Below are 142,418 nucleotides of genomic sequence, written 5' to 3'. Positions count from 1 at the left end.
GTCCGATGAGAGTGGTTACAAATGCATTGCTTTAACTAATTATGTCAAATTTTAAGAAAATGTTAAGCAATGTAATAAAGAAATTACTTTTCAAATAAGTTAGGTTACACATTATGTTGGCTGACAATTTGTTAGCTACGCTATCCTTATGAAACACACAGCATTACAGAAGTATGTACCGGTATGTTAGCTAGTTACCTAGTTGGCTAATACATCAAACTTGCCAGAAAGTATATTAACTATATGCTAAATAACTACCCAACATTTATTGACTTGATTATTCACGTAATTCTTAGCTAAGTGTTATAGTTGTTGTGCGTTCTCAATGGACATTGTTAATTCTGGCTATCTACTCCGATTTCATAGTGTGCCAGAGTCAGAGTGTCAGTAAAAGTTGCCAAAAAAGAATAATTAAATTGTATCCAGCAGCACAGTTACAGTCACCAACAAACTGGATAACATGAAAACAGCCTAACCAGCTCTGCTAGGGTGAGTAAAATGGTCAGAGTGAGGTGCTCTCTCATTTGTGTCTGGAAGTAGCTAGCTTGGGTGCTTGACTGCCGTTGTAAGGTCAGAATGCTCGGATCACTAACCCTACTCCTCGGCCAGAGCAAAACGCTCTGAATTTATGAATGGACAATCTGACAACGCTCTGAATTTACGAATGCCCAGAGCGCTCTCTGGCACTCCAGATTGAATTTACGAACACACTCGACATCATAAAATGTCTAGCTTGTCATTTGTTATGCAAACAAGCTAGCAAGAGGTTGCATAGCAACACCATCAACTTCCGGTTAACAGGCGAATCGCTAGTTTGCTCAACTGAAACGATACTGTTCCTTTACAGTATACTAAAATGAAATAATAGTATGTAGTATATACTCATTAAGTATGTTGTATACAGTATGTTATTATGGGTATTCAAACACCGCTCAAGTCCATAGTTTGTCAAGAACAGCTCAAATAAGCGAAGAGAAACAATAGCCCATCATTACTTTAAGACATGAAGGTCAGTCAATCGGGAAGATTTCAAGAACTTTGGAAGTTTCTTCAAGTGCAGTCGCAAAAACCAAGCTTTATGATGAAACTGGCTCTCATGAGGATCGCCACAGGAAAGGAAGACCCAGAGTTACCTCTGCTGCAGAAGATAAGTTCAAATCAAATCAAAGTTTATTTGTCACGTGTGCCGAATGCAATAGACCTTACAGTGAAATGTTTACTTACAGGCTCTAAACAATAGTGCGGAAAAAAAAGAAAGAAAAAAAAGGTGTGTGTGTGTGTAAGTAAAGAAATAAAACAACAGTAAAAATACATTTGAAAATAAGAGTAGCAAGACTATATACAGACACCGGTTAGTCAGGCTTATTGAGGTAGTATGTACATGTAGGTATGGTTAAAGTGACTATGCATATATGATGAACAGAGAGTAGCAGTAGTGTAAAACGAGGGGTTGGCGGGTGGTGGGACACAATGCAGATAGCCCGGTTAGCCAATGTGCGGGAGCACTGGTTAGTCTGGCCAATTGAGGTAGTATGTACATGAATGTATAGTTAAAGGGACTATGCATATACGATAAACAGAGAGTAGCAGCAGCGTAAAAGAGGGGTTCACAGAGTTCAAGTAACAGACACATCTCAACATCCACTGTTCAGAGGAGACTGTGTGAATCAGGCCTTTATGGTCGAATTGCTGGAAAGAAACGACTACTAAAGGACACCAATAATAAGAAGAGACTTGCTTGGGCCAAGAAACACGAGCATTGGACATTAGACCAGTGGAAATCTGTCCTTTGGTCTGATGAGTCCAAGTTTGAGATTTTTGGTTCCAACCGCCGTGTCTTTGTGAGACGCAGAGTAGGTGAACGTATGATCTTTGCATGTGTGGTACTTGCATGTGTGATGGTGTGGGGATACTTTGCTGGTGGTACTGTCAGTGATTTATTTAGAATTCAAGGCACACTTAACCAGCGTGGCTACTACAGCATTCTGCAGTGATACGTCATCCCATCTGGTTTAAGCTTGGGTGGGACTGTCATTTGTTTTTCAACAGGACAATGACGCAAAGCACACCTCCAGGCTGTGTAAGGGCTATTTGACCAAGGAGAGTGATGGAGTACTGCATCAGATGACCTGACCTCCACAATCACCTGACCTCAACCCAATTGAGATGTTTTGGGATGAGTTGCACCGCAGCGTAAAGGAAAAGCAGACAACAAGTGCTCAGCATATGTGGGAACTCCTTCAAGACTGTTAGAAAAGCATTCCTCATGAAGCTGGTTGAGAGAATTCCAAGAGTGTGCAAAGCTGTCATCAAGGCAAATGGTGGCTTCTTTGAAGAATATATAATATATTTTTATTTGTTTAACACTTTTTTCATTACTGAATGATTCCATATGTGTTATTTCATAGTATTCTACAATGCAGAAAATAGTAAAAATAAAGAAAAACCCTTGAATGAGTAGGTGTGTCCAAACTTTTGACTGGCACTGTATTACTAGAAGAAGAACAAGTCACTTGTCATTGATTTATTACATATACAGTAAAGTTCATAACAGTTTGTAGACTGTAGAGTTCTTCATCTGTGTAAATTAGTTTACAAAGCGATGAAGAGTATTTTTATACTGTTTGTCTACTCATGTCAGGCCACGTTTTTAAAATTATATTTCACTCATGACAGCAAAACATTTTTGGGGACATCTACTACTTTCACAATGCCTCTTACCATGACTATTTATACCTATACTTGGCCTGCCTCTTGAAACATGCTCTGTCGTAGGGATAAAATTGCAAGTGAAGTCTTTGGCACAAATGGTCGGTCTTGGGCATCAGTGTAGAATGATGGACAGATCCAGGTTCTAGTAGCAGATCCAGGTTCTAGAAGCAGATCCAGGTTCTAAAAGCAGATCCAGGTTCTAGTAGAGGATTAAGAGTTAAATGGAATACACGTGTGAGTGCAGTCCTAGTTCACTGAAAGAAAGTATCTTCTCTTCCATCTATTCTCTGCCTTTCATCCACTAGTCTTTCTCACCTTCCCCATGTGTGTGTGCTTACTGTCGTTTTGACAGTGTATAGGTCTCAAGTGTCAGTCTACATGATGTGACCAGTAAACTGTTATGATGAAAGAATGGAAAGTTGTCCACACTTTTTTATTGATGTGGATATAAAGTCCCTCCACCCCTCTCTTTTATGCCCTCTCTCTCTCTCTCTCTCTCTCTCTTGTTCTCTCTCTCTCCCTCTCTCTGTCTCAAACACACACACACACTAAAACATTCACATTTAGAACACATTTTACTGACAGCAAGTGTGACGTTACTGATAACAAGCACTGTAAAAGTCTTCACTGATGTGCCAACAGGCTTGCTAACAGACCCCATCCCGCTGGCAGCATTAGCAGATCTACTATAACTATTGCAATCAGTCATGTTTGCTGTGTGAAAGGTTTATGTAAAAAAAATCACTTTAATAAATTAGGAAGTGGGAGTAGGATGAATGGGAGTAATTTATTAAACAGGAGAGGGCTTTTGGGTGTGAAAGCTGTCGATAATTCCTGCTAGACTAGCATAAAGGAAATTTGATAAAGTAGCAAGCAGCACAAGCTACTGACTGATAAGCATTACAACATGACTGCAGCATGACATAATTAACAGGTCAAAGGTAGGGTCCGAAACACATTGAGCAGGTCGTTCATATGAAAGGATATTATGCACTACAGCCCTTACAATGTTTGTTTTTTCTATCAGATTTATTTGACAAGGCATGTAGATTTTTGAGAAATTAGAGACTCACTGACGCTATACACGTCTAATTGACTTACTACTCCCTCTCAGCTCTACCTCTGAGTTCATTCTGTCCCAAAGCTGCTGTTGACTACGCGTCTCTAACACTGTCTCTGTCCCCCTATACCTGAACCCCCCTGGCCCCCCTGGAAAGCTGGTCCAGGAAGACAGGAGGCAGTACAGAGGTGGTGCAGTCCTGTGATGAAAGGGGCCTCCCCATTTGAGGGGCCTATCAGGAGCCGCTCATAACCCTAGCACAAAACTGCGCTCTCATTCACAACATTATGGGGCCCACCTGCATCTTCCTGCTCAAGAGCCAGGCCGATATGAGGCAGGCTGTAAGTAAGTCTGGACACACACAAACACATATGCACTGAATATACCAAACATTAAGAACACCTTTCTAATTATGAGTTGCACCCCCTTTTGCCCTCAGAACAGCCTCAATTTGTCTGGCATGGACTCTACAAGCTGTCGAAAGCGTTCCACAGGGATGCTACCCCATATTGACTCCAATGCATCCCACAGTTGTGTCAAGTTGCCTGAATGTCCTTTGGGTGGTGGACCATTCTTGATACACATAGGAAACTGTTGAGCGTGAAAAACCCAGCAGCATTGCAGTTTCTTGACACAAACCTGTACGCCTGGCACCTACTACCATACCCCGTTCAAAGGCACTTACATTTTTTGTGTTGCCCATTCACAGTATGAATGGCACACATACACAATCTATGTGTATTATCGCAAGGCTTAAAAATGCTTCTTTAACCTGTATCCTCCCCTTCATCTACACTGATTGATGTGGATTTAACAAGTGACATCAATAAGGGATCATAGCTTTCACCTGGATTCACCTGGTCAGTCTATGTCATGGAAATAGCAGGTGTTCTTAATGCTTTGTATACTTTGTGTGTGTGTGTGTGTGCGTGTGTGTGTGTGTGTGTGTGTGTGTGTGTGTGTGTGTGTGTGTGTGTGTGTGTGTGTGTTAAATGTAACCAGACATGATGTGTTTGGCAGATAAAGTACAAATATGTGGATGAGACCGCAAACAGGGACTTACCTACCTGGGGCTACTGTACTCCTTGGTCGACCCTCTTTCTTTTACATTCTATGTTTGTGTTGTGACTGATGTCAAAAGAAACCCCTGCAGTTTGTTCCATTATTGGATTAATTTAGGATTCTGATGGCCGTTTGATGTTTAACCAAATGTATTTCTTCAGGCCACTGTGTTTACACTTCTCCCTGCAGATTAACCCCTAAGGGTTCTGGGATATGTCTCTCTCTCTGTCTGTCCTCTATATCCTTTAAAGGTTGCTTTCATTATAAGCAAGAGCTGAAAAAAGAACATAGCTACATTCCTTGCAGACTGAAAGACATGCGTTTCCCGGTTGTGCTCTGTCTCTGATGACGCTGGGAGCAGTCTGAATGGGAGTCATTAAGATGTTTGAAAACATTCCAGTGACTATATAGCTATTGTCCCTTGCTTGAGTTCCACCAGAATAGATAGAGGATTATCATGGCGCAGACCGCAGATTCACCTTTTGAAGTCGCTATGTTCCTGGGATTGTTAACATCAGATAGCGTAGGAATATAATATGATGGACTTTGACAATTGTTATCTCTAAACAACTTAATCATAATCTTTATTTATTAATTGTTAATAACTTAATTTTATTTGAAGTTCTGATTACACTGACACTGTCTTCTTTGCCCCAATAGGACAGAGACCTGAGGCCAGAGGAGATTGATGGTAAGTTGTTTTTCATTAATGTCCCTGTGCTTGTCTCTCTGTAGTTGTGTCTCTGGTAGTGGCATGAGTTTTCAGATTACAGGAGAGTAATCTTTCTCTGTATTCTCTCTGCAGAGTTGCGGGATGCTTTTAAGGAGTTTGATAAGGACAAAGATGGTTTCATCAGCTGTAAAGACCTGGGAAACTGTATGAGAACCATGGGATACATGCCTACTGAAATGGAGTTGATAGAACTGAGCCAACAGATCAACATGAATTGTAAGAGTGTGCCCTAGTCTAGATATTTGCAGTACAGGTGCATTACACCATGGTTTGCTAATTCCCTCCCCTAACATGTTCTCCCTGGTTCCTTCTCTTTTTGGCAAGTGGGAGGTCATGTTGACTTTGAGGATTTTGTGGAGTTGATGGGCCCCAAACTTCTCGCTGAAACTGCAGATATGATTGGTGTAAAAGAACTGAGAGATGCCTTCAAAGAGGTGAGAAACTGGATTGCCAGAGAGAGGGAGGAGAGGGTGATTACGGAGAAAAGTAGTTATATTGCCTGTCTGTCTAATATTTCATGCTCTGGATTATGAATGTGATCATTTGTTTTTTCCCTCATGAAGTTTGACACCAATGGTGATGGAGCGATAAGCACATCTGAGCTGAGAGAAGCCATGAGGAAGTTGCTGGGACAACAGGTGAGGTTACAGAATGAAGTCTGTCTGAGTAGCTTAACCGATGTATGCATCACTACTAAAAACGTTGTTTTACACACACGTATTCCTCCTTTGTTACTGGACTGTAGGTTGGCCACAAGGACTTAGAAGATATCCTGAGGGACATCGACTTGAATGGTGATGGGCATGTTGACTTTGAAGGTAAGCTGATGCAGAGTTTATTTATCTATACCAACAGAATAATAAAACCACAGACAATATTGTAATAGCTAGAGATTTTGCTATTCATGCTGTGTGCAAGCTAGTCTTCAGATAATGGGACAGGAGTGCTTCGTAAACGCTTGATGTCAACTGGTCTTCCTTACTCTTCAATTTCATGATATTTCATTCCTTTTATCCACTTTCTGGCAAAGCTTCAAATAGCTTTGACATTTGCAAACGGCCTGTTTCAACCATGTAAGGAAAGTGTGGTCTCCTCCTGTGTTTTCCTTATAACAGCGAGAACACAATCCCTATACCCCAATCCTTACTGGTAAATGCATTATGATACAGTATTCAATATGTCTGTCGGCTGCAGACAACTATGGGGCCCACTGGTCACTGTGACTCAAATATAGACGTGCAGTAACATATGATACTGTCCACTTTCACACAGTCTGCATGTCCTATGCATATTTTAACACACACACACACACAGACTGAACTTCTAATATTTGACAGGTCTTATCCTCTCTTTTCACAGAGTTTGTACGAATGATGTCCCGCTGAGAGGAGGAATGGTCAATATGGCTTCAAGTTAATTATTCTGAATGTGAACCTCGGCCCCTTTGTCATCATCATTGAATGAGCAAAACGGAGTAAATACTTGGACCTCTGAGCTATCTTTTCCTGAGAAAAACTGGAATTAAAGCCCTTACCTCTAAGTAGAAACAGAAGACCACGGTACTGCTCAAAATAGTGTTCTTCCCTAAAAGCCCCACATTCCAACTTAGACAGGTTCTACTGTAGCTTACAGACTGACCCGCTAATGGTTTCCGCACTATTAACCCTCCACCAACTGTATACACTTGTGTGTAGCCTGCTGTTTAGGCAAGTTTTGTTTCTCAACCTTTAAATGGCAATATTACTTGTGACTACTGATATGTTCTTCAAGTTTGGGTAATAGAGTGAGAAAAGCAGAGAGTCTTATTTGTGTGTGTGTTTGTCACTGTGATCTTTTGTGAGGTGATCACTGTGTTTACCCAGCACCATAAAAGCACCAGATCCTCTCTAATGCACTGGGTTTATGGGACAAGCAAGAGCTAAGAGGACCTCAGCAAACACGCTTTTCCCAGATCTGGAAAATAGTAGCTTTTCTTCACATTTGTGTGCAGTGCATAAACAGGATGGTTTATGTGTACAGTATATTGTCTGTCTGTCTGTCTGCCTGTCTGTCTGTCTGTCTGTCTGTCTGTCTGTCTGTCTGTCTGTCTGTCTGTCTGTCTGTACAGTTTGACAATTAAATTGCAGAGTCATAGTTTGTCATTGTGCTGTTTTTATGCATGCCAGAGACAAACCAAATTTTAAATATAGTATTATCTGTATGGGTGTGACAGTAAATGTAATACATTGTCTAATGTATATAGTAGGCCACGCAATCTACTAAAAATAAATGTCTACTTGTGAACCTGTTTTTTTTTTTCCAGTGTTGCAATAAGTCCCAGGGAAATAGCTATATGGTGTGAAGCCAGGAAAGAAGAGACAGATTGAACTATTGCAATACCAGACAAACATGTAAAGGGCCCATACTAGGGGCTTCTGTGAAGTGAAGAAGTGTCTCACAAGGACATTGGACTGACACATCAAACCTTCCTTTTCCTTTGTTTTACAGAGCAATAGGCCTAGACCATTCTGGGCTCAAACAATATCAACATTTAAGAAAATATTCAAATAGATATGGCTAAAGGCCGACCTTGACAGAACATAAATGATTTGTAGACTTCAGTTACTAAAGAGACGTTTTCATGGTACCAGGACACAACAATGGTGCGCGAATGACTGGCTGGCTGGAACATAACAAGTTGTCATGGCAACTGTATCGCTCCTCCACCTGGATCCGCAGGAGCCGCGCAACATCTCTCTTCTTTGTTCCCTACCGTCTGTCTGGACATGACCCAAAATCCGCACGGGCTCCATCGTGTGGTAAATGTCTAGAATATATATTGTTTTGAGTTCTTGATGTTCTCAATTTTCGAAACTCAAGAGATGCACGAGATAAAACTGTCTCATCGTTAGCATACAGCTAGCTACACAGCACTTTAAAAAAAAAGTCAGGTGCAGGTTTCTTTCATCATAGTGTTCGCTGTATGCATATTGTGTGTGAATTGTGTTGTGTTTATTGCTGAATTGTCATCTGTTTATATGATTATGCAGGCTACAGGTTGTGTTTTGCTAGTGACAACATATCGGCATGGTCTGTGGTTGATCAAAACCCAGGGCACAGTTTCTAAACCAGTGGTCACCAATTGTTCGATCGCGGCAGACCAGGGAGATTTGTGGCTAAATCGAGTGCGCCTACTCTGCTGGCCAATCGGATAGCTCATATCACAGATACTAGCCAGCGTGAGAATTCATAACTTTTACAACCATGTTCAGATAAATACTTTTAAAGAATACAGTTGCTGTTTATATGAGTGAGTTAATGACAACGTTTTGACTCTAGCCACAAAATTAAGGAAATTAGAAGGGGGGGCTAGAGTCAAATACTTTCTGTGGCACACATCAGAGTCATATACTTTCTATAGAACCAACTTCACGTTAGGCAACCGAAATGAATAATTCATGTATGTGTGTTATATTAAATATAGACGAGGGAGTAAAATGTAGGCAAGCAATAAACATTTCAGAACAACTACTAGTCGAATACGACATGGGAGAGATGACGAATTTTGGCAAAGAAATGTATTTATAGACTAATACACTTGAAACAAATAGCCAAACCGAAAAATGCAGACATTACTAGTGCCTCCCCGCGATCAAACCGAGATGAATAAATCAAATGAAACGCAGCCTAACATGATCAGAAAAATCCCAACTAGCAAGCAAGTCACAGCAATGAAGAATTGAGTGTGTGCGCGTCCACGCGAAAGTGTGTGTGGGGGGGGGGGGGTAATTTGAGGTAAAATGTACATGTATGTAGATGGTAAGTGACTGCATAGGGGGTAGAAAGTGTTAAGGAGCCTTTTGGACCTAGACATGGCACTCTTCTCGACTGTCTCGGTGTGTTTGGACCATGGTGATGTGGAACTTGAAGCTCTCGACCTACTCCACTACAGCCCCGTCGATTTGAACGGGGGTGTGTTCTGCCCTCCTTTTCCTGTAGTCCACAATCAGATCCTTTGTCTTGATCACATTGAGGGAAAGGTTGTTGTCGTTCTGACCTCCTTATAGGCTGTCTCATCGTTGTCGGTGATCAGGCTATTATTAGCAGCTCGTCGTGTCTGTTTTAATATTTAGGAATATTTCACTTTCTCTGGTCATAGCATGAATTTGTGCATGAGGCAGATGCAATGCGACTCGAGTTTCGCCATCAGGTGGAAGGCATTGTCCCCTTTCTCTGGTCAGTCTCACAATTGAGACTAAACTCTAGAATTGATAACAAAATCTCTGACTCCAGTGCGTTCAAGACAACTGGGAACTTGGGGGGAAAAAAACTGGGAACTTGGGGGGAAAAACGAGATCCAACTGGGAAAAATCATTTTCAACGGACATCCATCTCGAAATTCCAAGACGGAAACTCAGCATATTTCCAGAGCTCCGACCTGAAGATCACTTGCAAATGCTACACCTGATCTATTTTGTTATCAAAGCTCGAATTTTGAAATAACCTACAATATGGTCTGAGGATAACAATATTGGCAGGACGGGCATAGGACAATAGCCACTATGCTGGGATAACGTTTTAGGCCACATTCCTGCAGAACTCTCTTTATTTAGTTGTTTTTTTTTAGCTGTAGATCTCGGCTTGTTTTTTGATTGCCAAAGTGATCTTGACTCAGAAAAGGTAGGTGACCACTGATCTAAACCATCTTTGACCAGAGAGCCCTCATATTAAATCTAAGCGTCAAATGTTACTACGGCAACGTTATTTGTTCATTCATTATTTTTGACAAACCCAGGGTGCACTGCAAGCACGCTGCGTTGGACTCTCCTGATTGGCCAAAATTTCAGACATCAGTTGCGTTCCAGGTCGTCCATATTGTAGTAGCGCTGCGCCGATTATCAGATCACAAAATGCCTGAGAGAGAGTTTTAACTTATCGAGAGCCACGTTGTTTCGTATAATATTAATGTTCTTCCTGAGAAGTTGACACTTCTCCTAACATTGTGAAATTGGATTGTCTGAATACTGCACAACCACAATAAATACGACCTGGAATAGGGCCATTGCATTACAGTCGTTTAAACCCTTTTTTGAGGAAATTGAAATCACTTTCGCCTTCAAGTTTGCACAAAATACATCGCATACATGTGGACTGCAAATGTCGTTTTTATGAAATTCGTATATACATTCTATTCTAAATGTTTTATTTTCGAAGATTAATACAATTACGAATAACTCCCATCAGGTGTAATTGTGTGTATCTTTCACCTGCATTTTTCCAACTAAACAGCTTTGCATCAAACAGAACCTTAGCTCGTTGATATACATTGGTGGTATGGAATTGTATTTGATTCGTGAATCCGATGCATTTCTATGAATATGCTAAACTCTCTCTTTATATTTATATATATATATATATATATATATATATATAGAGAGAGAGAGAGAGAAAATGTTAAACTAATGCCATGTGATTGGTTGTCACTTCAGTCATTCATTTCCTCTCTACAGTGAACCAGCATGTTCACACCCTCTCTCGCCTCAGCCTTCATGCACTGTGTGTGCATCTGAGGAAATCAACGTCAGTCATACCGGTTTGGCAGAGAAGACTAAACGATCATTGCTGTCAATGAGAGCTGCAGTGTAGATTGTGGACTTCGATTTGAAGCAAACAGGCATAGAAGCAAGTTGCACCAAAGATTTTGCAACGTAAGAACCTCATATTCCGCTAGAGCTTCTGGGAACGTTGATGACCGAGCATTAAGTCAGCTAGCAAGCCACACAGATAGCTTTTAGCTAACAGATGAGACTGCTCAACTAATACTAGTTATAGTGAAGGCCAACGAGGCTGTTCGTTTACCTGAAAGTATTTGAGATTTAGCCATGTTTAGTGGTTGCGAACATTTGCCAGCTGCAACCATTCAGCAGTCATACTTGGCTAATGTTAGTCAGATAGTTAGCTACCTAAATATATTTGACTACCTTATCTGGGGAGGGGGTGGGAGGGTTTTGTGCTGTCATTTACGCTAGTTGGCTAGCTAGCTACAATTGATGCCTTCTCTCACACAGCTTCCTTCGGCCAACTCGTGTGTGTCTGCTTGAACCAAGCTGTGTATGGCAATGCGGCGGGTAACGGTGCCATTGGTCGCCGGGCTGGTCGTGGTGGTGGTGGTGTTGTCGCTGCTGGCTGAACACTGTTTGGCGGATGGTGGGGGCCTTGCTGAACGAGTTATCTGGGCAGTGAACGCTGGCGGGGAAGCTCACACAGACATGCATGGCATTCATTTCAAGAAGGATCCATTGGAAGGAAAGCTTGGGAAAGGTGAGTATGTAGGCATGGCATGGTCATCAAAATGGCTCTATTAGATTACTATTTCCTGTTAATAATAGCAAATGTGACTGCTAAATTGAATTGAACGCCATAGCCAGCTAGTCTGTGTGAAATTAGCCAATTGTAGCCATTTGGCTAAAAGAAAGTGAAATATTTGCTTCTGCCAGAGGGTGATCATGTGGTTGTAGAGGTGTGTATTTCCCATTAAGAAGATATTTCAAGCTAACTCATGCATTGTTTTGACTTCTGCTATTGAACCGATTTAACCCAATGAATAGTCAGTATTAGTAGTGCTGTCATATTTGTTGAGCTTCTCCTTCGAAAATGAACCATCTCATGGAAGAATAGTAAGCTCAACTGTGACGTTTATTTTATTTTTATGTAACCTTTAACTAGGAAAGTGATAATGACTGATATTCAGAAATGTATTTCTTTAAAATCAATTGGAAACTAAAAACATGAGCAGTTAAAATGAAAGTATATTGAGGTAAAGGATATATTGATGACATTTCTTGTTTGATGAATTATAGCCACTAAGCTTAGTTCCACTGCATGTTCATAGATTTTTTTAAACACACTTCATTCTGAAGCGACATTTCATATTGTTTCTGACATCCATCCCAGTAAAACTAAAGACCAAATGGGTCTGTCTGCAAATAGAAACCAGACAGTTAAGGAAACATTGACACTTGGCACAGGTATCGCCTCTCACTTGCCAGAACAGATAAGTCATTAATATTTTAACATGCCAAGCTATTGTTAGCCAGCAAGTTTGCATCTCACATTTTTAAAAGAACCTTATCAGCCATAAAATGCATGTGCTATTTTCCTGGTTTTCACCGTTTGTGTGCAAGTACAGTAAATACATGTATGCAGCCATCACTATACTGTTCCAGTACATGGGTAAGCAAATGGGCTTGTATTATGTAAGCTTATGTAAGGAGTGTGTTGGGTGCATATGTGACAGAATTGCTTATAAATCGACAACATAGTGAACAATCTACTCTGTATTTTCCTCTAGCTTCAGATTATGGAGTGCGTCTGCCCATATTGCGCTCTAGTCCTGAGGACCAGATTCTCTACCAGACAGAACGCTACAATGAGGATACTTTTGGCTATGAGGTGCCGATTCGTGAGGAAGGAGACTATATACTTGTCTTGAAGTATGCAGAGGTCTACTTTGCTCAGTCTCAGCAGAAGGTACCACTCAGCTTTCCAATCAAATCATCAAAATATGTTTTCAGTTTAGATCTCAAAGTTATCACTACTGTAAACAGTAAGTCATAGTAATGTTATTCTAATTTTGCAGCAAATAATGTTGTTGAACTTAGATATTGATAGAATACAGATATTAGATAAGATATTAGATATTGAAAAAATACAGTTTCCAACAGACGTTTTATTGCAAGTTAATTTATTAGTAATATATAAATACCTTTGACATTCTACAGGTATTTGACGTGCGTCTTAATGACCATGTGGTGGTGAAAGATCTGGATATCTTTGAGCGGGTAGGTCACAGTACAGCTCATGACGAGATTGTGCCCTTCTCCATACGCCGCGGTAAACTGAGTGTTCAGGGGGAGGTGTCCACCTTCAACGGCAAGCTCACTGTGGAGTTTGTCAAGGTGAGTTGACACAACTGAAGTGTGTCACTGCTCAATGTTTTCTCCTCTTCTCCTGACCCATTTAAAAAATATTTTTCAGATGTGTCCTCAAATTTAAATTCGAGCACTAAAGTCATGATTACCTGCACACAACTCTGAATGTACAGTCGTGGCCAAAAGTTTTGAGAACACAAATTCATAACACTCCAGCCTTGAGTGTTGACAAGAGATCACTCTGTCATGCTGATTGAGTTTGAAGAACAGACTAGAAGCTTCAAAAGGAGGGTGGTGCTTAGAATCATTGTTCTTCCTCTGTCAATCATGGTTATCTGCAAGGAAACACGTGCCGTCATCATTGCTTTGCACAAAAAGGGCTTCACAGGCAAGGATATTGCTGCCTGTAAGATTGCACCTAATCAACCATTTATTGGATCATCAAGAACTTCAAGGAGAGCGGTTCATTTGTTGTGAAGAAGGCTTCAGGGCGCCCAAGAAAGTCCAGCAAGCGCCAGGACTGTCTCCTAAAGTTGATTCAGCTGCGGGATCGGGGCAGCACCAGTACAGAGCTTGCTCAGGAAGGGCAGCAGGCAGGTGTGAGTGCATCTGCACGCACAGTGAGGCGAAGACTTTTGTAGGGTGGCCTGGTGTCAAGATGTGTAGCAAAGAAGCCACTTCTCTCCAGGAAAAACATCAGGGACAGACTGATATTCTGCAAAAGGTACAGGGGTTGGACTGCTGAGGACTGGGGTAAAGTCATTTTCTCTGAATCCCATTTCCGATTGTTTGGGGCATCCGGAAAAAAGCTTGTCCGGAGAAGACAAGGTGAGCGCTACCATCTGTCCTGTGTCATGCCAGCAGTAAAGCATCCTGAGACTATTCATGTGTGGGGTTGCTTCTCAGCCAAGGGAGTGGGCTAACTCACAATTTTGCCTAAGAACACAGCCATGTGGGTTCGCGCCCAGGCTCTGTCGTAACCGGCCGCGACCGGGAGGTCCGTGGGGCGACGCACAATTGGCCTAGCCTCTTCTGGGTTAGGGAGGGTCTGGCCGGGAGGGAAATCCTTGTCTCATCGCGCACCAGCAACTCCTGTGGCGGGCCGTGCGCAGTGCGCGCTAACCAAGGTTGCCAGGTGCATGGTGTTTCCTTCGACACATTGGTGCGGCTAGCTTCCGGGTTGGATGGCGCTGTGTTAAGAAGCAGTGCGGCTTGGTTGGGTTGTGTATCGGAGGACGCACAACTTTCAACCTTCGTCTCTCCCGAGCCTGTACTGGAGTTGTAGCGATGAGACAAGATAGTAGCTACTAAAAACAATTGGATACCACAAAATTGTGGAGGAAAAGGGGTCAAATTCAACAACAAAAAACACAGCCATGAATAAAGAATGTGAAAGTGAAATATTTGCTTCTGCCAGAGGGTGATCATATGGTTGTAGAGGTGTGTGTTTCCCATTAAGAAGATATTTCAAGCTAACTCATGCATTGTTTTGACTTCTGCTATTGAATCGATTTAACCCAATGAATAGTCAGTATTAGTAGTGCTGTCATATTTGGTACCAACACATCCTCCGAGAGCAACTTCTCCCAACCATCCAGGAACAGTTTGGTGAAGAACACTGCCTTTTCCAGCATGATGGAGCACCTTGCCATAAGGCAAAAGTGATAACTAAGTAGCTCGGGGAACAAAACATCGATATTTTGGGTCCATTGCCAGGAAACTCCCCAGACCTTAATCCCATTGAGAACTTGTGGTCAATCCTCAAGAGGCAGGTGGACAAACAATAACCCACAAATTCTGACAAACTCCAAGCATTGATTATGCAAGAATGGGCTGCCATCAGTCAGGATGTGGCCCAGAAGTGAATTGACAGGATGCCAGGGCAGATTGCAGAGGTCTTGAATAAGAAGGGTCAACACTGCAAATATTGACTCTTTGCATCACCTTCGTGTAATTGTCAATAAAAGCCCTTGACACTTATGAAATGCTTGTAATTATACTTCAGTATTCCATAGTAACATCTGACAAAAATATCTAAAGACACTGAAGCAGCAAACTTTGGAAATTAATATTTGTGTCATTTTCAACTTTTGGCCATGACTGTATGTTTGTTTATACCTTTTCTGGGTCATTTTTTTGTGCAAATAATGGTAGAACTGTATTTCTCTATGTTCATTTGACACATGGCTTTCTCTGCTGTGAACTGATAACCTGCCCTTTGTTTTCTTAGGGTTATTACGACAACCCCAAGGTCTGTGCTCTGTATGTGATGAAGGGGACATTAGATGGTGAGCCTCATCAGTCTATTAACAGGAGAATATTCGGCAGTGCCAGTGAAAAATAGCATTTTCTAAGATGTTGTCTAAATAATTCTGAAATTATTTAAAAAATTGTAATGGAATGTTGTATTACAAAATGATTGCTCTCTTTTTTTATCTCACATTCCTTTTCAATAACGTTATTCATTGGCTGCTCAAACAATTAATTGTATGCACAATCTAGTCTAAAGACATCACACCCTCTCCTCAATGTCTTACCTCTAAGTTCTGCATGAAATGAATTTCACTCAACCATATCTTTAAACCCATGATCTCTCCCATCTCTATATTTTGTGCATCTCAGATGTACCAAAACTTCAGCCTCACCCTGGACTGGAGAAACGTGAAGAACTTGAGGAGGAGGAGGAAGAGGAGTCTGAGGCAGGAGAGGAGGGTGGTAAGAAGAGTACCTCGACAGCTCCCAAGTACAGGGTCCAGTCAGGCCCCAGAACACCAAACCCGTATGCGGCCGACAATAGCAGCCTCATGTTCCCTATCCTGGTGGCATTCGGGGTGTTCATCCCTACACTCTTCTGCCTCTGTCGGCTGTGAGAATGTAAAATAGAGGGGGAAACGGAACATGATGGACAAGAGACTGAAGGGGGGGGGGGGACAAGGAAGAGACACAAGGAAAGTCTAGGCAAATAGACAGGAGTGAGCACGAGAGCCAATGGCATTAAGTGGACAAAAAAGAGGCAACAAATTTGGAATGCAGTGCAGGTGACAGAATAAAATGCCTTCCTCACTAACTTTAAGGTCACACAGAGAAAAGGGGATGGAGAGAGTGAGTTTGTGTGTATTGTACATCTTACACATTTCCACCATGTTGCAAATTACCACATCACAAAGACATGATCTCGCATGAGACAGGATTGACCACTTTCGAACCAGGTTTGTCTTGTCTTGTAGGAGGCTGGGACTATACAGAGGGGTGCTGAAATGTGATTGGCTGTCCCTCTTTATAAATGAGTATGGCTTTGGATGAGGTGTGGCTTGAAGTGAATGCAGATAGGCTGCTATGGTGATCAACAAAAGTCAGGCCCAGTATTTAGTCAGAGATGATACAGGAGATAATATACAGAAAATCTATTGATTCTTACAAATTTGGAAATTGGAAGATGTTTTAGAGTGTGTGTTTGGTGGAGATTGGAGGGGACAGTGGGAGACGGTTGCCAATTTGGCCAATTAGGCATTTGAATGTTTTTGCTTGCTCTTTTTTTACTTTATTTTTGGGCTTGATTATCACCAAACTTGCTAGTGTTGTAAAGCTACAATTTATTTGAGCTTTTGATACAAAGCTGTGCCATAATTTGTTGAGAAACAACATGCTAATAATTTCAACAAGTCTGTACTGTTACAGCCTCAGTCTATTCTATGGCGGAGAATTGATGTTTCATGTGCTGTTTGAACAGAAGGCTGATTGTGTTTTCACATCTACGGTGGATTTCACAATTCTGTTGCATAATGTATTTAAAAAATGCATGTGTACCTCCATGGGACTATACCGTGCTGTGCTGTTTCATATAACAATGCAAGTTTCCTCAAATGTGGTCACAGGTAAGAAGTCTACTTGTTGTGCTGGCATGCATAACTGTCTGTACTAGCAGGTACCTTTTGAGACAGCTAGACTATAGAGTTATCAGAAATTGCAGGGCTTGACATTTAACATTTTCAGCCACTTGTCTTCCAGTGCTTGAAATTAAGGGTGTCCTGTTGTCCCTGGGACAATAAATGTCTACGGTTCAAAACAGACAAAAAAAAGCAATGAGGCTGATACAACAGATCAGACCGTTTAGCTTAAAATGTTGATTAAGTATTATTTCTTCATATTATATGCTCAACAATGTGCACATGGCTGTGCTATCTGGGAAGGTTCCAAAATGCAATTAGCGGGAAAACAGTTGCCAAAAGTGCACTGCACGTGTGAGTGGTTTCATGTGACAGAGATAAAAAATATCTGTTAGAAATTAAGAAAGAGGGGAGATCTAAAGATGCATCAACTAGCATGGGTTACTTATATGACTAGGATTATGCCTTTGGCTGCTCGACAATAAAATATAAATGTGAAAACCAATAGAACATTTGGCATGTTAGGTGTTTAAAATAATTACTTCAACATTTCTATGGTTGTATTTTGGCTAGGCTACTTTTAAACAAGGTAAGCCATGCTTCATAAAATAACATAAAACATCTAGGTTTTAAACAAGTTTATAGTTAAAATGCTGACCACCTCTGCTCAGATTCAAGGTGGGTGATGTGTGGTGCGCAACAGGCACTGTCTCTGGTCTTGTGACCATTTGATCTGAACAAACCATGCCTCAAGCCTTTAAACGTTAATGTTAATTTTCCTTCATTATATTTGTAAAAAATGACTGGTGTTTGCCTATATTTATGTAATTAACAGTCTCATTAAAGTTTGGCTACATTTTACAGAGCCTCCCTCATGTCAGCATCGGTTTGGACATGAAGCTGCAGCCAATATGCATATCACCTAGACTTTGGCATGTAGGCTTTTTTTATTTATGTACATGAAAAATAGATTGAAATGTTATTCCAATGTTGGCCCCTCTGATTTAATTCTGATCTGAGTAATTGTTTGATATTGTGCAAAAAAAAACATTTACTTGTCCATTCAGACAACTCCAAATCTATATTATTCTTCTCTACCTTTCTAAAAAAATGTTGTACAATTTTTTTTTATTTTTTTTACTTGTCCCAGACAAGAGGACAAGCCTTAATGTTCGAGCCCTGGAGAGTTTGAATCCTTTGAGGGTTTACATGGTATTTAACCACATTGATTAAACCCTCTAACTTGTATGTGTTTTCCACTTAACGGTACATTAGCTTGGTTTGCATCTGGTGAAAGGCCACCTCTGAAAGGTTATCTGAAATAGTATAGAGTGATTTAGTTAGTTACTTTGCCAACATTGAGGGACCTGGTAATTAAACAAATTCTCAAGCAAGTGGGACAGGTCCCGAATCAGTAACATGTCTGAATTGTCACAGAGATGCATGTAGTGTAGTCCTTTGTCATGGTCACTGCCTTTTCCATTCATGGCTGTGCATGCCTTCTTTTGATTCACCAAAGTGTTTTGTGTTGTAGAATTTTGTTCTATAAAACTCCCAGTAATCCTCTGTTCATAACACTGTGATTGATATAATTTCATGTTTTAACTCACAATGTTGGTGCTGGAGTGATGATTAAGTACTAGGTCAAGATATAACGTAAACATCAGAAGTTATCCCAATACAGTGTGTCATTAGAATGAAGAACCGGAAGGGCCTACGCATTTTTTTTGTATTTATTTACTATTTATGTAAAGTCCTCATGGAAAAACTGCTGAATTCTTTTAGTATATTGGAATATAAATGTAGGGCGTGTGTGTGTGTGTCAGCTATCCATAGCTACACAGCTACATAGAAGGTTAGAAAGTGAGGGGAGTTGGAAATAACTAGTTGTGTTACACAACTTTTACTAAGGCCAACCAAGATTGTCAGTGGTAGCCTAAATTGAAACTGGCTTTGAGTAGAAAGCTTAAGAGCAGCCTTCTTAACAATTATTATATTGCATTAAATTGTGATTCTTTTCCCAGAGAAAAAGTGTTTCTAAAAGCCAGCTCCCCAAATTAGTTTGAAAAGTGTGCAATCAGTCAAATCAACATGTATAAACAGTGGGCTTGCACCAGTCTTAATTATGATCTATATTTACCTTGCACATGTGAGTATCTATAGATGTGTGTACATGTTTCACTATTGGGAATATTTTCCCTCTTTCCCATCTCTCCATGAAATAATATTTTAAGTTTAGGCCCTTTGATTCCTTTCTGAAGCTTTTAAAAAAAAACTTGCCTTAAAGTGGACCGCAGCATTTTGTTATTACTAATCTCTAAGGTGTTCCACGGACATATCCATATGTCCTTCAATACAGTTAGCCTGGAAGTCAGTAGCTGCATGTTTGCATTGTTTTTGTGTTTATCTAACTGCCTCTGTATCAGGAACAAAGCTCTTTCCATGAGGGAAAAATATTTTACCAAGCCTATTACACTTGCCTCTCCACACTTGTCATTGGTTTTATACTTGCTGAATACTTGACAAATAGATGATCCAGGTGTTATAAATTCTCTCTCTCTCTTGTGGTTTCCCCCTCTGTTCCATGCTGCTGGAAAAAAACAAGGGAGAGGTTACAATACTTGGTCAGCTGATAGTTGTTGTATTTTTTTATACAAAATAAATCAATTTACAAAAAGAAACAGTCTATCTAATAAGAGAGAAGCACCTTTGTTACTTATTTGAAAAAATGAAAAAAAGTTTATTTAATTCAGTACCAAAGTTACATTCTTTTGTTGGCTAATTGAAATCGCTACACAGTTGCTTGTGTATATACTGTAAGGTACAATATCACACTTATTGTAGTGTGACAGCGGTTATTTTCTAATCTAAATATTGTTACTATTGAGCTGTTTTTAATAGTTAATTTTAAAGAAGACTGGCATTTCTGCTGGGGATAAGTTACAACGGTGGCACTGTAGAAAAGAAAAGGTCTTGACTGACCACACTGACTGTCAGGAAGAGAGGAGATTGATGAAGCATGAACATTTTTACATGTATAGTTTAAGAAAGGGGTTTAATCTGAGATATTTGCTTAATGACTAAAGGATTTGTAGCTTTTTATTCTTTCTCAGGATCTGTTTTGTTTGACTTTTTACCAGGATGTTTTAGTGGTGTGACTACTTGGTTTATTTTCAAAGCATTTGTCTGTCATTTGTTGTGTGTACATTTTATTTTAATTGAATCCCTGTTGCCTTGAATTTGAATACAGTTGTACATTATCATTGTCAGCTTTGAGGTTCCTTTTTTTTGGTGTGCTTTCGATTACTTCATTGGATGTTTAATTTTTTTTGCCCACAAGTCCTAGTGTGCAAAAATCCTAACCTTACTTGAGCTCACCTAAGATAAGAACCAAATACTTGCTACACCACTCTCCCATTAGCCCTACTGAGGTGCAGACGGAACAACCATACACTCTTGTGCAGTCCATACACAGTCTTATGAATCACAGAATGAGGGTATGAATTAATTAGTGTGAATGTGAAAGAAAGCGATCAATGTCAATAAGGAATCCTACTCTACTTATTGATTTCTCCCACCCCATGGGATTCATGCAGCAGGTGGACTGATGGAGTCCTTTGAGATGCCCCCTCCATATTCAGTTGTGACTCTACAAATAACATCTAAGTGGGAACTGCTGATAAATGCTGTCTCTTTTTTAAATAAATGTGCTATTTTATCTAACTGGTGTTCTGGCAAATGTTTTCCATATGATTTATCTCATGTTTTACCATCCTTGGGGTTATTGTAGTACCCCTCATGTAACTGAACTGTTCAACATGCTGTATATCGTTGAGATACTATAGTCATAAGTAATGGGGAAACCCTAGAAGTAGAATGAGATATTTATATTGGGGTGACATGTAGAGAGAAATGACAGTAATGCAGATGAGAGATGTAAGAAGAGACGTTATATTTTATATAAATGTAGTGCATGGGCAAATTACATAAGTATGGTCAAATTGCTCAATATACTAATGAAGTTGGACCATACTCGGCTGCGCGTTCAGCAGGACACAATGTTTTGGAACGTTAAGATATAAATAGGATATGTAGAACAAACATGTCTCTGACATGTAGATCAAGGAATCATGTCGGCTCGATTCGTGGCATTTCTATCCGCAACTGAACGTGACCGCTGGTGTTCTACCTGGAATTCAATTTACTCGCTACGTTTCTAAACTGTCCGCCCTACTGGTTACTATGGTAACCACCTAGCGTTTTAAGCCAATTACAATCGACTATTCTCAGCATATGTTCTCCGTAGAGACGCTTCGCCATCTTGAATTTAGTAAAAGTTGCAGACATCCATCGTCACAGTCGCCTTAACAAACACAAAACAACCAAGATATGAGCGGCTCTAACTCTCGAAACAAGACTGCAGCCACAGTCAAAGGACCGGACACCGATATCGGCCCAACTGCAAATTCCAGGGAGCGAAAGTCCGGTGGAGGTGTACTGAAGAGACTCAAATCGCGACGAAATCAAACCGATAAACAGCGGCCTGTTATTACAGAAGAAGAGCTAAGGGCGCTAGGAAGACACATCACACCGGACGAAGTCCTTGGTCTGCGTGCTGTTACACGGGGTATGTATGCCGGCGTTGATGGGATTTGGATAAGATTCAAGTTAATGTATTCTAGCTAACGTTCCCTTTGTTAGTGAACTAGCAAGCTAAATTTGCACCAATGGTTTGAGGTAACCAAACAAAGAATCCGTAAACACACCAGATTCCCTGTCTGTATGTGCTTCTAACTACGAATTTCCTTCCAGATTATCTATGTAAACCTGAGGACAATGTCTACAATATTGACTTCACACGTTTCAAGATTAGAGATCTGGAGACTGGGACAGTGCTCTTTGAGATTGCTAAACCTCACAACTGTGGTAAACTCAAATGTCTTGCCCAGCATGAAGTTTCAACTTTTCCACCACACTTTGGCACAGCATAAATAGCTTGGATAGGCCACATCTTAAAGGTAAACTCAGCAATATGACATCATTATACACATTGGAGTGTATTCCTACTTATAGAAATCAAGTCCAGGTCACTGTCAACTTGAACAGGGCACCAGGCTCAAGCTGTAAAACAGCCTAGTTGGAAAAACCACTGCTGACGGTGCACTCATGTTATTAGGTTGGGGTACAAAACTAATGCTCAAATCTGCCACTATATTTTCTCTTTCCAATGAGGACTTGCCCCATTAGAAGGTATAAATGAGAATGCCCATAGTCTTGGCAGATTTTAGCATTCGTTTAGTAAGCAGGAAGTTGCCCCGCTGTGTATGATGTAGTATCGCTAAGTCTACTTAGAAAGGCCCAGACCAAATTAATCAGTCTATTATTTCAAGTAAGGCATAACACAAGCCAAGTTATTCCCCCTATGATAATTGATGTAGTCCTTACACAAATGTTGTAGATACAATTTTAGGTTGAAATCAGAGATGACATGTGGTCACTTATTTGGATGTCAATTACATTTTAATTCATGTTCTCTATCAGACCCTGAAGATGAGGAAGAAGAGAATGGAGACGTAGACACCAGTGCTGGACGCTTTGTGCGGTATCAGTTTACGCCGGCCTTCCTCAGACTGCGGACTGTTGGTGCAACGTAAATCAGTGGATTAAACAGGAAACACCACATTCATTATTAGAAATCATATAACTCGTAGTTGAAAAACCACATACTGTGATTATACTTAAATGTTTCATAATATATGTGCTTTCTGATTTTCAATATGGCAGGCTTACCTCAAGCTCTAGTATGCTGTTAGCACCCTCAAATTCAGTACAGGTCCATTGCTTATAACTCAGCAGTTACTTATGCAGACGAATCATGATCTCAGTTTCATGCTCAATTTAGTTGGTGTGGCTTTGCAGCTCTGGCAACCAATCCAACTGTGGTTACAGAGACTATTTGGCAGAGCCCTGACACCACACTTAATGCTTTTCTCCTAAAGTTGTTTTACATGGCTGGCAACAATACAATTGAAATAATCATCCTTCTTTTTGACTTTTAGAAATATAGATGGTTAATGAATAAAGCTTCAATTCTAGTAGCTTAAGCCATTTCATGCAGCTATGTTCAGCATGTCCCTACCAGTATCTCAAGTGCCTCTCTTTCTTCCCCGCTTTCAGTGTGGAGTTCACCGTGGGGGACCGGCCTGTTAACAGCTTTCGCATGATAGAGAGGCATTATTTCCAGGATAAAGTTCTCAAGAACTTTGACTTTGACTTCGGATTCTGCATCCCAAACAGCTGCAACACTTGTGAACATATCTATGAGTTTCCCCAGCTCCCTGAGGACCTCAGTAAGTCTAATAGTAGTAGGAGCGCACCAGGAATGCCCCCTCTCACTTTGTCTATCATCTTTGTTTTAGCCTGTGTCCTACAAGCTAAAGTTCAGACTGGCCACAACATAGCTAGCCAAGTCTGTATACTATACACATCCATACAGAGCCACTCAAATTGTAAGGTAAGTAATGTGGTACTAGACAGTCACATGGATCCCCTTCAGGAGTAATTTACTGTAAGCCAGGCTAATGTGCATTCTGCTGTTCCTTATGAAGTTATTTCCAAACTGAAATCCCTTGTTTTGTTTTTTTCCCTCTTTCTTTTGAAGTTTGCCTAATGGTGGAGCACCCGTATGAGACCAGGTCAGACAGCTTCTACTTTGTGGACAACAAACTGATCATGCACAATAAGGCAGACTACGCCTACGATGGGGGCGAGTAGTGCCTGAATATTAGCGTCTTGTGTGCAATGCAACGCAGCGGTCACATTGCCCCAGAACACAACCACAATATAGCCCTTTTGGGAACAGGAGTATACTTCCTCCACTTCAGACATTCCAACAAACTTTACTAGCCCCAGGTTTGGGAAAACAGGACCATGTCTGCCTTCAAAACAAGTTGATCATTTATTTGTTACCTCGTACCCCTCTGTTGCTGGGACTCATAGGAAACTTTTGTCAATCACTCTTTTGTAATGTTGAACATGTTTTTCTTTTAATCTTTTCGAACATTTAAATGGTTACTTTTAATACGTATTATTTTAATCTGCCTTGAGTTAGTTAGTTCAATATCCTTGTTTTTGTTGGAATACATTTAGGCATATCTTGTGGGTTTGTGTAACTAATCAGCCTAATGATCTAATACACTCATTCAAATTTAATAATATTAGTTTCAATTTCTCAAGTTGTAATTTTTTTCAGGGTTGCCATCTCCCTGGTGAAAGGCCACTCTGTTACCAAACGGCTCTACAGAGGGAATCTGGAACTTTACATGATCCCAAAGTGAATGTTGAATACTGGATATTTTTAGCCCGTAAGATGAACACTGGTTGAAGTTGAGCATGTTGTTATTTTGTCTATACAACAATAGTTGACAGATGGCAAGCCAATTACAACTTTTTGATACCACCTAATTTGATTGAACAAGTAAATACATTTTTGCTACTCATTGTGCTCTAGTAACAATCATTATCCTTTGCTGTGTCTTTCCTCCTCAGATAGTGGGCTAAATATTCAGCTGTGAGACTAACAAATGCTCCATGACTTAGAAATCTTGCCTTGATAGAAGCTGTATTATTCATATTGGGTGTCCCATTTCACCTCTAGCTGTATATACAACCAATAATCCCTGTTGGCTATGAGACATTTTTGTATTAACTGCCATTGGTAGTAAGTCACAGATGGCACCCCTGGCCTTTTTAAGTTGTTAGCATTTGTGACAGTGCTGTAAATGTACTTGCAGTGTGTTTGTGCCTGCTGGAGTGATACTGAGCCTCCCAACACTAAATTAAACCTCTCCATGGGCCTTTGTATTCAGACTGTTAAACTCGAGGCTTTGTGTGTGAGAGAAATCCCTGTCAAGTCCAGCTGTCGATCGTCTGTGCTCCGCTACACATCTCCTCCAACACTCATCAACAGTAAAAAAGAAGGCTGGAAGAGATTTTGTGGGTAAAATATTTTTCAGCTATGAAATGATAACTACAGGTCAATGCTCAGTGGAAGGTATGTGATGATAATCACTTTCTAGACTTGTGATATGTATTTTTTTTTATTATTATTAAAAATTACAGTTGCTGATGGAAAATTGTGATGGCATCCACCATTATAAATTCTGTATTTCTAATAGCGCCCTCAAATTGTTAAGATGTCGCCGAAGAGAATAGCTGATGTTTTACATGCCCGTAAGCAATTGTGCTGGGTTTTTTGTGTGTTTGTAACTTCAGTAAAAAAAAATATTTTGGACATAATGTTGCTGCTACTGTCTTATGACCAAAAATAACTTCAGGACATTAGAACTGGGATTGCTCACCATGAACTGGAAGAAGCTTTTTCCTTTAACGAGTCCGACGAGAACGATATATACTGCTCTCCTGTGAACAGGCCCAGATCTCTGTCATTTGCTTGAAGAAAAGAGAGAGGAAGCAGATCGGTCTGTCTTTTGAGAATCCGTAGGCGAGCGAGCAAACTCCCACTGCCATCAATTCTACTTGCTAGCATGCATTCACTGGAAAATAAAATTGAAGACTTACAATTATCCTACCAACGGGAAATTAAGAACTGTAATATCTTGCGTTTCACCGAGTCATGGCTGAACGACGAAACGGATAATATCAAGCTGAGGGATTTTCAATACACCGGCAGAACAGAGAAGCTACGTCTGGTAAGACAAGGGGTGGGGGTGTGTGTCTTTCTGTCAATAACAGCTGGTGTGCAATGTCTAATATTAAAGAAGTATCAAGGTATTGCTCGCCTGAGGTAGAGTACCTTTTGATGAGCTTTGGACCACAATATCTACCAAGAGAGTTCTCATCTATTATTCGTAGCTGTCTATTTACCACCACAGACCGATGCTGGCACTAGGACCGCACTCAATGAGCTGTATAACGCCATAATCAAACAAGAAAATGCTCACCCAGAAGTGGTGCTCCTAGTGGCCGGGGACTTTAATGCAGGCAAACTTAAATTGGTTTTACCAAATCTTTACCAGCATGTCACATATGCACCAGAGGAGGAAAAAAAACTCTAGACCACCTTTACTCCACACACAGAGATGCATACAAAGCTTTCCCCCGCCCTCCATTTGACAAATCTGACCATAACTATATCCTCCTGATTCCTGCTTACAAGCAAAAACTCGAGGAGGAAGTACCAGTGAATCGCTCAATACGAAAGTGGTCAGATGATGCGGATACTACGCTACTGTTTTGCTAGCACAGACTGGAATATGTTCTGGGATTCATCCAATGGCATTGAGGAGTATACCACCTCTGTCATCGGCTTCATCAATAAGTGCATCGATGACATCCTCCCCACAGTGACCGTATGTACATATCCCAACCAGAAGCCATGGATTACAGGCAACATCTGTATCGAGCTAAAAACTAGAGCTGCCAGTTTCAAAAAAGCAAAGTGTCAATACAGGATTAAGATCGAATCGTACTACACCGGCTCTGACACTCGTCGGATGTGGCAGGGCTTGAAAACTATTACGGACTACAAAGGGAAACCCAGGAAAGCCCAGTGATGCGAGCCTACCAGACAAGCTAAATGCCTTTTATGCTCGCTTCGAGGCATGAAGCATGCACGAGAGCACCAGCTGTTCTGGATGACTGTGTGATAATGCTCTCAGTAGCCGATGTGAGCAAGACCTTTAAACAGGTCATCATTCACAAAGCTGCGTGGCAAGATGGATTACCAGGACGTGTACTCAAAGCATGCATGGACCAACTGGCAAATATCTTCAACAACATTTTTAATCTCTCCCTGACCGAGTCTGTAATACCTACATGTTTCAAGCAGACCACTATAGTCCCTGTGCCCAAAGAAGCGAAGGTAACCTGCCTAAATGATTACCGCCCCGTAGCACTAACTTCGGTAGCCATGAAGTGCTTTGAAAGGCTGGTCATGGCTCACATCAACAGCATCCTCCCCGGATACCCTAGACCTACTCCAATTTGCATACCGCCCCAACAGATCCACAGATGATGCAATCTCTATTGCACTCCACACTGCCCTTTCCGACCTGGACAAAAGGAACACCTATGTGAGAGTGCTGATCATTGACTACAGCTCAGCATTCAACACCATAGTGCCCACGGAGCTCATCACTAAACACCTCCCTCCCTCTGCAACTGGATCCTGGACTTCCTGACGGGCCGCCCCCAGGTGGTAAAGGTAGGCAACAACACGTCTGCCACGTCTGATCCTCAACACTGGGGCCCCTCAGGAGTGTGTACTTAGTCCCCTCGTGTACTCCCTGTTCACCCACGACTGAGTGGCCAAGCACAACTCTAACACCATCATTAAGTTTGCTTATGACACAACAGTGGTAGGCCTGATCACCGACAACGATGAGACAGCTTATAGGGAGGAGGTCAGAGAACTGGCAGTGTGGTGCCAGGACAACAACCTCTCTCTTAATGTGAGCAAGACAAAGAAGCTGATTGTGGACTACAGGAAAAGGCGGGGTGAACAGGCCCCCATTAACATCAACAGGACTGTAGTGGAGCGGGTCGAGAGTTTCAAGTTCCTTGGTGTCCACCTCATTAACACACTATTGTTGTCCAAACACACCAAGACAGTCGTGAAGAGGGCATGACAAAACCTTTTACCTCTCAGGAGACTGAAAAGATTTGGCATGGGTCCCCAGATCCTCAAAGTTCTACAGCTGCACCATTGAGAGCATCCTGACCGCTACATCACCGCCTGGTATGGCAACTGCTCGGCATCTGACCGTAAGTTGCTACAGAGGGAAGTGCATACGGCCTAGTACATCACGGGCCAAGCTTCCTCCAATCCAGGACCTATATAATAGGCGGTGTCAGATGAAAGCCCATAAAATTGTCAGACTCTCCAGTCACCCAAGTCATGGACTGTTTTCCCTGCTACCGCACGGCAAGCGGTACCGGAGCTCCAAGTCTTGGACCAAAAGGCTCCTTAACAGCTTCTACCCCCAAGCCATAAGACTGCTGAACAATTAATCAGATGGCCACTGAACTATTACATTTCCCCCCCATTTGTTTTCTACACTGCTGCTACTCGCTGTTAATTATCTATGCAAAGTCACTTCACCCCCACCTACATGTACAAATTACCTCTAACCTGTACCCCCACACACTGACACGGTACCTGTACCACCTGTATATAGCCTAGTTATTGTGTTACTTTTATTTTTTATTTTATTTTGTCAATATTTTATTAACTCTTCTTGAACTGCATTGTTGGTTAAGAGCTTGTAAGTAAGCACTTCACGGTAAGGTCTACACTTGTATTGTGGCAAAGTTTGATTTGAAATTAACACTAATTATGGATTTTACAAAATGGTTGCTACTGATATAATTTTTCACTCTTATTTAGTTGGACCCACATACTGAGTAAATTGAAACACCATTGATTTTTATTGAACATATTGTACTTTTGCCTATAGATGAATGTGTTTTTTGTCAGACATCTCAGTGACTACAGTGTGGTGTCTTGAATGTTACATTTCAGGAACCATAGACTCTATATCAAATACTATTGTCTACATCTTTGGATGTCTACTTAGTGAGTATCTGGTAAGAACTAGAAGCCCACCTAACATTTCCTTTTATATTCTGCAGAACGAAGGGGAAATTATCAAAAGTAATTGAAGAAAAATGTTGGTTTCACTCGTCAAGCTCTAACCATTGTAGCGTGCTGGTTTGTCGCTAGTTACCACAGTCACAAAGTCATAATTATGGCTATACCACGTCCATTTCTACAATTTATCATCTTAAAATAAGATTTAAACCAAACCTTAACCACGTTGCAAACATTGTGGCTAACTTAAATTAAGATCAAAAAGCTCATTTGTGTTTTTATAAATGTTTACGATACATAGCCAATTTGGACATTGTGGCTGGGGAACTTGTGACAACCGTTTGCCCTGAAATAATTAATTACCCATAGTGCATTGCTTTGTAGTCACACGTGCTCGATCCAACATGTCAGCGCCTGTTGGGACGATGGCCGAAGACTCGAGCAGTGAAGATGAAGATCTAGAGCATTTTAAGGAAGCAGCTTGGAGTTTTGGCACATATGGAACTAATGGCACACACAATGCCAACCCGGCAGGTAAATTCGGCCAAACTTTAGTGTACCTTTGCTTTAGCTAAGACCCAGAGTGTAGTTATCTAGCTAACGCTAACAGTTAGTCATAACAACAAATGTGGGGTGGGAGATGGCTAGCTTAAGTGTGTGAAATCTTGAGCCAACGAGCAAATCTATCTTTCTCCAAAACGACAGCAACGTCCTAACAGTAACTACTATTGTTTTAGATGGGGTAAGCAATGTCAAGCAATCCCGTCGGTAAGTTTTAATTTACTCTGAAATCCTGCTATCCCATCTATTTTTGACTCATCATGAGTAGAGGTTTTGTATCAAGCTTCGCTTTACCAGCTACGCTTATACTGTTTTATGATATACCATGGTCAACAGTGTGGCTGTATCTAAACATGAACATGATGGGAACGAGTTGCAGACGACCCCGGAGTTCCGTGCGCACGTTGCAAAGAAATTAGGGGCTCTGCTTGACAGGTATTTATTTTATATTTATTTATAAATAAATATATATATATTTATTTAGATTTTTGCTTCCATCAATGTAATTGCGTTATTTCGAATCCCCCATATATTTTTGAGCTAAAAAAAAAATATATATATATATATATATATATATATATATATATTATATTACACACACACTTTTTTTAAATTTAGAATATACCTTTATTATTCTCTGCAAACCCTACCACCCCTCCCCCAATTGGAGTAAACTAATAAACAATCATACTTAGGCTTACCTTCAGTTTACACATACTCTACACATTTTACAGACAATCTATTTTACAATAGTTATATTTTGTTTGTTTTTCATCCTGGCCTTCTATTTCTGAGGTCTATTATACAGTTCTATTGTAACTGTGCTATTTCACAAAAGTTCTGAACCTATATACTTTTTACAGACACCATATGTTTTATATTTGTTATCTTGTTGTTATTTGTCCCACCCTTCAGTTCCATTCAACCCCTCCTATCTATCCCTTAACACCATCCATTTTGGATTTATATTTGCCATATATTTTTCAACTCTGCTGTGATGCTTCACAAAAGTACTGAACCTTTCTATTCTCATCGTTTCTACAGATTATACATTTAATGAAACATTTTTTTCAAAAATAATTATTATATTATTGATCGATTGACTATGACTTTTCAAATCACCCAGTATTGCTATCTGCAGCATTAGTTCTAGGGTAAATGTTGCAATTCTTCAGCCATTCCTGAACCTGACAGGTATTTCTTATTTGTCATGGGGAAAATGTTAATAAACATCAGTTTGACTATTTTAGCTGCTACATCAAACTGTTATAGCCTTTGCCTCATGTTACCATCACCTGTCTACTTTTCAGTCGCCTACTTTAATCCAACTTTGAAATTTGATGTTCAGTTATATTTCAGTGATATCTGCAGAAACATCAAGACCCTGCACAGAGTCAACCAAATGTGAAGATGGTGAGGGTTTATCCATAAATTGGTTTGCATTGAAACTGGTACAGTAATTACAAAATGTGTGATGTGATGTAGATGCTGGTTGTGGTCTTGATCTTATTTCTAGGTTTGGAAGGTTTCCGGCTGTTCACCACATCTGTCCCAGGAGAGTTTACCATTGATCCCCCTCCTCCTCCTGTAAGGCACAGGCCCATCCCCAGCTCAAGGTGATGGTTGTTCTATTTAGGCCTGGCCTTTTAACCATTGGGATGTGAGGTGGTTTGATGTCACCTTCATTTCTACGTTGGGAGGAATCCTTATACAGTAGCATTGCATGCTGTAATAAATGTTTGTTTCTGCAATGTTATTCTAGTGACAGTGACAGTGAAATGGAGATGAGACTGAGAGAGGCAGCAGTGTCAGTCACAGACCTCCTATCATCAGCTCTACCCAGCGAGATTACACATTCCCTGCCGGAGTCCCCCAGCTCAGAGAAAATGAAGAAGAACAACAACAACAAAGGAGAGGAGGCAGAAAGAAAGGACCATAATAACAGCCCTGTCCCAAAGAAAAATAAGAAAAGGAAAGCTCTCCAGGGGGAGTGTGGAGAGGTAGAGCACTGTGGAGAATCCTCACCTGATGCTAAATCCGATGAGGAGCAGAAGAGGCCAGAAGAGGACATTTTACCCCTGAAGAAGAAGAAGAAGAAGAAGAAGAAAGGCACCGATGAAAGATGAAGTATAAAAGCACTGAGAGACTTGTGTGCTGTTATTTGGGATGTTGGCTGTTTGTTCCATACTTGTGAGACCTGTTGTACTTGGGAATCTTATCACTGATTATAACATGGTCAGGTCATACACTTATATCACAGCAACTTTGTACTATGTAGATTGCATTCCAGAAAATAACAATGTGATCTTTCAGAAATGTGAAATACGTTTTTCACAAGATATTTGATGACCGTTTTCTCTACCCAAAACACAATTTGTTCTATGCCTTGTTTCATAAAGGATGTCGTTTACACTGAATTCGACTTACATGTAAATTTATGAGAAGGAGGCTACAATTATTTTTTATTAACAATTCTCTGTTGATAACGTACACACTCTGGCCAGTTTATTTGGTACAATACCCTGTTCACAAAAATGGATCGCTTGTACAGACAGTGAGTCACTTGGCTGTGGCTTGGTATATAAGACGGGCATCGAGGCATTCAGTTACCGTTCAATTGAATGTTAGAATGGGCAAAACGAGTGACCTAAGCGACTTTGAGCATGGTATGATCATCTGTGCCAGGTGCACCGGATCCAGTATCTCAGAAACAGCCACCCTCCTGGGCTTTTGACGGACAACAGTGTCTAGGGTTTACAGAGAATGGTGCAACAAACAAAAACATCAGTCAGTGGCAGTCCTGTGGGCAAAAACAGCTTGTTGAAGGAAAATGGCAAGAATCGTGCAGGCTAACAGACGGGCCACAAATAGACATATAATGGCGCAGAAGGGCATCTCGGAACGCACAACTTGTCGATCCTTGCCACGAATGGGCTATAGCAGCAGACAACCAAACTGGGTTCCTTTCCTTATCAGCTAAAAACAAGAAGAAGCGGCTCCAGTGGGGATGCGATCACCGACAAATGCTGTTGTATTATGCTGATGGCAGAGTCAGGATTTGGTGTAAGCAGCATGAATCCATGGACCCATCCTGCCTGGTGTCAACAGTACAGGCTGGTAGCGGTAGTGTACTGGTGTGGGGAATGTTTTACTGGCACACGTTAGGTCTCTTGATACCAATTGAGCAACCAAATATTCCGACACCTAATAGAATTCATGCCCCGAAAAATTCAGGCTGCTCTGGAGGCAAAGGGGGTCTGAACCGGCACTTGATGGGTGCAGTGCTTAATTTCAGTTAGATCTTGCCAGAACAGGATCTGGCACCTCTCCGTTTTGGACTATTTGGCCTGATCCGGTACCTCTCATGGCATGAACAATTATTTATCTGATTTATTGAAATACATTTGCCAAAGTTATAGAATTACTGCTGTCTGTTCAGAAAGAAATTAAATAATTCAGAATACACAATGAGAAGGACTACCCTGCGTGCACAGTTATTGGGCAAGTGAGTATTCTGATCTTATTATTTTTATGCATATTTTCCAATTCCAAACCATATAAACTTGAATGCTTATTGGATTTAATCATTTTCAGGTGATATGTATTTGTGTAATGAGGGAGGGTGTGGTGAAAGTGAATAACATCTTATATCAAGGTGTGCATAATTATTAGGCATCTTCATTACCTCAGATAAAATGGGCCAAAAAAGAGATTTAACTGACACTGAAAAGTCAAGAATGGTAAAATACCTTTCAGACGGAAGCAGCACTTGAAATACCTAACTATTGAGGCGTGACCACCGGACAATCAAACGTTGTGTTTGCGAATAGTCAACTGGGGCGCAAAAAACGCATGGGGAAGAAAAGCGGCAGAAGACTTGATAGAAATTAAACATAAAGCTACCAGGAACCCAGTATCCTACAGTGCCACCATATTCCACAACTGCAACCTACCTGGAGTGTCCAGAAGTACAAGGTGTCAAGTGCTCAGAGACATGGCCAAGGTCAAGAAGGCTGAAACATGACCACCACTGAATAAGATTCACAAGTTGAAGTGTCAAGATTGACAAATCTGTCTTCAGGTATTTCTTTGCCCAAAGGTTTTATGGGCAGATGAAATGAGAGTGACTTGATGGATGGGAGTCAGGCGCCAGCAAGGTGGAGGAGGGGTACTGGTATAGGCTGCTTTCATTAAGGATGAGGTAGTTAGACCTTTTCAGGTTGAAGATGGTCTGAAACTCAACTCCCAAACCTACTACTGGTTTCTGGAAGATACTTTCTTTAAGCAGTGTTACAGGAAGAAGTCCTCAGCATTCAAGAAGGCCATGATCTTTATCCAGGATAATGCTCCAACACATGCATCCAAGTACTCAACTGCTTGGCAAGCCAGCAAGGGCCTCAAAGATGCCCAAATAAGGGCCTGGCCCCATTCCTCACCTGACTTAAATCCTATTGAGAACTTGTGGGCCCTTCTCAAATGTGAGATTTACAGTGAGGGAAGACCTCTTTGAACAGCATTTGGGAGGCTGTAGTTGCTGCTTCAGCGAAAGTTGATCGTGAACAGATCAAGAAACTTGACAGACTTCATGGATGGAAGGCTCATGGAAGTTATTGAAAAGAAGGGTGGTTATATTGGTCACTGAATATTTTAGAAAGGCCAACATTTTTATTTAATTGTCATTTTGTGTTATTTGTTACACTTACTCTAAAAATGGAGAATTAACAAGTGAGTTGGGAGAAATTATTTTTGTAATTTAGTTACCTAATAATTCTGCAGACAACTCACTTTTCCTTTGTTAAACATTCAGGTTTGAGGTTCAATAACATTTTGGATTGACTGTTTGTTAAACAATCAAATTTATCCTGATTTATCCTAATTGTGCACGCAGTGTATAATTTAGCCACAGAGGATCAATAGCTTCTTTAAAAAAACAACCAAGCTGTGGATTGTGTGTTGCCCAATAACAAGGCATAGCCTACAGTCGGGAATGTGTGGCAAATCTTTCAGTGAAAAGCATGCAGACAAAACAGGCCTTTCACAATATTTCAAATACAATCACAGGAAAACACAGGTTGGAAAACACAGGTTGGAAAACACAGGTTGGAAAACACAGGTTGCAAAGCAAATGGCTCCTGCTGAGAATAGAAGACTAATCTATCTGCTGTAGGCTACCAAAATATTTGATCAACTTCCAAATATTGTTTTACAAAGTAAAATAGCCTAGGTGTGTGTGTGTGCGTGTGTTTTACAAAGTAAAATAGCCTAGGTGTGTGTGTGTGCGTGTGTTTTACAAAGTAAAACACAAATACACATGCGATGATATGCCTTCAATACTTTATTATAAAGGGGATTCTTTTTTATGCGTTCCGATACCTAAGAGCGAGGTTGCAGAGCCCCCCCAGGTGCCGATTTACAAATTAAGCACTGGTTGGGTGTACCTAATAAACTGTTCGGTGAGTGTATGTGTTCATTGTAAAACGGGGATCAATGGCTCAGCAGTTTTTGCATTGATTTAGGTGAGGCTGTGTGTGACACCCTGTGTACTAAGTACACTGTTCAAATCAAATGTTCTGTCTAATAGTAAGGCAGCTTCTTCAAGTGACTAGACTGGTAATTGGCAGTGAGTCTCCCTGATGTACAGTACCATTCAAAAGTTTGGACACACCTGCTCATTCCAGGGTTTTTCTTTATTTTTACTATTTTCTACATTGTAGAATAATAGTGAAGACATCAAAACTATGAAATAACACATGGAATCATGTAGTAACCAAAAAAGTGTTAAACAAATCTAAATATATCTTATATTTGAGATTCTTCAGAGTAGCCACCCTTTGCTTTGATGACAGCTTTGACATTCTTGGCATCCTCTCAACCAGCATCATGAGGTAACGGTCTCTCATGAGGACCGCCAGACAATCGGAAGACCCAGAGTTACCTCTGCTGCAGAAGAAACATGAGTAATGGACATTAGACCAGTGGAAATATATCCTTTGATCTGATGAGTCCAAATTTGAGATTTTTGGTTCCAACCGCTGTGTCTTTGTGAGACGTAGAGTAGGTGAACGGAGGATCTCTGCATGTGTGGTTCCCACCATAAAGCATGGAGGAGGAGGTGTGATGTTGCTTTGCTGGTGACACTCAGTGATTTATTTATAATTCAAGGCATACTTAACCAGGATGGCTACCACAGCATTCTGCAGCGATACGCCATTCCCATTCCCATCATTTGTTTTTCAACAGGACAATGACCCAACACACCTCCAGGCTGTGTAAGGGCTATTTGACCAAGAAGGAGAGTGATGGAGTGCTGCATCAGATGACCTGGCCTCCACAATCACCCGACCTCAACCCAATTGAGATGGTTTGGGATGAGTTGGACCGCAGAGTGAAGGAAAAGCAGTCAACAAGTGCTCAGCAAATGTGGGATCTCCTTCAATATTGTTGGAAATGCATTCCAGGTGAAGCTGGTTGAGAGAATGGCAAGAGTGTGCAAAGCTGTCATTCAGGCAATGGGTGGCTACTTTGAAGAATCCTTTTAACCCTTTTTTGGTTACTACATGATTCCATATGTGTTATTTCATAGTTTTGATCTCTTCACTATTCTACAATGTAGAAAATAAAGAAAAACCCATGAATGAGTAGGTGTGTCCACATTTTTCTGCAGCGATACGTTGCTTCAATATATCCACATAATTTTCCTGCCTCATGATGCCATTTATTTTGTGAAGTGCACCAGTCCCTACTGCATCAAAGCTTCATAGTTTTGATCTCTTCACTATTATTCTACAATGTAGAAAATAAAGAAAAACCCATGAATGAGTAGGTGTGTCCACATTTTCACTGGTACTGCCTGCATCTGGCAGAATGGCAAATATGGCTTCTCTGGAAAATGTTACTGCAGAGATAGTTTTTATGCAAATTTCGTGAATTTGTGTTGCGTCTTTATTCCAGTTCTCTACCTACTGTAACATTTAGTTTCACCTCCTCTACCACCAGCCCTTCACATTACATAGCAGTTACATTCTGTTGCTACTGTGCAGTAGAGACCATATGTTCAGGAATGTAGGAGTTGATGTCTGCCGGCGAAGATGAGAGGAGGTGAGGTGGATGAGTTTCAGGGAGGATAAAACTCTAAGTTCCCAGAGGAAACTAGAAAAAAGCGATAGTAAGTTATTAGTTTCCAGGTTCTCTACTAACATTCCAATTACAAACCTGCATTTAAAATTCCCTATTTTCACTGCCAACTAGAGAATACCATGGGTTATATTTATATTTTACCATGGGCTAAATGACTTTGAAATATGTGTTACGCTAAGTTTTTTTTAATGTCTTGAATCTCCCCTGTAATGTCAAACTGCATCTTCACGGAAATATTTCACACCAGAGTGATGTTTCTTACCTGGCACAGGTGAAGGGGATTGCAGGTGTAGAGAGTCATCCTGGATGGGTTCTGTCTCCTCCTCAGGGTCTGTTGTCAGAATCTAACCAATGCAAAAGTAATTATCAGATTCAATCCACATTAATACTATTTCTGATCATTAGCCGGTGAGTCTAGACTTTTCTGTGCCTGTATCCTATAACTTAGACTATATGTAAGCGAATATTAATGGCATCACTTTCATATTGGTTAATATTTGGCTTCACAGTACCTGTCTGACTGCGCTTAGACTGGTCAGTGTTCCAAGGCTGCTGCTGTCAGTGACAACCATGGCTTGGGACAGTAGGCTGGAGGGAGGGTAGGGAGACATATCGGACTTGCTGTACACTGCAATGGAGAAATTGAGAGCAGGTGCAGAGATACTTTATGAAACCCTTGTTAGTTCTAGCTGTTTTATTATGTCACGTATTCCTTGTTTCATAGATGTATTTATGTCAACAGGGCAAATGAAGGAATAACATGCTGCCACTGTGGCCTTACTGTGACATGGAAGCCCTGTCATGGTTGCCATGAAAGAACTGTGGCCCATATGATTCTGAAACTGCTGTGTGAGTTGCTGCTGGAAAGAGATTGGCTGAAGGGTGGTGAACCCGCCTCCCATGTTGTTGATGACAGGTACTGTTTGACCTGTTGACCAACAGGCCAGGAAAACATGGATTAGGCTACTTTGTAAATGTCAATTAAAGTTGATATCTGACAGTTTTCTGATCATCACTAGAAAAGGAAACAATACACTACAGTGGATATATAATATGCACAGACTTAGAGCCATTTGAGATGTTTTTATTTTACTTTTATTTAACTAGGCAAGTCAGTTAAGAACAAATTCTTATTTTCAATGATGGTCTAGGAACAGTGGGTTAACTGCCTTAGTATTTGGTAGCATTGCCTTTAAATTGTTTAACTTGGGTGAAATGTTTCAAGTAGCCTTCCACAAGCTTCCCACAACAAGTTGGGTGAATTTTGGCCCATTCCTCATGACAGAGCTGGTTTAACTGAGTCAGGTTTGTAGACCTCCTTGCGCGCACACGCTTTTTCAGTTCTGCCCACAAATGTTCTATGGTATTGAGGTCAGGGCTTTGGGATGTCAACTCCAATACCTTGACTTTGTTGTCCTTAACCCATTTTGCCACAACTTTGGAAGTATGCTTGGGCTCATTGTCCATTTGGAAGACCCATTTACAACCAAGCTTTAATGTCCTGACTAATGTCTTGAGATATTGCTTCAATATATCCACATAATTTTCCTGCCTCATGATGCCATTTATTTTGTGAAGTGCACCAGTCCCTCCTGCATCAAAGCACCCCCACAACATGATGCTGCCACCCCCGTGCTTCACGGTTGGGATGGTGTTCTTCGGCTTGCAAGCATCCCCCTTTGTCCTCTAAACATAACGATGGTCATTATGGCCAAAACAGTTCTATTTTTGTTTCATCAGACCAGAGGACATTTTTCCAAAAAGTACGATCTTTGTCCCCATGTGCAGTTGCAAACCGTAGTCTGTTTTTGTTATGACGGTTTTGGAGCAGTGGCTTCTTCCTTGCTGAGCAGCCTTTCAGGTTATGTCGATATAGGACTAGTTTTACTGTGGATATAGATACTTTTGTACCTGTTTCCTCCAGCATCTTCACGGGGTCCTTTGCTGTTGTTCTGGGATTGATTTGCCCATATCTAGGACACAGAACGCGTCTTCTTCCTGAGCGGTATGACGGCTGCGTGGTCCCATGGTGTTTATACTTGTGTACTATTGTTTGTACAGATGAACGTGATACCTTCATGCGTTTGGAAATTACTCCCAAGGATGAACCAGACTTGTGGAGGTCTACAATTTTTTTTCTTGAGGTCTTGGCTGATTTCTTTTGATTTTTCCATGATGTCAAGCAAAGAGGCACTGAGTTTGAAGGTAGGCCTTGAAATTCATCCACAGGTACACCTCCAATTGACTCAAATGATGTCTATTAGCATATCAGAAGCTTCTAAAGCCATGACATCATTTTCTGGAATTTTCCGAGCTGTTTAAAGGCACAGTCAACTTAGTGTATGTAAACTTCTGACCCACTAGAATTGTGATACACTGAATTATAAGTGAAATAATCTGTCTGTAAACAATTGTTGGAAAAAATTACTTGTCATGCACAAAGTAGATGTCCTAACCGACTTGACAAAACTATAGTTTGTTAACAAGAAATTTGTGGAGTGGTTGAAAAAGTGTATGTAATCTTCTGACTTCAACTGTATTAAGGATCCCCATTAGCTGCTGATAAGGCAGCAGCTACTCTTCCTGGGGTCCAGCAACATTAAGGCAGTAATGTTCTGAGCCAATTGTAATTTTCTGAGGGCCCTCTTTGTGGCACCTGACCACACGACTGAACAGTAGTCCATGTGTGACAAAACTAGGGCCTGTAGGACCTGCCTTGTTGATTGTGTTGTTAAAAAGGAAGAGCAGCGCTTTATTGATAGACTTCTCCCCATTTTAGTTACTGTTGTATCAACATGTTTTGACCATGACAGTTTACAATCCAGGGTTACTCCAAGCTGTTTAGTCACCTAAACCTTTTAAATTTCCACATTATTTAGTGCAAGATTAAGTTGAGGTTTAGTGAACGATTTGTCCCAAATACAATTCTTTTAGTTTTTGAAATCTTTAGAACCAACTTATTCCTTGCCACCCATTCTGAAACTAACTGCAGCTCTTTGTTAAGTGTTGTAGTGATTTCACTCGCTGTAGTAGCTTATGTGTATAGTGTTGTGTCATCCGCATACATAGGCATGTCAATAGTAGTGGCATGTCAATAGTAAAGATTGAAAAAAGTAAAGGGCCTAGACAACTGCCCTGGGGAATTCCTGATTCTACATGGATTATGTTGGAGAGGCTTCCATTAAAGAAAACCCTCTGTGTTCTGTTAGACAGGTAACTTTTTATCCACAATATAGCAGGGGATGTAAAGCCATTGCACATATATCTTCCAGCAGCAGACTATGATTGATAATGTCATAAGTTACCAATGAGGAGAGAGGACTCTCCCAAACTCATGGCGCTGGGCAAGGAGGCCATGACGAGTCCCTGGGGGGGAGAAGGCGAGGCAGACAGACTGTGGAGTGAGGTCAGGGTGCTTACTGGGGGCAGTGGACCACCTCCTGATACCTGAGATGGGAAAGAGGGTGGTTGGCAGATAGTGACAACCACAGCCATAGATTACTGTGAGGATTGAGATGCTTTGTAAACTCAAAGGTTTATGATGGAGGGAAGTATTGTACGATCTTACTAGTTTTATGCGATATGGCTTTGTAATTTCACTGGCTTACATGATGATCTATCACTTGTGATGATATGGATTGTGATCTCATTGGCTTATGTTATGATGTAATAAATATGGTTTGCTATCTCATTGGCTTATTATGATGTAATATGAGTTGTGATCGCATTTGCTTATTATGATATATTGTGGTTTGTGATTGGCTTATTATGATATAATATTATTTGTGATCACACTGGTTTGCATGATGTTGTGGTGCAGTTAATAATCTCTGTATGGTGATGATGTGTATTGTGATTATGTGAACATATTTGCTGATCTCTCTGGTTTGTGAAAATGGGAGGTTGTTTGTGATCTCACTGGTTGGTGACAATGTGTGTCAGTTTGAGATATGGTTAATAATTATACAGTGCATTCGGAAATTATTCAGACCCCTTAATTTTTTTTCTCACATTTTGTTACGTAGAAGCACCTTTGGCAGCGATTACAACCTCGCTTCAAACTTGGCACACCTGTATTTGGGGAGTTTCTCCCATTCTCCTTTGCAGATCCTCTCAAGCTCTGTCAGGTTGGATGGGTGTAGTGTTGCTGCACAGCTATTTTCAGGTCTCACCAGAGATGTTTGATCGGGTTCAAGTCCGGGTTCTGGCTGGGCCACTCAAGGACATTCAGAGACTTTTCCCGAAGCCACTCCTGCGCTGTCTTGGTTGTGTGCTTAGGGTCGATGTCCTGTTGGAAGGTCAACCTTCGCCCCAGTCTGCGATCCTGTGTGCTCTGGAGCAGGTTTTCATCAAGGATCTCTCTGTACATTGCTCTGTTCATCTTTCCCCTGATCCTGACTAGTCTCCCAGTCCCTACCAATGAAAAACATCCCCACAGCATGATGCTGCCACCACCATGCTTCACCGTAGGAATGGTGCATGTTTCCAGGTTTCCTCCAGACGCAACGCTTAGTTGAATCTTGGTTTCAACAGACCAATCTTGTTTATCATGGTCTGTGAGTTCTTTAGGTGCCTTTTGGCAAACTCCAAGCGGGCTGTCATGTGTCTTTTACTGAGGAGTGGCTTCCGTCAGGCCACTCTACCACAAAGGCTAGATTGGTGGAGTGCTGCAGAGATGGTTGTCCTTTTGGAAGGTTCTCCCATCTCCACAGAGGAACTCTAGAGCTCTGTCAGAGTGACCATTGGGTTCTTAGTCACCTCCCTGACCAATGCCCTTCTCCCCCGATTGCTCAGTTTGTCCAGTCGGCCAGAGTCTTGCTGGTTCCAAATGTCTTCCATTTAAGAATGATGGAGGCCAATGTGTTCTTGGGGACCTTCAATGCTGTAGACATTTTTTGGTACCCTTCTCCAGAGCTTTGCCTTGACACAATCCTGTCTCGGAGCTCTACAATTCCTTCGACCTAATGGCTTGGTTTTTGCTCTGACATGCACGGTCAACTGTGGGACCTTATATAGACAGGTGTGTTCCTTTCCAAATCATGTCCAATCAATTTAATTTACCACAGGTGGACTTAAAAACATCTCAAGGATGATCAATGGAAACAGGATGCACCTGAGTTCAATTTCGAGTCTCATAGCAAATTGTCTGAATACTTATGTAAATAAGGTATCTGTTTTTATTTTTAATACGTTTTGTAAAAATTCAAAAAAACGGTTTTTGCTTTGTCATTATGTGGATATTGTGTGTAGATTGAGGATTTGTTGGTATTTTAGAATAAGACTAACTTAACAAAATGTGGAAAAAGGGAAGGGGTCTGAATACTTTCCAAATGCACTGTATAATGGTAGGTGATCTCACTAGTTTGTGATAGTGTGTTTCCAGGAGTGTGTGGCTGGGCTCAAGTTGGATGGGGCTGGCCAGGTGGCCTCCCAAGCCTCGGTCTCCACTGCGACCCCTTGCTGATCCCAGACTGTCACATGGGATTTGCTGGCTGTACTTCATGCCTGGAAGAGTGTTAGGATGAGTTAGGATCAGGTGTTTCCTGGTATAAGTACATTTTGCACCCTGGCAGTCTTGGTTCTGTTCCTCTGTATCGTGGTACTAATAATAGTACATAACAGAACATCTGAGGACAACATGAATGATTAATTATGCTGTTTGTGGATTAAATTAATTAATATTTTTATTCACTTTGGTCTTAGTGAGTGATACCTTGCACAGGGCTGTGTGAGAGAGTGTGGTTGGTGGTGCTTGCTGATTGGCTGGTGTAAGGCGTATCGAGAGCCAGTTTATGGCGGAATGCCTCCTCCTTGCGGCGGTTAGCAAACCAGTTGTACACTCGTACCTCTGTCACCAGGTTAGAGCCCAGTCCAGCCAGCTGGGACGGAGACACACCCCTCTGGAGACACTCAACCCTGAGGGAGAGCCAGAAAGGCCCCAGAGCAAGAAAAACATGTTTAAAAGGGGCACGCTAAAATGACAATGACAGCTCCTCCATTGCACTGAAACTGGGAACATTTCTTACCATTTCCATTATTTTTCATCTGACCCCTCCCCTCTATCTCACCTGTTACACTCCTCCACGAATCCCTCTCGCTCCTCTTTACTTGGGTTCTTCTGTTGTTCATAGGCGTGGAATAGGATTTGCTGGGAGGCGGGTCCCCATTTGAACCTGTTCCTCCGTCCTTTCCTTATGTCCTCTCCCTGCTCCTCTCCGGTCCCAAGGCCATGACTGGCATTGGTAAACTCTGCATGGAAAACATGCATATTTTTGTATTGTTCATCTGCTATCGTCATATTAATATCAGTATTTACATTAGTATCAGTATTATTCAGACAGGATTGTGTTATATATATTTTTAAACATAGGGATAATTCACAGGAACTTAATATGTTACATATTGGGTAATAACGGAATACATGTAACAGGGGTTACGTAATGGGCAATTGGGGTGGCAGGTAGCCTAGTGGTTAGAGCATTGGGCCAGTAACCGAAAGGTTGTTAGATCAAATCCCTGAGCTAACAAGGTAAAAGTCTGTGTTACATCCGTCGTCGGAATGAGACCAAAGCGCAGCGAGGAAAATGTACAGCTTACTTTATTTTAGATGAACACCCAAAAACCACAACAAACATAAAATTCTGCAGGGCTATACAGCAGCTGTGCAAAAACAAGATCCCACAAACTCAGGTGGAAAACAGGCTGACTACGTATGATTCCCAATCAGAGACAACGATAGACAGCTGCCTCTGATTGGGAACCATACCTGGCCAACAAAGAAATAGAAAACTAGAATGCCCACCCAAATTACACCCTGACCTAACCAAATAGAGAAATAAACAGGCTCTCTAAAGTCAGGGCGTGACAATCTGTCGTTCTGCCCCTGAACAAGGCAGTTAGCCCACTGTTCCTAGGCCGTCATTGTAAATAAGAATTTGTTGTTAACTGACTTGCCTAGTTAAATAAAGGTTAAAAAAATATATTTAAAAAAATTACATTCCACGGTAACGGAATTACGCTTTGACTTTAAAATGTATGCCAAACAAAAAACATTGATTTCAAAGTTTAACAAACCATTCAACTCTATACACAAGGACTACTTTGAACAATGTACACAGACAATTGAACAAAAACACATTTTCTAGAAGAAGTGTGCAGATGCAAAGTTTGTTTGGTAACAGAATTATGGTAAAATCTCACTCAGTTTTTTATGCGTTCACGTTTACCAAGATCGGTTAAATATCTGCTCCGAATTAAGATTCAAAGATGGCTTCAAAAATAACTGGGTGTCAGCTATGACACGGCACCTTGAGTTTGAAAAACAAATATTTTGGTTATTGAACTACAGTAAGTGAAGTGGTTTTACATCTGGCAATGGAATTATGGTAACGGAATTCAGGGCCAGCTCTAACCTTTTGGGGGCCCCAAGTGAAATTGCGTGCCCTGTTGGTAATTCGACCATGATTACTACAAGTTTAGATAGCTGAGTACACAAATTTACCAATTTGAAATGTTGTTGCTGACATGCCAGTGTTCATTTTGTAACCAATAAATGACGAAAAATACTTGTCAACGACCTATTCCTGAAGACCTGGAAAAAAAACATTTTGAAAAAAAATTTCAACCTTTATTTAACTAGGCAAGTCAGTTCAAATCAAATTCTCATTTACAATGATGGCCTAAAAAAAGACCTAACTATTACAATTACTTATAATTTTATGCTGAACAAAAATATAAACGCAACATGGAACAATTTCATTGATTTTACTGAGTTACAGTTCATATGAGGAAATCAGTCAATTGAAATAAATTCATTAGGCCCTAATCTATAGATTTCGCATGACTGGGAATACAGGGCCTTGGGATCTCGTCACAGTATTTTTGTGCATTCAAATTGCCATCGATAAAATGCAGTTGTGTTCGTTGTCCATAGCTTATGGCTGCCCATACCATAACCCCACCACCACCATGGGGCACTCTGTTCACAACACTGAGATCAGCAAACCGCTTGCCCACACGACACTATGCACGTGGTCTGTTGGATGTACTGACAAATTATCTAAAATGACGTTGGAGGCAGCTTATGGTAAAGAAATTAACATAAAATTCTCTGGCAACAGCTCTGGTGGACATTCCGGTCTTTTTTCATTGTGTTGTGTGACAAAACTTCACATTTTAGAGTGGCCTTCCATTGTCCCCAGCACAAAGTGCACCTGTGTAATTATCATGCTGTTCAATCAGATTCTTGATATGCCACACCTGTCAGGTGGATAGATGATCTTGGCAAAACCAATTTGTGCACAACATTTTAGAGAAATACGTTTTTTTGTGCATATGGAACATTTCTGGGTTCTTTTATTTCAGCTCATGAAACATGGGACCAAAACTTTACATGTTGCATTTATTTTTGTTCAGTGTAGTTGACGAAAATGGGACGAGACAATAATTCCATGTGAGACTAATGGACATTACATTTGACATGAAGCGCCTTTTATCTGTTTTGTCCAATCCTAAGAATGCATGCAGAATATTTCATGCAATTCTTGGCAGAATTGACTTCTCTCAGTTGCACGGTCTGATTGAGCTAATCTGCCCAGCTCTCCCGCACAGCTCCCAAGCGGTCACTTCAGTCACTCATCAATCTTTTTGAACGGATGCGAAGCCAGGACACTTGACTTGTAACTGACCTCATCTAGAAACAATGTTTACTCTCTCTCTTACTTTCATGTAGGCTACTTTTACTTTGATCACATTAGAAGCTCTATTTTCCCGTGTGCACTACTACTCTCTCATCTGTGTTCCCGCAGTCCGCAAATGCAAGTTGCGGATGTTGTTTTTTTTGTGCAATTTGTTGAAAAAAGTAATACTTCTAGCAGTTTTGTAAAGCTCAAATTATCCCCTTTCAAGGAAACCATTGTTATTTACACCCTTGACGGTTATGATGGGGAGAAAATCAGAGCTGTAAATTGTTGAACCTGTAGCCAAGGCTTTATAGCAGAGATCATCAACTAGATCAGGTATTCCCAAACTGGGGTATGCATACCCCCAGGGGTACACACAATGCCGTCAGGGGTACGCCAAATAAAAATGTGATTCACTTTCTTTTTTCTTTTTTTTTCTTTTTTTCCCCACATTTTCATACAGTCCATTTATATTTTCCAACATGGTTATACATTTGGGTGAGGTTTTTTTCTTGCCTGAGTAGCTTCGTTTCACTGCCAAAAATAAAATGAAACCATCTAGTGTTCAGCGAAATAACAACACAATGTCAAATACAGGTAGCCTAGTCAAATAATTAACATCCAATCACATTAACCGTTACTCTCTCGCAGGAATTCCACTAACGGTCTGTACGTAGCCAAACGTAGCTGTTGCTCATTCAGTTTGAAAATGGATATATGGTCAAAATAAAAAGTATGGCCCGCGTCCATAGAGACACATACCAGCTCTACTGGTAGTACTGCTACTACCAGCAGTACTACACCTGCACTTGTCGACGACACAAGTTGCTCTGCTAGCATCAGTAATTCTACATTTGTTGTAAGCCCAGCTAGCATGGACACTGACAGTAGCTCCCTTACCCGGAAAAGCAGCAAACAACAGACAGAGACGTTGGACCATCGAAGAGGCGCAAATTTGATGAGAACTACATTGATTTGGGGTTCACTTATATTGGGAGTAGTGCCTTTACTCAGCCACAGTGTGTTATATGTGCAAAAGTACTATCTCACAACTCAATGAAACCTTCACTCTTGCGCAGACATTTAGAAACAAAACAGGCCAATTTGAGAATTAAGACTACTTTCGAGTAGTAAGAAATGTATAAAAACAACAGATACCATTAATAAGAAAGGGCTAGAAGCGTCTTATATGGTGAGCTATCGAGTGGCTAGGACAGGCAAGCCCCGTACTATTGTGGAGGACTTCATTCTTCCTGATGCCATGGCTATGGCAGTGACACTGCTGGGGGAAAATTCCCAAAAATCTATACAGACAATGCCTTCATCAAACAATACTGTTTCAGGACGCATCAGTGACATGGCAGGAGATATTTTGAAACAATTACTGCTTTGCATACAAGCCAGTGAATTCTGTGCGTTACAGCTGGATGAGTCATCAGACGTGGCGGGCCTGGCACAGCTCCTGGTATATATCCGTTACATTTATGGGAGGTCAATTAAGGAAGACATCCTCTTCTGGAAACCAGGACAACAGGAGAGGATACTTTGAAAGTACTGGACAGCTTTGTGACATCAAATGGACTTTGGTGTTCAAGATGTGTTGGTATCTGTACTGATGGCGCAAAAGCCATGACAGTGAGACATAGTGGAGTGGTAATGCGCATGCAAGCAGTTGCTCCAGACGCAACTTGGGTACACTGCAGCATCCACCGAGAGGCTCTCACTGCCAAGGGAATGCCTGACAGCTTGAAAGATGTTTTGGACACTACAGTGAAAATGGTTGACTTTGTTAAAGCAAAGCCCCTGAACTCTCGTGTATTTTCTGCACTATGCAATGATATTGGCAGCGATCATTTAACGCTTTTACAACATACAGAAGTGTGCTGGTTATCAAGGGGCAAAGTATTGACACGTTTTTTTTAATTGAGAGACAAGCTTAAAGTTTTCTTTTTTTGTGTGCAAATGAACTCAAGCTTACGGACAATGTCAAGTGTGATATAACGAAGCACCTGAGTGAGTTGGGTGCGCAATTATGCAGGTACTTTCCCGAAACGGATGACACGAACAACTGGATTCGTCATCCCTTTCATGCCCTGCCTCCAGTTCACTTACCGATATCTAAAAAGACAGCCTCATCGAAATTGCAACAAGCGGTTCTGTGAAAATTGTATTTAATCAGAAGCCACTGTCAGATTTCTGGATTGGGCTGTGCTCAGAGTATCCTGCCTTGGCAAATCGAGCTGTTAAGACACTGATGCCCTTTGAAACCATGTACCTATGTGAGAGTGTATTCTCAGCCCTCACTAGCATGAAAACTAAATGCAGGTGCAGACTGTGTGTGGAAAATTATTTAAGACTGAGACTCTTTCCAATACAACACAACATTGCAGAGTTATGTGCATCCTTTCAAGCACACCTTTCTCATTAGCTTGTGGTGAGTTATTTACATTTTTCAATGTACAAATAAGGTTTTATATGTAAGATGGTTAAATAAAGAACAAAGTTATTCATTATTATTATATTATTATTTGTGCCCTGGTGATATAAGAGCTCTTTGTCACTTCCCACTAGCCGGGTCGTGACAAAAACTCACACTAATTCTTATGTTTAATAAATGTATCATGTGTGTGTGGCAGGCTTACCATGGTGGCAAAAAACAACATTTGAGAGTACGCTGACCCTGGTGCTAGAGGAGGTGCGCAGCTGGAGGTTGAATGTTTGAAGGGGTACAGGACTATAAAAGTTTGGGAACCACTGAACTAGATTAATCCGCGGGCCAATTTTTTTAGAGAGTGGCTAGTTGGGGTCCGGAACATAATTACAAATATTTTGTAGACTGCAAATTGACCGCAAGAAGCCCAAACAGATATAATCTTTGACTAAAACATTATCATTTCAAACCTTGCTTACATTTGTATACTGTCACACTGTCACACTATTATGCATGGGAATACTTGGGAACAAAATGCTTAAATTAAAATCCCTTTGAGCTGATTTCCTGGTCTTTTTACAGTCTTTTAAGTCCAAAAATGAAGAATTGCAAGGCCAAATAAAACCATTTGGCCCGCGGGTCGCTAGTTTGGGAACCCTACTTTATGGCCTATATGGTTAAATATGGCTGGCATTGGTTACAATCTGCCACATTATCAATGTTGCCAGTTAAGGTATATGAGGGGACAGTAGGCCTAGTTGGACAAGGCTATCTGAATGTGCACATAATGGAAGTTAGAGGTAGCCTAAATATTAATTATTTAATACAAAAAAATGCATTGACTTATTTGACAAAAAACAGACTGAAATTGTCCAGAGTTTTAGTCAACTAATAATAACTAAAACTAAGGATGGATAAAATGACTCAAATGTGATTGACTAAAAATGAATTTTTAGACTAAAACTAAGACTTAAACAAAATCTAAAATAGCTGCCAAAATGAACACTGTGACATGGGCTAATTGAGAGACTGTCAGTGACTGACATAAGAAGAGGAAAAACTGCTGATGCACAACCAAATTTAGATATTGCACCTTTAATGTTGTACTATTCTAACTCTCGACTAAGTTCCTTTTTTTTAATAAGAATCATTTCAGTCGGTGCCCCATAACAAGTGGCGCAGCAGTCTAAGGCACTGCATCTCAGTACAAGAGGCGTCACTACAGTCCCTGGTTCGAATCCAGGCTGAATCACATCTGGACATGATTGGGAGTCCCATAGGGCGACGCACAATTGGCCCAGCGTCGTCCGGGTTTGGCCGGGGTAGGCTGCCATTGTAAATAAGAATTTGTTCTTAACTGACTTGCCTAGTTAAATAAAGGTTAAATAAATAAGTTAAAAATAGCGGTCACTTTTGTAGCTTATACCTGGAACCAGCCCTGACATCATGGGTCTCTGATCTGTAAGATACTCTACAGAAATGCATAATTATGGACAGGAATATCATTCTCTTCATGGTGATGTATCCCGAATAGGTACACATTTGGGTATTATTCTACACACTGGCTATTACTGTAATGAGCTCTGGCCCCAAACAAGACCACATTTGGTTTGTCCGGACCAGACTAAATCTTAAACAATCATAGACGTCTATGTTTCACAGGTTTGGACATCACAGTACAGCACAGTAGAGTACAGTACAATACAGTACAGCACGGTAGAGAAAAGTAGATATGTTAAGTACAGTATACTGTACCCTACTCTAGTGTGCTCTACTGTACTGCACTCTGTTCTCTACTGTGTTCTACTGTACTGTGCTCGCCAAACTTGAGAAACATAGTCTATGATTGGTTCAGATTTGGTCAGGCAAGGGCGGGCTGACCAAATTTCAACTACTTTTGAACGCCCATGGATGTCGGTGTCGGGCAGTGCTCAATGGGTGAGGATGCTTATTACAGTAAATGGAAAGAGGGTAGGTGGTAGGTGTCATGGTAGGTGCCAGTAAGAGCTGGGAGAGGTGGCATTAACTGGAGAGAGAGTAGAGCGAGAGAGCGGCAGAGTGAGAGGAAGGGGTTGTCCAGACTTTTTTCACAGTCTTGTTTTGACCACGAAATGACAGAGAGAAAAAGTTATGAGCTGAACATAACAGTATGCCAGTGGAAGGGAGGACAGTGGCAACTGAGATCCAACTGTGGTTTGGGACTACTATGATTTCCCATTGTAGCCTATTTAATTTGTAATGGGTGCACTGGGAGTCGGGAAGCAAGTTCAGGGAGTGCATCATTTATTAAACAAAACAAGAAACATGAACAACGCACAGACAGGAAACTGAAACGGATACAATAACACCTAGGGAAGAAACCAACGGGAGTGACATATATAGGGAAGGTAATCAGGGAAGTGATGGAGTCCAGGTGAGTCTGATGACGCGCAGGTGCACGGAACATGGTAACAGGTGTGTGCCATAACATAAAGAGCAGCCTGGTGACCTAGAGGCCGGAGAGGGAGCACACGTGACACAATTGCAGTAATTCCGTTAAAGATTTGGTAACAGAATTGAGTTTTAATGACTTAATAATTCATAAACAAACTATATATCAGCAAAAATACCAACTAATCGGTACCTTTACCTACCTTTACTTGCTACTGCTGGGAACTTTCATCATCTAGAAAATATCTTAGAGATATGTAGGTTTTTGGTAATGGAATCACAAGTCACTGTTTCTTAAACTTACAGACGGCATGTAATTTCACCAAAACAAAATATAAGTGTTGATATTAGTTGGCAGGGAGCTTTACTTCAACATTATGTTTTGATTTACTAATTTCTAATACTTTTAAATACTTCTTCTGGTAGATGTTGTCTAAGACCCCCTTTACATCTGTTTGACCAGAAATCAAAGCCTTTGCTTATTCCTGCATTTTAGGATGGACAATTGTTGAAAATGTATATATAAAATGTATATAGGTTTCATGTGACACCTAATTTGACATGCTCCAATGAACTTCACGTTGGTGTTCATGGCAGTGGTCCATGGGTCATCTGTTTGTTCAACCGCACACCTGCCTGCAATTGCTAATAACCTAAATGCAACTGCCAGACTATATGTGATAAAGTGAAAATCTGAGGCCCGCACCTGTCCCTAACCCGCTAGTATAGAAAATGCTCTGTAGGCAGTCAGAGACAGCAGAACTATTTTTTGACAGGGGTTGCCTGATTTAGATATGTTTCTGCTTATAATTTCCTTCATTTTGGTAGGATATTTGTTAGTTAACTTGTCTATTATTAGATACATGCAGTCTCTCTTCTGCCATCAGGCTATATGTTGCCCTAGAAGACTAAATAAAACCTTGCTCTTCAAAAATAATGTCATAGATCGATAGAATGAATGCTTCAATCCAGTTGACATATGTGAAGTTCTCAGTCATATCTGCTTCTTTCGCTGAGCAAAGACTTTTAGGGACCAGGAAGAAAATGCAATAAATAACAACAAAAAAGCTTTTCTATGCTAAACTTCCAAATGACATCAGTTTGACCGGTTGTAAGGAAATAGAGAGCTGTGAAAATGAACCAACATGTTTCTGATAAGATTTCAGTTTGGCTTGAATGCATATTTTATGTGGTTGAGTTGTCAGCGTTTATGATGCTGATAAAGATGGCACAACCAACAGACGGTAACTAACTGCACATTCGAATTCTCCTAAGATGCTGAAAGAAAGAAATCATATTTCTCCATTCCTTTTCCGGAGTCAAAATTTAGCCTACATTTGGTGTCTTTTTACTGCAATAAATAATTTATTCTGCAGGAGTTAATATTAAGGCTATATTAGAGGTTATAGACCTACAGTCAGTGTCCAGATTTCAGTTTCCATTTAACCCATCTGAACAGTAGGCTACAGTTCCCTTGACGTGCCATAGGCCTATTTGAAGTCCCTATCTTATAACTTTAGAATGCCTCACATAACATCGCCGGCACTGCTATCATCCTCTTTTACCACTTCACCAAATCTTTCCCAAACAGTCTATTTTTCTGGCCCTCCCTTCTCTTTTTCAACTCTCAATTTCACAGCTTTTATCTTATTGAGTTAAACTCAGATTGTTATTTTTTGCCTCAGTGGATGAACATGAACTTTTTCTACCTGTAGCTTATTTAGGCTTATAGGCTTCACACTAACGCCATATAGCCTCAATATAGCCTATAAATTGCACAACAATTATACATTTATGTTCTGAGGGCAAAAAGGGGGGTTCAATGGTTCAATGATTTGTACACTCAGTGTAGATTTATGGTAATTAATTGTGATTATTAATGAATGAGGTAGTCATGATTTGACATACACTACCGTTCAAAAGTTTGGGGTCAGTTAGAAAAGTCCTTGTTTTCCATGAAAACATACATGAAATTAGTTGCAAAATGAATAGGAAATATATTCAAGACGTTGTAAATAATTATTTTTAATTGAAATAATAATTGTGTCCTTGAAACTTTGCTTTCGTCAAAGATTCCTCCATTTGCAGCAATTACAGCCTTGCAGACCTTCGGCATTCTAGTTGTCAATTTGTTGAGGTAATCTGAAGAGATTTCACCCAATGCTTCCTGAAGCACCTCCCACAAGTTGGATTGGCTTTATGGGCACTTCTTACGTACCATACGGTCAAGCTGCTCCCACAACAGCTCAATAGGGTTGATATCCGGTGACTGTGCTGGCCACTCCATTTTAGACAGAATACTAGCTGACTGCTTCTTCCCTAAATTGTTCTTGCATAGTTTGGAGCTGTGCTTTGGGTCATTGCCCTGTTGTAGGAGGAAATTGGCTCCAATTAAGTGCCATCCACGGGGTATGGCATGGCATTGCAAAATGGAATGATAGCCTTCCTTCAAGATCCCTTTTACCCTGTACACATCTCCCACTTTACCACCACCAAAGCACCCCCAGACCATCACATTGCCTCCACCATGCTTGACAGATGGCGGCAAGCACTCCTCCAGCATCTTTTCATTTTTTCTGCGTCTCACGAATGTTTTTCTTTTGATCTGAACACCTCAAACTTAGATTAGTCTGTCCATAACACTTTTTTTCCAATCTTCCTCTGTCCAGTGTCTGTGTTCTTTTGCCCATCTTAATCTTTTATTTTTATTGGCCAATCTGAGATATGGCTTTTTCTTTGCAACTCTGCCTAGAAGGCCAGCATCCAGCCTCTTCACTGTTGACATTGAGACTGGTGTTTTGCGGGTACTATTTAATGAAGCTGTCAGTTGAGGACTTTCTCATACTAGACAATCTAATGTACTTGTCCTCTTGTTCAGTTGTGCACCGGGGCCTCCCACTACTCTTTCTATTCTGGTTAGAGCCAGTTTGCTCTGTTCTATGAAGGGAGTAGTACGATATCTTCAGTTTCTTGGCAATTTCTTGCATGGAACAGCCTTCATTTCTCAGAACAAGAATAGACTGATGAGTTTCAGAAGAAAGTACTTTGTTTCTGGCCATTTTGAGCCTGTAATCGAACCCACAAATGCGACGCTCCAGATACTCAACTAGTCTAAAGGACAGTTTTATTGCTATTTTAATCAGAACAACGGTTTTCAGCTGTGCTAACATAATTGCAAAAGGGTTTCCTAATGATCAATTAGCCTTTTAAAGTTATAAACTTGGATTAGCTAGCACAACTTGCCATTGGAACACAGAAGTGATGGTTGATGCTAATGGGACCCTGTACGCCTATGTAGATATTCCATCAAAATAAATCAGCCGTTTCCAGCTACAATAGTCATTTACAACATTAACAATGTCTACACTGTATTTCTGATCTTTTCTTACGTTATTTTAATGGACAAAAAAATGTGCTTTTCTTTCAAAAACAAGGACATTTCTAAGTAAACCCAAACTTTTGGACGGTAGTGTAAATGTTACACTTAGAGAGTCCATACTGTAATGTCATATTGCAGTACAGGCAGGGTCAGCTTATCAGCTGGCCAAATACTCACGCTGGCTAATCTTGCCCTGCTTCCTGACATACCAGCTGTATAGAGCAGCCCGTTTCTGGTTCTTCATGGGTGTGCCTTTGTTGAGGTGTTGGGAGAGATGGGACTGGTTGAGGCCTGTGGACTCAACCACCTCTCTCTGGGGGAGGTTATGCTGCTGCATGTAGCTCTTCACCAGTTTTGCCACATGCCATGGATCCTTCCTATCACACACAGACACATACACACACAGACAAAACTCATGCGCATAAAGGGAGGGAGGGAAAGAGAGGGATGTTGGCAAGAGATAAGGGGACGCACAGTAGGGCAAAGTCCAGCTCTCTCCGGTCACTTGAAATAATACCCAGAAACATAGCCTACTTGCTGTGACACAAACCTTAATGGCTAGAAATAGTACATAACATAGCTATTATGCATATTAAAATATACAATATATGTTTGATACATTTTGATACTAAGGCATGATTGGTCAAGTTCTGTGTTTTCATGCTAATTATTGTACAATTGCCAACTTTAAGCTATATACAATGAGCAGTTATACCACAATATGAGGTATTTGTTGTAGTTTGAAATGTGGTGAAAATGAAATGGCCTTCCAAGTTGTAGTAAATATTGACTAACATCTGTTCTCTCACACACACACACACACACACACACACACACACACACACACACACACACACACACACACACACACACACACACACACACACACACACACACACACACACACACACACACACACACAGCACATTTCTGTTCATCTTAACCCATGCATGCAGTTCATTCAACGATAGAAATGGCCAGAGAATAGAATGACGGAGGAAGTGGGGAGTGGAATAGGCAAATGAGGGAGGAAGTGGAGAGTGGGGCAGGAGAATGAGGGAGGAAGTGGGGAGTGTGGGCAGGAGAATGAGGGAGGAAGTAGGGAGTGGAGCAGGTTAATGAGGGAGAAAGTGAGGAGTGGAGCAGGAGAATGAGGGAGGAAAGGGGGAGTGGAGCAGGAGAATGAGGGAGGAAGGGGGAGTGGAGCAGGTTAATGAGGGCGAAAGTAAGGAGTGGAAAAGGCAATTGAGGGAGGAAGTGAGGAGTGGAGCAGGAGAATGAGGGAGAAAGGGGGAGTGGAGCAGGTTAATGAGGGAGAAAGTAAGGAGTGGAACAGGCAATTGAGGGAGGAAGTGAGGAGTGGAGCAAGAGAATGAGGGAGGAAGGGGGGAGTGGAGCAGGAGAATGAGGGAGGAAGTGGGGAATGGAGCAGGGGAATGAGGGAGGAAGTGGGGAGTGGGAGCAGGAGAATGAGGGAGGAAGGGGGAGTGCTTTATCTATGTTTGATACATTTTGATACTAAGGCATGATTGGTCAAGTTCTGTGTTTTCATGCTAATTGTTGTACAATTGCCAACTTTAAGCTATATACAGTGCCTTGCGAAAGTATTCGGCCCCCTTGAACTTTGCGACCTTTTGCCACATTTCAGGCTTCAAACATAAAGATATAAAACTGTATTTTTTTGTGAAGAATCAACAACAAGTGGGACACAATCATGAAGTGGAACGACATTTATTGGATATTTCATACTTTTTTAACAAATCAAAAACTGAAAAATTGGGCGTGCAAAATTATTCAGCCCCCTTAAGTTAATACTTTGTAGCGCCACCTTTTGCTGCGATTACAGCTGTAATTCGCTTGGGGTATGTCTCTATCAGTTTTGCATATCGAGAGACTGAAATTTTTTCCCATTCCTCCTTGCAAAACAGCTCGAGCTCAGTGAGGTTGGATGGAGAGCATTTGTGAACAGCAGTTTTCAGTTCTTTCCACAGATTCTTGATTGGATTCAGGTCTGGACTTTGACTTGGCCATTCTAACACCTGGATATGTTTATTTTTGAACCATTCCATTGTAGATTTTGCTTTATGTTTTGGATCATTGTCTTGTTGGAAGACAAATCTCCGTCCCAGTCTCAGGTCTTTTGCAGACTCCATCAGGTTTTCTTCCAGAATGGTCCTGTATTTGGCTCCATCCATCTTCCCATCAATTTTAACCATCTTCCCTGTCCCTGCTGAAGAAAAGCAGGCCCAAACCATGATGCTGCCACCACCATGTTTGACAGTGGGGATGGTGTGTTCAGCTGTGTTGCTTTTACGCCAAACATAACGTTTTGCATTGTTGCCAAAAAGTTCAATTTTGGTTTCATCTGACCAGAGCACCTTCTTCCACATGTTTGGTGTGTCTCCCAGGTGACTTGTGGCAAACTTTAAACAACACTTTTTATGGATATCTTTAAGAAATGGCTTTCTTCTTGCCACTCTTCCATAAAGGCCAGATTTGTGCAATATACGACTGATTGTTGTCCTATGGACAGAGTCTCCCACCTCAGCTGTAGATCTCTGCAGTTCATCCAGAGTGATCATGGGCCTCATGGCTGCAATTCTGATCAGTCTTCTCCTTGTATGAGCTGAAAGTTTAGAGGGACGGCCAGGTCTTGGTAGATTTGCAGTGGTCTGATACTCCTTCCATTTCAATATTATCGCTTGCACAGTGCTCCTTGGGATGTTTAAAGCTTGGGAAATATTTTTGTATCCAAATCCGGCTTTAAACTTCTTCACAACAGTATCTCGGACCTGCCTGGTGTGTTCCTTGTTCTTCATGATGCTCTCTGCGCTTTTAACGGACCTCTGAGACTATCACAGTGCAGGTGCATTTATACGGAGACTTGATTACACACAGGTGGATTGTATTTATCATCATTAGTCATGTAGGTCAACATTGGATCATTCAGAGATCCTCACTGAACTTCTGGAGAGAGTTTGCTGCACTGAAAGTAAAGGGGCTGAATAATTTTGCACGCCCAATTTTTCAGTTTTTGATTTGTTAAAAAAGTTTGAAATATCCAATAAATGTCGTTCCACTTCATGATTGTGTCCCACTTGTTGTTGATTCTTCACAAAAAAATACAGTTTTATATCTTTATGTTTGAAGCCTGAAATGTGGCAAAAGGTCGCAAAGTTCAAGGGGGCCGAATACTTTCGCAAGGCACTGTACAATGAGCAGTTATACCATAATATGAGGTATTTGTTGTAGTTTGAAATGTGGTGAAAATGAAATGGCCTTCCAAGTTGTAGTAAATATTGACTAACATCTGTTCACACACACACACACACACACACACACACACATTTCTGTTCATCTTAACCCATGCATGCAGTTCATTCAGCGATAGAAATGGCCAGAGAATAATGCTGGGTAATTAGTAATCAGGAAAGGAGGAACCCTCCTTTAAATCCACCTCAGAGGCTGAGAGAGATCTCATAAAGAGGAAGAGGGGGCAGGAGAATGAGGGAGGAAGGGGGGAGTGGGGAAACAAATTTGAAAAAGACCAAGAACAACTCACTTATTTGTACTCTTTTCGTGGTGAGAAAACATCAAGAAAAGATAGCAGAAAAGAAAGAGAATGGAAAACAGAATCAAGTAACCACCCTAAAATGTATTTGTTTTTAAATAATTATTAACAAATGAGTTGGACATTGTTTTGAGAAATTAAAGCTTGTGTGAGAAAATAAAACCACAGCAAAGGGATGTGCCAATTTTGTTGTTGTATTAATAGATGAGGTTTGATGAAATGAAGAGATTGATGTGTATGTTGTTAAGGAGAGGATAGGGTGGAGGGCAGAGATTTGGGAGCTACTTACTGCAGAAGTTGGTCGACCAGAGCCCTCTGTCTGGCTGCCTCCTCTGAGGGTAGTGCCTCCAGCTCCTGGAATATTGGTGGTGGAAAATCCATTTCTCCCTCCTCCGAACTCTCTCCATCTCCCCTGTCCCCCTTCTCTGCTCCAGGGGTGACCCTCTCTTGCTCCAGTTCTTCCAGTGCTTGGACCAGGACCTCCCGAGACAGTCCAGAGCCCAGCAGTGCCCAGATAAGCTCATTCTGGAGATTAGTCAGACGCCCAGGGCCCCATTTCCTCTCCTCTCCCTCCATTACACTGTTGCCTAAACCTTACCTCACTAGCACAACATACAGACTACGCAGGCCACAGGTCACAAACATACACATATTCACACACTAAGACAGACACACTGCAGTCAAGCGCTTACACAAAAGACGAAGAATTGTGGCTTCTGGAGTCATTACCTTTCTGTCTTTCTTCAGTTCAGGAAAATACATTTCATTTTCCCCCATTCAATTTTCTCCTTGTCTCGTTCTGAGCTATCTGGTTTAAGCCCTCCACCTGCTGCTCAAATGTTTTTTTTATTTTTTATCTTCCTCCCCCTTACTCCCCATGTGCTCTCTTTGAACTTTGTCCCCATCTCCCTCCAATCCTAAAAGTGAGCAAAGTGCAGTCAAAAACTCTAAATGAAAATAAACTTCCTGTCACATGCACATTCATACAGGTTCCTTCCTGTATAACACACATACATGAAAGGTTAAAAAAAATTATACAACCATTACAAATTATAATGTTCATTTTTTTTCAATATATTCAAAATTGACACAATTCATTATGACACTTATAGATATTTATTTTAGGATCCAATAAGGATGACAGCAAAATGTATATTTGGCCTGCCTTGATGTAATTTACGGCTGGTTACACTATACTATACTACTTCAAATAAATTGTAATGTAAAAGCCCAATGGAATGGATGTTGAAGCTTAACGTTTATCATGAACACCTGATAGGTGTCTTTTGAGACATGTTAGGAATGAATTGGACAGAGAAAATGAAAGTAGGTGTTGTCCTGCACAGCACTAGAGAGCATGTTTGTGTCATCTTAGACAGATGAGGTCTGATTGACGTAGCTTTTAGATGCCATACATCTGCTGTATTATCTGTCATGATTTTGTCTAACTTTATGCTTACTTCGGAATCAGTAATACTTAAGAACCCCTGCAGGTGGCATTGTAGCTATGCTGTATTGGTAGTGTTGCTTTCAGTGTGGATTCAACTCCAATAACTCTCTCCTTTCTCCTTCTCTCTCCCTCCTCCTCTCTTACCTTATGCCTTCCTCCGGGTTCAGCCTATCACCTGCCTTTTTGTGTTGAGCTCTCTCTCCTCACCCGCCCTACCCTAGGGAAGATGGCATTGTACAGTATTTGAAAGGGGGGAAACTCTGAGAAACAGGACTCCCTCTATCTTTTTGACCAGTAATTAAGTCCCATTGTGCCTTAGTTTGCACTGTTCAGAGGACAGCCTAGCGAGGGAAACAGGGGGCATGGTAGTGTGGCTTGTACTGCATTTAAATCCCATACAGTGCATTATATCACACATTCTAGCATACATTTGGTGTGAGAAAGTAAATATGCAGTTATGTAATTTTTTTTATTATATTAAAAAGTGTGCTGTGTTAATATGTAACCTACTGTATTTTCTGTTTCTAGAAATAAAGAACCACAGAACCAGTTTACACGTTCTTTACTTGAAAAGGGAACAGAGCTACTGTTTTCCTGTTGTCCTCCTCATAGTCTCATTAGTCAGCCAACCTCTCTCCCTATTTCTGTCCCCTCCTCTCTCAGTATTGTGTCCATACCGCCCCGCCACCCCCCTCTACCCCACACGCTATTCAACCCCATTGATCATGCATGCAGAAATTTAACACACCCCTTAGTTCCTGCCCGAATAGGCCCTGTCCCATTTTTGGAGATTCCTCTGCTGAGTACCGAGGCTGTGTAGCCTACGCTGGGTGTCTCCAACAACGTCCAACAACTCACCCAGTATGAACCTCATGGACACTTCACACACAGGGTTTATCATCCAGAGCACAAACAAATAAACCGTTTCAAAACCAGTCAACAGACATGGCAATAGGAATGTAAGAAAGTTTGCCGTTTCATATATTGAGCGATATTCTTGTTCTTAATATAATCTGGAATTAGTTTAACAGCTTGTCATGAGTGCACCTCCTAATGGAACAAGCTGCATGTGTAAAGGGGAGTTGAAGAACCAGAGGCTTGTTTGATAATACAGTAGTTATGGTTAGTCAATTTGAAGTTTTAATGCAGATTAGACTTCCCAGAGTTCCCTCAACAGTCTTTCAGAGGCATGTGAATCAACAACATTGTTTACCTTTATCACTCTAGGCATTGGTGCTAATGTATTACCATTGCTTGAATTATTAGAATGGCTGTTCTGAGAAGCGACATTGTGATCGGCCTCCAAACGGTTAACGAGTCACATGTTGAGTCGGTGTTGGAGAGGAGATTAGGTGGAGCTGGCTTTGGGACTAATTAAATACTTAAGACCCAGCAGTGAATGAGCAAGCACACTGCCCAAAACCACTTCCTATATGAAACACAACCCTCATCAGGGGGTTATGGGGGGGGTGGTGGGTGGATCCTGCCAAAGTGAGGGACTGTCTTACTGATGCTAGTGTTAGGAGTGGGCGAACCAAGCCCTGGAGACACTGACACAGAATTTAAAACTACGTGGACACTGATATGATGGTCTGTCTTTCAAAGAACAAAGAACATCAGTTAGACCTAAAAGTTTCATTTTCTCAATCCATTATGTATTTATCTTCACAAAAAAGGGCACATTTTCATGATAGCCTATACTGTAATTGTACAATGGCATGTTTTGGGAGATTGATTCAAAGTGGAGAGCAGATTTATAAAGGCAAGCTACTGTATATTTAGTAATGCAGTGGTCAGAAAGCTAACAAACAACTACTATATATGACCTACTGTGAAACAAAATAGAATTCTAAGCTTGTAGGCTGTACAGGATTGGAAACAATATGGATTAGTGTGAGCACCATTTGGTGTTAATGTTCATCAAACCTAGTAATTTGTTTTGTTGACTATGTCTTGTAAAGTTTTGCAGCAACTTATGTCACCTTAGTGAGTTGGGTGAACTCAAGCACATGTATTAGGCCTGTGGGCCAGTTCATTCAATCCTGTTATCCAACTGAATGAAGAGATGCTAGCACATTCAATTTAGGATTGTTTCATTGTAAACCATTTGTCAAACTAATAAAAAATGACTCTCTTTTCAAGACACCTGTTGAAAGAGAATCCCAGTTAAACCTAGTGAGGGGGAGCACCCACAGTGGGGTTTGAACCAGAAACCCTGAGGTTATAGGGAGAGTGCACTACCTCCTGTGCCTTAGAGGCATATCTCTAGGAATAGGCCTGTACATTTTCATCTATCAAGGAGTGGGCACACAAGTTTAATAAATCCAATGCTTACAGATTGAAGCCCACTTACAAAATTACATTTGAAACTCTTGAAATATCCCATCACTGACACCATTGTAGAGATTGAGGGGAAACAGCCATCATGGTCCAGTGGTCATGCAATAACTGGACAAGCTCCATCTCTCCTGTGGCATAAAGGCCCAGACCTCTTGGCAGAAGTCATAGTAGCACACGTTACACGTCTACTTCTATTTTCAAATATTAATATGGCCAAGCTTAACACCTTAAACAGGTATGATATTTGGTGCCCAGACCACAACAGACCGCAAGGCACTTCAGAGGGTAGTGCGTACGGCCCAGTACATCACTGGGGCTAAGCTGCCTGCCATTCAGGACCTCTACACCAGGCGATGTCAGAGGAAGGACCTAAAAATTGTCAAAGACCCCAGCCACCCCAGTCATAGACTGTTCTCTCTACTACCGCATGGCAAGTGGTACAGGAGTGCCAAGTCTAGGACTAAAAGGCTTCTCAACAGTTTTTACCCCCAATCCATAAGACTCCTGGACAGGTAATCAAATGGCTACCCGGACTATCTGCATTGTGTCCCACCACCCGCCAACCCCTCTTTTTACGCTGCTGCTACTTTCTGTTTATCATATATGCATAGTCACTTTAACCATACCTACATGTACATACTACCTCAATAAGCCTGACTAACCGTGTCTGTATACAGCCTTGATACTCTTATTTTCAAATGTATTTTTACTGTTGTTCTATTTCTTTCCTTTCCTTACCTACACACACACACACACACACACACACACACACACACACACACACACACACACACACACACACCTTTTTTTCGCACTATTGGTTAGAGCCTGCAAGTAAGCATTTCACTGTAAGGTCTACTACACTTGTTGAATTCGGCGCAAGTGACAAATAAACTTTGATTTGATTTGAACAAAAATTATAATTCCAATTATTTCATACAATATTATCATTTATCCAAATTAGAATACCTTTATTGATATCTCTATTTGTATCTTTTACACATTTTAAGAAATTGTTGTATTTATAAGCGTGCGTAAAATAAGCCATTTCGAAATAATGTATAGGATAGAGCCGTGCACCGCTGACCGATGAGGGGAACTAGCCGGCACATGGAGAGGAGGAGTCTACCAGTCCTCCTTAAGCCCGATATACTCCTCCCTTCTCTCTGCAACAGCCCGTTCCCCCCTTAAAACCCTTGGCCAAACCCCCGCCCCATCACTCCACTCTGCCTATTTTTCCATAAGGTACAGTCTGAACACACGGGCACGGAATGGAGATGGAAAGGAGCCAGAGCAGCCTGTCATCCACGGACTCCCCTCACGATCCATGGTAAACTTACCTTCCCCGTCGGCTCTACCTAGTGCTGAGATCGGATACACCTTCAAGACAAGCCCATGAGTTGAAAGAAACTTCCTATTGGAGTATTGAGATGAAGGAGAGCATGCTCGCACTTTTTGTGTTGTTGGTAGCAGTGCTCATCTTCTGAGAGACCGCTCATTCATAGTATTTTTGTGGACAGAGAAAATATATTTTGGTTTTAATAACGGTGTTCTAACTTATAATAACTTATATAACGGGTCGACATTTCTAAATAATTTAACTGTCCTCGTTACCTAACATCAAAGCTTACATGTTACATTTACACTTGCATGTGTTCTTTTTTTTTTAGCAAAATGTTCATAGGCGGTCTCAGCTGGCAGACGACACAAGGTAAGCTTATTATCGCCTCAAAACTTTATCAAACTTTACGCCGTTTATTATCTTATACAATTCTCGGTCATGAAGCTGTTTAAAATACAAAGTGAGAGTTGGAAATAAGAATCTGTAAAAATCATTGTTTTGATTCAAGATTTCTAAAAGTGATGAATGAGTTGTGCTACTTGTAGGCTACTACTCTCGCTCGCTTTCAAATCTGTGGTCCAATGCTGAAATCAAAGCGCTCATTCAACACAGATCAGAAGCCTACAGGGGGATACAATAAAGAATGCCAAGTTGAAAATAAACCAATCCTAAAGTAATTAGAAAAAACTACAATTGGCCTTAGGCTATAAATCCGTGAAAAATGTGTGGCATTTTGAAAAAGGAGTTTACAAAAGTTCTGATCGATAAACCTTGGCAACAGGTTCAAGACAATAATTCAAGACAATAATTCCAATAAGTCTTGAACAATAATTCTTCAAGACTGTTCAAGACAATAATTGCACACTTATAACATAGTAAGAGAGCTTTTATAGCATCTCTTGGGGGATGACTTTTGTCCAGATTCTATCATTGGATCATAATTGACTCTTTATGCGGTAAGTAGGTTGATGTAACTTTAAGGGAGCATGTTCTGTATAGGCTGTCATTGTCAACTTTAAACATCCCTTATTTTACGTTCTCATTTCTGGACACTGGACAGTAGCATTGTTGATGTCTGAAGACAATCACAGACAGCGACCATCAGAAAGTTTAACAATGGTGGCTACAATTCTGCCGTAGTAGGCTATATGTCACACACCACCTGCTGTAGGCTTATGCTACGGACATACATTTTTTTTGGCGCACAATTTCTTACTGTTCTTTATTTCAGAGGGATTGAAAGAGTACTTTTGCAAGTATGGCGAGGTGAAAGAGTGCATGGTGATGCGGGATCCAGTTACTAAGCGCTCGAGGTGAGGGAGGCGTCCGCGGTGCAGCGCCCTATCAGAAAAGCCCGCTCGGTCACAACACAACAGTTCAACTGCTAGTAATGATATAGGTCTAGTTCATTCATATTCAGATTATTATCTGTGTCCATTCTTTGTGTTTAATGATTGTATATTCTGATATTTTTTTGAAGGGGTTTTGGATTTGTCACTTTTGTTGACCAGACCGGTGTGGATTCAGTTTCGGCAGTAACCAGGCATGAGTTGGATTCAAAAACAGTGAGTTATTAAACCACTAACAGTGTTCATGTAGACGAGCATACTCTTAAAGTCTTATCACTTCCATTTCACCCAATACTACAAGACATGTTTCCACTCTCAAGAACTAACTGAAACGTTATTGCAAATGGCTGTAGCAGTTTGGTCACTTTGAATAGTCTTTTAGACATACACTACTTGTTCTACTTTTTTAAAGTTCTTGCATCATCTCTAGGAAATAAGTTGAATATAAATAAAAAATGAAGTAAATATAGATAAGCCTACATTATTGCCTTTATTTGGCACTATTAAAGAAGTTGCCATTACTAACTTTAATTTAAATTGGACTAATAAACGAGGCTACTAGTAAAATACTTTGGAATGCTGTTCCCATTGTGATTTGCAAGTGTTCTTCACACGTGAAGTATAATGGGATCTAAAATGTACATGTTGAACCATGGAGGAAAGCTCAGGAATAGACTGGGCTACAGAATGTGCTCTCTCCCCTCACCCTCCCACAGTGAAACAGTCAAGAAAGTGTTACTCAGTGTCAATTTCCATGGTAACTGGGGGACCCAGACAGGGTTGTGCTCAATAGCACAGTCTCTGCTTTATAGCAAACTCATCATCAAACATTCCGCATGCTGTTTTGTGTTTCACTTTGCAAATATGTCTTATGTGAACAAATCTATTAATTAATGTGTGCCTCTGCACCCTGAAACCAGTAAGCTACAGATGTTGATGTAGTTGGGGCAAGATAGTGATTTTCCTAACATCATATAGGTGCTATTCCATAGGGAGTGTCAGAACAACCACTACCATATGGAATGGCATTATGATCACTTGTGGGAAAACTAAAAGACATTTCAGAACTTCATTAGCCAAATCAAAGATTGCCCCATTGTTTCAGACATGACCTGTTTCTATGTGTACATGTGCGTGAGGGAATGCGTGTAACTTGTGTTTGTAAACTCTGTTGTGTGTGTGTGTGTCTTTGTCAGTAATGAATGTGGGCTGGTCTGGGAACAATGCTGCCCGTTGGTCGCCATAGGGACGGCTGAGTTCCCCTTTACAGGGTGGGAGTGGTTGCGGCTGTGGGCAGATCAGTGTTGGCTGAGGGTAGATCAGTGTATTGAAGTGTGTTGATGCTCTTTCTCCCATTTTGTGTTTGGAGCGGGACACCATCTCAACATATCTACAGATACACACAAGGAAGATTTGTAGACACTTAAGAGGACACCACTCAGGAAGGAATGAAGGATTAAAAGGGGTCATAGTTAGGGTGGAGCACTTCATGGGATGGGAACGGGACAGTTTCAAAGTGGTACAGTCGTTTTGCACAAGCATTCTGTACAGAAGTATGGAAAGTGGTTTGTGGATAAACAATATACCAAAGTCTGACCAAATCAAAAGTTACTGCAGCAGTCTGATTTGGCATGATGATAACTTAGAATGGGGGTTTTAATGGTTAGTTGCCATGTTTTTTTTGTCTCCATGATACTTCCCTCCAAAGAAAATGGACACAAAACCAACATATTTGAAAATGATAATTTCTTCAATACCAAACTTGCCAACAGTTTAAGCTCATAGCAAAACCCTAGAGCAATAATAGGTTAGATCAATGTGATGTCAGCTGGAGGGAGCTTGGCTGAGTCTGGTTGGTAACAGGGTGGGACTGTGCTCTGCATGGATGGTGCTCTGTGGCATCTTTAGAGTGTGTGTTTCTGGCAAGGAGAAGGCTCAGTGACCAGCGGCAGGGGTGGGATGGTGAGAAGAGTAGGCTTTAGTTTAGAGAGAATACCCTGCCCCCTCTCCTCTCTCTCAGCCACAGGCAGGTTATCCTGTTAGAGAGTTCTCCAGTGGCAACAGAAAGAATGTGCCATGCTCTGACAGACTGAACTGCTCCAGGACAAGAATGGAGAGAGGTTTACTCAGACGGGAGAGTAGAGGGCAACTATTCTCAGAGTTGGAGAGGAATTAATGGACTTTTATTTGTAGCTGCTAGCACACTGTCTGCTAGTGACTTGAGTAGCCCATCTACCCATCTATGCAGAATTATTATATTATGTTGTTGTAAGATTATACTAGCTCCCCATTGTGTCTACAACTAAATGTTCTTGGGTCCTAGTTGACACAAGTTGACGGAGGGGGATAGACTGGTTGGCTGCTATGGGATTCTGTTAGAGATGACCCTATCTGAGTGACATTGGACGTTGAAGGTTTAGAATAGTGTTTGTGGGAAAATTAGTTTTACAAGATATTATGTCATCCTACATTTCTCCAGCATAGCTTTAGCACAATGATACTTCAATAGGCAGATATACAGTATATTGATGATAAAAACAGTAGTTAAACTTCAAGTGCTTCAAGTTACAGAGTGTTCAAGACCCCTGCAGCTTGTAGAACATATTCTGTCTAAACATGGAGAAATGTGTCTGTCGGACTCAGTCCTGAATATGGACATTGGTGCAGTCCCACACCTGCTATGCACCCACAAGGCAGGTGCTCAGTCCTAAGACAAGGAACATATTCACCTGTCCTCAAAATCGTCCAGGTTAGATCAAAGCAGTTTGAGACATCCTAAAAACAATAATTAGATTGATTATAGAATATGATGCTTCAGTTCACCCTAATGTGAAGAGACTTACAAGCTGACCCAGAAGGAAGAAGATGTGGAGGAGGAAGGGAGGGAAGGTGGCAGGAGGGATCACCCCATCTGTGATTAGTATGGATCTACAAAGCAGCTAATAGGATTGAAGGAAAAATGCTTGGGTTGTACTTCTGAGTCACAGATATTTTACTTGACAGTGTGTTTGACCCCTGAGTTTGTGTGTGTTGCTAACTAAGGCTGGGTCGTGCACCTCACCAACTGTTGCCTATGGTTGGACAGTAATTGATCAAAGGGATTGTTCTGATTTGATAAACCCCCTTGCCTTGTTCTTAGACTCAGCTCTGTGGACAGTGGGGGTGAGCCTGGGTTACGGCCTGGCCTGTCTCTCCAACACCAACACCTCTGCCACGTTTAGCATCCTGGAACTGTTACCATCTAATAAATATGTGATCATTAGATTTTTTATTCAATTTGCATGATTATGTCTGTTATTTTGTCATAAATATAGAAGAAAGGGGGCATTTCATTTTTTCTAAAAATCAATTGTTTATTCGGGACGGGACATTAATTTTGTTTAAAAAAAATACTTTTATTAAAAAGTTCCCTCACCTGTCTAATGTCCATATTTCCCCCCATGGATGTGTGTTGGTTGCTCTATGTTGATTTTGTCTGTTTGTTTGTTTTTGAATGTGCACAGGAGTGTTGGACATCAGGAGGGTTGGTGACCGGAGGTGACTATCAGAGTAGTCTAGAGACCATAGAACTAAACAGTAGACTCTGCATCCGATACTTCGTCCAGTCTAGCCTAGCCTTCTCACACTGCTCTACAGAACACTACACATGTAGACTAAACACTGTACTTTACTCTGGTAAACACACGTGGTTTACCATAGAGGCTCTAGCTGTTTACTGTAGTTCTGCTCGTCCCCGTCATGGTTACGGACTAATATAGTGCTCTTAGCACTGTACTGTCTTACTGTCTCGTAGCATAACAACAGTACAGCGTGGAGTAGTCTAGTCATTCTTTAGTTCTGTTAGATCAGTATAGACTAATACTATAGCTAGAGGTCTCCAATTGCTGTACTATAGTCTCTATAGTTGCATCTTTTTGGCATGGTGTAGTTACTCTTTATCCAATCTGAGTAAATTGCTATATTGTAAATGTATGAATTCAAATGGGTTTGGCTTTTGTGTTACACATATCCTGGTGAATCTACAATTGACCTGACAGTTTATGTAGTTGCATTGTTATTATATTTATTTAGTATTATTATCATCATCATCATCATAAAATGTCCAATATGTCAGTGTCTGCACTGTAAGTGATAGCTTAGCTCTCACGTATACTGATGCTTTTAGAGCAGAGGTCAACCCAGTGCAAGAACTGTGGGATGAAAACACGGTTGATTTTTAAATAGTGCACAAGATCATCATATTGTCTTAGTGGGAGAGGGAGGCAAAAACAAACAAACACAAACAAAATGAGGCTGATGTGCTGTCAGTGTGTGAGGTTGATGGCTCTCTCCTCTGTTTGCATCCGTCCATTCTCCCTCCTTGTCTTCCTCTTGTTCTGTGCTGTTTCTCCCTTTCTTTAGCTCACTGTGTCTGTCTCTTTCTCTGTCCTTTTTTTGCGGAGGTGAGATGTGTTTGTGATTGTAGTGCCTGTGTGAGATTCCAGGAGATCACATGTCACATGTTGGTGACGAGAGGAGGAGAGGGCTTTGGAAGGCAGGCGGGCCAGAGAGGAGAGGCACCTCTGTGCCTCTGTCACTCCAACATTCCCACACATTCTACCTGCACAAGCACACCAATAGACCAGCACTTCTGAGGTTGGATCAGTGTTCAGTACATCTGAGACCAGCTCTGGCCAGTGCACGGTGTAGGCCAATTGGGTTATTGTTAGAATGAAGTTAAAATGAGAATTACTTAGTTCCAAATCTACCAGCAGATTCTTTCAATTCAAAATGTTTTATTTGTCACATGCTTCGTAAACAACAGGTGTAGACTAACAGGGAAATGGTTACTCGTGGGTCCTTTTCCAACAATGCTGAAAAGAGAACATTTCTTCAAAGAGAAAGCACATTTTATACTCAACATTTGTTTCACCTTCTATGCCCCACCTTGTGGAAACAATTACCCCTCTATCTATCCTCTACTTGTCTTATTCCTCTAGGTCTCATAATGACCTATGTACTGGTGTAGCTTTATAACCCAAACACCCATGCCAAGGAACCCTTACAGGATGAGGCAAGGAGCAGCATCAAAGAGACCATAACCATGGACTTGGTTCACACAGATCCACCTGATTGCATGGGCTAGTTGATCTGTATTGAGCTGTGTGTGTAAACAGGCCTTTCTCCTCTTAACTCCCTCCTCTAGATTGATCCGAAAGTTGCGTTCCCGCGTAGAGCCCAGCCCAAGGTGAGTGAGCCAGTCTAGTCATTATTTGTCAGGGCTTAATCAGTCCAGTGTGAATGACATTGCTGGGAGCGAGCAGGTTAGCCTGTGCTTGCTGTGTTTAGCTCTTCACATTCTATCTGGGCTAATGCCTTGTAATGAGATGAACATGACTGCTCCTGTGACATCACTGTGCTCCGTACACTCTTATGTGATCAAGTGGCTTTTGTTAACACCTTATACAGCACAATAATGTACATGGTATATTCTCAAGAGCCTAAAGTGTATACGGCAAGTCCACCGGCATTAATGCTGATTGTGGTAGCAGAAGTCATTTTCTACATAAGCAGTGCAATAGTATGTTAATAATGTACTGTACTGTTGGTCGGGATGGCATAAAGATCAACATAAAGTCTATGACCATTTTGTGGTTATACATGGGCAGAGCTATTTCATCTGATTCCTTTATTTGTCATGCAAAGCGATCTTTTAGGAGCTTTAGGGGAGATTGGAAACATGCCTGCTGGTGGTTTTTCCAATGACACCTGAATTATTTTAGAATTTAGACGAAACACATGAGAGATGATAACACAAATATATGATGGCCAATACCAGGCTACCCAACGACAGCCACCATTAATGGTTGATCTTAACCCTTGGTTTTATCACAGTTACTCATTCATGAATTCATTCTCCATCCATTAATAAACTGACCCATTTCTCCTTGCAGCTAGTGACTCGGACCAAGAAGATTTTTGTTGGAGGTCTGTCCGTGAACACGACCATCGAGGATGTTAAGGCGTATTTCGACCAGTTCGGAAAGGTAAGCAGCATGTGAGCTAGTATTGCTATTGAATGTGACTTTTTAAAATGTTTTATTTAGCTAGCTAGGTAGTTAACGTTAGCTAGCGCTAGTCGGTTGTACCAGCACCAACACTTCGGTATTTCTCCTCCTATAGCTTGGCCTCAAGCTTCTTTTTAAATGGTGTGCCAACATGTAATTATTTTTTAGCGTTATAAGCTGTGATACATATACAGTGCATTCAGAAAGTATTCAGATCCCTTGACTTTTTCCACATTTTGTTACGTTACAGTTTTATTCTAAAATTGATTAAATGTTTTTTTTTTACCTCCTCATCAATCTACACACAATACCCCAAAATGACAAAGCAAAAAACGTTTTTTTTTAAATAAAACAAAAAATGTGAAATATTACATTTACATAAGTATTCAGACCCTTTACTCAGTACTTTGTTGAAGCACGTTTAGTGACGATTACAGATTTGAGTCTTCTTGGATATGACGCTACAAGCTTGGCACACCGGTATTAGGGGAGTTTCTCCCATTCTTCTCTGCAGATCCTCTCAAGCTCTGTCAGGTTGGATTCGGAGCGTCGCTGCACAGCTATTTTCAGGTCTTTCCAGAGATGTCCGATCAGGTTCAAGTTGGTATTCAGTCCAAAGAGTTCAATCTTGGTTTCATCAGATCAGAGAATCTTGTTTCTCATGGTCAGAGTCCTTTAGGTGCCTTTTGGCAAACTTCAAGCAGGCTTTCATGAGCCTATTACTGAGGATTGGCTTCCTTAGGCCTGATTGGTAGAGTGCTGCAGAGATGGTTGTCCTTCTGGAAGGTTTTCCCATTGCCACCGAGGAACTCTGGAGTTCTGTCAGAGTGACCATCAGGTTCTTCGTCACCTCCCTGACCAAGGCCCTTCTCCCCAGATTGCTCAGTTTGGCTGGGCGGCCAGCTCTAGGAAGAGTCTTGATGGTTCAAAACTTTTTCCATTTAAGAATGATGGAGGCCACTGTGTTCTTGGAGACCTTCAATGCTGCAGAAATGTTTGGGTACCCTTCCCCAGATCTTTGCCTTGACACAATCCTGTCTCGGAGCTCTACAGACAATTCCTTCGACCTCATGGCTTGGTTTTTGCTCTGACTTGCACTGTCAACTGTAGGACCTTATATAGACAGGTGTGTGCCTTTCCAAATCATGTCCAATGAATTGAATTTACCACAGGTGGACTCCAATCAAGTTGTAGAAACATCTCAAGGATGATCAATGGAAACAGGATGCACCTGAGCTCAAATTCGAGTCTCATAGCAAACGGTCTGAATATTTATGTAAATAAGGTATTTCTGTTTTTTATTTTTAATACAAATTCATAAAACCTGTTTTGGCGTTGTCATTATGGGGTATTGTGTATAGATTAATGAGTAACTAAATATTTATTCCATGTTTAGAATAAGGCTGTAACATAACACAACATGGAAAAAGTGAAGTGGTCTGAATAGTTTCCAAATGCCCTGTAGAATTGCGATACATATTGTATCTGCACCTGAGTACTGTGACAATTTTATAGCGTGATGTCCCTGGCAATTCCCAGCCCTACTACAGTCATGTCAGTCATTCTATACCTTAAAGAGCTATTTATAACTTGTCAGAAATGTCCAGATCAACTAGCCCATGTCAACTCATGTTTTTTAGCTAGGTTTTTTTAGCCTAAAGATTTGGTTGTAATGTTTGAGTCACTTAAATATCACATGAATACACATTAGACATGGAAAAATGTATAGAATTGTAAGAACATTTACTTTAAAACTGCACAATATCTCTGCACCCATGACAAAAATGTGTAGAATTGCAGGAAAAAAGCTTTAAACCTGCAAAATGTTCTCTCTGCCGACAACAGTTTGTGTTATGAATAGTGCCTATAGAAATAGATGTGGCGGGTGCACGTGCAGGGGTGGTGTGGGATGTTCCCAATGCTGGAAGGGGGGCCTGAGTGAAAAAGTTTGGGAACCCCTGTCCTAGTAAACGTCTCTGAATCTCATAGCCATTAAAACCAGTAGTTAGTAATAGTGCCGACGTCATTCACGTATTCCTACGGAAAACTCCTGATGGCGCATGAAGCCGGAAGTATTTGAATTTGAAGGGCGCCTTATTGCTGAATGGCACCAAAAAATCTTTACCTGTCATTGTGAAAGTGGCCGTAGCTAGCAAAGGATCATGGTCGATGTAGTCATTTTCATCCTGCCTGAGAGAGTGAACCGGCAGCCTTCTCGTAGCCTGCCGACCCGTGATTGGTCTGTGTCAGCAAGTGGTCCTGTGTGACGACAAATGTAGTAGTCGGACTGGATCACTATTTAATTAAATATATTGATTTGTAGCGAACTTTTCAATAATTCACCTTGGGGATTTATGCCGATCGTAATTTACAATGGCTTTCCTGTCCGGCTTTTTGCACGGCTAGGTTGCTACACAGTAGCCGACCAACAGAGCTCCAGACCGGACACTGGAGGGCTGGTGGATCTGTTTCTTAGACTGTGTTGTTGAGGGGAGGAGGGAGTGGAGATGAGTGTGATGTTGTATCCTTCTCCATGGCAGTGTTTTCCTCAACACGTCTCACATCTTTGTTGTTTAGATGAAACTGATTGCTGAGGAAAGTGTAAAAATTAAGTGGAATAGAAGAGTTGCTTTGGAAGGAAGGAGAGTTACTTGTGGGAGGGGTGGAGGAGAAGAGGGATAGAGAGAGTAGAACCAGAGTGGACAGGCTTAGGGAGGTATGGAGCACTAGGCTAAGTTAGGGAAAATAGGGAGAAAAAAGTTTTGGAGTGAGTGTGTGTGGCAATGGTGGGGAGGGATTATCAGAATCTGAATTAATCTGATGTAACAGCTGCTTCTACCCCAACCCCCTCCTGGCCCATTACCGTGGTGACCCGGCTTGCCCATTGTCCCCAAGTAATTCAGCGGGCAAGGGGTTTTGTGTTGAGGGTGGGGGGTGTGTCAACCCAGGAGTTGTGTAACAATAACACTCGTTGACCAACGGTCAAAACAGACCCAAACCAACATACTTTTCACTTCCAGTCTGTCATCAGTTCATAGATAATTATTTGAATATCCGTTGTGTACTGTTTTTACTCTTCCCACCATAGATTCCAAGGGTCTTGAAATGTAGACTGGAGAGAATAAATGAAGGGTGAGTGATAGAGAGAGAGAGGGAGAGAGAGAGAGAGAGAGAGATAGAGAGAGAGAGAGAGAGAGAGAGAGAGCGAGAGAGAGAGAGAGGGAGGGGAACTAGGCCAAGGAGATGGGGTGCAGGGATTTAGTGGGACTATTAGGTATTTGAACAAAGCTAGGCAAATATTTTGTTCGTTTGTACAGGAGTTTAGTATTTACAAGGAGGAGCACTTTTACTCCTATGTTGAATCTTCAAAATATTCTTACTTTTTGTTGACACTGTACCTATTTTAAACAGGCAAAACCTAAAATAGTGGCCACAGGTAACCTACAGAAGTAGGTACGGTGCAATTCAATAGGAAATCAGATAAACCAATGAGCCTGGATGCTAACTAGATTAGCTTTCAACCCCAGTAATAGGCTGAGGCAAAGCTCATTTATGTAGTTTAGTCAGCCACTAGTCAGTCTAGTCTAGTCAGTCAGGGCAGAGTTTGATTATGTAATATTACATTCGAAGTCTTAAAAGTTGAAATGGTACTTCTATCATATACAATACTGTATGTGACACATGAAATGCTTCACTCCCAATCATAAAACAGCATGAATGGAATGAGAGAGATGGATGGATTGAGAAATGTAGGCTCCAGCCATCCATGGAAGTTCCTGATTATACTGCCTCACTGGACCTTTTGTATTCTGTCCTGCTCTGGACAAGGGGGTGGAGAGAGAGATGGGGAGAGAATGACAGGGAGGATGAACGGTGGAAGAGGGAAATATTGTCCAGTGCGCCATTAAAAGGTCCCGTGTTTGAAATATCTAGATTTAAAGGACAGTTATTGATTTTGTTAAATGAGGACATTATTGCTGTTTTAACTTTTAATTGCACTGGGTGCTTGTGGTTCATCTCTGTTGATGACTCTATAGCACATGTGAATAACATATCTTAAGTGTCAGTTCTGCCTTTTTGCGAGTTTTAGATTTCAGCATATAATTCAGCTTCTAATTCAGTACAGTTTGGTGGTGTAAACCGTGGAGTGACGTTGTCTGTGGTGTTTCATTGCTGTGTCATGGGGCTTGGCCTAGAAAGAGGCAGTCCTGGTTAGGGAGACAGGAGGGGTGATAGGGAAATGTCAGAGTGGAAGGAGTCAGTGATTTGAGAGGGCTAAGACCAACAGGTCTTCTTTCACACTGGCTGGAGGCACTCCTCCCTCACCCTTGACCTTTCTGCGTGCAAGCTGCCCAATGATATCCCCAATCACGAACACACACACACACACTCACTGACACTAACACAATGTACCAGTTCTGGGTGGAACCGTATAGGCCTGTCAATGGTTCTGGCAAAAAGTTAGGTGGAACCATGTACACCTGTCAATGGCTTTATTACAAACCGAAACACATTTTATGTGGAAAACTCAGATTCATTTAGGAGTTTATTTGAATTTTGGAGTTTATTTGAATTATAATAGGTGTGTGATATTTCATGCTTTTTTAAATTCGATTTTGTATTGAAAGGTGTTAGTCTGTGTTCAGTTAAAGGATATACCTGGGTCTCTTCACTTTGAAGGGGGGACAGAGAGGGAGAGAGAAAGGGCACAAGGAGAGGAGGAGTTATGGCTGGCTCTGCCAACAGACAAAGCCTCCACACCTCTTTGTTCTCTTGCTCCCATTCTTTGTCTCTCTCTGTTCTCCTCCCTCCCTATTTTGTCCCATACTTTCAGTCTCCACCTTTATCTCACGACACTGTATCTTCTCTCTCACTCTCTCTTCCTCTCACTCTCTCACACACACTCATCTCTACCTCACTATGGTCTATACCCGTATTCTCTCCCCAGTCCCTCTTCTTGTCATCAATTCTATACTTGCCCACATTTTTACTTTACTTATTGTACCCCCTTACCATTCTCTCTGTCTCTCTCTCTCACACATTCTCTCTCTCTCGTCACAAATAGTGCTTGTTGCCCGATAAAGCTCTTTAGGAGAACTTCTTGCACAATTGCCATGGGAAGGGCAAACTTTCGAAAGTAGGGGGAACAAGGATGGATTATGTCTTCTTTTTCAAAGAGATTGCGACAATGCAGTTCAGAGGCAGGAAATCTAACTGTGAAGGGTATCTGATTCTGGCATGAATGAAGCCTTTCCTAGCGACCATCTTGTGCCCATGCACCACAAATGTCCCCTCAAGATTTTTTCAGGTTTTTTTTCTTATTATCCTTCCCTCTCCTCCTTTGTAACCCCCCTCCTCCTCATTCTGCCCTTTCTATCCATCTGTTGCTGAGCCTCCCTGCAGAACTTGAGAAGGGATGAGGTCAGACAATATGGTGCGAGCGTGCGTTGTTTGAGGTGATGTGTGTACAACTCTGTGTTTGTTTCGTCTAGGTTGACGATGCCATGCTCATGTTTGACAAGACCACCAACAGACACAGAGGTGAGACTAAATCTCTGTATCCTCAACAACAATTTTTTGGTCATTTAGCAGACACTTTTATAGTTATTGCATTCATCTTAAGGTAGCTACGTTAGACAACCACGTATCACAATCGGAGTAAGTTAAACTTTTCTCCAGAAAGCAACTATCAGCAAAGTCAATGCTAGTAGGAAAAAAATCACTACCCCCCCCCATAGGCTGAGCAGGAAGAACTGAGCATGAGGAGAGGAACGAGGCTAGGCTAATTAGTCCGTTAATCGGGATCAGGTTAAAGCCTCCTTAAGCTCCTCCTCCCCACCCTGGGCCTGATCGATTATGACAGCCCACCAGCTTTACTGGGCTGAGGGAGGAGGGGAGGCTCGCTGGCCTAGCCAGGAGGGATGGGAAGGAGGAGGGGATGAGCCAGGAACAGCACCCCAGAGGGGGGAGGGTGCCAACATTCTAAGCAGTTATTACAGGACCTAATACAGGAGGGGGTTAGCAGCAGTGCATTAGCCCCACACTCTAACCCCCTAGAGACAGTAGAAGGGATTTACCCAAACTTGGGTCTGAGATGTTCAGTAAAGGGAACAAGAGCTTTAATCCATTGTGTCGTGCACAATGCTTCACAAGTTGAACCTCCTCACATACATGATTTGTATTTTGTCTACTCCAGGATTTGGCTTTGTCACGTTTGAGAATGAGGACGTGGTAGATAAAGTGTGTGAGATCCACTTCCATGAGATAAATAACAAAATGGTGAGCTAAGAAGGGCGTAAATCAATCCTTCGTAATTCAATACACAATGTAATTGTGAGAGGTACAGTTGTTGACTGTTTTTTCCCCCTCTTGTGTTTCTGACAGGTGGAGTGTAAGAAGGCTCAGCCCAAGGAAGTGATGTCACCCATGGGCTCGGCCAGGGGGCGCTCTCGGGTGATGCCCTATGGCATGGACGCTTTCATGCTGGGTATCGGCATGCTGGGTAAGCTCATAGTGACGATGAGGACGACAGTAATGCCAACGATAATGATGTGGCCCCTTATATCTTGTTACTCCATATCGTCAAATGATTTTGAAACACTGTAAAGAATCTTCTCGTAATATCATATTTTACATCATGTGGAGATCATTTACCACAGAAAGTACAACCGCTAGGGGACAGATGTCATACTCTTTATAGGATCATCTCCCCATAATAAGATCATTCCATACTTGAGCCTGCCAACTGAAAAGTCTATTAAAACATGTACTACCAAATTAGTTTAACGTTGTACCCTGGAATTTATACAATCTATGGTCTTAGGGTAAAGTAGTTCTTGTATGTGTGTAATATTGCTATTTATGAAATCCCAAATGACACATTGGTTTCCTTACCCTGTAAGCAGTCAATGGACAAGGTATGACAGCAATCCATGCTTTGGCTTAGTTTCCCTGGCACTGTTTCCAAATGCTAATGTTTTAGCATTTGTGGCAAAAATCCCATTGAAGTTATGGTACCGATATTAGCAATTTTCACCAATGCATGGATTGCTGTTATACCTTATCCTTAGACTGCTTACAGGGTAAGGAAATCAGCATGTCATTTTGTCATTTGGGGTTATATGACACCACCATCATCTACTGTTCAGTCTGAGAACTGCAATATTCACAATGACATTGGCAGGACAAGGGGAATTATAGTCAAGGGTACAGTTGTTAAGTTAGATCAACTGTGGGCTGAGCATACATACACTAAATATCCTATTGGCTGATCTAGACTAGAGAATGTCATTGACTGCATTGTTTCTATGAACCTGTTGTTACATTGACAGTATCCTCTTTCACAGGCAGGGGGCAGCACTGTTTCACTCAAACACAGACCCATGACTGTCCTTTCACCATAGGTTACCCAGGGTTCCAGGCAGCTACATATGCTAGTCGAAGTTACACTGGCATCACCCCTGGATATACCTATCAATTCCCTGGTAAGAAGCTACTCCTCCACCCATTCATACTCCCTTGAGTCAATCATGGCCATTTTGCCCGTTCCCTGGACCATCACTATCAGTAGAGGAGTCCAATCATTTGACGATGGTTGTGTAATTCTTAGGGTTTATTCATTTGCAGTTGGTGTGTGTTTAGACTCGTCATACTGTATATAGCTCCCACAAAATACAGACACACTCTTTAACCAATACACACACATGCCTCCATGGAAGCTCATAAAGCACTCTGTGTGTGTCATTGGCTGCTTGTAAATATCAGGGAGTGGAATTACATATGCTTTGCATGCTTTGTGTGTGATTGTATGTGTTAGTAAGAGACAGAGAGAGAGAGAGTGGGTGTGTTTGTGAGGGCCAGTATATTCTTAATCCATGTATTAGGCTTGTATGACCAGTTAGGCGAATGAATTCTTCGGCTACGTCAATCTGCCACTTCCCATTCCCTCTCTTCTTTCATTTCTTCCTCTTACTCATCCCATCTCTCCAGCTCAGTGTTGTGTTCCCCTGTTGTCACCCTAGTTGTGTGTTCCCTGCAGGTGTGTGTGTGTGTGTGTGTGTCTGTCTGTCTGTGTGTGTCTGTGTGTGTCTGTGTGTCTGTGTGTGTGTGTACGGATAAGTGTGTCCCTTGCCTCACTGGTGGTGTGTTTCAACAGCACTCTGATGTTTTTGTTCTAGAATTCCATTTAGAGAGGACCCCCCTTCTGACATCATCCCACCCCCCTGAGCTCACAGGTCAGTCCCTCCTCTGGCCTTTACAAGCAGCTTGCTGTCAGTCTGCTACACACCCCTTTACTGTGCTACAAACTAGTTATTACACAGTGACACCAGTAATTACACATTACAGAGTCGTGGGCTTTTTGTTAATATACACTATCGTTCAAAAGTTTGGGGTCACTTAGAAATGTCCTTGTTTTTGGAAGAAAAGCAAAACATTTTGTCAATAAAATAACATCAAATTCATCAGAAATACAGTGTAGATATTTAATTAATGACTGTTGTAGCTGGAAACGGCAGATTTTTTAATGGAATATCTACATAGGTCCACGTAGGTCCATTATCAGCAACCATCTGTTCCAATGGCAAGTTGTGTTAGCTAATTTTTATTTATTTAACCAGGCAAGTCAGTTAAGAACAAATTCTTATTTTCAATGACGAACAGTGGGTTAACTGCCTGTTCAGGGGCAGCACGACAGACCTTGTCAGCCCCCAGGTTTGAACTTGCAACCTTCCGGTTACTAGTCCAACGCTCTAACCACTAGGCTACCCTGCCGCCCCTAATCCAAGTTTATCATTTTAAAAGGCTAATTGATCATTAGAAAACCCTTTTGCAATTATGTCAGCACAGCTGAAAACTGTTGTTCTGATTAAAGAAGCATTAAAACTGGCCTTCTTCAGACTAGTTGAGTATCTGGAGTATCAGCATTTGTGGGTTCGATTACAGGCTCAAAATGGCCAAAAACAAACAGATGCCTCACAAGTCCTTAACTGGCAGCTTCATTAAATAGTACCCGCAAAATACCAGTCTCAACGTCAACAGTGAAGAGGCGATGCTGCCCTTCTAGGCAGAGTTCCTCTGTCCAGTGTCTGTGTTCTTTTGCCCATCTTAATCTTTTATTTTTATTGGCCAGTCTGAGATATGTTTTTTTCTTTACAATTCTGCCTAGAAGGCCAGCATCCCTGAGTTGCCTCTTCACTGTTGACGTTGAGACTGGTGTTTTGCGGGTACTATTTAATGAAGCTGCCAGTTGAGGACTTGTGAGGCATCTGTTGCTCAAACTAGACACTCTAATGTACTTGTCCTCTTGCTCAGTTGTGCACCGAGGCCTCCCACTCCTCTTTCTATTCTGGTTAGAGACAGTTTGCGCTGTTCTGTGAAGGGAGTAGTACACACGGTTTGTCACGGATCCCTCTGGAACTTTCATTGTGCACACCTGGCCCCTATTCCCACTGATTGTATTTGTATATATGTGCCCTTTGTTCACCATGGTGCTGTCAGTTATTGTTACAATGTCCGTTGGTGTGTGCGAGTACCTGTGCTGTGTGTTTTGGGCTTTCATGCCCTTGTGGATTGCGCAGATGATTACGGGTCTCGTCCCATTGTGCGCGTGTGTTATTTATTCGAGGTATTCCTCACTCTTTTGTTTGGGTTTCAACCCTGTGTTTTGTATAGTGTTTGTTTGGGTTTCAACCCTGTGTTTTGTATAGTGTTTGTTTGGTCTTTGTTCCCATGCCTTTACACGACACGCTGTAATTTGGGCTGAATAAAAAACCCTATTACGCATTCCTGCGCCTGTCTCCCGAATCTCTATGCCGACATGACAGAATAATTGACCAATGAGGCAGACAGCGGGAATGGCCCGTCCGACAATGCTGCGACTGGTCCGTCTGGCGCCGCCGCAACTTCAGCAGTTGCAACTGGGTCATCTGACGTCGCCACAACGGGTCTGTCCGACGATGCAACTTCAGCAGCTGCAACTGGCCCGTCCGACGCCACTACTACTGGTCCGTCTGGCGCCGCCGCAACTTCAACAGCTGCAACTGGGTCATCTGGCGTCGCCACAACGGGTCTGTCCGACGATGCAACTTCAGCAGCTACAACTGTCCCGTCCGACGACGACGCTACTTCAGCAGCTGCATCGGGTCCTGTTCGACCCGCACTGCGTTCCTGTGATCGTCCTCGAGGCCGGTGTTAGCAGCGCGTCTGGGGGGGGGGGGTACTGTCACGGATCCCTCCGGAACTTTTATCACGCACACCTGTCCCCTATTCCCACTGATTAGTATTTGTATATACAGTTGAAGTCAGAAGTTTACATACACTTAGGTTGGAGTCATTAAAACTCGTTTTTCAACCACTCCACAAATTTCTTGTTGATAGTTTTGGCAAGTCGGTTAGGACATCTACTTTGTGCATGACACAAGTCATTTTTACAACAATTGTTTACAGACAGATTATTTAACTTAGAATTCACTGTATCACAATTCCAGTGGGTCAGAAGTTTACATACACTAAGTTGACTGTGCTTTTAAACAGCTTGGAAAATTCCAGAAAATGATGTCATGGCTTTAGAAGCTTCTGAAAGGCTAATAGACATAATTTGAGTCAATTGGAGGTGGACCTGTGTGTAACGGTTCTCCTCTTGTGAAGTAAAGGCGGACCAAAGCGCAGCGTGGTGGTTGTTCATTGTATTTATTGACGAAACTATACATGAACAAACTAACGAAAACAAAACAAGAAACGTGAGAACTCAAAACAGCCCTGTCTGGTGCAAAACACAAAAACAGGAACAATCACCCACAAACACACAGTGAAACCCAGGCTACCTAAGTATGATTCTCAATCAGAGACAACTAATGACACCTGCCTCTGATTGAGAACCATACTAGGCCGAAAACATAGAACTGCCCCAAAACATAGAAAAACAAACATAGACTGCCCACCCAACTCACGCCCTGACCATACTAAATAAATACAAAACAAAGGAAATAGAGGTCAGAACGTGACAGTACCCCCCCCCCCCCAAAGGTGCGGACTCCGGCCGCAAAACCTTGACCTATAGGGGAGGGTCTGGGTGGGCGTCTGTCCGCGGTGGCGGCTCTGGCGCGGGACGCGGACCCCACTTCGCCATTGTCTTAGTCCGCCTTATTGTCCGCCTCCATGGCTTACTCACCATGCCCACCCCTCTCAATGACCCCACTGGACAGAGGGGCTGCTTGGGACAGAGGGGCAGCTCGGGACAGAGGTGAAGCAGCTGCTCGGGACAGAGGGGCGGCAGCTGCTCGGGACAGAGGGGCGGCAGCAGCTCGGGACAGAGGGGCAGCTGCTCGGGACAGAGGGGCAGCTGCTCCGGGCGGAGGGGCTCTAGCGGCCCCTGGCTGACTGGCGGCACTGGCGGCCCCTGGCTGACTGGCGGCCCCTGGCTGACTGGCGGCACTGGCGGCCCCTGGTTGACTGGCGGCACTGGCGGCCCCTGGCTGACTGGCGGCACTGGCGGCCCCTGGCTGACTGGCGGCACTGGCGGCCCCTGGCTGACGGGCGGCACTGGCGGCCCCTGGCTGACGGGCGGCACTGGCGGCCCCTGGCTGACGGGCGGCACTGGCGGCCCCTGGCTGACGGGCGGCACTGGCGGCCCCTGGCTGACGGGCGGCACTGGCGGCTCCTGGCAGACGGGCGGCACTGGCGGCTCCTGGCAGACGGGCGGCATTGGCGGCTCCTGGCAGACGGGCGGCACTGGCGGCGCTGGGCAGACGGGCGGCACTGGCGGCGCTGGGCAGACGGGCGGCACTGGCGGCGCTGGGCAGACGGGCGGCGCTGGCGGCGTTGGGCAGACGGGCGGCGCTGGCGCTGGGCAGACGGGCGGCACTGGCGGCGCTGGGCAGACGGGCGGCGCTGGCGGCGTTGGGCAGACGGGCGGCGCTGGCGCTGGGCAGACGGGAAGCTCAGATGGCGCTGGGCAGACGGGAAGCTCCGGCAACGCTGGGCTGAGTAGCTCTCCTAGCGCCGAACAGGCGGGAGACTCCGGCAGCGCTGGAGAGGAGGAAGGCTCTGGTAGCGCCGGAGAGGCGGGAGACTCCGGCAGAGGCGCCGGACAGGCGGGAGGCTCCGGACAGGCGGGAGGCTCCGGCAGAGGCGCCGGACAGGCGGGAGGCTCCGGCAGTGCTGGACAGGCGAGGCGCACTGTAGGCCTGATGCGTGGTGCTGGCACTGGTGGTACTGGGCCGAGGACACGCACAGGAAGCCTTGTGCGGGGAGCTGCTACCGGAGGGCTGGGGTGTGGAGGTGGTGACGGATAGACCGGGCCGTGCAGGCGCACTGGAGCTCTTGAGCACCGAGCCTGCCCAACCTTACCCGGTTGAATGGTCCCGGTCGCCCTGCCAGTGCGGCGAGGTGGAATAGCCCGCACTGGGCTATGCAGGCGAACCGGGGACACCGTGCGCAAGGCTGGTGCCATGTAAGCCGGCCCAAGGAGACGCACTGGAGACCAGATGCGTAGAGCCGGCTTCATGGCACTTGGCTCGATTCCCACTCTAGCCCGGCCGATACGTGGAGCTGGAATGTACCGCACCGGGCTGTGCACCCGCACTGGGGACACCGTGCGCTCCACAGCATAACACGGTGCCTGCCCGGTCTCTCTAGCCCCCCGGTAACCACAGGAAGTTGGCTCAGGTCTCCTACCTGGCGTAGCCATTCTCCCTGTTAGCCCCCCCCCAAGAAATTTTTGGGGCTGACTCCCGGGCTTCCATCCACGACGCCGCGCTGCCTCCTCATACCAGCGCCTCTCCGCTTTCGCCGCCTCCCGTTCTTCCTTGGGGCGGCGATACTCTCCTGGCTGAGCCCAAGGTCCTTTACCGTCTAGTTCGTCCTCCCATGTCCATACCTCCTCGCGCTGCTCCTGCTGCTGCTTTTTCCTTTGCCCATTACCACACCGCTTGGTCCTGTTGTGGTGGGTGATTCTGTAACGGTTCTCCTCTTGTGAAGTAAAGGCGGACCAAAGCGCAGCGTGGTGGTTGTTCATTGTATTTATTGACGAAACTATACATGAACAAACTAACGAAAACAAAACAAGAAACGTGAGAACTCAAAACAGCCCTGTCTGGTGCAAAACACAAAAACAGGAACAATCACCCACAAACACACAGTGAAACCCAGGCTACCTAAGTATGATTCTCAATCAGAGACAACTAATGACACCTGCCTCTGATTGAGAACCATACTAGGCCGAAAACATAGAACTGCCCCAAAACATAGAAAAACAAACATAGACTGCCCACCCAACTCACGCCCTGACCATACTAAATAAATACAAAACAAAGGAAATAGAGGTCAGAACGTGACACTGTGGATTTATTTCAAGGCCTACCTTCAAACTCAGTGCCTCTTTGCTTGACATAACGGGAAAATCATGGGACAATCATTGGGTTTCAACCCTGTGTTTTTGTGTACGTGTTTGTTTGGTCTTCGTCCCCGTGCCCTTAATCGGCACGCCGTAATTTTGGCTGAATAAAAAAAGCTATTACGCATTCCTGCGCCTGTCTCCCGGATCATTCATGCCAACATGACAGCGCTGTACGAGATCTTCAGTTTCTTGGCAATTTCTCTCATGGAATTGCCTTAATTTCTCAGAACAAGAATAAACTGACGAGTTTCAGAAGAAAGTTCTTTGTTTCTGGCCATTTTGAGCCTGTAATCAAAACCCACAAATGCTGATGCAGATTTGGCATGGGTCCTCAGATCCTCAAAAAGTACTACAGATGCGCCATCGAGAGCATCCTGACTGGTTGCATCACTGCCTGGTATGGCAACTGCTGGCCTCCGACTGCAAGGCACTACAGAGGCTAGTGCGAACATTACTGGGGCTAAGCTTCCTGCCATCCAGGACCTCTATACCAGGCTGTGTCAGAGGAAAGCCCTAACAATTGTCAAAGACTCCAGCCACCCTAGTCATAGACTGTTCTCTCTGCTACCACACTGCAAGTGGTACCGGAGCGCCAAGTCTAGGTCCAAGAGGCTTCTTAACAGCTTCTACCCCCAAGCCATAAGACTCTTGAACATCTAGTCAAATGGCCACCCAGACTATTCGCATTGCCCCTCCCCTCTCCACACCAATGCCACTCTCTGTTGTAATTTATGCATAGTTACTTTAATTAACTCTACCTACATGTACATAGTACCTCAACTAATAAGGTGCCCCCGCACATTGACTCTGTACTGGCACCCCCTGTATATATTGTTATTTTTACTGCTGCTTTTTAATTACTTGTTACTTTTATCTCTTATTCTTATCTGTAATTTTTGAAACTGCACTGCCGGTTAGGGACTCGTAAGTAAGCATTTCACTGTAAGGTCTACCTACACCTGTTGTATTCGGCGCATGTGTCTAATAAAATTAGATTTTGATTTGATTTGATGCTCCAGATACTCAACTAGTCTAAAGAAGGCCAGTTTTATTGCTTCTTTAATCAGAACAACCGTTTTCAGCTGTGCTAACATAATTGCAAAAGGGTTTTCTAATGATCAATTAGCCTTTTAAAATGATAAACTTGGATTAGCTAACACAACGTGCCATTGGAACACAGGAGTGATGGTTGCTGATAATGGGCCTCTGTACGCCTATGTAGATATTCCATAAAAAATCTGCCGTTTCCAGCTACAATAGTCATTTACAACATTAACAATGTCTACACTGTATTTCTGATCAATTTTATGTTATTTTAATGGACAAAAATGAGCTTTTCTTTCAGAACAAGGACATTTCTAAGTGACCCCAAACTTTTGAACGGTAGTGTACCTGCATCACTATGTAGCTCCATATGTTAGAGTTTTGACATGATGTCGATGATAATGGTAAAACTCATTTTCTGACTGACTTGTCTAGAGAGGTCATGCATGTTTTTGTAGCCTGAGCTGGATGTGTAACCTGTTGTACCTCCTCTTCCCTGTCAGCCATTCCTCTGTCGGCATACGGACCAATGGCAGCAGCGGCAGCAGCAGTAGCTAGAGGTATGTCGGTGCTGTTTAAGATGAGGGACGATGATTTTTCTTCTATTACAGCATATTGGATGACATTCATATTGCATTCACCCAGTTCAATGTAACAGTGATAGGTTTAGGCCACTACATGATACGCAGATTCTCCCTATACCCATCATGAGGTTGCTACAACATAGCCTACGAATAAACATTTACAATGCAGGTGCACAGGTCAAGAGACAAATTTGAGTAATCAAGGTGACAGACAGTGACACGTTCAATACCGTCTCGCACATCAAGCTCGGGGATGGGCAACTGGTGTCATGCGGACCAATTAAAAACTAGAACTTACTGTTGAGAGTTAGAATAATAGAATACACAAGGTGTAATTTTTTCACTCAATTACGTCATGTCAACTAAAATGTTTTTGATTGGTAAGTTAGTCTAGCGGCCAGCTATCTAAACTTTTAGTAAGCATGGCCGATTACTGACCGGTATGGGGCCCTTTGATCATCAGTTATCATATTAAAAACGGTACACATTTGCCTCCACCCCCTGGCAAAATGTGTAGAATTGCAGCAAACTTGCTTTAAAATGGCAACATTTTCTCTACGTCCCATGGCAAAATGTGCAGAATTGAAGGAAATTAACTTTAAAACTTTTTGTCCCCCTCTTCGCTATCACGAAGGGGGCCACTAAAATGTTCTAGATTCATTCTCTGATCATTTGATTGGGTGGATTACACGTCAGTTCATGCTGCAAGAGCTCTGATAGGTTGGAGGACGTCCTCCGGAAATGACTGTGTAAGCCTATGGAAGTGGGTGAGAACCATGAGATTTTGTATTGAAGTCAATGTACCAAGAGGAGGACGGAAGCTAGCTGTCTTCCGGCTACACCATGGTGCTACCCTACAGAGGGCTGTTGATTCTACTGTAGACCTACAGTGTAAAACAGTGTGCTTTAATTCATTATTTGGTGATGTGAATATATTTAGTACAGTTTAATCAAAAAAGGAATACTTTTTTTTATGTTTCACAATTTTTCTGAAATTCACTGAGGAGGATGGTCCTCCCCTTCCTCCTCTGAGGAGCCTCCACTGGTATGAGGGGTTGAAAGACTGAAAACCTCTGTCATCTGTATCTCTGCCAGGGTATGACTGAATGGAGAAATTGTCTGGTTGTTGTACAGTATTTCTTCTGTGACTGTCCACTTATTTGCATCTGTATTTGATATATTAGGCTCCACCCCCTCTCGTTCAGGAGGGTTCCTGGGAACCAGCAGCCCTGGGCCAATGGCAGACTTGTATGCAGCAGCCAATCAGGAGTCTGCTGTCAGCAGCTACCTCAGCGCTGCAAGCCCCTCCCCAAGCACTGGGTTTGGCCATAGTCTGGGGGTAAGACACAGCCCTTATCACGTAGGTATTTTAGACCCTATTCATTTTTGGTAATGCAAACTATCTGTTCAGTTTGTCATAGGAAGAATATCTATGCCTCATAGCAGTGCTTCTAAGATGTTGATCTTGGCATGTGTTTATAGATTGAGTGCAATATCAAGTCAAATCAAAAAATTATTGTTTGAAATAGACAGATGAAAAAAAACAATTTCATAATTTTTAGAGTAAGGCTGTAACGTAACAAAATGTGGAAAAGGTCAAGGGGTCTGAATACTTTCTGACTGCACTGTAAATACATATCCGGTGTATAAACAGTGTAACTAAAATGCAATGTACAGTAGTAGAAATATTAGAATGAGCTATGTCAAGAATACACTTTATAAATACACAGTACAACTGTTTGTCATTGTGTGAGTGATTTTTTTTTTTTAAAGGTCAAATGAACAAGTAATGTTGCTCTCGTGTAATGAGATTCTATCTATACTGTCTATTTTGACAGACTTGTCTGGAAGATTTAGTGAGGGTTGTATTATTGTATTGTTGAGTGTGATATTGGTGTTGTGTTGTGATGACTGGGCGCGCCCTCTAATCACTCCTGTATGTCTGACTGCTCCCTATAGGGCCCTCTGATTGCTACGGCTTTCACTAACGGCTATCACTGAGAGAGTGAGTCTGCTACTACACCCACCCACAGCATCACATACTCAGAAGTGTCATGTTCCATTCAAATGAATCGCTCTAACTTTCTGTACATTTATTGTAACAAATGTATAGATATGTTGTCTAATAGAAACATGAAAATAAAATAAACATTGTCTCCATTTCTCCGCAGGTCTGTGATCTGAGAGATGGAAGGAGTTGAAACTGCTTTGAGCTGATCCGACTCTCTATGGTTACTCCTCTCTGGCTGTGTGACCCTGCAGTTTGGACCCTGACCCTTGACCCCTGATGTCCCCGCCCCTCCTCCCGCTGAGGATCTCTCTTCTTCAGACTTCCTGTGTTCTGTCTTAACATCACCTCCTGTCTAACATGTTACTGTAGTTAGCAGAAAGGTACAACAACCTTTAAAATGTTTCTGCTTGTATTAGAAAGACATACAGATAATTCTAGCTACTTTTTTCTTTTGTTTTATTTCACTTAAATGTTTTGTGAAAATTGTAATGTAATCTCATATGTCTTGATTCTTTGTTTAGTTTTCGGGATTTTTTTTGTCAGAAGGTGTTTTATTGAGAGGCGGAGAGGGAAAAAGAGTGATCTCCAGGTACGAAATATGTGAAGGACTGGAACAATAATTTCTATTGAATAAGTGTATATTTGTCTTTTAGTTCATACTGAATTTGAACAGAAAATGTCTGATTAATTAATTAAATTTAAAAAAACGTATTACAATGTTGAAAATGTATATCTTGGTAGGTTTTGAACAAGCATTTGTTATACTAATAATGATCAAAGTAACAAAATTGATAGTCATGAGTCTATTTCCAGTCAGATTGAACCGTGTGATGTCTGTTTTTGTAAAATATTGTAAATATAACTGTATTTTGGACGGTGTTGGGAGGGCAGGGGAAAATGAAGGGTGTTGGGAGGGCAGGGGAAATGGTACGATGGTATTTGTTTTCAGCAGATGGCTTTATAGTTTAATTGGAAACCCAGACTGGAAATCCAGACTGTTCCATATCATAGTATAATAGAGACGGGAGGTCACTCGTCATCACAGGTATTGTCAGACACAAACTGTGTTTTTGTCAAGTCAGTTTTATCATTCTCTTTCCACTGGACAACATTCATGACACTAACATGAAGTTATGATATAGTTTTATTGGAGGGTTTATTACTGATGTATTTGTTTGATTCATAATATTTAGTTGTCTTGGTTGTGAGCCTGACCCTGTCAGAGTGAAAGGGTTTTCTCCTATACTGTGAATTCACCCAGGAATCCCTTTTATCAGCACTGGGAGAGAGAAAGCTTGAGATGTTACATTAACGTGGGAGACGCGGGTGTTGGGATACTCCTTTAATATGAGAAAAACTAGCTGTTTCTATCCTCATTACTTGGTACTGTTTTATTTTATTGTTGTTTTAGAATGATCATTTTTTTTATATGTAATGGTTGTAAAGGAAAATGAAGGACAAGGATGCAGAAACAGTCGTACAATGGTATGATTTTACGACTCAATTCTTCTGCAGATTGTGTTGATGTGTGTGAGTGCGCGTTTGTGTGTGTGTGTGCATTGTATGGCTATATGTGGTCACACTTATTGGCATCATGTGTGAAATGTATTGTCAGGGAATGGATACATTGGTGGTAAATGTGAACGTATTACTGCTAGTTTGGTTTGTTACTGAACTTCCTTGTCTCTTTCGGTGTGTGGAAGGGATTTTTTCATTTCTAAATGAACACTATCTCAGAGGTGGTCTTGAGGCTCCTCCATGATGAGATTGTATGTATTTCTCAACCCCTCCTCCACACCGACAGAGACACTACATATCTGCTGGGCGACACAGACTGTAGCCATGAAACTCAAAAGAAGCAATATACTTTTTTAAGAGAACTCAATCGTTTTGTTCAGAAATTTTACATTGTTGCACTGGGAGGTCAAAATAAAGTGTTTTAATGTTATGGTTAGTTTAAGAAAAAGAGGCACTGTCAATTTCTATCACCAAGTTGTAGATTTTGATATTTTTCTAAGCCTGCTGGTTGCCACGGTGTTGCAGCCTTTGGATGCTGTGTTTACTCTGAAAGGTAATGTTCTTGTCAACACTGTAACCCTCTTTCAGTAATTTTTCTTCCTGTTTTCTTTTTTTCTTCTGAAAAAAAAACTTTTTAAAATTCCTAATAAATTATTTTAAAACATTCCATTCATTCTTTGCATTGTAACTGTCTTTCCAAACATTGTTTTGATGAAAAGGGTTAGAAACAGTATGAGAGGAGGAAGGGAGGGGGTAGTACTGGATTGATTTAAGCTCCAAAAGGTTTACATGAAAAGTAAAAACGTTGACATAACATGACTAGTATACTGTATGTCAGATATAAAGGGATTGCAGTCTCTCCATAGACTACTTTCAAGGTTAGGAAACATTCAAACAATTTAGTCATTTAGATTAACTAGCCCCAATGTGTTCTGCATCCATATTGGAAATGTAAGCATAACGGAAAAGTAATCAAAGTAGTGATTCTTAGGTGAATTGTCATTAAGTTACTCTTCTGAGCCATTTACAATGGGCAGAGGCACACAAACATCATGGTCCATGACTTGTCCATAATCTCCCAACCTCCAACACCATGGGGCTTGTTTGAGTAGTACGGCTGAAGCATGCGACTGCTGTTGAAAGTCGAAGAGTGAAGTCAGAGGAGGTGCATCTGTATACAGCCAAAAGTGAGACACTGATGTAGTTTTCCAACAGCAAAGCTCAGTGCAACATGGCAGTGTTGCCATTGTTTAAAAAGGCTTTTACTTGTAATGTCAAAATAAACATATCTCCAACCCCATATCACACACTAAATATGTGCGTAGCCTACATTATACTGTCAATTGGGGAGAGAGAGCCTCAAATATATCCACTGTATACTAGTGAATTGCAGCAAAGTTACTTCCTGTTTCAGTCATGTTTTTGGTCCTATTCGCATGGGTCAAACAAAAACACAAATAGTGCCTCCCACAATGCGATGGCTGCAAGTGGTTAAAATAATTTATTACAATCAATACCATTCATACTATTACAAAATCATAATTCTCATTCATTCTTAATTAATTCTATTTACAAAAACATCAAACAAAAACAAACCTCAGGGGAGCATCGTCCCTCCCCGTCATACCTAACCAATACCTAACCCTTTCCCTATCTCCCCTTCCCTAATCTATCCCCTTACCAAACTCACTCTAACACTCCCAGCCCTAAACCCCCTTTCCACCTCTCCCGTGCCGCATGCTTCCCCCACTTCCTCTCCTCCCTCTTCATCTTCCCCCTCAAATCACCTTCCACCCTTCTCACTATCCCTTCCACCCCCCAATCTCTCCCTGTCTTGACTAAATTCTGCCTGGCTTCCCACAGTCCCTTTTTAAAGAGACTCATGAGAAGCCACAGCAGAAACCTGTCCCTATCCGTTCCCTTTGCTCTCCCTACGCCTCTCTCTAGCCTAGCCCATGTCAAAACAAAATCACTCCTAACCACACCTAGCATTACCCGTGCCCTAGCCCAGACTAGTCCAGCAAAGGCACAGTCCCAAAAGGCATGGCGCACAGTCTCCTCCCTGCCACAAGAGGATCTTGGACAGGTGGGGGATTGCACCAAACTATACCGGTACAAGATGGCACGTACCGGCAAGCACTTATGGAGGCCCAACCAATTCAGGTCCTTGAGCCTATTGTCCAGGCCCCGCGCCTGCACTCCCTCCCAGACCACTGACGAGATGCCCGCTACAGGCGCAGGACTCCCTGCCTGCCTGACCTCCTCGTACAGGTGCCTGTGGTCTAAACCTACTCGGGCAACTTCAACCTCGGGGTGCGCACGCAGCCACTTGGCCGCATGGCCAAAATGCCACGGCAGCTGTTCCGCCCGAGGACCCGCGTTAGACCACACCATTACGCTTCTCGCCCGCGTTAGACCACACCATTACGCTTCTCGCCTTATACGAGAAGAACACCCGCAGGAGGTAACCGGACGGGTGTATAACCGGACGAGCAAGCTCCGTCAACAAGAAAGAAACAAAAATGGCGTCCAGCTTGAGGGGGAAATGTGGTACCCCCCTACCTCCCTCCCCGATGGGACAGATCATGCGTGCCCTGGCGACCCACTCGCACCTGCCACTCCACATAAACTGAAACACAAGCCTCACTAGAGGCCTCCTCAGACAAGCCGGCAATGGATAGATGTACGCCACATACAAAAGAGACGGCAACACATCCACCTTTAGGACCAGGACTTTGCCCATAAAAGACAAATACCTAGCCTTCCACATTGCTAGCTTCCTCTGTACCACTGCGATACGCATGTTCCAGTTTAGCGTCGCTGAGCCGGAGGTCTCAAAATGAACCCCGAGAATCCTCAGGGCCCCTTCACAGAGAGATAACCCCCCAGGCACATCCGTTCTACCGCGCCATCTTCCGAAAAACTTGACGGAAGACTTTGCATGGTTCAGAACTGCTCCCGACGCTCGGGTGAAATCCCCAAAGATGGCAAGGGACCGTCAGGCACGAGTCCTTGCACAACAGCAAGGAAGTGTCGTCGGCGTACTGCGTCATCTTAACACGCAGCCCACCGCTTCCAGGGATCAACAAGCCTTCCACCCCTGTGTCTGCCCTAATGGCAGCCCCCAGAGGCTCCATGTACAGAACGAAGAGGAGAGCCGAGAGTGGGCATCCCTGCCTGACCCCAGACGAGAGGTCAAAAACGTCACCTAAGTGACTATTTACACTAACTCGACACCCCGCTCCGACATATAAAGTACGGATCCATCCTATAAACTTCTCCCCAAATCCTAATCTACCTAACACCCTGAATAGAAAAGATCTATTCACGCGATCAAAAGCTTTCGCCTGATCTAGCGCTGCTACCATTAAAGGCAGCCCTCTATCTTCAACCCAAGCGATGGAATCCCTGATCAACTGTAGGTTCCATCTTATAGAGCGGCCCTCTACCCCGCACGTCTGATCCTCGTGGACGACGTAGGGAAGGGCTGTGCGCAACCGGTCTGCTAAAACCTTTGCAAGAATCTTGTAATCTACGCACAGCATGGTCAATGGCCGCCAGTTGCCGCTAGTGACGAGCAACTGAAGAAAATTTAAATAGACTGCAGTCAAAACTTCAGGACCTTTTATCACATGGTTGTTGTAAAGTTCATGCAGTCGACATGTATGTCACGCCCTGATCTGTTTCACCTGTCCTTGTGCTTGTCTCCACCCTCCTCCAGGTGTCACCCATCTTCCTCATTATCCCATGGGTACTTATACCTGTGTTGTCTGTCTGTCTGTGTGAGTTTGTTTTGTTTGTTCAAACCTACCAGTGGTTCCTGGTGCACCCTGTCTTTGCTATAGTCCCTGTTTTCTAGTTTTGACCAAGCCTGCCTGCCCGCCTGTACCTTTGCCTCTACTCTAGATTACCGACCTCTGCCTGACCCGACCCTAAACCCGCTTGCTGTTCCGATGCCTTACACTCTCTCTAGATTATTGACCCCTGCCTGCTTGACCTGTTTGCCTACCCCTGTTTAAAGAAGAAACTTTTGTTTCTTCAACACTGTCTGCACCTGGGTCATACCTTCAAACATGATAATGTAGGTACAAGTCAGACAATGTATATCCCCACAGTGCAACACACTGAAAGTTGGTCACCGATTTTAACATAAGTAATCCGATCGAACGCACCCCACGTCTCACTCCTATCCAATATTGTACGTAGGCTGTCATTGTAAAATAAGAATTTGTTCTTAACTGACTTGCCTAGTTAAATAAAGGTTCAATAATAAATATGCTCTTATGAAGTAAATTGCAGTGCATAGAGAATGGTGTTATTTCTATCAGAAAAAAACGCAAATATTTTAATGGCTTTCTTACATTATCCCTAATATTCTGAACTCGTTCTCCATATATTCTAGTGAGTCTGTGGACAACATTCATACTAAAAGGTACGCTGTATTTAAAGGGATGGCTTCAGATAAATGTACTGAAAACCCTATTGAATGAAAATTCCATGAGAAAATCTGTTGCCAGCAAGTGGGAGGGTTTTCAGCTGTTGAATTACATGTATTCAATGCGTGCAAGGGAACCACGCCTGCAAAGCCCATTGAGCACCTGCACAAGGTAAGTCTGAATACCAACTACTGAGAAGTGTGTAGGAAAGACGTGCGTAAGAAAGGCATAATTAACTCAATTGGAATCGGGCCCTATGTGCATGCCTTAATCTACTTTCTCTTCACTTTTTCTGTCTTGAACTCTGTTCATCTCACTTTCTTCCCTGTCCCTCCCTCTCTCCGTCCTCTAGTGCCCCTCCTCTCTCAGAAGAAGGATAGTATTCACCCCTGAAAGTAATTAGGTCATCTCTCATCTCTGGCTGGAGCCCCTAGTCTGCTTCAGTCTTCTCACACCTAAGACAGTCTTAAGACACTCGTCCCCAGGTAAGGTTTTTCCTCCCATACATTGGCTTACTTTTTTACCTGGCTCCTTTACTTCCTTTCTGTCCATCTCTGACTGACAAGTGTGACCTGTTTAGCCGGTCCAATGTCTCCAGGGACGCCCCAGCCAACAGAGGTGAAGACCAAGCAGCTGCTGGATGTGAGTGCTGACCACTTGGGGGGCAGGGAGGCCCAGGAGATCCCCCCTCTGAAGAACTATGTCTACCTGACCATCCTCACTTGCTTCTGCCCAGCCTGGCCTGTTAACATCGTGGCTCTGGTCTTCTCTGTACTGGTGAGTCTGATCAAGAGTTTGGTCAATGATGTCTGCCTCTACCTCAATGTTGGTCAAGAATAGAGTACACGTCTCATCTTTAGACAGGCATGATGTAAAGAGGATGGATCAATGATATGGATACTGTTAAGGTATTGAGGACTGGTTATTTTGACTGTGTTTAAAAATGTTTGAGAAACACTGATCATTTTATTAGCAGTATATCATGAGTGAAATCTCAGCCATGACAACTCTTCATGGTAATTTTGTGGCACAACAGTTTATTTGAAATTATACATGCTGTTCTGTGTGATGCACCTGTCTCAGTGCAAGTGTGTTAGTGGTGTATGATCACTGAATGGCTAATGAGTCAGTGTGCCTGTGAAGTTCAGTCTCATGAGTTACAAAAATAGCCTGTCCAACTCTTTGAACCCCTGTCAGCGTCACACACGTACACATAATGCTGACGATGTGTGCTCGGTCATGAATGGAGCTGAAGTTCAACTATAGGATAGGATAAATGTCCACGACTGTGTCAAATCCCAGATCCCAGATGTGTTGGAGGATTAACATTCCGGGAGAGTTTAGACAACCAAAGTAAATGGACACAGCTTTGCACAATACAATGACTGTATTGTGAGTATAGTTTCCCCTCATCAACAGCAGTACTGTGGGGCAGGAAGAGCATACAGTGGCTTGCGAAAGTATTCACCCCCCTTGGAATTGTTCCTATTTTGTTGCCTTATAACCTGGAATTAAAATTTTTTTTAGGGGGGTTGTATCACTTGATTTAAACAACATATTTTGAAAATGCAAAATACTTTTTATTGTGAAACAAACAAGAAATAAGAAAACTTGAGTGTGCATAACTATTCACCCCCCCCAAAGTCAATACTTTGTAGAGCCACCTTTTGCAGCAATTACAGCTGCAAGTCTCTTGGGGTATGTCTCTATTAGCTTGGCACATAGATCCACTGGGATTTTTGCCCATTCTTCAAGGAAAAACTGCTCCAGCTCCTTCAAGATGGATGGGTTCCGCTGGTGTACAGCAATTTAAGTCATACCACAGATTCTCAATTGGATTGAGGTCTGGGCTTTGACTAGGCCATTCCAAAACGTTTAAATGTTTCCCTTTAAACCACTCGAGTGTTGCTTTAGCAGTATGCTTAGGGTCATTGTCTTGCTGGAAGGTGACCCTCCATCCCAGTCTCAAATCTCTGGAAGACTGAAACAGGTTTCACTCAAGAATTTCCCTGTATTTAGCGCCATCCAGCATTCCTTCAATTATGACCATTTTCCCAGTCCCTGCCGATGAAAAACATCCCCACAGCATGATGCTGCCACCACCACTGTGGGGATGGTGTTCTCGGGATGATGAGAGGTGTTGGGTTTGCTTTTTCCTTGATGGCCAAAAAGCTCAATTTTAGTCTCATCTGACCAGAGTACCTTCTACCATATGTTTGGGGAGTCTCCCATATGCCTTTTGGCGAAAACCAAACGTGTTTGCTTATTTTTCTCTTTAAGCAATGGCTTTTTTCTGGCCACTCTTCTGTAAAGCCCAGCTCTTCAGGGTTATCTTTGGTCTCTTTGTTGCCTCTCTGATTAATGCCCTCCTTGCTTGGTCCGTGAGCTTTGGTGGGCAGCCCTCTCTTGGCAGGTTTGTTGTGGTGCCATAATCTTTCCATTTTTTAATAATGGATTTAATGGTGCTCCGTGGGATGTTCAAAGTTTCGGATATTTTTTTATAACCCAACCCTGATCTGTACTTCTCCACAACTTTGGCCTTGACCTGTTTGGAATGCTCTTTAGTCTTCATGGTGCCGCTTGCTTGGTGGTGCCCCTTGCTTAGTGGTGTTGCAGACTCTGGGGCCGTTCAGAACAGGTGTATATATACTGAGATCAGATCATGTGACACTTAGATTGCACACAGGTGTACTTTGTTTAACTAATTATGTGACTTCTGAAGGTAATTGGTTGCACTAGATCTTATTTGGGGGATTCTTAGCAAAAGGGGTGAATACATATGCACGCACAACTTTTCCGTTTTGTATTTTTTGAAACAAGTTTTTAAATGTTTTCACTTCACCAACTCAGACTATTTTGTGTATGTCCATTGCATGAAATCCAAATAAAAATCAATTTAAATGACAGGTTGTAATGAAACAAAATAGTAAAAACGCCAAGGGGGGTGAATACTTTTGCAAGGCACTGTATGGACTGATTAAGAGTATGTGACATCAATGTATGATTTGTGTGACTGTCTGAGTTAACACACCAGTATTCAGCCCTGAGTGTCCAAATTTGGAGTAAAGCCATATTGTTTTTGAAGCCACAGCAAGGGGGGTTAGGGTGGAGAGGCACACTTCTGGATGGCCTCCATCTGTATCTGATAGGGTTTTGTAGTTTCAGTAGAGCAATCACCACTGTTGACTTTCTCCTTTCCTTTTCATTAACCCCAAAAAGCCTAAGCCGTTGGTGGGGGTGGGGGGGGGGGGGGTTGTTTTAATATGGTCGTAGCATAACATTTTAGGTTCCCTGTAGGTATGAAATTAATATATACACTACATGAAAAGTATGTAGACGCCTGCTCGTCAAACATCTTATTCCAAAATCATGGGCATTAATATGGAGTTGGTCCCCCGTTTGCTGCTATAACAGACTCCACTCTTCTGGGAAGGCTTTCCACTAGATGTTGGAACATTGCTGCTGGGACTAAGTATGTAGGTCTGATTAGATTACTGTGCAAATGTCCGGTAGCTCAGATCCTGACTAATGGAAACATTTCCTCACAGTTCTCTCTATCACGTGGCACAGGACAGGGTTGTCCCGCTAGTCCTCTCCTTTTTTCTTTGGCTATAGAGCCACTGGCAGAAGCTTTTAGATCTCATCCATCCATCCATGGTGTTCGTATAGGTGGGCGTGAACATCTGGTCTCGCTATATGCTGATACATTTTGCTTTACCTCACTAAACCAGAAATTTCACTCTAGTTGACATCCTGAAAGAATATGGAACCTTTGCAGGGTATAAAATGAGCCTATCGAAGAGTATAATTATGTCTATTAACAGGGCAGCTATGCAGAAACCAATCTTAGACCAGCTGTTTTCTTGGAGACCTCAGAAAATGACATACCTTGGATTGCAAATTCTTTCTGAAATTATTAAGACATATCAACTGAACTATACTCCACTTCTCAAAAAGGTTGGGGAAGAATTGGATTGATGGTGGGATTTACCAATTTCTCTTACTGGGCGGGTCAATTGTGTAAAGATTAACGTATTACCAAAATTCTTTGGTACCTTTTTCAAACTTTGCCCTTTCCTATTCCCAAAGTTTTTTTCAAACAACTTAATTGGAAGATGTCTTCATTTCTGTGGAAAGGGAAACCCCCAAGAGTGAAACTTACATCTTTATGCAAACCATACTCAGAAGGAGGACTTACCCTACCTGACTTACAGTTGTATAACTGTAAAGGCTGTGTGGGTATGGCAAAATACAACAAGTTCACCCTCTTGGAGACAGATAGAGGAAGAGTGTCTGTCCCTTGTAATATTGGCAAATATACCTTACATTAGCCCACCTAAAGCTTTGCTAGGTCTCATAAACAACCTTTTCATTAAACACACTATTTTAGTTAGTCAGTTAAGAACAAATTCTTATTTTCAATGATGGTTAACTGCCTGTTCAGGGGCAGAACGACAGATTTGTATCTTGTCAGCTCAGGGTTTGAACTTGCAACCTTCCGGTTACTAGTCCAACGCTCTAACCACTAGGCTACCCTGCCGCTCCACTTATTGATTGAAGTCCATAAACAAACAGAAGGGTATAAATCTATATATGAACAAACACCTTTCTATAATAACCCTGTCTTACCCAAACCCCTGAGAGATGCTATTACATTTTCTTGTTTCAACAAAGGAATTAAAACATTTGGTCATCTGTATTGAGAAGCTGAACTACTATACTTTCAACAACTGCCATTTCATTTTCAGTTACCTCAAACTCATTTCTTCAAGTACCTACAGGTTAGGCATTATATTGCCACTAGGCAGGGAGGTAGGATTCAGTCCACGTGTAAACCTATAACTGATAAACTGTGGCTGGAGAGGAAAGGGGTCAAAGGTTTCATTTCTTACGTGTACTCACTCTGGTCTTCAAGGTCTGTTGGGGTACGATGACGCTCTGAAGGCTTGCATGAAGTGGCATGATGACCTTGGTCTCATTGTTGAGGATGAGAAAAGCTCTTTTTAGATGCTCAGCATCTTTAATTTAACACACATATTATGCATATGTTTTTGTCCTGCCCTGAGCAAGGCAATTATTGGAATAACATTATTCAGATCTTATCACAGGTCACTAAAATGACTGTACCACTAGATCCTTCCCTTATTCTTCTTGAAGATGACTCTGCAAAACCAGATTAATTAAATTGGCAGCCAATAAATGCACAGCTATTTAATGGAAGAGTGACACTCCGCCAAGCAAGCAGATGTGGTTAAAACTAACATGCTATATTCCATCTGAAAAAATTACTACAATTCACGTAATGAACCCTTTGAATTTAATGAGGTCTGTGGGGACTTTCAGCAGTTTCTAGAGATGTCACCTTAGCTGCCTCATTATTGTTTTCTTTCTTAATGTATCATTTGTTTTTGCGTTGATAATTTATTTTCTACATTGAATGTGAGGGTCCTTCTGTTTAGTTTTTGTTAATCATCAACGCTAATACCGGTAGATGGGAGGGAGGGGGGTGTTAATGGGTTGGGGAGGGAAGGGTTTTGTACGATGTGCTCCCATGTAGCATGCTGTTTTGTGTAGGTGGAAGGAGTAACGAGGAATTATCTGTGTCATATTTTTCTGATGATTGTTAAATTGTAAAAAACGACAATTAATACATTGTTAATTAAAAAAAGAAAATTGTATGGACCTCGCTTTGTGCACGGGGGCACTGTCAAGCTGAAACAGGAAAGGGCCTTCCACAAACTGTTGCCAGAAAGTTGGAAGCACAGAATCGTCTAGAATGTCATTGTGTGCTGTAGCATTACGATTTCTCTTCACTGGAAATAAGGGACCTAGCCCGAATCATGAAAAACAGAGCCAGACCATTATTCCTCCTCCGCCAAGCTTTACAGTTGGCACTATGCATTGGGTCAGGTAGCATTCTCCTGGCATCCGCCAAACCCAGATTAGTCCGTCGGACTCCAGATGGTGAAGCGTTATTCATCACTCCAGAGAGCCCGTTTCCATTGCTCCAGCTTTACACCACTCCAGTCGACGCTTGGCATTGTGCATGGTGATCTTAGGCTTGTGTGCTGCTGCCCGGCCATGGAAACCCATTTCATGAAGCTCCCGAAGAACAGTTCTTGTGCGGACATTGTTTCTGGAGACAGGACATACAGTTGCCCGGGCAGCTCTAGCAAGGCAGAAATTTGATGAGCTGACTTGTTGGAAAGGTGGCATCCTATGACAGTGCCATGTTGAAAGTCACTGAGCTCTTCAGTATCGGCCATTCTATTGCCAATGTTTGTTTATGGAGATGGCATGGCTGTATGCTCGATTTTATACACCTGTCAGCAATGGGTGTGGCTGAAATAGCTGAATACACTTATTTGAAGGGGTGTCCACCTACTTTTGGCCATGTTGTGTATACTCTATATATTTTTTATTAAATACTGAATTTGGCCTTTACTACTACAGCCATTAGAAATGCATTGAATAACACGTTCATAAATGGCAAAACAGTCAAAAATGTATCATCAGGAATAAGGTTTTGAAGTGTCTGTCCTGTATCTAGGAGATATAAGAAAGCTCAGGAGATATATATATAGAGAGACACAGTTAACCCTTTTTTTTTCCTGTCACAAAACTACTCATACTTCCATTATTTTAAAAAAATGGTACCGGGTTACCTTCAGACGTGGGTGACCACATTTAAATTAAAATACCCAAATGTGGGACAACAAGATGATTTTGCGGGAGATTCGCGGGATAGTGTAATCTAGACATTCATATTTTTTCACACACAAAAATCTTCCTCCTACTGCACCGAGCCAGCTAATTGAAGCACACGTAGTCTACTCTGTAAGGACTGGATCACACCGACAGCGTTTTTGCGCAAAATAGTGTCAGCGTCATCTGTATATGTATGCAACAAAAGTTCAACATTCACCTTCTGCTACCATGTCTGTCAAGACGTCTACGCATACAGTTTGACGCACACGTTCAATAAATTAAACATATGCACCACACAGAACGCATTGCAACTGCCTCTGCCTGCTGCATGGCAAATGCAGCGTTCCATTGGAAATTAATGTACTTTTGGTCAGTGGCGATTTTAGCATGTAAATCTTAGTGGGGCAATCAAACAAAAAATGTGGGATGCATGCCAGCAAAGCCACAACACTAAATACATTAATTTCACTATAACTGTGACAAACGGTACCCACAAACTGTTATGGCCTACAAAAAGCTATCCCAACAGCAGTCCCAACACCTTACCACTGCTACATGTGGCTTTCAGTGAGGCCTTATCTGGCAGCAAAACAGTTCATTCAGCCTCATTTACTGCCTTTTAAAAAAACATAGTTGATATGGCTGACTTGCTTAAAAAATGTGGTTTCTACTGACAGTTGAGATGTGCAAACTATGGCACAAGGGGACGACAAGAGGATAAGAGGCAATCCGTAATTTTGATTAAGACATTAATGAGCAAGTGATGACGGACGTAGTCAATATAACTATTTCTTCAGCACTTTTATACAGCAAAAGAATTCAGAACATGGGCCGTTCTTACAGTATTCTCTCCGTACACCAAGTCAGAACCGTAGGATAAATACAGGGGACATATAAACAGACAATGAAAGCTCTTACAATATTCAATGATTACATTTCTATAAAACAGGTTATAGGCTACATGTGCACCAAGTTAGAACAGTAGGCGAAATTGAGAGGTGAAAATAGACCAAATTATTAGGGTGAGGCACATTGCACGTCGTTTGGGTCTTTGAGAGTCAAAAAAGATACATGTCATATAAGACTATTTGACACGTTAAATAAGCTTTTCAATTGACACATTAAACAACACAATTCTATTGTAGAATGTTGGTGTGCTGAATTTGCATGTGAAAGCCAAGCACCACCACTACTATCGGTAGCACTGTCTAAGCTGTACAAAAAGAAGCACACACCAGCCATGAACGATGTGTTTACAATAACGCGTTGGTTAAAATAGACCAAATTATTAGGGTGAGGCACATGGGCTACTAACAGCTTACTACACAACATACACTTAGTGTTACTTTCTTAGCTACAGTATACATATCTCCCTGGCATATAACATAATTTATGCAGCAGCATACAAGACATTTTTGGACTCACCTTGTGAAGGTGGCGCGGCAGTCCTTTGTTTGCAAATTTTGTCATAAAAGTCTGGCATTCTCTGGATTTATGGTGGGAATTCTGGGGGAAAAAAACACAGCACTCCAATGAATAGCAGGCTAACGTTGGTGGTTGCTTTGCAATGCCTGCAGTTAGCCACTGAATCTTTACAGATTACTCATTTGTTGAATTTGCGATTTTCAACTTGTTGTGTAATCTTTATGTCCAATGGCCGATGAGCAACGATACATTTTATCTATCATTTCTCTTCATTATTTCTCTTCATATGACAAGGATTTAAAAGGATGTGCTAGTAGATTGTCGACTTAATTCATGATGACTGCTAGCTAAGACTCTTGACATCCTCAGTCCAATCAAAGCTACTGTACATATAACATGATTTGACGTAATTTTATCTGTGGCCAATGACCTTGAGCCTTCTTGGAAGGGCACTTGTAATATAACTCTATGGCAGGACCCAAAGGGCTAAAATGTTGGATGTCTACCCTTACTAAGGACTTAAACTGAGTGACAGAACACTGAGCCAATCATGGTGCAGTGCTCCTATTTTCTGTTGGCTCGTCCCACCACCGCAGAAGCACGGAGCTAGGCTGAAACACCTGCGTTTTGGAGCTGTCGGTGTGATCGAGGTGTAACGCCTCAATCAAACCCATTTTACATTTTGGTACACCAGAAGTACATTCATTTCCAATGGAACGCTGCATTTGCCCTGCAGCATTGCATTGCAGAGGCAGTTGTAGTGCATATGTTTGATTTAACCTAAGAGTTGATCAGGCTGTTGATTGTGGCCTGTGGAATGTTGTCCCACTCCTCTTCAATCGCTGTGCGAAGTTGCTGGATATTGGCGAGAACTGAAACACGCTGTCGTACACGATGATCCAGAGAATCCCAAACATGCTCAATGGGTGACATGTCTGGTGAGTATGCATGGCATGTAAGAACTGGGACATTTTCAGCTTCCAGGAATTGTGTACATGGGGCCATGCATTATCATGCTGAAACATGAGGTGATGGCGTCGGATAAATGGCACAACAATGAGCCTCAGAATCTCGTCACAGTATTTCTGTGCATTCAAATAGCCATCGGTAAAATGCAATTGTGTTCGTTGTCCATAGCTTATGCCTGCCCATACCATAACCCCACCGCCACCATGGGGCACTCTGTTCACAAAGTCGACATCAGCAAACTGAGCACCATACACGTTGTCTGCCATCGGCCCGGTATAGTTGAAACCGGGACTCTTCAGTGAAGAGCACACTTCTCTAGCGTGCCAGTGGCAATGGAAGGTGAGCTTTTGCTCACTGAAGTTGGTTATAACGCCGAACTGCAGTCAGGTCAAGACCCTGGTGAGGATGACGAGCACGCAAGTGAGCTTCCCTGAGACGGTTTCTGACCATTTGTGCATTAATGCTTTGGTTGTGCAAACCCAGTTTCATCAGCTGTCCGGGTGGCTGGTCTCAGACGATCCTACGGATGTGGAGGTCCTGGGCTGGCGTGGTTACACGAGGTCTGCGGTTGTGAGGCCGGTTGGAAGTAGCGCCAAATTCTCTAAAACAACATTGTGGTAGAGAAATTAACATTAAATTCTCTGGCAACAGATTTGGTGAACATTCCTGCAATCAGCATGCCAATTGCACACTCCCTCATAACTTGAGACGTCTGTGGCATTGTGTTGTGTGACCAAACTGCACATTTTAGAGTGGCCTTTTATTGTCCCCAGCACAAGGTGCATCTGTATAATGATCATGATGTTTAATCAGCTTCTTGATATTCCACAACGGTCAGGTGGATGGATTATCTTGGCAACAGAGAAAGCTCACTAACAGGAATGTCAACAAATTTGTGCACAACATTTGAGAGAAATAAGCTTTTTGTGCATATAGAACATTTCTGGCATCTTTTATTTTATTCTGGGACCAACACTTTACATGTTACATTTATATTTGGGTTTAGTGTAAATAAGCTATTTATATTTTGGTTCAGTGTAGATAAGCTATTTATATTTTGGTTCAGCGTAGTTAAGCTATTTCAACTATTTAGCTCTGTGATCGGAAATGAAGCTCAGTTTAACGTAGAACAGATGGTTCACCTTTTGTAGGCTACGTCTGAATAATGTAATGTCAAATTTCTGGAGTAGACAATATTTAATTGATAAATATAATACAAAATACATATAATAAATACATTTTGCAATAGTTTTCACCTTTTCTGGACATGAGTTCATATTCCCAAAGTAGCCATACAACAAATTGCCATGTGCATGTCTAATTTAATTGGGCCTACAGGTATTAAATAGGCTTTTAATTTCCTGTTTTTGCTCTATGCATATAGTAGAATTGAACAGGTGAACAGACAGTTGATACACAATTGATGCTTTGCATTGAAATGTTTAGGCTACCACTGTAAGTAGGCCTACTGTAGTTTTCATATTTTTCAGAGTAGACAATGTTTCAGAATTCGCAGGCAGTGCAACATATTTAGGTTCGGGAAAAAGTAAATGCAAAACGTTATTGAAATCAAACAGTGTGCTTACAGGTGGACAACAATTTGCAATTATTTTTGTCTTTCAGAAACGGTCAGTTAGACTACATCAAATATCACTGCAAAAGAAAACATTCTCCAAAAACATTTGATACACTTTTCCATTGCTATTTCCTTTAGATGGTGTCTTAGCCTAGTTCTAATACTTCCAAAGTATACAGCAAATAAGGACATTATTGTCACCATAAAAGGTGAATGGTGGGCAATTTTTAGGCGGAGTTATAATGCTCGTTCACACGCAGTTTTACAGACCTAACGGAAAAATGCATAGGCTACTTATGGTGTGCACCAAGTTTATTAATCTCAATATTGTGTGCATGGGCAGGCTTTTCAGAAATGGTGCAAGCAGATATCTAGTATAAAATGTACGCAACGGTTTTAAATGAGGCCCCGAGTCTGACAAACAAGGCTGTAGCTCTGCCACTTTCCACACCAGATGAGGAAGGCAAACAGGCAGATGTGGTAAACAGATATCTCTTTCTCAAACAGACTGATTTTGATGGATTTATTTTATTATATTAATTAGATCGACTTAAGGATCCATTAAACCTCATGTGTGCCAATGGCAGCTGTTGCAGCTTTGTGGCTGTGAGAAACAAGATGAGGAGCACATGACACTGAGTAATCCACAGCACTCTGACAAACCTTAATATAAAGATGAATTTAAGATGCCACAGGGACGGGGTGAGAAACAGAGAAGTGTACTGATCAGTGCCAGAAGGGTTTCCCATAGAAATGATTGAGTGTTTACAGGTCCAGTCCAGCCTTTTCATCTGACTCACCAATGATACAGAGTCACTCTTCCCTCCATTCGTAGTATTATGATCTCTTTAACTGGTGTGTCACCCTCTGAATCTCTGGCTAAATATTAGATGGTTTATTGGCTGGGATTAAACCTACCTGTATCTCCCCAGTGTCCACTAATGGTGTACACTGTTACAGTAATGGTTATTGATGAATAATTATAGAAAACTTTACACCATTTATTGATGAATGGTTCTAATTGTTTAAAAGTGATATTTTCTGTTGCTCTGCCTCAACTGTACCCATTGTTCTTGTCCTCCCGCCCTCTCTCTCTGTTTCTCCCTCTCCTGTCTTCTGAAGTCTCAGAACAGTTATGATGAGGAGGACTATGAGGGTTCCGAGAGGCTCGGTAGGAAAGCCTTTCACATGGCGATAGCCTCCATGATCATTGGCCTCCTGATCATCCTGATCTTATCCATAGTGCACTTTACCACGGTATGATTACAACCATCAGTGTACCTGATTCCATACTCATAATCATGTTTTTCTTGCTTCATTTAGAATTATAGGGAGATCTTAATAATGAACTATTTTCTGCTTTTCTATCTCTGTTCAATTCCATACCATAGCATGCTGTATGAATGCTGGAGGATGAAAGATGGCAACATTCACCAGGAGTGATCATCTCCTGGGGAAGGATCCTCTCTGGGCACTTTCATGATCAGACCAGACATTCTTCAGAGCATCATCTGCTGATCGGGCTTGAGCCTTTGAATCCTGGGATGGATCATCTTGTCTGTATTCTTATTATGATAACCCTCACATCAGTTTACTTTGTAGTGAAAACAGAAAGCAACATTCAGCGGTCTTATTGTAATGTACAGTATGCTATTGGCCGTATCTGATGGAACATGCAGTCTAAGGAACCAGCAGTCTTGTCCTCCCGCCCTCTCTCTCTGTTTCTCCCTCTCCTGTCTTCTGAAGTCTCAGAACAGTTATGATGAGGAGGACTATGAGGGTTCCGAGAGGCTCGGTAGGAAAGCCTTTCACATGGCGATGCACAGATCATTTTCTGACATGAAACTTAAAAAAGCATTATATTGTCAGTATTGTACAGTAGCATTTTATACATTTTTTTTATGAATGCTTATTGTTTATACATACCAAAAACACAAACGTATTGTACACCAGCCTGAAGGGAAGAGGCAAATGAATTTTGCTCAGATGGTTAAAGGGGCATAATTCCTGTCATTCATTTCTATGTGTGTATGTTTTTCATTTTGTAGATCTAGACAGAGTAAAATCTATGTAGGGTTGTTTAAAGGACAAACAGTTGTTGATGCACTGAGAGCTTGCATGATCCTAATGAAATGTGAACACAGATAGGGTTCAGTACAAACATGCCATATACCCTGTGGTGTTCTCCTGTATCATAGCCTGATGTTGTCTTACAGCTGCTCTGTCTTATATTTTATCATCTAATGGAAAATTATAAAAATGAAATAGTACTGATGAATGTAGAATTTACTATGTATTCATATTTTCTTACTTTTACTATGGAACTGAAATGGATGTTCAGCCACTTGTGGTAAAGAACGTGTGTGTTGTATTCCAATAAATGTTGTGCAATTTTAAAGTTAGCGTTTGATTTTGACATTTTACCTGCATGACCTCTCTCTCTTTCTCGCTCTCTCACACAGACACACACAAGCATACATGTACTTATTCATACACCAAGAAGCCAAAAGTGATTTTTTTTACATGTTAAAGCACTGATGGGTGAGATGTTTGTTTGGCAGATTGCCTTCCTTACTCCCCCTCATGCCCCATGTCCCACATTCCCACGTATCCTTCACAGCCTTTGCAATCTGCAGAGTCTGGAGGATCCTGTATTCTGATATGTAATAATATCATAATTAAAGGCTATAAATAGAGACTTGGCACTTAGCTGGTACCTTAACGATGGCTTCAACAACCCAACATCCCTTAGTCATTATTTGGATGATACAATGGTGGTGGTGATGAAGATGGTGAAGATGAGAACGATGATCATTCATATTTTATTTAATTTCAGTCAAGAATTTAAGGATTCAACATTGAGCAGTGCACAGCAAACTGAATCCATGCACAAAATAAGAACTTTTTTTACGCCTCAGGGTCAAAACTGTAAACTGTAAATTTTGTTAATTTGTATGATTGTGTGCAGTGCTCCCTTGTTAAAGAAGTATTGGTCTCAATAGGATTTCCTGTTTAAATAAGGTTAAAAATTAAAAATACAAACCTGCGAAGACTGCTTTTCACACCCCAGTCTAAATTTATCCAAGTGGGTACACTTTTTGGAGCCTCTAAGGAAAGCTTTGAGACTGGTTTCCCAGTGTATATTTTGGTGTGGCCCAGTTGTGAGACGGTGAAACTGGATAGCCGTGTGAAAGCATTAGAGGAATAAGTCAACCTGCAATGGTTGAGCAGGGATACCGTAGGATATCTAAATCAGGAGTCATATGTGTAAACAGACCATAGAGGACTCTAGTTCCCAAAAGTCTGTTTTAACATCGGCAGCCCCATTGAGGACTTTCACCATTTTGAAGTAGTCAGCAGGTGGGACTTCCTATGGGTTAAGAAACGATAACATAATTCCATCCAGGTCATCAAAAGGGATCAGCCAATGAATTATACTTGTAAACAAACATTTCATAACTGCAGTTGGTAGTAAGTCGCCAACCTTGGCGTTATACCTGTTCAAACAACACACTCCAGTATGCACCCTTTCAGTTTGTTTACCAACTCATAGAAGTCATAGAGGAAGAAAATGTACTACTTTAAAATGGAGATGGCCTCAATGGTGCTGGCCATGCTCTCAGAGATGCCATAATGGGACAGATACAATGTTACGTCGTCCAACTATATGAGACAGACACGTGATATTAGTCTTCTAAAACTTGATTGATAAGTGCCAAAGATGTTTTATCCGTGTAAACCCCACTTGCACAGTATTTCCATATTATTTATTTTAGGCTTTCAAAAACTTGATTCAATGTTACTAAAAATAAAAGTAAAATGTATCTATTCAGTATGGCTAGGCTATATGCCAGGGGTCTGTCATGCCAAATAGTGTCCCCCTCTATGTGGTAAGGAGAAGGAGGCTGTTCTGACCGAGATGCATGCTGGCCATTTCAGAGTGAAGCGCATGATTGCCAAAATCAACCTACGTTTCTTCTGCCGGGGAATTGTCAAGGAGGTGGACAGCTGGGCAAGTGAAATAACCTTTTGTTTATCAATCACATTCTATTATATCTGAAATTATTTTGATTTCAATTAATGTCATATCAGAGAGCACCTAATGTTTCAATTTGTCACTTTTTGCTTAAAGGTCAGTACCCTGACTAGCCTGCCAGAAGTTTGAGGGTGAAGACTGTGGCGCCGGAGTTGAAGCCCATCAAAGTTGTTTCACCATGGCATATGATCGGTAAGTGTCCCAATTCAAATTTTGCCCTGATAAGTTGTTTTGTAATGATTTCTTTATTTGACCACAGCAGAGTTCAAAATTATAGAATATGTGTGTGTGTGTGTGTGTCAATCTGCATACTGTATGGCACAGATACTGGTAAGAATAAAGTAATCTTCTCTCTAACACTTTAAATGTTATGGTGGACCTCATTGCACCCTTCACGAAATCCAGGAATGGCAACAGCTGGTGTCTGATGGCGACCGATCACTTTACCAAGTGGGTGGAGGCGATACCCATTAAGGTCAGTAAAGGAAGAGAACGTGCTTTACTCTCAATTCCCTTCTGTAACCCATTAAAAAGGGTGCTTGGAACCAAAAATAAATGTTGCTTTGTATGATACCCATCAATGACGAGACTAGCTAGGCCACCTCCAAGGTGATGGTGGACATCTTCAACACCCACGGTTCTCCTGAGGTCATCTTGAGTGACCGAGGTCGTGAACTCTGGACAGGTATGGATGTTATAGGTTATCTTCTGTCACCAATGGTTTGTTTTATTTATTTTTTACACATTCCATGGTACATTATCAGACATATTTCAATATCTTACATTGTCAATAGATATCACTTTCCTCCCTCCGAGTACAATGCAATTGTATATACAATTATTGTATATGCTGTAGTCTTTCAAATTTGTGATTGACTTAGTGTTGTTGTTTGTCTATTGCTATGTTTGAATAACGTATTTTCAAATCAATGAAACCCCACCTGATGTGGTGGAAGTTGTCGAACCAGATCAGAACACCTTCGAGTACTCCCTTCAGGCACGGACTGAGAAGGATGTGGCGGTTTTTGACCAGGTAAAAATTATTGTCTGCTGTTAATTTATTTTCTGGCCCTCCAAGAGATATGTAAGAAATGTATTTGTAATATGAAATATAATTGCATGTATTTCTGTTATCAATCAAGGTGAGACTGAACATGGACAAGATGCAGGAGAAACAGAAGGAGAGCTACCGGAGCAGAGTCAAGAAGGGGAACAAGTGCTACGACATCCGGGCGAATTGCTTGGTTTGGAAGAAGGATGAAAGGAAGGTGTGACCTGGGAAACCTCGCTGCTCTTTTGCTCCTAGCTGGGGTCACCGTCTGATAAAGTGAGCATAAAAAATATAATCACTATTTGTATTTGCACACAAAATAACCTGGAGCTAGTTTTAGTTTCCCTAACACTGATATTTTTCTCTTTGTCTTCCTAGGGTTACCTGAGTGGAAGCAAACAATCTTCTGCAGTTGGACAGTTGGACGGTCGACCACTGGAAGCATTGACGCCCTACACTTCAGTGAAGCCCAATAGACAAAGTATGTTAAGCTTTGGTTGACATTTGAGAAAGCAAGAAATGGTAGTTATGCTAAGCTTATAAAAATGTACCTCTTCAATTTACCTCTCCTAATGACTTTAGGACCATTGACTGTCCGAGCCACCCAGGAGGTATCCCATCCACCAGAACCAGAGAGTTCAGATCAGTCTAATTCTCTGTGCTCTGAGTCGGAGGGGGACCAGCTTCAGGTAGGCTATACCTTCAAAACTTTTGAAAAGTACATATCTTCCATTTATGACACTGCACTAATCCATCAAATCTTCTCAAGTAAAGAGTAAATTGTGTGTTTTCTTGTTTACGTCTGTCTCGTACCCTGTTCCCTTTAACTCTGCTCTTGTTCTCCAGGACCTAGGGGTTCTGCCCAACACCCAGACACTAATAGTTTATCGAATCCCATTGTGACGTAGAGGGGGACACTATTTGGCCGGGGGACATTATTTGGCATGACAGGCCCCCAAAGTGGCGGCAGGTACTTTCTGGATCGAATCCCCAAGCTGACAAGGTCATTCTGCCCCTGAACAAGGCAGTTAACCCACTGTTCCCTGGTAGGCTGTTATTGTAAATAAGAATTTGTTCTTAACTGACTTACCTAGTTTAATAAAAGTTTAAAAAAAACAACAACAAAAAACATTTTGATTAAAACAAATAATAATAATAATTTAAAAAAAGACACATAGAATCACCAGAATCACCAGGAATTCATCCAAAAATAAAATCATTCAGGAAATCTGTTCCCAAGTATTCACACAAATAAAAAAAGAGAAAGTGATCGTTTATCAATGTAATCCAGGTATGAAATTATTGTTATTTTCAAATTCAATCTCTTTTTCGGTTTAGTTGTCGTCAATTTGCAGTGTACAAATTATTATAATTATTGTACAACGTTTCTCAAAGTCTGTTCAAGAACCTACATAACGTTTTGGAAAAACGTGTAGTTCAGCACAAACCGCAACGTAGCAAAAGTTCAAGCGACACAACCCAAGTCTGTTCATGGACCTGGGTCCGGTTTCCCAAAATCATCTTTAAGAGGCAATCGGCAGTTTCCTACATTAATTTTTTTACTTGATTCTTTAAGAATGCCTCGTGAGCTTTGTATAACTGTCATACCACATCATAACCCAACATATAAGCTTGTTTTACTCCAATATTGGTAAACAAAGTACATGTAAACTAACACTATATAGCCTCAAAACATGGTTAAAACTATAATTGTGATATCATGGATGGTCAGTCCTTGAATCCATAGCTCTGTCTATGAATTTGAGAGTTGTTACATTTCTCCAGTCCCGTTCCTTGGCTTTTTACCGAAACAGGAGCGAATTCACGTGTTGTTGTTTCAGATGCTGATTGCCACTTTAAGGCTAAATTCATAATTAGAACCATAGGATAAATTCTATGGTTCTAAAATTAATTTAGGCTTAAGATGCTTTTGCGAAACCGGGCCCTGAACGTTTCCTTTTTTAAACCTAGGAATCCATCATGGCCATTCCTAAAATTTGCTCCAGCTTCACAGTAGTGTTTTCTGTTGTGACCTAGAAAAGGTTACACTAGTTTTTGAAATACTTTACTCAATACTTTACTCAATGGTCTGAAAAATCATTCCGAGACAGGCGTGACTTCGAATGCGAAAAAACAGGAAGAGGTGTGTGCTCGTGCAGCCTACAGTCGTCTGTCTTTGGGTTAGGTTACAATTTACCCGTTCAGGGGAAAATGGCGATAGGAAATACAATAGCGTAGATTCCCAGTATTATAATTTCCAGAAATTAAACGAAGGTAAGAAAAGTGAAAACAATTAGGCCTACTTCAATGTTACTTTGGCATGGATCTTCCGGATGTGATGTGTTTTTAAGTTTGAGTAGCGAGGCAGTTTTTGCCATAGGTGGTATATATAGTAGGTCATATGGTTTTTGCTGATGCACGGAAACGCAAACCTAATGTCAGTGTGTGTCTGCGCCAGTGTTTGTTTTTGCGAGCAAGTTTGTGTTGGGGGTAGGGGTATTGGTCATGTCAGGAGACGGGGATATTTTATCAAATGCTTACATTTTGGTCTTGGCCATTTCTCAATTAATTACAATAGGCTTTGGTGGAGGATTCGCCAGCTGATTCGATCCTGCTTATTTACATCCTGTGTATATTAAGGCACGGTGTAGCCTGTGCGAGATATGGCTTGGAAACATAGGCCCCTACTTCAATCAGGGATGAGAAATGGGCTTCGAATCGTCCCATTATCCCAACTGTTACACCGAGTAGATTGAATGACGGATAGTTTTTAAGTAAACTGCCGTTTTTGTCCTAGTTATCAATTCTGAGCACAACCCATTTCTCATCCCTGGATTGAGGTATGTTTTTCCGAGCCATATCTGACGTCGGCACTGTGCACGTGCCTTAATATACACAGGAAAGCTGCTGTCCCACCCTGGTGCAAGCGTGTCTGTTCAACGAGGAAATGCTCAGATTGGCTAAATGTTCAACCAGGCCAGCTTCTGAAAATATTTTCTGTCATGTAAATGTCAGATATTACAAGATATATTCATATTACGTTATGTCAATGTTCCTTGTATATATAAGGGCTGATGTGTACTATATTAACAGTATTATTGTTGTTGATCATTTTTTCATACTTGTGTGTTGATGATCAGTGCAGTGGTTGTTGCTGAGTCAGAATGGGAAACAACAGCAGCAGTGGTGAGCGGGCCAGTGCAGGTCAGGGTGAGAGGCCCTATCAGCGTGACGATGGACAAGGTGCCAAGGATGGAGCACGGCCCAAGATTATCATGGACAGCACAGATGATGCTGACCTGTTTAACACCCGAGAGGCAAAAAATGTACAGAAATATAGATAGTGAAGTCTAAAGGGGTTAATTCATTCAGATTTACATTGAAGTATTTACAAGGTTGCCTGTAGGGCAGGCTAAACCTAACTTTTTTTTCTGTGGGCCTCCATGTGTAGTGATGATGTTAATGTGAGTCCAATTGTGCCAGGCTCCTCAGGAGATCCAGGAGTTTCTAGCCTGGCAGCGGGACCTTGAGAGTGACAGTAAATGTCCCAGTCAGGCCAAGCCCACTGTGTTCCGTTGGACAGGCGCTGGCAAAGAGATCTTTGTGTCTGGATCATTCAACAACTGGGCCACCAAGATTCCCCTCAACAAAAGGTGAGCAGGTTTGGGGAAAACCTGAAAAAAGCACTTTAATTTGGCAAAATGTGAATAGTTGATACGGATTGAAATTGAATAATGTTTCCTGCTCAATAATCTTTGTATTGCGTTATTTTTCTGACCCAGCCAGAACAACTTTGCAGCGGTTGTGGACTTGCCTGAGGGAGAACACCAGTATAAATTCTGTGTAGATGGACAGTGGACCCTCGACCCGACAGGGGTGAGTACAAACCCTCTGTCGGAATGATATAATACCATTCCCTCTTTGTTCAGTCTTTCAACTGTATTTCATCCTTCACAGGCTGTGTTGACGACCAAAACTGGCACGGTCAATAATGTCATTCAGGTGAAGAGGACTGACTTTGAGGTGTTTGATGCCCTCATGATTGATTCTCAGGAATGTGCAGACATGTCAGGTACTGATGCTTGATTACCATCATAATTTATGTGTTTTACCAATAACAACTCCATTTAGTGTTGAAGGCCATTTAATTTCTGATGGTAAATTAATTAACGTGCCTAATTTCACCTGGTGGTTTACTGCACATTGAATCATAGTATGTGTCCCTGTGATTTCAGACCTCTCGAGTTCCCCTCCGGGACCCTACCAGCAGGACCCATACATAACCAAGACGAGCGACAAGCTCAAGAACCCCCCCATCCTGCCACCACACTTGCTGCAAGTCCTACTCAATAAGGACACTGGCGTGTCTGTGAGTGATGGTTCAGAGGCTGGAGAACACCTTCATTGGGAGTCATGATTATGGAAATATGTTTTTATTTTCTCTGATTGATGTCAATTTCTTAGTGCTAATTGTTTGTTTTCTATATCCTGAACAGTGTGACCCAGCCCTTCTTCCAGAGCCCAACCATGTGATGCTCAACCACCTCTATGCCCTCTCCATCAAGGTCAATCATTGCTGCTCTCAACTCATTTGTTTCCTCACTAGATCAGACACCTCAGCAGAGATGGGGTCAATTACATTCCCTGTTGTCAGTTGAATTTGACATAGAATAGCGCAATTCAAATCTTGTGTTAAATAGACCTCAACTCTGCATCTCAAGACATTCCTGCCTGATCCGTGTCTATTTTATTTTCTTTCAGGATGGGGTGATGGTTCTTAGCGCAACCCACCGCTACAAAAAGAAGTATGTGACCACACTTCTGTACAAGCCGATCTAATCATGCCATCATGTGCGTCCTGCCTAGAAACGTTTCAAATCTATTCTTGTATAATTCTGTTTTTTATATCGATGATTAAACTTCTCTCTATCTCAGATGATCTGTAAATAATATGACCTTTTAAGAGTTAAAATGTTCAGATATCTTCATATTAGCGCATGGAAAAAGACCTGCATTTGCCAAACAGACGCTTATCATGCTAGTTAATGGAAAAGTATCATTGTGTAATGGTGAGACAAAACCAGCTGCTACAACACTACACCAGAAAGTGGAGATAGCCATATAAATACACAAACCAAGGTGGACAAAAAGTTATTGGATTCAGTCCAGAATTTACCTTGTTAGACTGCTTTTGCATATTGATTCTTGGTCTTAACACCTTTTGATCTCACTTCCACTCGTACACTCCAATAACTATATTACAGTGCATTCGGAAAGGATTCAGACCCATTGACTTTTTCAACATTTTGTTTTTCGAAAATGGATTAAATAGTTTTTTCCCACTCGTCAATCTACTGACTACCCCGTAATGACAAAGCAAAAACAGGTTTTTAGAAATTTTAGCAGTGTATAAAAAAAGAATAACGGATATCACATTTACATAAGTATTCAGAAACTTTACTCAGTGCTTTTTTTTAACCTTTTGGCAGCAATTACAGCTTCAAATCAAATGTTAGTCACATGCGCCGACTACAACAGGTGTAGATTTTACAGTGAAATTCTTACTTACAAGCCCCTAACCAACAATGCATTTAAAAAATATGAATAAGAAATAAAAGTAAGTAGTTAAAGAGCAGCAGTAAAATAACGAGACTATATCTGTCGGTGCCAACAGAGATGGCTGCCTCGCTTCGCGTTCCTAGGAAACTATGCAGTATTTTGTTTTTTTTATGTGTTATTTCTTACATTGGTACCCCAGGTAATCTTAGGTTTTATTACATACAGTCGGGACGAACTACTGGATATAAGAGCAACGTCAACTCACCATCATTACGACCAGGAATACGACTTTCCCGAAGCGGATCCTCTGTTTTGCCCACCACCCAGGACAATGGTTTGGATCCCAACCGGTGAACCAAAACAATGTCGCCGTAAAAGGGGCAGACGAAGCGGTCTTCTGGTCAGGCTCCGGAGACGGGCACATCGCGCACCACTCCTGAGCATACTACTCGCCAATGTCCAATCTCTTGACAAATAGGTTGATGAAATCTGAGCAAGGGTAGCATTCCAGAGAGACATAAGAGACTAACGTTCTTTGCTTCACGGAAACATGGCTCACTTGAGACACGCTATCAGAGTCGGTACAGCCAACTGGTTTCTTCACGCATCACGCCAACAGAAACCAGCATCTTTCTGGCAAGAAGAGGGGCGGGGGGGTATGCCTTATGATTAACGAGACGTGGTGTGATCATAACAATATAAAGGAACTCAAGTCCTTCTGTTCACCTGACTTAGAATTCCTCACAATTAAATGTCGACCGCATTATCTACCAAGAGAATTCTCTTCGATTATAGTCACAGCTGCATATATTCCCCGCCCCCCCCCCCCCTGGAAACCACATATCCTGAGGCTGCATTCATTGTAACTGGGGATTTTAACAAGGCTAATCTGAAAACAAGACTCCCTAAATTCTATGAGCAAATCGGAAAAGCTGACCACGACTCAATTTTGTTGCTTCCAGTCTATAGACAGAGACTAAAACAGGAAGGCAATCAAACAAGCTCAGCGTCAGTATAGAGACAAAGTAGAGTTGCAATTCAATGGCTCAGACACAAGAGGTATGTGGCAGGGTCTACAGTCAATCACGGATTACAAAAAGAAAACCAGCCCTGTCGCGGAACAGGATGTCTTGCTCCCAGACAGACTAAACAACTTCTTTGCTCGCTTTGAGGACAATACAGTGCCACTGACACGGACCCCTACCAAAACCTACGGACTCTCCTTCACTGCAGCCTACGTGAGTGAAACATTTAAATGTGTTAACCCTCGCAGGGCTGCAGGCCCAGATGGCATCCCCAGCCGTGTCCTCAGAGCATGTGCAGACCAGCTGGCTGGTGTGTTTACGGACATATTCAATCAATCCTTATCCCAGTCTGCTGTTCCCACATGCTTCAAGAGGGCCACCATTGTTCCTGTTCCCAAGAAAGCTAAGGTAACTGAGCTAAACGACTACCCCGTAGCACTCACTTCCGTCATCATGAAGTGCTTTGAGAGACTAGTCAAGGACCATATCACCTCCACCCTACCTGACACCCTAGACCCACTCCAATTTGCTTACCGCCCCAACAGGTCCACAGATGATGCAATCGCATGCACACTGCCCTAACCATCTGGACAAGAGGAAGACCTATGTGAGAATGCTATTCATCGACTACAGCTCAGCATTTAATACTATAGTGCCCTCCAAACTCGTCATCAAGCTCGAGATCCTGGGTCTTGACCCCGCCCTGTGCAACTGGGTACTAGACTTCCTGACGGGCCGCCCCCAGGTGGTGAGGGTAGGTAACATCTCCATCCCGCTGATCCTCAACACTGGGGCCCCACAAGGATGCGTTCTGAGCCCTCTCCTGTACTCCCTGTTCACCTACGACTGCATGGCCATGCGCGCATCCAACTCAATCATCAAGTTTGCAGACGACACTACGGTGGTAGGCTTGATTACCAACAATGACGAGACGGCCTACAGGGAGGAGGTGAGGGCCCTCGGAGTGTGGTGTCAGGAAAATAATCTCACACTAAACGTCAACAAAACAAAGGAGATGATCGTGGACTTCAAGAAACAGCAGAGGGAGCACCCCCCTATCCACATCGACGGGACAGTAGTGGAGAGGGTAGTAAGTTTTAAGTTCCTCGGCGTACACATCACGGACAAACTGAATTGGTCCACCCACACAGACAGCGTGGTGAGGAATGCGCAGGAGCGCCTCTTCAACCTCAGGAGGCTGAAGAAATTTGGCTTGTCACCAAAAGCACTCAAACTTTTACAGATGCACAATCGAGAACATCCTGTCGGGCTGTATCACCGCCTGGTACGGCAACTGCTCCGCCCACAACCGTAAGGCTCTCCAGAGGGTAGTGAGGTCTGCACAACGCATCACCGGGGGCAAACTACCTGCCCTCCAGGACACCTACACCACCCGATGTCACAGGAAGGCCATAAAGATCATCAAGGACAACAACCACTGCCTGTTCACCCCGCTATCATCCATAAGGCGAGGTCAGTACAGGTGCATCAATGCAGGGACCGAGAGACTGAAAAACAGCTTCTATCTCAAGGCCATCAGACTGTTAAACAGCCACCACTAACATTGAGTGGCTGCTGCCAACATACTGACTTAACTCCAGCCACTTTAATAATGGAAATTGATGAATAAATGTATCACTAGCCACTTTAAACAATGCCACTTAATGTTTACATACCCTACATTACTCATCTCATATGTATATAGTGTACTCGATACCATCTACTGCATCTTGCCTATGCTGTTCTGTACCATCACTCATTCATATATCTTTATGCACATATTCTTCATCCCTTTACACTTGCGTGTATAAGGTAGTTGTTGTGAAATTATTAGGTTAGATTACTCGTTGGTTATTACTGCATAGTCGGAACTAGAAACTCAAGCATTTCGCTACACTCGCATTAACATCTGCTAACCATGTGTATGTGACATACATTTTGATTTGATTTGGTGGTCTGCTTGAAACGTGGGTATTACAGACGAGGTCAGGGAGAGGTTGAAAATGTCAGTGAAGAAACTTGCCAGTTCAAGGGTTTGCCTTTATTTGTACTACTTTCTACATCAAACCTATGAAATAAAGCATATGAAATCATGTGGTAACCGAAAAAGTGTTAAATATATCAAAATAGATTTTATGTTTGAGATTCTTTAAAGTAGCCACCTTTTGCCTTGATGACAGTTGGCGTTCTCTCAACCAGCTTCTTATGGTAGTCAACTGGAATGCATTTAAATTAACAGGTGTGCCTTTAGTTAATTTTTGGAATTTATTTCCTTAATGCATTTAATGCTACCTTGTGTTTTGACAAGGTAGGGGTGATATACAGAAGATAGCCCTATTTGGTAAAAGACCAAGTCCATATTGAGGCAAGAACAGCTCAAATAGGCAAAGAGAAAAGACAGTCCATCATTACTTGAAGACATGAAGGTCAGTCAATATGGAACATTTCAAGAACTTTGAAAGTTTCTTCAAGTGCCGTCACAAAAACCATCAGGGTCTATGATGAAACTGGCTCTCATGAGAACTGCCACAGGACAGGAAGACCCAGAGTTACCTCTGCTGAAGAGGATAAGTTCATTAGAGTTAACTGCACCTCAGATTGCAGCCAAAATAAATGTTTCACAGAGTTCAAGTAACAGACACATCTCAACATCAACTGTTCAGAGGAGACTGCGTGAATCATGACTAGAAGCTAAATTGAAATTTGCTATCGTAAATGTTAGCAACACCTCCGCCTTTGCGGAATGCACGGGGGATATGGTCACTAGTGTAACCAGGAGGTGAGGCCTCATTTAACACAGTAAATTCATCAGGCTTAAGCCATGTTGCAGTCAGGCCAATCACATCAAGATTATGATCAGTGATTAGGTCATTGACTATAATTGCCTTTGAAGTAAGGGATCTAACATTAAGTAGCCCTATTTTGAGATGTGAGGTATCACGATCTCTTTCAATAATGACAGGAATGGAGGTCTTTATCCTAGTGAGATTGATAAGAGATTACATTTGCAAACATTTCTAAAAACCTGTTTTTGCTTTGTCATTATAAGGTATTGTGTGTGTAGATTGAGGATTTTTTTTAAAATTTTATCAGTTTTAGAATAAGACTGTAAAGTAAAAAAAATTGGAAAAAGTCAAGGGGTCTGAATTCTTTCTGAATGCACTGTATACAGGTATTCTCCAGTTATTACTTACACAGAATGCTATGCGTTCAATACAAATACAGAACTAACAAACACATACTCAAAAGAATGCCATTCAATCATTTAATAGGTCAACAGTTTAATTGGCACAGTAAATTCCATTCCAGCAAACATGACACACATCCATGAAACAGGATTCATAAACAGAAGTGAATACTGTAGTGAATCTACAGTAGTTTCAGATGTTTGTACTGCTTCCAGAGGATCTGTCTTGGCTCAGGTGATACAGTGGGTTTTGGGGTCCAGGTTATTGTTCTCAGGGTTGTAGGTGGACTGGGCGAAGCAGTTGGCGGCGACTCGGTCACATTCGCACACTGAGGCCTGGCACACATCGTTGGAAGCTGAGGTGTGAGCAAACAGGTTTAGGCTCATGATAAACATTAGTTGCAGTTATAATCAGAAAGCTGAAACCTCACCTTTACTTCAAAACATCATTGCATCTGACAATATTATAGAGCTTGGGCAGATTGTATAGTTTATTGAAAATGTATGTCCACAAATTATTTTATTATTTCTACAATTCAGTTGTTACCTGAACAGGAGACCTGCCCATTCGTGCAAGAGAATATGTACACCTTGATGTAAGGGACGTCAATGATGGGACGGCACTCTGGAAGATGCCTGCTCGCTCGGTAGCAGAGGTCGTGGACCTCACAACACCTGAGAGAAGAAAGTAATGAGTTTTCTGAGATGCACAGAAACACCTGGTCATGATGTCCAACACAAGTGGAATGAAATCCAGTTACCTATCCAGGTCATCCCTGGGGGTCCCAGTCCCCCCCAAGCCACACCAACAGCCATAGTTATTGTACATGAAGGGGTTGACATCAGGCTGGGTGCACGTGATCATTCTGCCAAATTGCCACAGAGCCTGGGGCTGCAGTGAACCATGGGCTGCGTATGCTGGCAGAGGAGGGAGGTGAAGCTATCAGTCACACTACTGCACATATTCCTGACATTGAGGTTCCAAATAAGCGTTACAGAGGGCACACATGAGTATTATTCTATCTGAAATCATCTCAGACTGTATGTATATTCTTAGGCACGTGAAAAAGTGGACAACAAGCTTCGGATCAATATTGAAATGTGACAGGCTTACCGGTCAGCAGCAACAGGAGGGATTTTGGATGCATGACAGAGGAAGCATTGAGGGTATACACCAACCTTACCACCTCTTATATTAGATGAAGGGAGGTCAAGGAGAACAAGTGCTAAACTGGGAGGGGTTGTGTCATACAGCCAGGAATATGAATGATATCTCAGCTAAAATGCTTTCCTCAGGTTCTAAACTTGTTTACCCAATATTGCTACTGCTATCACGGCTACAAATTCAAAACAGAAACATGAGATATGACACGTAATGGAAAACATGGGTTGAATGTGATTTCCACATGACACTAAAATGTCAGGATCTGTTATGCTAAGTAATTATGCTGGGGGCTGCTGAGTAATACCAGCCTCAGGTCTATAAAGTAGAGTTGAAGTAAGTCAAATCCTAACTGAAATATTGGCTGGTGGATGTTTTATGGCTGGATTAAATAAATATTTCAATTCTCTATGGTATATCCAATCAAATTAGACTGATTTATGTCATTGTTCTTCTTTTATATTGCTTTCTTAAAGCAGTCATTGTTAGGGTTGAAATACCAGCATTGTCCTCTATCATATCAATTGCTAATACTCTGAAAAGGTACATTTTGCATTTCCCCTGAAGTTCTTCCAAAGTACATTCCAGCAGACAGCTGTGTAAATAACAAAACACATGCTTAAATTCCCACACATTTCCATTGCACAACTCCAGTCAAGCCTTGTACAATGACCTAATGAGTCTCCTGTATTTCTGCATATTATCCTATTGCTCTTGAAAAAGAGTTTTAATCACTGAGATTCACCTGGTTAAATTAAGGTTAAATAAATAAAACATGTAACCGGTATTGAAATGTGATTCAATACACCTTTATCACTATACACACGTGTTTATTAAAATATGTCTGTGCAGTCTACTGTGCACTGTGTATCTCACCCTATCTAATCATCCAAAGCCTGCCCCTAAAGGCCATGATTCTATATATATCAGTTGCGTTCCAAATCAGTGACACTCTTCATCACCAAAATGAGGTCTTCTCACACTCTGCTGCTGTTAGCCTTCTGTCTGCCAGTCTGTAAGTATTATTAATTACACTGTATTTTAAGACAGAGCTTTGATGCTGTCTATGCTTTTTAATAACAGAGCAGTGTACAGTCATCCTGTCATAGCTTTCTTTGCAGAAAATATTCCCTTAGTCAAGTCAATGTGCACTGCAAAATATTTTACTCACAGCTGGTTGTGCAAAATACATTTACATTAAGCAATAAGGGCTCACCAGCCACGTTTCCCAGTTGTGAATGTGACGTTGCCCAGTTCAACCATGATGCCGTATGGTTCCATTTGAGTGATTCACTAGTTTTTATTTGTTCCTGATATAAAAATGGTAATGTCCGGTGTAGATATTTGAATGTGCTCTGTCTGTCTGAGACGTGGCCTCTCATGTGTTTCAGTGCTGGCGATGCATGAACCCAACCCATGGGCACTATGGCAGTTCAGAGCGATGATCGTCTGTGTTAACCCTAGCAGCTGGCCTGTGCTGGACTACGCTGACTACGGCTGCTACTGTGGGAAGGGCGGCTCAGGCACACCTGTGGATGATCTGGACAGGTACGCAGTCATGGAGGGGAAGATGGGGTCAGGGATAGTGAACACGGCAAGAATCTGAGAAGAGGATTAATTTGAACCTGGAGGTTGTGTACACGGTGTAGGTGGATGGCGGGAGTTATACAGTGTGTTGGGGGGGGGGGCTATATACATTACCTTTAACAGGAAGTCAGTCATTATACTTGTATTGAAACAGATGCCCTCTGTGTGTTCCAGATGCTGTCAGGTTCATGACTACTGCTACTCTGATTCCATGCAGCACGAGGATTGCTGGGGCATCTTTGACAACCCTTACACTGAAATATATAGCTACCAGTGTGACAGAGCCTCTAAGACTGTCACCTGCAAAGGCGAGTGTGAGCAGCATAACTAGGATTCAAAAACAGTCCCTTTGTCAAAATATAACTTTTATTCTGCAACAGCACCCTCTTTAGGATGGTCTAGTCCGCTGCATCTTTTAAATTGGAGAAGCTCTATTTTCCTTCCCCCTTGAAAACCATTTACCATTACCCCATCTTTCTCTCTCGATTTTCCCTCTTCTTCCCCTCCCGCCTCCTCATTTTTTCTTCTGTCTCTCTCTCATACAGAAAACAACAATCCGTGTGAGATGTTTATCTGCGAGTGTGACAGAAAAGCAGCCATGTGCTTTGACAAGGCGGGGTACAACCCAGAGCATGAGCACCTTCCCGGTGAGCACTGCTAGTATGGTAATGCACGGGGAACCAGGACATAACCTGCAGTGGCCCACCTTCTCTTGAAATCAATAACAGCTGTTATGATCCAATATGTGCCTTTGTATTGGTTATTGCTATTCATATACACCCACAGATAGAGTGGAAAAGACCTCCAAGAAAGCTATTAAATTCTGACATACCAAGGTTTAATTAAACTTTATTCTGTGAATAAGCTCATGTTATACACTGTGTGCTTCTTATGCTCAATACCATCATTTGTGATTGTTGTACAGTCACTGAAAGAAATCCATCCTTTCTCCTGTATCCTGAGACTGTCATGTTATATCAGTCGGGCAGCACTGGCATAGCTTACAGCTCATGTGTCAATGGCAAGCATGGGTCTACTGTTTCTCATTTCCCCTTTGCCTCACAGATGTAATTGTACATTAGGCTGCAGTCTGCATCATTCCAAAGCTTGCGTCGTCTGTGTGGACCGTCATGAAGCTGTCCACAGTCCTCTCCAATCACACCAACCTGCCAGTCGTCTGGCTGCCCTTTATCCCAGAAGCTGAGCAAAGACAGTAGAGGGAAGGATATTACATATTATAAACTGGGTGGTTCGAGCCCTGAATGCTGATTGGCTGACAGCCGGGTATACCACGGGTATGCCAAAACATATATTTTTACTGCTCTGGTTAGGTTGGTAATCAGTTTATAATTGCAATAAGGCATCTCGGGGGTCTGTGGTATATGGACAAAATACCACAGCTAAGGGCTGTACCCAATCACTCTGCGTTGCGTCGTGCATAAGAACAGCCCTAAGCCGTGGTATATTGGCCATATATCACACCCCCTTAGGCCTTATTGCTTAATTATAATGTCTGATGACTGTGTTTTTAGGATGTGATAGACAATATCCCTACTCCAGAGGAGGCTGGTGGGGGCAGATATAGGAAGATGGGCTCATTGTAAATGGCTGGAATGGAGTCAAACAAATTTGTTTTTCATGTGTTTGATGTATGTGGTGTGTTTGGTACGATTCCATTGATTCCATTTCAGTCATTACACTGAGCCTGTCCTCCCACCAGCCTCCGCTGCCCTACTCTCATCATCCCAGTACTCCCTTACTGTGGAGTTGATTTGTAGTCAGTTCCATCCACCCAGGTCCAGTGGCCCTCTTGTGCTCTCTCCACAAGCCCAACCCAGTATCTCTTTCCTGCATCAATCATTTGAGAGATGTAGTCCTAAACAGCACAAATAAAGAACATTTAACATAGCCCACAGCTCTTGATATGAGACCAATACTGCTTCACCTCCTTGGCCTTACCAGCTCATCCTCACTGTTAAGAACAAGCAGGTGTGCTCCCAGCTCAATACATTTTTCCTCTGCACTTTTCCAGTTGAGCTTCCTTTTTGATGCCAGGTAGCAGCTATCCTGGAAGGACCACCATTCTTCATTACAAGTTCCTGAGGAGGACACAATGTTTTGCACAATGGATAGGGATGGACTTTATCTACCAATAAGTCACGTACCTATCACTGGAAGCTGAAATTCATCATGATAGTTATGGTTGATAGTAGCTGGGTCTGAAAGGGACATGAGTAAGATAATGAATGAAGGAAGGAGTGAGAGATTATGAACAAAGCATCTACAATGTTATCCACTGATATACAGTGCGTTCGGAAACTATTCAGACCCCCTGACCTTTTCCACATTTTTGTTACGTTACAGCCTTATTATAAAATTGATCAAATCGTTTTTTCCCCCCTCATCAATCTGACAAAGCAAAAATAGTTTTTTAGACATTTTTGCAAGTGTATTACAAATAAAAACAGATATCAAATTTACATAAGTATTCAGACCCTTTACTTGTTGAAGCACCTTTGGCAGCGATTACAGTCTTGAGTCTTCTTGGGTATGACGCTAAAAGCTTGGCACAGCTGTTTCTCCCATTATTCTCTGCAGATACTCTCAGGCTCTGTCAGGTTGGATGGGGAGCGTTGCTGCACAGCTATTTTCAGGTTTCTCCAGAGATGTTTGATCGGGTTCAAGTCCGGGCTATGGCTGGGCCACTCATGGACATTCAGAGAGTTGTCCCGAAGCCACTCCTTCGCTGTCTTGGCTGTGTCCTTAGGGTCATTGTCCTTTTGGAAGGTGAACCTTCACCCCAATCTGAGGTCTTGAGCAGGTTTTCATCAAGGATCTCTCGGTACTTTGCAACATTTTTGTAAACCTTTATTTAACTATGCAAGTCAGTTAAGAACAAATTCTTATTTACAATGAAAGCCTACTGGAAAACAGTGGGCTAACTGCCTTGTTCAGGGGCAGAACAACATATTTTTACCTTGTAAGCTCGGGGATTCGATCCAGCAACCTTCCGGTAACTGGCCCAATGCTCTAACCACTAAGCTACCTGCCACCCCTCCATTCATCTTTGCCTCGATCCTGACTAGTCAAACAAAAAACATCCAGTCCACGGCGGTCCTGTGGGCGAAAACAGCTAGTTGATGAGAGGTTGAAGGAGAATGGCAAGAATCGTACAAGCTAACAGGCGGGCCACAAATAGGCAAATAACGGCACAGTACTAGAGCGGTGTGCAGAATGGCATCTCAGAATTCACAACTCCTCGATCCTTATATTAGGTCCCACCGTTGACAGTGCACAGATCTGGGGAAGGGTAACAAAACAAATCTGCAGTTTTGAAGGTCAACTAAGAACACATTTGCCACCGTCATTCTTAAATGTAAGAAGTTTGGAACCACCATGACTCTTCCTAGAGCTGTCTGCCCGGCCACTGAGCAATAGGGGGAGAAGGGCCTTGGTCAGAGAGGTGACCAAGAACCCGATGGTCACTGACAGAGTGACCATCGGTTCCTCTGTGGAGATGGGTTCCTCTGTGGAGATGGGAGAACCTTCCAGAAGGATTATCATCTCTGCAGCAATCCACCTGTAGAAAGGCCCATGGAGTTGGTGGAATCGTTCCTTTAATTCATGGCCACTTGCTCAGCTGGGCCAGGGGCACTTTAATTAGGTCAAGTGGAAATGTCCGACAGATCTCAACTCATTAAAAGGAGGAAATCGCCATCGCCAGACCTCGCTGCTTTCTCTTCCTTAACTCTGTCTAATCCAGACATTCTGTGTGTCCATGAATCAACGTAAATCCACCGAATCTGTTACCTTTCATCTGAACTATCTGTTGCGATCGGGAGAGCGGGCCATCAGTTATTGTTTATAGTTATTAGCGTGGAGCGCGGCTTGGAGCACATGCTTCAAACCTATTGTGTTATGTCAATGGACAATGATCACGGCCTTACGGATCATCACAGCCCAATTATGCCATTGACATATGGTTGAAATGTAACGAAATTACATGTACATATGAAGACAAACCTGAAAGGATGAAATATAAAACATCATTATTGTTTACTGAACGGATCAATTCTGATATCAAACTGATGGAGATTATAGATTAAATAACCGATAACTGATTGAATTATTTGTATTATTATTTTCATGATTATGATGAATACTTATCAGCCGAAATGACTCAATGACGATTCCTATTGACTTCTTAATGAGAATGATTGTTATGATTGTTATGATTGTTATGATTTGATCTTTGTGATTATGAATTTGATTGGATACATGTTATTCTGTTTCCTTTGTTATGCAGCACAGACAAACTACCCAATAAATATACCACTTTATGGTTAAAGGAATTCCTGCCTCAGTCTCATCCATTCCTCTGTCACCTGACCCATGACCACCTGTTCACCTTCACTGTCAGTCATTCTACCTGTCCAGCTACCCACACAGATTCCAATAAACTTTCATCACCAATCATGCCTTTATGGTAGAGTGGCCAGACGGAAGACAGTCCTCAGTAAAAGGCACATGAAGGCCCGCTTGGAATTCGCCAAAAGGCATCTAAAGACTTTCAAACCATAAGAAACAAGATCCTCTGGTCTGATGAAACCAAGATTGAACTCTTTGGCCTGAATGCCAGGTGTCACGTCTGGAAGAAACCAGGCACTGCTCATCACCTGGCCAATACCATCCCTACGGTGAAGCATGGTGGTGGCAGCATCATACTATGCAGATGTTTTTCTGCGGAAGGGACTGGGAGACTAATCAGGATCAAGGGAAAGATGAACAGAGCAAAGTACAGAGAGAACCTGCTCCAGAGCGCTCAGGACTTATGTAAATTTAATATTATTTTTTTCTTCTAAAAACTTGTTTTTGCTTTGTCATTATGGGGTATTGTGTGTAGTTTGATGAGGGAAAACAACTATTTAATCAATTTTGGAATAAGGCTGTAAAGTAACAACATGTGAAAAAAGTCAAGAGGTCTGAATACTTTCCCAATGCACTGTATGTGTCCAAAAAACAAAAATAATTCCTGAGCTTTCTTACATATTCTAGATATAGGACAGACAATTCAAACCCTAATTTCTTATTATTTATTTTTGGACTGTCTGTTTCGCCATTTATGAATGTATTATTCAATGTGTTTCCATGGTCTACAGTAGTAAAGGCCAAATTCAATATTTTATCAAATAATCTAAATTAAGTATATACAGCTGAAGTCGGAAGTACATACACTTAGGTTGGAGTTATTAAAACTCGTTTTTCAACCACTCCACAAATTTCATGTTAACAAACTATAGTTTTGGCAAGTCGGTTAAGACATCTACTTTGTTTATGACACAAGCCATTTTTCCAACAATTGTTCAGAGACAGATTATTTCATTTATAATTAACTGTATTACAATTCCAGTGGATCAGAAGTTTACATACACTAAGTTGACTGTGCCTTTTTCAACAGCTTGGAAAATTCCAGAAAATGATGTCATGGCTTTAGAAGCTTCTGATAGGCTAATTGACATCATTTGAGTACCTGTGGATGTATTTCAAGGCCTACCTTCAAACTCAGTGCCTCTTTTCTTGACATCATGGGAAAATCAAAGTAAATCAGCCAAGACCACAAGTCTGGTTCATCCTTGGGAGCAATTTCCAAACACCTGAAGATACCACGTTCATCTGTACAAACAATAGTACAAAAGTATTAACATCATGGGACCACGCAGCCTTCATACCACTCAGGAAGGAGACACGTTCTGTCTCCTAGAGATGAACGTACTTTGGTGCAAAAAGTGCAAATCAATCCCAAAACAACAGCAAAGGACCTTGTGAAGATTCTGGAGGAAACAGGTTCAAAAGTGTCTATATCCACAGTAAAACGAGTCCTACATCGACATAACCTGAAAGGCCGCTCAGCAAGGAAGAAGCCACTGCTCCGAAACTGCCATAAAAAAGCCAGACTACGGTTTGCAACTGCACATGGGGACAAAGATTGTACTTTTTTGAGAAATGTCCCCTGGTCTGATGAAACAAAAATATAACTATTTGGCCATAATGACCATTGTTATGTTTGGAGGAAAAAGGGGGATGCTTGCAAGCCAAAGAACACCATTCCAACTGTGAAGCACGGGGGTGGCAGCATCATGTTGTGGGGGTTCTTTGCTGCAGGAAGGACTGGTGCATTTCACAAAATAGATGGAAGGATGAGGCAGGACAATTATGTGGATATATTGAAGCAACATCCCAAGACATCAGTCAGGAAGTTAAAGTTTGGTCGTAAATGGGTCTTCCAAATGGACACTGACCCCAAGCATACTTCCAAAGTTGTGGAAAAATGGCTTAAGGGCAACAAAGTCAAGGTATTGGAGTGGCCATCACAAAACCCTGACCTCAATCCTATAGAACATTTGTGGGCAGAACTGAAAAAGTGTGTGTGAGCAAGGAGGCCTACAAACCTGAGTCAGTTACACCAGCTCTGTCAGGAGGAATGGGCCAAAATTCACCCAACTTATTGAGGGAAGCTTGTGGAAGGCACCCCGAAACGTGGAAGGCACCCCGAAACGTTCATCACAGGCCTGCTAACCGTCTGAATCGCCGCGTCCCAAACACTCACTGAACCCATATTTACTTTCTATCCCTTTTCGATTTTTAATTTGTTTATACCTTCCGGTAACCTGCCTCACCCAATGTGATACGGAACCGCTATTATCTTTACATTTTTAGAACACACTCAAGAACCTCCAGAAGCTAACCAGCTAACTGGCTACAAGCTATTTGGTCATTGTTAGTTTTCTAACCTGGATAACACTCGCCAGTCCAGCTTCCCTGCCCCATCCACCGCTGCCCCTTGGACACTGATCACTTGGCTACATAGCTGATGCATGCTGGACTGTCCATTAATCACGGTAATCCATTCTGCTTGTTTATGTTTTATCTGTCGGCCCCAGCCGCACTTAGGCTCTGTGTGTAGTTAATCCGACCCTCTCTGCCTAATCAATCGCCATTCTACCTGCTGTTGTTGTGCTAGCTGATTAGCTGTTGTCTCACCTACTGTTTTAGCTAGCTCTCCCAATTCAACACCTGTGATTACTGTATGCCTCGCTGTATGTCTTTCTCAAATGTCAATATGCCTTGTATACTGTTGTGCAGGTTAGTTATCATTGTTTTAGTTTACAATGGAGCCCCTAGTTCCACTCTTTATACCCCTGTTACCTCCTTTGTCCCACCCCCCACACATGCGGTGACCTCACCCATTACAACCAGCATGTCCAGAGATACAACCTCTCTCATCATCACCCAGTGCCTGGGCTTACCTCCGCTGTACCCGCACCCCACCATACCCCTGTTTGCGCATTATGCCCTGAATATATTCTACCATGCCCAGAAACCTGCTCCTCTTATTCTCTGTCCCCAACGCCCTAGGCGACCAGTTTTGATAGCCTTCAGCCGCACCCTCATACTACTCCTTCTCTGTTCCGCGGGTGATGTGGAGGTAAACCCAGGCCCTGCATGTCCCCAGGCACCCTCATTTGTTGACTTCTGTGATCGAAAAAGCCTTGGTTTCATGCATGTCAACATCAGAAGCCTCCTCCCTAAGTTTGTCTTACTCACTGCTCTAGCACACTCTGCTAACCCTGATGTCCTTGCCGTGTCTGAATCCTGGCTCAGGAAGGCCACCAAAAATTCTGAGATTTCCATACCCAACTATAACATCTTCCGTCAAGATAGAACTGCCAAAGGAGGAGGAGTTGCAGTCTACTGCAGAGATAGCCTGCAAAGTAATGTCATACTTTCCAGGTCCATACCCAAACAGTTCGAACTACTAATTTTGAAAATTACTCTCTCCAGAAATAAGTCTCTCACTGTTGCCGCCTGCTACCGACCCCCCTCAGCTCCCAGCTGTGCCCTGGACACCATTTGTGAATTGATCGCCCCCCATCTAGCTTCAGAGTTTGTTCTGTTAGGTGACCTAAACTGGGATATGCTTAACACCCCGGCAGTCCTACAATCTAAGCTAGATGCCCTCAATCTCACTCAAATCATCAAGGAACCCACCAGGTACAACCCTAACTCTGTAAACAAGGGCACCCTCATTGACGTCATCCTGACCAACTGGCCCTCCAAATACACCTCCGCTGTCTTCAACCAGGATCTCAGCGATCACTGCCTCATTGCCTGTATCCGCTATGGAGCCGCAGTCAAACGACCACCCCTCATCACTGTCAAACGCTTCCTAAAACACTTCTGTGAGCAGGCCTTTCTAATCGACCTGGCCCGGGTATCCTGGAAGGACATTGACCTCATCCCGTCAGTTGAGGATGCCTGGTCTTTCTTTAAAAGTAACTTCCTCACCATTTTAGATAAGCATGCTCCGTTCAAAAAATGCAGAACTAAGAACAGATATAGCCCCTGGTTCACTCCAGACCTGACTGCCCTCGACCAGCACAAAAACATCCTGTGGCGGACTGCACTAACATCGAACAGTCCCCGCGATATGCAACTGTTCAGGGAAGTCAGGAACCAATACACACAGTCAGTCAGGAAAGCTAAAGCCAACTTCTTCAGGCAGAAGTTTGCATCCTGTAGCTCCAACTCCAAAAAGTTCTGGGACACTGTGAAGTCCATGGAGAACAAGAGCACCTCCTCCCAGCTGCCCACTGCACTGAGGCTAGGTAACACGGTCACCACCGATAAATCCATGATTATCGAAAACTTCAACAAGCATTTCTCAACGGCTGGCCATGCCTTCCGCCTGGCTACTCCAACCTCGTCCAACAGCTCCCCCCCCCCCCGCAGCTACTTGCCCAAGCCTCTCCAGGTTCTCCTTTACCCAAATCCAGATAGCAGATGTTCTGAAAGAGCTGCAAAACCTGGACCCGTACAAATCAGCTGGGCTTGACAATCTGGACCCTCTATTCCTGAAACTATCCGCCGCCATTGTCGCAACCCCTATTACCAGCCTGTTCAACCTCTCTTTCATATCGTCTGAGATCCCCAAGGATTGGAAAGCTGCCGCAGTCATCCCCCTCTTCAAAGGGGGCGACACCCTGGACCCAAACTGTTACAGACCAATATCCATCCTGCCCTGCCTATCTAAGGTCTTCGAAAGCCAAGTCAACAAACAGATCACTGACCATCTTGAATCCCACCGTACCTTCTCCGCTGTGCAATCTGGTTTCCGAGCCGGTCACGGGTGTACCTCAGCCACGCTCAAGGTACTAAACGATATCATAACCGCCATCGATAAAAGACAGTACTGTGCAGCCGTCTTCATAGACCTTGCCAAGGCTTTCGACTCTGTCAATCACCGTATTCTTATCGGCAGACTCAGTAGCCTCGGTTTTTCGGATGACTGCCTTGCCTGGTTCACCAATTACTTTGCAGACAGAGTTCAGTGTGTCAAATCGGAGGGCATGCTGTCCGGTCCTCTGGCAGTCTCTATGGGGGTGCCACAGGGTTCAATTCTCGGGCCGACTCTTTTCTCTGTATATATCAATGATGTTTCTCATGCTGCGGGCGATTCCCTGATCCACCTCTACGCAGACGACACCATTCTATATACTTCCGGCCCGTCCTTGGACACTGTGCTATCTAACCTCCAAACGAGCTTCAATGCCATACAGCACTCCTTCCGTGGCCTCCAACTGCTCTTAAACGCTAGTAAAACCAAATGCATGCTTTTCAACCGTTCGCTGCCTGCACCCGCACGCCTGACCAGCATCACCACCCTGGATGGTTCCGACCTTGAATATGTGGACATCTATAAGTACCTAGGTGTCTGGCTAGACTCTAAACTCTCCTTCCAGACCCATATCAAACATCTCCAATCGAAAATCAAATCAAGAGTCGGCTTTCTATTCCGCAACAAAGCCTCCTTCACTCACGCCGCCAAACTTACCCTAGTAAAACTGACTATCCTACCGATCCTCGACTTCGGCGATGTCATCTACAAAATTGCTTCCAACACTCTACTCAGCAAACTGGATGCAGTTTATCACAGTGCCATCCGTTTTGTCACTAAAGCACCTTATACCACCCACCACTGCGACTTGTATGCTCTAGTCGGCTGGCCCTCGCTACATATTCGTCGCCAGACCCACTGGCTCCAGGTCATCTACAAGTCCATGCTAGGTAAAGCTCCGCCTTATCTCAGTTCACTGGTTACGATGGCAACACCCATCCGTAGCACGCGCTCCAGCAGGTGTATCTCACTGATCATCCCTAAAGCCAACACCTCATTTGGCCGCCTTTCGTTCCAGTTCTCTGCTGCCTGTGATTGGAACGAATTGCAAAAATCGCTGAAGTTGGAGACTTTTATCTCCCTCACCAACTTCAAACATCTGCTATCTGAGCAGCTAACCGATCGCTGCAGCTGTACATAGTCTATTGGTAAATAGCCCACCCATTTTCACCTACCTCACCCCCATACTGTTTTTATTTATTTATTTTTCTGCTCTTTTGCACACCAATATCTCTATCTCTACCTTTACATAACCATCTGATCATTTATCACTCCAGTGTTAATCTGCATAATTGTAATTATTTGCCTACCTTCTCATGCCTTTTGCACACAATGTATATATAGACTCCCCTTTTTTCTACTGTGTTATTGACTTGTTAATTGTTTACTCCATGTGTAACTCTGTGTTGTCTGTTCACACTGCTATGCCTTATCTTGGCCAGGTCGCAGTTGCAAATGAGAACTTGTTCTCAACTAGCCTACCTGGTTAAATAAAGGTGAAATAAATAAAAAAATTGATCCAAGTTAAACAATTTAAAGGCAAATACTTATTGACTGTATGTAAACTTATGACCCACTGGGAATGTGATGAAAGAAATAAAACCTGAAATAAATCATTCTCTCTACTATTATTCTGACATTTCACATTCTTAAAACAAACTGGTGATCCTAACTGACCTAAAACAGATCATTTTTACTAGGATTAAATGTCAGGAATTGTGAAAAACTGAGATTAAATGTATTTGGCTAAGGTATGTGTAAACCTATGACTTCAACTGTATATACCTACAGGGCTCCTAAAATCATCTACATTTTTTAAACAATTCCATATGTTAGCTTAGTACACACATTCCCCATGTACACATACAAATCAGGTCATGTCTGAAACAATGGGGCAATCTTTGATCTGGCTAATGGAGTTCTGAAATGTCATTTTTTCTTCCCACAAGTGATCATAATGCCATTCCATATGGTAGTGGTTGTTCTTACACTCCCTATGGAATAGTACATACAGTGAGCTCCAAAAGTATTGGGACAGTGACACATTTTATGTTGTTTTGGCTCTGTATTCCAGCACTTTGGATTTTAAATGATACGATCTGAAAGTGCAGACTGTCAGCTTTAATTTGAGGGTATTTAATTTAATTGTAAATAATAATATAATATGTTTCTAAACACATAATGTGGATGCTACCATTATTAAGGATTGTCCTGAATGAATTGTGAATAATGATAAGTGAGAAAGTTACACAAATATCATACCCCGTAGACATCCTAACCTCTTACCATTACAATAACAGGGGTTATTGATCTTTGTGCCTCTGTAACTTTCTTACTCACCATTATTCACGATTATCCATAATCATGGTAGCATCCACATTAATAAAGAACTGTTCCAAAACACATTTTAGTCTTACTTATAATAAAAGTGACTCCAAAATGACACAATAAATTATTCTCCATTCAGTTCTTATTGGGCAAAACATATTCCGAAACAGAACCACAACCAAAACAAACTGCAAATGCATCAAGTTTGTTGTCAAAAGCGTGCCAGGAATATGGGACCAAATACTACACTTTTGACTACTTTAATGCACTAAAAGTGAATTTGTCCAAATACTTATGAATACTTCAAATGAGGGGACTAGATACATAAAGTGCTTTTATTTCTAAATGGTAAAACAAATATGTATGACAATACCCTCCGATACATTATAAGGGGAAATTCTGTACTGTCGCCTCATATGAAACATTTGATCTCAAATGATCTCAAATCCAAAATACTGGGCGGCAGGGTGGTTAGAGCGTTGGACTAGTAACCGGAAGGTTGCAAGTTCAAACCCCCGAGCTGACAAGGTACAAATCTGTTGTTCTACCCCTGAACAGGCAGTTAACCCACTAGGGTTAGGCTGTCATTGAAAATAAGAATTTGTTCTTAACTGACTTGCCTAGTTAAATAAAGGTAAAATAAATACAGGAGGGTAGTGTACATGTCTAATATAATATATGATCCTTCAACAAGGCTCTGAGGATTATTAGTCCTTTAAACATCACTGTACCTGAACTGGAAGATGTGGCACAAGCACTTATCACAGTCTTGTTCAGGGACTCAAGGTAAAGATGGACATCAACTATCGCTTGGTTTAACTGAGAGACTTAGGAAAATGGAGGAAGGTTTGATTGAAGAAAAAAAAATGAAATTATGAATTGGTAATAGAGAGTTTAACAATACAATTTGATTTGTCTTTTGGTCCTCTTGAATGATAAATGAACTGTACAATAAGCTAGCCTTACATTTAAGTCCAGTTATCAGCAGTAGTATCAACAGGAGAAGCACCAAGACACCATACAGGAGATGAACCACCCTGCTCTGCATACCTGAAATAATATACAGTGGAAAGAAAAAGTATGTGAACCCTTTAAAATTACCAGGATTTTTGCATAAATTGGTCATAACATTTTATCTGATCTTCCTCTGGGTAGACAAACACAGTCTGCTTAAACAGTCTGCTTAAACTAACACACAAACAATTATAATTTTTCATGTCTTTAATGAACACACTGTGTAAACATTCACAGTGCAGGTTGGAAAAAGTACATGAACCCTTGGATTTAATAACAGATTGATCCTCCTTTGACAGCAACAACCTCAACCAAACGTTTTATGTAGTTGCGGATCAGACCTGCACAACGGTCAGGAGGAATTTTGGACCATTCCTCTTTATAAAACTGTATCAGTTCCACAATATTCTTGGGATGTCTGGTGTGAACCGCTCTCTTGAGGTCCTGCCACAGCATCTCAATCAAGTTGAGGTCAGGACTGACTGGGCCACTCCAGAAGGTGTATTTTCTTATGTTCAAGCCATTCTGTTGTTGATTTACTACTGTCTTTTGGGTTGTTGTCCTGTTGCATCACGTAACTTCTGTTGAGCTTCAATTGGCTAACAGATACAATCTCCTGCAAAATGTCTTGATAAACTTAGGAATTCATTTCTCCATCGATGATAGCAAGCTGTCCAGGCCCTGAGGCAGCAAAGCAGCCCCACCATAGTTTACAGTTGGGATGAGGTGTTGATGTTGGTGTGCTGTGCTGTGCCTTTTTTCTCCACACACAGTGTTGTGTGTTCCTTCCTTCCAAACAACACAACTTTAGTTTAATCTGTCCAAAGAACATTTTGCCCGTGGCACTGTGGAACATCCAGGTGCTCTTTTGCGAACTTCAGACGTGCAGCAATGGGTTTTTTTGGACAGCAGTGGCTTTTTCCGTGGTGCCCGCCAATGAACACCATTCTTGTTTAGTGTTTTACGTGTCGTAGACTCGTCAACAGAGATGTTACCATCTTCCAGAGATTTCTGTAAGTCTTTTGCTGACACTCTAGGATTCTTCTTAACCTCATTAAGCATTTTGCGCTGTGCTCTTGCAGTCATCTTTGCAGGAAGGCCACTCCTAGGGAGAGTAGCAACAGTGCTGAAATTTCTCCATTTATAGACAATTTGTCTTACCGTGGACTGTCTTTTAGAGATACTTTTGTAACCCTTTCCAGCTTTATGCAAGGCAACAATTCTTAATCTTAGGTCTTCTGAGATCTCATTTGTTCGAGGCATGATTCACATCAGGCAATGCTTTTTGTGAATAGCAAACTGAAATTTTGTGAGTGAACAAGAACAATACAATTATCTGTCTGTTATTAGTTTAAGCACACTGTGTTTGTCTATTATTGTGACTTAGATGAAGATCAGATAACATTTTATGTAACGTTTATGCAGAAATCCAGGTAATTCCAAAGGATTCACATACTTTTTCTTGCCACAGTACATGGAATATGAAGGCACATTAACAGATATTGATTAAAATATATGAGTTTACCTCTTTGTGGGATGATTTTCCTCCGACTGTGGTTACTTTCAATGTCAGACGTACCAAATTGATCATACTGAATGGAATCCATTTCTGGAGGAGAGATTTCCATTTTGAAAATGAACGGAGGTCTTTAGTGCTTTTGCATGCCCTGACTCAGAATGAAACATGTCACTCATCGCGTCCAGACATTTGCAATTTAGAGATAGAAAAGCTGGTAATCCGTAATGCATCTAAAGTTCAAATGTCCCAAATTAACCTGTGCTGTGGTAGTGAATTTATTCGTGCCAGGACAGTAAAGCAAATGAAAAGACAGTTTGGTGATAGGAGCTCTTGTGTTTTAAGGTCATACACTAAATAGTTGAATATTAACCTCTCAATCAATAGTCTCTATGCTAACCTGCATCTCACAATCACATGAAATACAGACACCATAATTATTGATTTCCCAATTTGAATTATTATGTGTCTAAATCTCAACACACAGACTAGAGGAAAGTAGAGAATGATGTATTTAGAAAAAATCTGATTAAGTTCAGATATGATATGATTATTCAATAAAAGTCCAGGTTCGAAATGTAGTAGGCTACATACATATCATATCGTAAATGTTTAGGCTAAATCTGATGATGGTGAGAATGATTTTGCTGCCTACTACCAAACACAAACCCCCCAAAATCTTGGAACTCTGACACACACTCTGCACTTATCCCTTACCTCACTCCTGTTATGTTCATGGAAATGTGAACACCTCTCAGCTGATCTATCAGTCTGTCCAGTCTTCTTCTGGTATTTGACCAAAAGTTCAAAGTTGTGTTTGTGTTTAGTCCTCCCACTGAGTTTGTTACATGTGATATTGAACAAATAACACAAACAATTCTGAGAAGTAACCAATCCAAGCTTGATATAAAGAACAATATATAAGATTTGATAGCATAGGCCTAGGCTATATAAGAAGTCAAGATTATGATGAACTCATTCAGACAGAGTAGAATTTACCATACGGTTCATACAATTGGGTCCATATTTGATGATTTAGTTTACTGTAGATGCAAAACTGAAGAATCTGGTACAATGTTGGTTAGGATCCTTTTCTCACATAGTCTCTGCATAGGGCTATAGCTAGTGGGCTACTGTAAAAAAGTTTAGTTCAAATCTCACTTTTAGGCCTCCCGAGTGGCGCAGCGGTCTAAGGCACTGCATCACTACAGATCCTGGTTCGATCCCAGACTGTGTCGCAGCCGGCCGTGACCTTAAGACCCATGAGGCGGTACACAATTGGCCCATTGTTGTCCGGGATTGGGAAGGGTTTAGTGTACTGTGTTTCCTCCGACCCATTGGTGCCTCTGGCTTCCGGGTTAAGCGAGCATTGTGTCAAGAAGCAGTGAGGCTTGGCAGGGTCATGTTTGGGAGGAACCACTGCTCTCGACCTTTGCCTCTCCCGAGTCCGTACGGGAGTTGCAGTGATGGGACAAGACTGTAACTACCAATTGGAGATCACGAAAAAAGGGTAGAAATGTCATGATTAAAAAAATCTCACTTTTAAAAGTTAATATTCTGTTAACTTATACCCAAATAATGTTGTTGACTTATCCTATACTCCAGTCTAGGCTGCTGAGCAGAGGACGGCTTATAATAATGGCCAGAACAAAACGAATGGAATAGCATCGATACCATTCCATTAATTCCTGAGTGCTCCTGAATGGCGCAGCTGTCCAAGCCACTGCATTTCAGTGCAAGAGGCATCACTACAGTTCCTGGTTTAAATCCAGACCGTATCATATCTGGCCGTGATTGGGAGTCCCATAGGGCGGTGAACAATTGGCCCAGCGCCGTCTGGGTTTGGCCGGGGTAGGCCGTCATTGTAAATAAGAATTTGTTCTTAACTGACTTGCCTAGTTAAATAAAGGTTACATTTTAAAATCAAATGTCAAAAATATTCTGCTCCAACCATTACCCCATTACCACAAACCCGTCCTCCCCGTCCACTTAAGGTGCCACCAACCTTCTGTGCTGTACTCGTCTTTTTGGCCAAAGGGGGGGGGGGGGGGGACACTTCAGAAAAACCCCACCTCAAACTTGCATTTCAAACAGGACGTTTTAAAAATGCTTATAACAATGTCTACCATAGACGTCTCACTGATCTGGAACAATACACAAGGAAATGGAACCTGAGACTCTACAGCTTGCCAGAGGTGGAGAATGAAGATGTGCGAGGAGAGGCTATCCGTATCTGCCAAGAAGTTTTGCCTGCAGAGAAGAACAAAGTTGGTGATACCATCGACGTTGTGCATCGCCTCGGCAAGAAGCAACAGCAACAGCAAAACGATTCAAGACCCAGGGGTATCATCATCCTATTCACTACCAGATTCTACAGGGATGCTGTCTGGAAAGCTGCTAAGAAGAACGCCTTCCTTCAGAGCCATGGTATGCGTTTCGCCGAGCATCTCAGCCCGGAAGACATAGAAAGAAGGAACAAGTTGTGGCCAACGATCAAGATAGCACGAAGTGAGGGGAAGGCTGCTTACTTCGTCGGAGGACGAGGTTTCATCAACGGTTCAGAAATCCATATTCCTCCCTAAAATCTCACCAGAAGGAACAGGTTGATGGTTTCATCCATGGTATTCTCATTTTCCTTATGTGGTTTACCTAACAAGCATCAGGTGACTATTTTACAGGAATACTCAGGTATTTCAATTCATTAGTTTGTTCTTGTATGACCAGAAGACCTATTTTGTTTACAAACTTACGAAGAAGATTGAAAGCTGAATTTATGTTTTATGTATACAGTAACTAAGATAGTGTTTTAAATGGCATACAGGTCTGCTCTGACTTTACACGGTTATTGTTCTATTTAGTTATTAATACTTATTTCCAAAAAAAGGTCTTAGGAACGTTTATATGTAAAACATTTTGTTATTCAATTATTTTATGATCAGTTTTCATATGTACTTAAAATAGTAGGTACCCTTTTATTTAAATTATTATTTGTTGTTTTATTTCTCAGAATAGTTCCTGATTACACTAAAGAGGGTTTTTAGTCTCTCTTACTACAAGAACCCTTGGTTTGGTCTTGAACATAATTTCCAGTTGAGTTGAATTTCAAAGGTTATGGAATAAGCTATTTTCACTTTAAATTGACTTAAATGGTGCAGATCTCGGTTCCTTATCGTTTACGTTCACTGCTCCTACATCTTTGACTCATCCTACTACAGTTTATACTTTTATATAATCTTTGTTGTTTTGTCTTTGTCTATATTATCTCTTAATGCTAGGGGGTTACGAAACAGTGTGAAGCGCAAGGCCTTATTTTTATTTGCTAAACAATTTCGAACAGATTTTTGCTTTTTTCAAGAGTCTCACTCAATTTTGGCTGATGCCAACTTCTGGAGGTCACAGTGGGGCAACGATATTTGGCTTTCCCATGGATCTGAACGCTCCGCTGGTGTCACTACAATGAAAAATACATTTGGTGGTAATATTCTACACTCGGAATATGAACCCTTTGGTCACTTTATTTGTCTTGTGATCAGTTACAATGACATTACACTCATTACTGTCAACTTCTACGGGTACAACACCAAACATGAGAATGATCAGTTACAATGACATTACACTCATTACTGTCAACTTCTACGGGTACAACACCAAACATGAGAATGATCAGTTACTTGAATCTATAGAGAAACATATATTTAATTGGTTATCTAAATTTCCCAATTCGTTATTATTGATAAGAGGGGACTTTAACATTACAATAGATAATTCAACTGATAGATGGCCCCCAGGTAGGCCAACCAATCAGAATTTGGGTTTAATACTTTTTATGGAAAAGTTTGATCTTACTGATATATGGAGAGAGAGGTTTCCGGCTGACAGATCATTCACTTGTAGTAACAAAACAGGCTCCAGACAATCCAGAATAGATTTTTGGCTTATATCCAAATGTATTGATAGTGAGTGTGTTACTACAAATATTTGTACTACTCCCCTCACAGACCATAGGGCCATTTACATTGATATCAAAATATTTACCCCTGATACTAACCGTGGTAGAGCATCCTACTGGAAGCTAAATAGCTCATTATTAAATAATGATATAGTTACATTTGAGGTTAAAGATCTGCTCTCACACTTTTGGGAAAAGGCTTGTGAAGAAAAATCTTATTGCAAGAACTGGGAGCTCTTTAAATTTGAGGTGTCCAAATACCTTAGAAAATATGGTAGTAATCTTGCTAAGACCAGAAGAGCTGAGGAGGAAAAGGTGATCATTAAGATAACTTCCCTTTCTCAGAGGTCCCCAGCTGACCTCTTGGGGGAGGAGAAGATGGAACTAATTGAGTTACAAAATAAACTGGATAATATATATAAATTAAAAGCAGAAGGAGCCTTTATTAGATCTAGGAAAAAATGGATTGAGGAGGGAGAACAGAATTCATCCTATTTCTTTAGACTTGAGAAATTTCACTCTAAAAATAACACTATCCATAAGTTAAACATTGATGGTGTTATTACAGATGACCAAAAATTAATCGCTAAATACTGCAGCAATTTTTACAGAAAATTGTATAGCTCTACGTACTGTCAGGAATCCACATATGTTTTTTTAACTCACTGAATAATGTTCACTCTATCAGTGATATAGAATCTAAACAGTGTGATGAACACATCAAAGTTGAAGAGATTATAGAGTCTATCAAACATCTAAAGAACAATAAATCACCAGGTGTTGATGGAATTACATCAGAATTTTACAAATTATTTTCTGAACAAGTAGCTCCCTTCCTATTTGAAGTCTTTTTAAAGAGTATTAAAAACAATGTTCTCCCTCCTACAATGAGTCAGGGGTTAATAACACTGATACCTAAGCCTAAAAAAGAAGTGCTGCTCATCGATAACTGGCGTCCAATATGTCTTCTTAATAATGACTATAAGATATTAGCCTCACTACTTGCAAAAATAATTAAAGAAGTCCTGGATGCAATCATTGATGAAACACAGTCTAGCTTCATGAGGAACAGACATATTTCTAACAATGTCAGACTAGTATTAGACGTACTTGACTACTCAGACCTAATAACTGAGGATAGCTTCATATTATTTTAAGATTTTTATAAAGCATTTGACACAGTAGAGCATCAGTTTCTCTTCCACTCCCTTGAGAGACTTGGCTTTGGGAATTTTTTCTGTAAGGCTATTAAGACTCTCTATGCAAATGGTAACAGCTCTATCAAATTGAAATATGGCACCTCACCTAGATTTGAGTTAAAGAGAGGAATTAGGCAAGGTTGTCCTATCTCTCCGTACCTGTTTTTATTAATCACCCAACTTCTTGCAAATTCTTTAAATAATAGTCCTGTACGAGGTATTTCCATAGCTGGTAAAGAAAGTATTATAAGCCAGCTGGCTGACGATACTACACTTTTTCTGAAAGACGCTAACCAAATTCCCATATCGATCAATGTGATACAATCCTTTTCCAAAGCGTCTGGTCTATATCTTAACATTAATAAATGTGAACTCATAGCTGTCAAAGATTGTGTGACACCTTCATATTATGGTATTCCAGTAAAAGAAGAACTTACATATTTAGGCATAACCATTACAAAGGATCAGAAGTCTAGAGGCTTACTAAATTTGAACCCTCTTATTAAAAAAAAGGCAGAAGAAGAAACTAAATCAATGGCTACAGAGGGACTTATCTTTAAAAGGTAGAGTCCTAATGACCAAGGCTGAAGGTATCTCTAGACTAACATATGGTGCTCTATCTTTATATCTTGACCGTAAAATAAGCAAGGAGATAGACCAGATGCTTTTCAACTTTCTTTGGAGAAACCGTACCCATTACATTAGGAAAACTGTTGTAATGAACACTTAAGAGAATGGTGGACTGAATTTTCTGGACTTTACTACTTTAAATAATACTTTTAAGATCAATTGGATAAAACAATTCCTAAGAAGACCCACTTCTATCTGGAATTTTATTCCTCATCATGTCTTCTCTACTTTTGGTGGCCTTAACTTCATGTTGTTTTGCAATTATAATATTGACAAAATTCCAGTGAAACTTTCTGCTTTTCATCCGCAGGTTTTCTTGTCATGGTCCTTAATTTATAAACAGATTTTTTCTCCACACAGATATTATATATGGAATAATCGGGATATATTGTATAAAAATACCTCTCTGTTTTTAGAATATTGGTTCCGAAATAATATCCTATTGGTGAGCCAACTGGTAAATGCAGAGGGTCTTTTACTCAGTTATAAAGAATTCTTATCACTTTACAAGGTCCCTGTAACACCTAAAGATTTTGCAATTGTTTTAGATGCCATCCCCTCAGGTGTTGCTATGTTATTCAGGAACATGTCAAGACCTGACCCTCAGAGCCTACCTTCTGTTGACCCTGTTGACTCATCAGTAGGAAAGATTTGTTTCTCTTTTGGTCCATTCAACAACAGAGCGATACAATCCTTGTTTCAGCAGGATGTTGTATCTATACCTTATGTCATGCCTTATTGGAATGGATTTATTGATAATATCTGTTGGAAAAAAGTTTGGATGTTGCCACACACACTTGTTAACAAAATTAAGGAAGTTTCCTTTAAAATTATTCATAAATATTATCCTGCCAACCACTATATGAAGAAGTTTAAGGAAAACATCAACTCAAATTGCTCCTTTTGTAATGACCACCCAGAAACAGTTGTGCATCTTTTTTGGCATTGTATGCATGTAAGAAAACTGTGGCAAGACATTACTAGGTTTATAATTGAACACATTTATGAAGATTTTACACTATTGTGGAGAGATGTACTGTTTGGATTCTTTACATACAATATATACATTTTCGTACCCTACAAAAAGAAATTGAACTGTATTTTAAGACGGTTAAATGCTCTACTAACAAAAAAGCTGTTAGAATTGTAAGTATATGCATGTCCCTTAAGGTCCTTGTGTAATTGTAATGTGATATTGTACCCCCTAGCTCGATTGTCTATTGTTTGTAATCTATGTATGCTTGTGTTCCCTCATGTGCTTTATGTATTGATTTGTTATTAATTTAAAAAATAAATAATAATAATATAAAATAAAAAAAAATGCTAGGATGATGTCATCACCCTGAGGAGGATGAGCGGGCCAATCAGCGGTCTACTTGCGTTCATATTTTTAATGACCGGTATAAGCCCACACCACCATGTTGTTGGGGTAGGCCCACCCCATTCCAATACAAAAAAAGCTTCATTTTTGCATACTTCATTGACATTTTTTGGAAAGAAAAGTATTTCACTCGTATTGTATTGTGTCACTGACATTTTTTGGAAAGAAAATTATTTCACTCGTATTGTATTGTGTTTTA

The 142,418-nt window shown here is 41.8% G+C and overlaps 10 protein-coding genes and 1 pseudogene across 33 annotated transcripts in view; 8 read left to right on the top strand and 3 right to left on the bottom strand.

The window, feature by feature from the left end:
* LOC139411986 (calcium-binding protein 1-like) overlaps positions 1-7,808 on the top strand; it is an 18,347-nt gene extending 10,539 nt beyond the window's left edge. Inside the window, exons 2-7 of the mRNA XM_071158754.1 lie at positions 5,495-5,525; positions 5,640-5,783; positions 5,892-6,001; positions 6,131-6,205; positions 6,313-6,385; positions 6,927-7,808. Coding sequence (XP_071014855.1) covers positions 5,495-5,525; positions 5,640-5,783; positions 5,892-6,001; positions 6,131-6,205; positions 6,313-6,385; positions 6,927-6,952 — 459 coding nt within the window. The 3' untranslated portion in view covers positions 6,953-7,808. The remainder of the gene's footprint in view (positions 1-5,494; positions 5,526-5,639; positions 5,784-5,891; positions 6,002-6,130; positions 6,206-6,312; positions 6,386-6,926) is intronic.
* Positions 7,809-9,589: 1,781 nt separating this feature from the next.
* Positions 9,590-21,087, top strand: LOC139410835 (malectin-like). Of its 2 annotated transcripts, none has more exons than XM_071156400.1 (6): positions 9,590-10,226; positions 11,615-11,867; positions 12,898-13,076; positions 13,328-13,504; positions 15,708-15,765; positions 16,100-21,087. In XM_071156400.1, exons 2-6 carry the CDS (start codon positions 11,660-11,662, stop codon positions 16,345-16,347), a joined length of 870 nt encoding a protein of 289 aa, XP_071012501.1. In that variant the 5' UTR covers positions 9,590-10,226; positions 11,615-11,659; the 3' UTR covers positions 16,348-21,087. The 2 variants fall into 2 exon arrangements, with proteins under 2 accessions (XP_071012501.1, XP_071012500.1); XM_071156399.1 differs by lacking the exon at positions 9,590-10,226 and adding an exon at positions 11,029-11,254.
* A 570-nt stretch (positions 21,088-21,657) lies between these two features.
* LOC139410836 (protein unc-119 homolog B-like) lies at positions 21,658-25,662 on the top strand. The gene is made up of 5 exons (XM_071156401.1): positions 21,658-21,991; positions 22,177-22,290; positions 22,906-23,014; positions 23,542-23,714; positions 24,026-25,662. Exons 1-5 carry the CDS (start codon positions 21,754-21,756, stop codon positions 24,136-24,138), a joined length of 747 nt encoding a protein of 248 aa, XP_071012502.1. The 5' UTR covers positions 21,658-21,753; the 3' UTR covers positions 24,139-25,662.
* A 3,672-nt stretch (positions 25,663-29,334) lies between these two features.
* On the top strand, positions 29,335-34,830 carry LOC139410834 (protein CUSTOS-like). 3 transcript variants are annotated; one of them, XM_071156397.1, is made up of 6 exons: positions 29,335-29,509; positions 29,713-29,743; positions 29,873-29,971; positions 30,885-30,949; positions 31,062-31,152; positions 31,299-34,830. In XM_071156397.1, the coding sequence occupies exons 1-6, from the start codon at positions 29,380-29,382 to the stop codon at positions 31,660-31,662; spliced, it is 780 nt and encodes a 259-aa protein (XP_071012498.1). In that variant the 5' UTR covers positions 29,335-29,379; the 3' UTR covers positions 31,663-34,830. The 3 variants fall into 3 exon arrangements, with proteins under 3 accessions (XP_071012498.1, XP_071012497.1, XP_071012499.1); XM_071156396.1 differs by having other exon boundaries at positions 31,053-31,152; XM_071156398.1 differs by lacking the exons at positions 29,713-29,743; positions 29,873-29,971 and having other exon boundaries at positions 30,896-30,949.
* A 1,625-nt stretch (positions 34,831-36,455) lies between these two features.
* On the bottom strand, positions 36,456-57,977 carry LOC139410833 (hepatocyte nuclear factor 1-alpha-like; annotated as a pseudogene).
* Positions 57,978-62,162: 4,185 nt separating this feature from the next.
* Positions 62,163-88,915, top strand: LOC139410831 (musashi RNA binding protein 1b). 17 transcript variants are annotated; one of them, XM_071156389.1, is made up of 15 exons: positions 62,163-62,285; positions 62,626-62,666; positions 63,529-63,610; positions 63,778-63,862; positions 68,832-68,873; positions 69,580-69,672; positions 75,186-75,234; positions 75,890-75,972; positions 76,078-76,195; positions 77,097-77,177; positions 77,871-77,927; positions 84,637-84,693; positions 85,923-86,056; positions 86,677-86,722; positions 86,889-88,915. In XM_071156389.1, the coding sequence occupies exons 1-14, from the start codon at positions 62,227-62,229 to the stop codon at positions 86,716-86,718; spliced, it is 1,023 nt and encodes a 340-aa protein (XP_071012490.1). In that variant the 5' UTR covers positions 62,163-62,226; the 3' UTR covers positions 86,719-86,722; positions 86,889-88,915. The 17 variants fall into 17 exon arrangements, 15 of the variants coding, with proteins under 15 accessions (XP_071012490.1, XP_071012487.1, XP_071012485.1 ...); XM_071156386.1 differs by having other exon boundaries at positions 85,923-86,077; XM_071156384.1 differs by having other exon boundaries at positions 85,902-86,077.
* Positions 88,916-93,136: 4,221 nt separating this feature from the next.
* On the top strand, positions 93,137-104,822 carry LOC139411985 (transmembrane protein 233). Its single transcript, XM_071158753.1, has 4 exons — positions 93,137-93,167; positions 93,263-93,459; positions 104,483-104,617; positions 104,752-104,822. Exons 2-4 carry the CDS (start codon positions 93,271-93,273, stop codon positions 104,761-104,763), a joined length of 336 nt encoding a protein of 111 aa, XP_071014854.1. The 5' UTR covers positions 93,137-93,167; positions 93,263-93,270; the 3' UTR covers positions 104,764-104,822.
* Positions 104,823-110,584: 5,762 nt separating this feature from the next.
* LOC139410829 (5'-AMP-activated protein kinase subunit beta-1-like) lies at positions 110,585-118,165 on the top strand. Of its 3 annotated transcripts, none has more exons than XM_071156376.1 (8): positions 110,585-110,721; positions 111,588-111,773; positions 111,931-112,100; positions 112,230-112,323; positions 112,405-112,519; positions 112,683-112,816; positions 112,944-113,012; positions 113,209-118,163. In XM_071156376.1, exons 2-8 carry the CDS (start codon positions 111,612-111,614, stop codon positions 113,284-113,286), a joined length of 822 nt encoding a protein of 273 aa, XP_071012477.1. In that variant the 5' UTR covers positions 110,585-110,721; positions 111,588-111,611; the 3' UTR covers positions 113,287-118,163. The 3 variants fall into 3 exon arrangements, with proteins under 3 accessions (XP_071012477.1, XP_071012479.1, XP_071012478.1); XM_071156378.1 differs by having other exon boundaries at positions 110,616-110,721; positions 111,593-111,773; positions 113,209-118,165; XM_071156377.1 differs by having other exon boundaries at positions 110,634-110,721; positions 111,583-111,773; positions 113,209-114,046.
* A 234-nt stretch (positions 118,166-118,399) lies between these two features.
* On the bottom strand, positions 118,400-119,384 carry LOC139410821 (phospholipase A2, minor isoenzyme-like). The gene is made up of 4 exons (XM_071156361.1): positions 119,333-119,384; positions 118,980-119,136; positions 118,766-118,893; positions 118,400-118,574 (listed from the first exon to the last, which is right to left on the bottom strand). Exons 1-4 carry the CDS (start codon positions 119,364-119,366, stop codon positions 118,450-118,452), a joined length of 444 nt encoding a protein of 147 aa, XP_071012462.1. The 5' UTR covers positions 119,367-119,384; the 3' UTR covers positions 118,400-118,449.
* Positions 119,385-120,346: 962 nt separating this feature from the next.
* On the top strand, positions 120,347-121,649 carry LOC139410820 (phospholipase A2, group IB (pancreas)). Its single transcript, XM_071156360.1, has 4 exons — positions 120,347-120,395; positions 120,772-120,928; positions 121,142-121,275; positions 121,513-121,649. The coding sequence occupies exons 1-4, from the start codon at positions 120,347-120,349 to the stop codon at positions 121,626-121,628; spliced, it is 456 nt and encodes a 151-aa protein (XP_071012461.1). The 3' UTR covers positions 121,629-121,649.
* Positions 121,650-121,798: 149 nt separating this feature from the next.
* On the bottom strand, positions 121,799-135,834 carry LOC139410819 (C-type lectin domain family 4 member E-like). Of its 3 annotated transcripts, XM_071156359.1 has the most exons (8): positions 135,778-135,834; positions 135,070-135,153; positions 133,497-133,580; positions 133,262-133,357; positions 123,133-123,186; positions 122,927-123,066; positions 122,728-122,843; positions 121,799-122,167 (listed from the first exon to the last, which is right to left on the bottom strand). In XM_071156359.1, the coding sequence occupies exons 2-8, from the start codon at positions 135,149-135,151 to the stop codon at positions 122,011-122,013; spliced, it is 729 nt and encodes a 242-aa protein (XP_071012460.1). In that variant the 5' UTR covers positions 135,152-135,153; positions 135,778-135,834; the 3' UTR covers positions 121,799-122,010. The 3 variants fall into 3 exon arrangements, with proteins under 3 accessions (XP_071012460.1, XP_071012459.1, XP_071012458.1); XM_071156358.1 differs by lacking the exon at positions 135,778-135,834 and having other exon boundaries at positions 122,927-123,051; positions 135,070-135,390; XM_071156357.1 differs by lacking the exon at positions 135,778-135,834 and having other exon boundaries at positions 135,070-135,387.
* Between the last annotated feature and the right edge of the window lie 6,584 nt (positions 135,835-142,418).

The sequence above is a fragment of the Oncorhynchus clarkii genome, chromosome 6 (assembly GCF_045791955.1).
Source record: "Oncorhynchus clarkii lewisi isolate Uvic-CL-2024 chromosome 6, UVic_Ocla_1.0, whole genome shotgun sequence".
NCBI lineage: Eukaryota > Metazoa > Chordata > Actinopteri > Salmoniformes > Salmonidae > Oncorhynchus > Oncorhynchus clarkii.
Note: the sequence above shows the minus strand (reverse complement) of the source record. Positions and strands in the feature narration are given on the sequence as shown.

Coding starts and splice junctions, on each gene's coding strand:
- LOC139410821 (XM_071156361.1), bottom strand. CDS start 119,366: ATGCATCCAAAATCCCTCCTGTTGCTGCTGACCG. Junction 118,894..118,979: donor CCCAGGGATGACCTGGATAG/GTAACTGGATTT, acceptor TTCTTCTCTCAG/GTGTTGTGAGGTCCACGACC. Junction 118,575..118,765: donor TGGGCAGGTCTCCTGTTCAG/GTAACAACTGAA, acceptor CTCACACCTCAG/CTTCCAACGATGTGTGCCAG.
- LOC139410819 (XM_071156357.1), bottom strand. CDS start 135,172: ATGGAAATCTCTCCTCCAGAAATGGATTCCATTCAGTATGATCAATTT. Junction 133,358..133,496: donor GCTGATAACTGGACTTAAAT/GTAAGGCTAGCT, acceptor CATTTTCCTAAG/TCTCTCAGTTAAACCAAGCG. Junction 122,168..122,727: donor GACTACAAATCAACTCCACA/GTAAGGGAGTAC, acceptor GTCTTTGCTCAG/CTTCTGGGATAAAGGGCAGC.
- LOC139410834 (XM_071156396.1), top strand. CDS start 29,380: ATGTCAGCGCCTGTTGGGACGATGGCCGAAGACTCGAGCAGTGAAGAT. Junction 29,972..30,884: donor TTAGGGGCTCTGCTTGACAG/GTATTTATTTTA, acceptor TTTGATGTTCAG/TTATATTTCAGTGATATCTG. Junction 31,153..31,298: donor AGGCCCATCCCCAGCTCAAG/GTGATGGTTGTT, acceptor ATGTTATTCTAG/TGACAGTGACAGTGAAATGG.
- LOC139410829 (XM_071156378.1), top strand. CDS start 111,612: ATGGGAAACAACAGCAGCAGTGGTGAGCGGGCCAGTGCAGGTCAGGGT. Junction 112,101..112,229: donor AAGATTCCCCTCAACAAAAG/GTGAGCAGGTTT, acceptor TTTCTGACCCAG/CCAGAACAACTTTGCAGCGG. Junction 113,013..113,208: donor TCTATGCCCTCTCCATCAAG/GTCAATCATTGC, acceptor ATTTTCTTTCAG/GATGGGGTGATGGTTCTTAG.
- LOC139410831 (XM_071156379.1), top strand. CDS start 62,227: ATGGAGATGGAAAGGAGCCAGAGCAGCCTGTCATCCACGGACTCCCCT. Junction 62,667..63,528: donor CAGCTGGCAGACGACACAAG/GTAAGCTTATTA, acceptor TCTTTATTTCAG/AGGGATTGAAAGAGTACTTT. Junction 75,973..76,077: donor ATGAGATAAATAACAAAATG/GTGAGCTAAGAA, acceptor TGTTTCTGACAG/GTGGAGTGTAAGAAGGCTCA.
- LOC139410835 (XM_071156400.1), top strand. CDS start 11,660: ATGGCAATGCGGCGGGTAACGGTGCCATTGGTCGCCGGGCTGGTCGTG. Junction 13,505..15,707: donor TCACTGTGGAGTTTGTCAAG/GTGAGTTGACAC, acceptor TTGTTTTCTTAG/GGTTATTACGACAACCCCAA. Junction 15,766..16,099: donor GATGAAGGGGACATTAGATG/GTGAGCCTCATC, acceptor TGTGCATCTCAG/ATGTACCAAAACTTCAGCCT.
- LOC139410836 (XM_071156401.1), top strand. CDS start 21,754: ATGAGCGGCTCTAACTCTCGAAACAAGACTGCAGCCACAGTCAAAGGA. Junction 22,291..22,905: donor TGCTAAACCTCACAACTGTG/GTAAACTCAAAT, acceptor GTTCTCTATCAG/ACCCTGAAGATGAGGAAGAA. Junction 23,015..23,541: donor CTGCGGACTGTTGGTGCAAC/GTAAATCAGTGG, acceptor CCCCGCTTTCAG/TGTGGAGTTCACCGTGGGGG.
- LOC139410820 (XM_071156360.1), top strand. CDS start 120,347: ATGAGGTCTTCTCACACTCTGCTGCTGTTAGCCTTCTGTCTGCCAGTC. Junction 120,396..120,771: donor AGCCTTCTGTCTGCCAGTCT/GTAAGTATTATT, acceptor CATGTGTTTCAG/TGCTGGCGATGCATGAACCC. Junction 120,929..121,141: donor CCTGTGGATGATCTGGACAG/GTACGCAGTCAT, acceptor TGTGTGTTCCAG/ATGCTGTCAGGTTCATGACT.
- LOC139411985 (XM_071158753.1), top strand. CDS start 93,271: ATGTCTCCAGGGACGCCCCAGCCAACAGAGGTGAAGACCAAGCAGCTG. Junction 93,460..104,482: donor CTCTGGTCTTCTCTGTACTG/GTGAGTCTGATC, acceptor TGTCTTCTGAAG/TCTCAGAACAGTTATGATGA.